The sequence below is a fragment of the Mya arenaria genome, chromosome 11 (assembly GCF_026914265.1).
Source record: "Mya arenaria isolate MELC-2E11 chromosome 11, ASM2691426v1".
In the NCBI taxonomy this organism is placed as follows: Eukaryota; Metazoa; Mollusca; class Bivalvia; order Myida; family Myidae; genus Mya; species Mya arenaria.
The window spans coordinates 33,387,055-33,531,233 of NC_069132.1; the positions used below are offsets into that span (position 1 = coordinate 33,387,055).

The 144,179-nt window shown below is 34.3% G+C and overlaps 8 protein-coding genes and 1 long non-coding RNA gene across 15 annotated transcripts; 3 read left to right on the top strand and 6 right to left on the bottom strand.

Moving 5' to 3' along the window:
• Positions 1-760: 760 nt before the first annotated feature.
• On the bottom strand, positions 761-10,421 carry LOC128209091 (KIF-binding protein-like). The gene is made up of 2 exons (XM_052912940.1): positions 10,184-10,421; positions 761-6,287 (listed from the first exon to the last, which is right to left on the bottom strand). The coding sequence occupies exons 1-2, from the start codon at positions 10,413-10,415 to the stop codon at positions 4,417-4,419; spliced, it is 2,103 nt and encodes a 700-aa protein (XP_052768900.1). The 5' UTR covers positions 10,416-10,421; the 3' UTR covers positions 761-4,416.
• A 175-nt stretch (positions 10,422-10,596) lies between these two features.
• On the top strand, positions 10,597-19,040 carry LOC128209769 (retinol dehydrogenase 11-like). The gene is made up of 7 exons (XM_052913970.1): positions 10,597-10,724; positions 13,259-13,399; positions 14,158-14,349; positions 14,562-14,720; positions 16,451-16,570; positions 17,063-17,279; positions 18,268-19,040. Exons 1-7 carry the CDS (start codon positions 10,622-10,624, stop codon positions 18,365-18,367), a joined length of 1,032 nt encoding a protein of 343 aa, XP_052769930.1. The 5' UTR covers positions 10,597-10,621; the 3' UTR covers positions 18,368-19,040.
• Positions 19,041-20,811: 1,771 nt separating this feature from the next.
• LOC128209770 (retinol dehydrogenase 12-like) lies at positions 20,812-31,045 on the top strand. Its single transcript, XM_052913971.1, has 7 exons — positions 20,812-21,085; positions 25,355-25,495; positions 25,743-25,934; positions 27,220-27,378; positions 28,195-28,314; positions 28,966-29,182; positions 30,532-31,045. The coding sequence occupies exons 1-7, from the start codon at positions 20,995-20,997 to the stop codon at positions 30,629-30,631; spliced, it is 1,020 nt and encodes a 339-aa protein (XP_052769931.1). The 5' UTR covers positions 20,812-20,994; the 3' UTR covers positions 30,632-31,045.
• A 2,861-nt stretch (positions 31,046-33,906) lies between these two features.
• LOC128208899 (tyrosyl-DNA phosphodiesterase 1-like) lies at positions 33,907-65,528 on the bottom strand. Of its 2 annotated transcripts, none has more exons than XM_052912590.1 (16): positions 65,490-65,528; positions 61,997-62,118; positions 60,643-61,401; positions 59,992-60,417; positions 59,464-59,507; positions 59,043-59,098; positions 58,422-58,518; positions 53,006-53,040; positions 51,992-52,084; positions 40,251-40,418; positions 39,003-39,264; positions 38,037-38,152; positions 37,357-37,464; positions 36,316-36,424; positions 35,674-35,779; positions 33,907-34,780 (listed from the first exon to the last, which is right to left on the bottom strand). In XM_052912590.1, the coding sequence occupies exons 2-16, from the start codon at positions 62,112-62,114 to the stop codon at positions 34,701-34,703; spliced, it is 2,577 nt and encodes an 858-aa protein (XP_052768550.1). In that variant the 5' UTR covers positions 62,115-62,118; positions 65,490-65,528; the 3' UTR covers positions 33,907-34,700. The 2 variants fall into 2 exon arrangements, with proteins under 2 accessions (XP_052768550.1, XP_052768552.1); XM_052912592.1 differs by lacking the exon at positions 65,490-65,528 and adding an exon at positions 64,496-64,548.
• On the bottom strand, positions 42,251-50,333 carry LOC128208900 (uncharacterized). Its single transcript, XM_052912593.1, has 2 exons — positions 49,614-50,333; positions 42,251-48,858 (listed from the first exon to the last, which is right to left on the bottom strand). The coding sequence occupies exons 1-2, from the start codon at positions 49,925-49,927 to the stop codon at positions 47,481-47,483; spliced, it is 1,692 nt and encodes a 563-aa protein (XP_052768553.1). The 5' UTR covers positions 49,928-50,333; the 3' UTR covers positions 42,251-47,480.
• A 7,685-nt stretch (positions 65,529-73,213) lies between the features above and the next one.
• Positions 73,214-78,423, bottom strand: LOC128209120 (uncharacterized). Its single transcript, XM_052912991.1, has 2 exons — positions 77,929-78,423; positions 73,214-77,135 (listed from the first exon to the last, which is right to left on the bottom strand). Exons 1-2 carry the CDS (start codon positions 78,240-78,242, stop codon positions 75,890-75,892), a joined length of 1,560 nt encoding a protein of 519 aa, XP_052768951.1. The 5' UTR covers positions 78,243-78,423; the 3' UTR covers positions 73,214-75,889.
• An 11,192-nt stretch (positions 78,424-89,615) lies between these two features.
• On the bottom strand, positions 89,616-122,967 carry LOC128207943 (transport and Golgi organization protein 1 homolog). 6 transcript variants are annotated; one of them, XM_052911159.1, is made up of 29 exons: positions 122,787-122,967; positions 116,856-116,989; positions 116,271-116,360; positions 115,400-115,654; positions 114,219-114,338; positions 113,693-113,795; positions 112,762-113,316; positions 111,083-111,508; positions 107,133-108,850; positions 106,666-106,794; positions 105,769-105,805; positions 105,071-105,159; positions 104,575-104,652; positions 104,195-104,377; positions 103,725-103,829; positions 103,499-103,530; positions 102,961-103,051; positions 102,213-102,279; positions 101,687-101,833; positions 101,211-101,349; positions 100,605-100,706; positions 99,012-99,072; positions 98,603-98,638; positions 97,954-98,021; positions 95,858-95,943; positions 95,233-95,320; positions 93,781-94,076; positions 93,409-93,439; positions 89,616-92,204 (listed from the first exon to the last, which is right to left on the bottom strand). In XM_052911159.1, exons 1-29 carry the CDS (start codon positions 122,911-122,913, stop codon positions 92,093-92,095), a joined length of 5,505 nt encoding a protein of 1,834 aa, XP_052767119.1. In that variant the 5' UTR covers positions 122,914-122,967; the 3' UTR covers positions 89,616-92,092. The 6 variants fall into 6 exon arrangements, with proteins under 6 accessions (XP_052767119.1, XP_052767115.1, XP_052767120.1 ...); XM_052911155.1 differs by having other exon boundaries at positions 109,847-111,508; XM_052911160.1 differs by lacking the exon at positions 111,083-111,508.
• A 16,168-nt stretch (positions 122,968-139,135) lies between these two features.
• Positions 139,136-139,909, bottom strand: LOC128208479 (uncharacterized). Its single transcript, XM_052912043.1, has one exon. The coding sequence runs from the start codon at positions 139,907-139,909 to the stop codon at positions 139,136-139,138; it is 774 nt and encodes a 257-aa protein (XP_052768003.1).
• A 739-nt stretch (positions 139,910-140,648) lies between these two features.
• Positions 140,649-142,012, top strand: LOC128207333 (uncharacterized). Its single transcript, XR_008256685.1, has 2 exons — positions 140,649-140,857; positions 141,546-142,012. It is a non-coding gene; the product is annotated as an uncharacterized LOC128207333 (long non-coding RNA).
• Positions 142,013-144,179: the final 2,167 nt, after the last annotated feature.

Here is a 144,179-nt window from a genome sequence, read left to right on the forward strand (position 1 = left end):
TTAAAGTAAATCATTATTGCTATTTTCATTTATTAAAAAAAATGCTTTATGATATTTTAAAACGCACGATCACAGATACACAAGTTAAACACTATTTTTAAATATGTATTTGATCCGCCTTAGCACTAAAGCAATGACGTCAAAATGACACATATATAAGCATCACCATTTACAACTCGTTCATGTCCCAGCGTCACAAAATTACTGATTTTTAAAAGTTTATGTAAGAACACACATCTGTATACATATATAACACATAAACGACGGTTATTCTACTGTATTGGTCTCGTCTTATTCTTAGCTTTGTAGAACAATATCCATGCATTAAAAAACGTAACCAATTCAATTTATTTGCGCTATGACGACAATCTCTGAGAGGCTTGAAACGCAAAAACTATGGCATTATCTCTTTTTTTTCTGAAATCAGACCACCTATAATATCGAAGAAGTTCTTTAATCTACAGTTGATATATAACATTATCACGGCAGCATCGACAGTTTACTATTCGTCTAATTTGTCAAATACATTACAAGTGCATGAGAATGATTAAATCTCCTGTTCCGATTTCCTTTGACCTTTCTGTTTTCACGTCCATATACATGATGTTATATGTTTAATTAACACAGACCTATATAAATGCACGGTATTCTACGTGCTATCACCATCAGTGTCAACGATCACGCAGACTAACGTTCAAAGAACCTTGTACGACAGAGCTGATAGGAACATTATCCCGAGTAAACCAAACAAAACACGAACTGGATTTTCTACACTTTAATGCTGTTAGACTACATAGCAACTTCACAAAAACAATGGAAATGACTTATAAGCTGGAAAAATACATTCTGGCATTGGTAAGTTATAACTAAGAAATAGGTGAGAAAACAACTCAATCCTTGGAATGACATCACCGAACAGCTTATGATATTTTGCCTGAAACAGCAATCTGAACCAATAAAAGTAATTAAAATATAACTCTTTTACACATGTAGTGCGTGTTTGTTTGAAATATAACATGATGCATGTGTTCGTAAAATATAATTATAAAAAGCACTTTATTTATTGGAATGATCTGAAATGTTATCAATTATGGTAGAGGAGATATAAAGTTTGTTTAATAATTTATTCAAAAGCTCAATCATTTAAAACAATCTAAGAAACAAAACTGTCGAAACATGAAAAGATATATACAGGAGTCAAAACAATACGTTTTTTTTTTCAAAACAATTGTAACAATCCTTTAAACAACAAAACACTACAGCAGCCAATTATATAAATCCGGATAACCTTTGGTTTTGTCAAAATTACCCAAAACATGTATTGATTGGTAAATATTTATCAAAAAACTAGTATTAAGGACCTTCCACAGTGCCAAAGTGGGTGGGAAAGACCAAAAATTAAAATGTTTCTAAAGTGCAGGTTTTATTTAGTTTTGAGAGACAATCTTTTTTCAGGAGTAGAACATACATTCTTTGTGACATGTTTTGGGATAGTTTTTTGTGTCAAAATGCCCCAGACTACCTAATCAACAATGTCTTGTGGGTTCTTGATGCTATATTTTTAAATGAAAAAAATATGACACATTCCGCACTGTGGAAGGCATTGAACTTGGGACAGGTCCAACCAATTATCAAAGTTTTATACAATTTGCTACTGGTGTTTTTATAAGTTATCATAACAATCCTTCTCCAAAATTAAAACAATAAATACAATGTATGCTGTAACATTTACATATTTAAACAATACATTAGTGCAAGTACTATATAAAGCAAAGCTGGAAGATTTATAATATTGCAAATTGTTAAGAAAATGTGAAGGTGTGCCGGTTCCAGAAAGGTAACTATCAATAATAAGAGCTGTCGTAAGACAGCGCGCTCGACTTCGCTGCTTTGACTTAGAAGTGAATACAATAATAATGTAATATTACCAAGTTTGGTCTATTTATGTCAAACCAAACTAAAATTATACAATATGTAAGGTGACTTTGATGCTGCCCTCCCACCATCCGAAAAATGACGCAAGACATTCAAATAACTTGATTTCCCATTATGAAAATGTGGTAAAGAATATACAAATATGCCTTTCAAAAGAAATTAAAAGTGAAAAAAAGAATAATAATAATAAAAATTCAAGGGCCATATAGTATAGCCCTCCTTGTTTTCCCTTGGTAAAAAGCTGGTTAAGAATGTAAAAATGTGCCTATCAAAAGAAATTAAAAATATATATATATATTGAAGGGACATAATTTGTATCTAGGTTAAAATGGAGTTATGTTTCTTGTTGTAAGATGCTCGTAAATAATTTTGAATTTTATTAAGTGCATGGAATGAAAGGTATAGAAGTTTTTTTTATTTAAATCCCAAATTGCCCTCAACTTTTACTTGCCTAAAACTTTAACCTAAGTCAATCAGGGGCCATAACTTGTATTAAGGATATGGAGTTATGTAACCTCATTGGGTGATGGTCCTGAACAATTGTGTGAAGTATTAAGTTAATTGAATGAAGGGTATAGAAGTTATTAATAAATATCCCAACCTGCCCTAAAACTTTAACCTAAGTTCCATAGTCAATCAGGGGCCATAATTTGTATAAAAAAATAATATGGAGTTATCTAACCTCATTATGTGATGGCTCTGAACAAATGTGTGAAGTATTAAGTCAATTGAATGAATGGTATTGGAGTTTTAAGTGAAAATCCCAACTTGCCCTAAAACTTTAACCTGCCCTAAAACTTTAACCTAAGTCAATCAGGGGCCATAACTTGTATTAAGGATAATATGGGATTATGTAACCTCATTGTGTGATGGTCCTGAACAACTGTGTGTAGTATTAAGTCAATTGAACAAAGGGTATAGCAGTTATTTATAAATATCCCAACCTGCCCTAAAACTTTAACCCAAGTTTCATAGTCAATCAGGGGCCATAATCTGTGTAAAGAATAATATGGAGTTATCTAACCTCATCATGTGATGGCCCTGAACAACTGTGTGAAGTATAAACTCAAGTGAATGTAGGGTATTGGACTTATAAGTGAAAATCCCAACTTGCCCTAAAACTTTAACCGGACGCCTACGCTGTGGCGAGTAGTATAGCCCATCTATTTTTCGAATAGTTGAGCTTAAAATAACTGACATGACATGGGTTAGGCAAATACAACAGGACAAACCTTGTAAGTTTTTTACACTATGCATGTAAATATACTGTACATTTACAAGGGTTTAGTTAAAGAGTTATGAAAGGGTGCTTTACTCAGTCCATTTTTGGTAGCACTCTTCTGCCCTCATGAAGACCAGCATGGGTACACTTCTGCCTTCATAGAATCAAATGCATAAGACTGTGAAACATATCTTTTGATTAACACTTATAATGTAATTATAAATACATACACACTTAACATATTTGGTAATTGAAACCTTATATTACTTCAATTAAACACAACAATTAATGTCAAAATCATAATATTTAAGCTCTTAACAGCCTTATTCAACATGTTTGTGCCCTTTTTCTCCCTAAGCACCCTGTCTCTTTAAAAGCCTAGCAAACTCCTTATTATACGGAAAGGTATTAGCACTGGAACAGCTTTCAATTTCAATTGTGTGCAAATGTTTTGTGTTCATGTTTAAATAATGTAAACAATTTACAACTTTGAGAAGCTACATAATTATATGTCTTATTGCATACACCATCTCACAAGTGACAACATCTGAACTATAAACAACAAATAATTCATTTATGAATAATTTAGTATTGCAGTTAATCAGTGTGTGAAAACATTTGGTCAGTGCATGTTAGTGAACTCCTAAGGACTTCAGGAGTATCGATGCAATGACCTATCAATGACGTCACTTGTTTGACGGAAGTCACATACATTTTGCCGTCATTTTACCAAACACAGACCTAATTTAAGTAGTATGATCAGAGGTATTCCAATTTAAATTTTGGGGTTCATTCAGTCAAAATCGCTTATACATAAGCGAACCATTCGTAACCCTCAATAACTAAATAATGCCACAAAAATATGCATGTGTTCTGGAAGTACCGGTATATTAGTTTAACAATTCTAAATTACTTTTAATAAAGATATTTGTTATTCAATGTATTTCTATGGTTGCCAATTTTTCCTCTTGACACTTAGTATATTGTATATAAGTTCATCATCATGGGTATTCAGGGAAATCCCTTCTGTTATGAAATGAAAATACAGCTGGTTTGTAATCTAAATGTTGATTTTATATAAAATATCATGAATGATACTGAACAGTACACTGTACAGTAGTACTTATTAAACTTATATATGTTTTATTGCAATCCCTTATATGTCCATCATAAATACTATAATAATAAGTTACCAAAATAATACCAATAAGTTAATATATCACTTCATACTTTGATTAAACACCTTGCAGACCACGAGCCTACATTTCCGCTTGCAATCGGACTCTTTCCATTTTTGCTGGAAGCAATTCAACCATTTCCTGACAGATATCTGCCTCTGTTTCAACTAATGGCTTTGCTGATGGGTTCTTTTTGCAGTAATCGACAACAAACTGGTAACAATCCTTACTTTTCTTCATATTCAACAACCGTGTTTGCACATCCCCGGCTAAGAACTTTGAATACAATCGACCCATGCAGAACATTGCTACCAATCCCGGTCGAACATCATTGATTGGAAATTCATCAGGATACACAGGTTTCCCTCCCTTCAAGGTGTTTAGGTATTCCTGATAATATTTGATACTCTCACTGACAAGTATGTTGATTTTCTTCACATGATGAGGAGTGGGTCGAACAGTTCCCCCTGCAGCTTCAAGGATTGCTATCTTTAGGTCCATCATAGCGCTGTATGTGTCGGCAATTTCAAACATGAGCTGTCTGCACACAAGCAGGTAATGCTGTGGATTCAACTCATTCAAAATCTCTGTCAACATATCTATCCTTCTCTTGTGCATTTTACATTGCCTTTCTAAGTCTGGTTCAAAAAATGAAAGAAACTTGAAGGACAGACTGTGATCTTGCACAATGGATACATAGTCAGTGCAATGGTGCTCAAATTTGTAAAATTCTTTGGCTCCATCTATCCATTTCTTGACAAGGAGGAAAATTTCGCGAGCCTCATCAAATGTTTTCAGGGTTTTGTCCGTTATTTTTTCTTCATGGGAGGTTACCTCCAGATTGAACCTTTTTCCACCTTTCTTGAAAGCATTTTTTCTCAATTCATTGCTTCTTTTTGAAATTTCCTCTTTTTGATGTTTTAGTCTTTCTGCAATTTTCTCTGGATCTTCATCACCAAGCTGACCATTTTTTTCATCACTATTTTTAACATCAATACTATTTGGGGCAGCTGCTTCAGTATTTTCTGCTTGATTTGCACTAGTCTCTTGTTCTTCAATACTTTCATTATCATTTGACTTTTCCTTAGCCTGATCATCATCTTGATTTTCTGTTGCTTTATTAGAAACTCTTGAACAGCTGGAAGCACCTCTTTCATCACTGGCATTTTCAGACTGATTAGATTCTTTATCGGTGTCAACATTTTCGTTTTTATTTTCATCCGCATTCTCATCTATGTCCATGTCATCTTTAGTTTTTCCAGCAGCTTCGTTAAGTAACTCTTCCCTGGAATATTCCATAAGACCAAGACCATATTTTATCCAGCATCGAACAATATCAGCCTTAGCTTGATGGAGCTTCTCCTTCTCCTCATCAGGACAATTTACTTCATCATTTGCTTCAGCCTGGGCGTACACCACTTCAGCACTTGCCAGGCAATGTCTTGATATAGTGAAGTCCCTGTTTGTCATGTAATACTGGGAAAGAGTAGCTGCATGCAAACACCAGTCCAATGGATCAAGACCAGGACTATCCAATTGCCGTTGTAAAGTCAGATGACAGTACTGACCGGAAATATCTGCCTCACCCAACTGCTGATATACTTGAGCAAAGTAGAACAATGTATGGGTGTATGCGCTTTCAAATTTCTTGGTTCTTTCAAGTTCAAGTTGACTAGTGTCTTCAACTTTAGGAGACAAATACTCATCTACAGAGCATGGAGCCCCACCAACTATGTCCTTAAAGTCAACATAAAGAAGCTCAGCCTGCTTGAAGCAATCAAGAGCTTCCTCAGGCTTTCCCCGTCCAGATTGTAAGATACCCATCTGATTCAGTGCTTCCTGATAAATGCCCATTCCTTCTTTAGTCAACTTGAAATCTTCCATTTTATCAAGGCATTTTTGCAGATGTTCTTCACCAGTTGACTTTTCTTCTGTGGAGACATAATTGATTCCTGAAATGAGAAAACCCCAAATCATTTAAACATGTAAATTGTTATAACAATAACTTACAGATGTACCAATGCGTAACAACATAATCCATCATAAAAGTTATTACCGTACTTTAATCTGTTCAAAAATGTAAAATGAACAAAGCAACAGTGCGGTGTACGAATACATGCCATATCCTCATTCCTATTATCCCCAGGAATTTTGATGCAATTCACTATCTCCTGATGGGTTGAATATCCTCCATGTGGTAAGGAAAAACTTTCTTTTTGTAAACTAGTTTACTTTGTACAATTAATTTTCTTGCGACCATCATGTATACTCAATACAGTGCATTTCAGTTAGAGCTGCACTCTCACAGATTGATTGTTTTGACAACCTTTAATTTTTTGTTTTGGAATGAGCCAATTTTGGCATTAATGTCTGTAAACAAGTGATATAAGACTGCTGACAAAAGAGCAAATCGCATTTTTCATATTTAATTTTGAAAATTGAAATTTATGACTAAAACGTTACCAACGCTTAAAGAAAATTATATTTTTTCTGCATTTTATCAAACAGTTAAGATCTGTTCTATTGTGAGTTATCTTATATGACTGAATTGAAGGCATTGATGCCAAAATGAGCTGATTCTGAGACAAAAAAAGAAAAAAAGGCCAAAACTGTCAATTTATGAGAAAGCAGCTTTAAAAGGCATTGCAGAAAAATAAAATGCCCACACTTGCACTTTTAATGATGATAGTAAAATAGTTGAGGGAAATAAATGCCCTTGCTTTCTTAACATAAATTTATTTACATGGACCCATATGTGTATCTTTCTATGTTTATGGTTTTGCAGCGTTTACTGAACACGTAAAAATCCCTTTGCAAATGTCAAAATTCCCTCGTGAGGTCTCAAGAAATATGGAAAAAGTTCTCAATAAGCTTCAGTTGTATGGAGGCTATTTGTTGCCAAAAGTCCAGACGTGTTAATTCCTACAATGTGCTTCTTAATCGTACAAAATGTCTCTTACATTTGTCAATGTAGACGTGCTATTTGTTATTTCTATGCGTCAGTTTTTCCGTACTGATTTTACATTTGTCATTATAAAAGACAAAATGCATAATTGCCAGATCTAAACTGTATAAACTCAATAAAACATTGATCGTATGATTTGCTTTTAACAATATGATGATGTAATTTAGAAAGTCGAATCATGCATATGTAAAACTGCAATCGTACAGTCGACACTTGTATTCGTAAAATGAACACTTGCAGACCTACAAGTCCAGGTTTACAAAAGTCAATTGACAAATTCAGAAATACAAGGATAGACGATTTCGCCTATACCTTATATGGTAAATGTCACGAAAAAAACGAAGGTGAATTGGCGGAACTAACGAATCAGATTTTCTTTTAGTTTATTTCTGTAAAATTTAGCCAGGGGATAACATCTTCGGCTACGGTTCAAATCACAGTCGGAGCACTATCTCTTTATTTCACAATAAAAACTTCATTTAAAAAATAAATAAACTGAAGATCAATGTTCCTGAATGGGATATATGTCACCATATTATTCAGTTAATGACAGTTGGTGTATCTGAGCTGGGATTTGTAGGGCCACTGTCAGTTTTTTTTAATTATATAAAAGGGACTTATTAAAGGCCATCGGACAATGAGCATAGTCTTTTTCCTTAAAATTCCCCCAAGCAAGCAATTTTTTTATTTATTTTATTTATGAATGAACCATGGACGGCCCTTCCAGAGGAAGAACAGCGCTTCAACCCATTTGTGCTCCCAAGTTACGAATTACTGGGTCCGCCACTGTCAGGGGTGTACCTAGCCATACGCCAGCACGCCCGTGCGTATACATCAGTATTAGCTCCTAGAAATGACAAGAGCTCAAAATTCAAAATCTAAATTAAAGCTAAGTTAATGAACATACATATATATATACAGGGTTGTTTTTTTACATAATTTCTGCTAGCGTCAAAAATGCTCGAATGGATCTGTGAAAAACTTTTTTAATATTCTTGATAGTGGGACACCTCTCCGGCTCCCGCACAATTTGATATATTAAGAATAAATTAATGAAATATCTTTAAATGACGAAACCTTACTCAAGCATACAGGCGTTAAATTTAAAATGCTTCCTTCTGGTACGCCCCTGACTAAGTCATTCTTAAATGCTGTCCTCGCCTGGACGGCATTTTAGAATGACTAGCACCTGACTGTGAACCATAGGCATAAACAGTCAAGTAGGGGATGTCAAGAACATGAATAAATAGAGATATAGAGAGCCTTTTTTTCCATATATGAGAAAATAACGCGCAAATTTCCCGCTCCTAATGGGCAAGGGCTGCTTCACCTAAATGTGAAAAAAGTCCGGACTATTGTGTGTGGGTGGGGTATTAAAAGGTAGCCGCAAGTAATTTGGATTATTAGCAATAAATGAAATTGCATCTATATGATTGTTACAAATTAACTGTTACTTCCGAACTCTGTTAGACTTACCTGGTCCTTTGTTTAAGAAACGCGTTTCAAGCCAGGGGCGTAGCTAGCCCTCTATTCATGTGGATTCATAATTTTGCTAGGGGGTCTGAGGGCATGCCCCCTCAGAAACGGGCGTTCTGAGGTGCTTTAATTAGTACTGGAGAATAGACAGTATTAGGATTATGGAGTCAAGTACGCTATTGCAACTTCGGCTGATTTTTTTATTATATTTTTGTCAGAATCATGTGGATTTAGCCGCGTACTCGCGAATAGGCAGCTACGCACATGCAAGCTTGAATATGTATATAAATATCTCAAAAAGACTGCCGTGAAGTGTTTAAATTTTATTTCCGGTACATTATCGAAAATGTATCAAGACATTTTAAACCACAACCAATACGGACCAGACACTTCCGACCTGGTTCAGGGACACTTAGGACCATGATGTTTTGTTTCTAGTTTAGGTCCAGTTTGTTTTATAAATATTACTTTATCATTAAGATGGTCTGATCATTTCTTCTAAATAAATATTCGTTACCAAATCATAGTCTAAAATGTCTTAATATAGATGATCCGTAATGCCCATAAGGTTCGCAATATCCATTGTCCAAGTGTCTAAAATTGATTTAAATAGAGCCGAGCGATAGCGGAAATTTCCGAGAGACGAAAGGAGGAGTAAAGGCCGTGGTGAAGGCGGAGCTATCTATAAATAAAATTAAATTTATCTCGCAAACATGTTCAACTGCGAATGAAAAGTCACCATCATACAATGTACTTCGTAGAACTACGAACTGAAATTTGTCTTCTACAAACCGCATAGTAAAAATCGGCTTGTAAGTTTACAGAATGACGAGTGTTTACCATAACAACTCTATAAACACGACTGAATCTTCTGTTGAATAGATGCAACGAGAATAAAACTCCAATCGGCACAATGAAAAATGAAAATGTACAGTGTGAAATGTAAACATACAACCGATGCGTTGGCATTTGTAAAATGTGCATTGGTTAATCATCAATGTTACAAACTGTGACACATAAAACACACGCATACATGTCTGGACTTTTGGCAACGAATAGCCTCCATACAGTTGAACTGTCTTAAATTTTAACGAAACTGACCAGCTCCTACTTAAAGCACTTTAAATTCACTAATTTTTTTAAATTTGAACCAACCCAATTGCCATTTGAATGGTTTATTTTGGCCGGCGTTTTGTTCTTATTGACAACACTGTGGCATAAATTGTGTACTGTCCAGGTTAGGTGATAGACCCTAGCTCACCAAATGGTGGGAATAAAGCCTCGAGGATTTGGGTAACACCATTTTCGTGCACCAGAGCAATTTTGCTATGTGTACAATATTAGATTTATCATTTATATCAAACCTGTCATGTTAGCCAGGCGAGTTAAAACCTCTTATAGTTATACCTAGTTTCAGTTCCAAAGCAGACCAAACGAAGTAGAAATCTTCGTCCCAGTGGTGTTTGTCTGCTGTTTTTTTAATGAGTTTGTGCACAGATTTGTAAATTCCTCTTGCATGGTACAAAGACCTATATGGTTCGTCTTCAGGATCATCTTTTGCAAGTTCTTCAGTGTACTTTTTGGCCTCAATTAGCTGATTATATCCCTCATTTTCGAGAATATCTTTCCAGGAAGCCATCTTGGATGCCAGTCAGTCACGCAGTGAATACAATATTTTTTCAACGAAAAAGTATTTGCAATTTTTGAAAGTCAGTTTTTCTCTTATTGAATACGATAAGAATAATATGTATTTTTTAATTTCATAATTACTATTTACGTTGGTGACAATTATCTGCTTGACACTGGATCTAAAACGAAAGTAGAACTAGTGTGTCCCTGACCTACATGTACATGTCATTTAACACTGAAAGTACAATTATGGAAGAATCGTGTATTTCCAAGTTTTTCGCGGATAATTGTGGGTTTTTGACATACGGGGTAATAGGAGGTATATATACATTTTATTATTATTATTTTGTTATGTGGCAATATATGTTATGTTTTATCTGGGACTACTTTAATTCATGTACATGTAGTGTAGGTACAAGTATCCCGGGATCTGGGATACATTTCACAGTACATGTAACTCAGTTTTGTCAGACGAGCTATCTGGTCATAATGACATAGATAGCATCTTTGGGTTTTAGAACTGAAATGCATGTGTCAAATATTAAATTTTATTATCTAGTACAAACTTAAATTTATAATAAAAAAGTGTATACATCTGGCAGTTTGTTATTGGTCTCAGATCAAACCTTTGTTACACAATACTGTGTACTGTATAGATGCCATGGAAAAGGTTCGTGTTCTAAATAATAGATGTATTAACTTAATTCATCTTCAAGCCCCTGTGATATATTTTTTTAACCTTATTTTCATTCCATCTTATTTCCCGTGTTAGAGTTCATGTAAAGTAATTGTTATATAGTTTCATGCAATATTATATCAAATGTGTGTGATATTGCAGATCTGATTAACATCATTTATATACCAGGTAATATTATTAAATTAATTTCAGTCATCGAAATGTCTCCAAGGCACAAGTGTGTTTCACATCATGGTATATAAAATCCATCAATTTTGAGCTGACCCGGAAGCAGGACATGCGTGCTTGTGCTTGTTTCGACCACTGCCATTTATTGTTTTACATTAAATAACCCTTCGTCGTCCCCACCCCGCCCGCGAGTTGGGCAAAACATTTACAGGGACACAACCCACCCTAACCCTTTCTCGTTCACCAGAGTAATGATGCTATGCGTACCAAGATAAGATTTATCATTATCAAAACTCTGATTAATGCGAATGCCCTAACCAAACCCTAGATAAAATTTAAGCCATTTCAGTTTAAATATGATGGGTTAAATATGCATCCTTTTTTATCAAATTAAGCCACAACCAATAAATGTCGAATCCCTGATCAATATGTAATAAATACAACATGTATATCAGTGGTATATCGGGCAATTATCTGCAGTAAAGATTGTTTTCAATTTTTAACTGTAATTTTAAGCGCCCCAGTAGTTTTACAATCATGTACATTGGGATATACGGACAGGTATCATAGGATCTGGGACATGTGCGTCACATTTAAATCAGGGAAAAGAACTAATTAAAGATACTTTTATGTCTATTAAAACATCGGTGTGTTCCAAAGCATGCATCTTTAATATTGTAGGAAGGAATTGGCAAATATTTCCAAAGATACGCCTATAAGGTAATTTCACGAACCTCCTTGCAAATTAATAACTGCTAAATAATAGGATGTGTAACACTTAACTATGACCATATGCTAATTTTATTTATTTTTGGAAAATATTGTTTTCATTTTATATATTTCCCCATTAAGTTAGCACAAAGACGAGCCGCTGTATAAAAATGATTGAATGTAACATATATCGTGCATACAGCAGCAGATGGCCATGTCTGTAAACCTTTACAGTGGCGTGGAAAGTTAAAGGGACTAGACACCAGATGGTCCCAAAATCGGCAAAAATGGTATTTCCTCAATACAAACCTAGACTTATTAAAACGAGCTGTATGCGGCCGATAAAACAACACTTTACATGATAAAAAGACTATTTTGTCGCTGTCTCGGCAAAGTTTACTTAAAATAGCTGGTATTTACGTGATAGACACACCCAGTAAAATTCAAATAGGAAAAATATGTAAAAACTACGGAAGTTAATGTGTCGTTAGTTTGACAATTTTCTTTTTTTTTCTTGCAATGATATCATGGGTGTCTAGTCCCTTTAAAAGTTTACAAAGTGCTTTCGCAGGAGGTATAACTATGTTTGTCCCTCTTCGTCATTATCTGTGCAAGGGCTATGTTGTCCGTAGTCGTCGTTATCAGCGCCACGGATGACTTTGTTCGGCGTTATCGGCGTCACGGGTCACTTTGTCCTTCGTCGGCGTTATCGGCGTCACGAGCGACTTTGTCCGTCGTCGGCGTTATCGGCGTCACGAGCGACTTTGCTCGTCGTCGGCGTTATCGGCGTCACGGGTCACTTTGTCCGTCGTCGTCGTTATCGGCGTCACGAGCGACTTTGTTCGTCGTGGGCGTTATCGGCGTCACGAGCGACTTTGCTCGTCGTCGGCGTTATCGGCGTCACGGTACACTTTGTCCGTCGTCGGCGTTATCGGCGTCACGGGCTACTTTGTCCGTCTCGGCGTTATCGGCGTCACGAGCGACTTTGCTCGTCGTCGGCGTTATCGGCGTGACGGGTCACTTTGTCCTTCGTAGGCATTATCGGCATCACGGGTCACTTTGTCCGTCATCGGCGTTATCGGCGTCGCTGGTCACTTTGTCCGTCGTCGGCGTTATCGGCGTCACGGGCTACTTTGTCCGTCGTCGGCTTTATCGGCGTCACGGTACACTTTGTCCCACCATCCGACAGCATATGGACAGCGCTAAATACCGCAGCATATTAAAACTTGCAGGCAAAACTGTCTGTAATCAACGACTAATTTAATGTTGTTTTCCAGTATGTGCGTTTCTCACCATCCGACAGTATATGCAGGGCCCAAAATGCCGCAGCACATTGAAACTGGCAGGCAAAACTGTCCTTATAACAGGAGCGAATACCGGCATTGGGAAAGAAACCGCAAAAGATCTGGCCAAGAGAGGTAGTGTAACTTAGATGTTCACCAGTATTTATTAAAAAAAAAAAAAATAAGGATTTATCGCATTTGTTCGTGGGTTCATAATTATTCATCACGATAAGAAATACATGTGGTATAATATTTTGCAGCTGGGTTTTTTTTTATTAAAGAATGGCTCTCGACATCATATATATTATGCTTGTATAAAGAAAAGCCGAGGATTGTAACGTCGTTAACCATTGACATTGGTATTTTCGGTATGCAAGAAAAAGTATTACGTGTATGCTGGACGGATGAAAAAAAACGAACCTCGGGCACGCTGCGTGGCCAGTAACTCGGCAAGTCTCGTTCCTGGCTTCCGCACTTGCTCTCTATAGTCGGATTTTTCCATCGGCCCCGCATACATGGGAAATATATTTATATTATAATTTATTATGTAGGGTTAAACATACTCCCTATGATTATGATAGACAACAGAGTATAGGCAACAGATAGTTTTGATATATAACACGTGTAATATCTTTTAGTGAGTGATGTCATAAATATCGTTGAATATGCGCGCTATTAGGTGACGTTTTAGATATAGAGCGTTGCATATAACCACATTAGTATTTATGATAAAAATAAAAGATCATATTCGGCATGGCCATTCATTACGAAATCTATCCAACTCGATGGCATTTTGATAGACTTGGCAAGAATCGTTTTTTATAAATTTAAGAAATATTTGTTAAATGAATATCATACTGCATGTCCACTCATATAATATCCACTTTTTGTAGGAGCTCGAGTCCTTTTAGCATGTAGAGATCTGACGCGAGCACAGAAAGCTGCCAGTGATATCATCAACAGCACGGGAAACACGAACGTCGTGGTATACAAGTTGGACCTTTCCTCCCTCAAGTCCGTCCGAGAATGTGCCGAAGAGGTGAAGAAAAATGAGCAGAGACTTGACATTCTGATCAACAACGCAGGTAGATCTATGGAAATGAATGACGTTTTATAAGCTATTCGTTCTTATAGACACAATTCGTGCAAAAGAAAGCCGCATAATACAAGCTGAACTAAAGACGTTTTACTACACACTCCTTCAAACTTCAAATAACTATACTAGTTAAACATCTATATTGACATTAATTAGTAAGGTACTTACTAGAATCAGTTCGTTATGAACGTTTTTTTCCAGGTGTGATGTGGACCCCACAGTGGAAGACGGAGGATGGGTTTGACATGCAGATGGGGACGAACCACCTCGGACATTTCCTTCTCACTAACTTACTGCTCGATCTGGTGAAAAAGTCAGCGCCAAGTCGCATTGTTACTGTCTCATCTCTTGGTCATAGACGTATGTTCATTGTATATAAATTCTAACTTTACATAGGTCAAAACCCGTTGGCAGATATCGCTTGGTTCGATTTCCTCGTTGGCTCCTTCGTTGTATATAAATTCTAACTTTACATACGGTCAAAACCCGTTGGCAGATATCGCTTGGTTCGATTTCCTCGTTGGCTCCTTCATTGTATATAAATTCTAACTTTACATACGGTCAAAACCCGTTGGCAGATATCGCTTGGTTCGATTTCCTCGTTGGCTCCTTCATTGTATATAACTTCTAACTTTACATACGGTCAAAACCCGTTGGCACGATATCGCTTGGTTCGATTTCCTCGTTGGCTCCTTCATTGTATATAAATTCTAACTTTACATAGGTCAAAACCCGTTGGCACGATATCGCTTGGTTCGATTTCCTCGTTGGCTCCTTCATTGTATATAAATTCTAACTTTACATAGGTCAAAACCCGTTGGCACGATATCGCTTGGTTCGATTTCCTCGTTGGCTCCTTCATTGTATATAAATTCTAACTTTACATAGGTCAAAACCCGTTGGCACGATATCGCTTGGTTCGATTTCCTCGTTGGCTCCTTCATTGTATATAAATTCTAACTTTACATACGGTCAAAACCCGTTGGCACGATATCGCTTGGTTCGATTTCCTCGTTGGCTCCTTCATTGTATATAAATTCTAACTTTACATAGGTCAAAACCCGTTGGCACGATATCGCTTGGTTCGATTTCCTCGTTCGCTCCTTCATTGTATATAAATTCTAACTTTACATAGGTCAAAACCCGTTGGCACGATATCGCTTGGTTCGATTTCCTCGTTGGCTCCTTCATTGTATATAAATTCTAACTTTACATACGGTCAAAACCCGTTGGCACGATATCGCTTGGTTCGATTTCCTCGTTGGCTCCTTCATTGTATATAAATTCTAACTTTACATACGGTCAAAACCCGTTGGCACGATATCGCTTGGTTCGATTTCCTCGTTGGCTCCTTCATTGTATATAAATTTTAACTTTACATACGGTCAAAACCCGTTGGCACGATATCGCTTGGTTTGATTTCCTCGTTGGCTCCTTCATTGTATATAAATTTTAACTTTACATACGGTCAAAACCCGTTGGCACGATATCGCTTGGTTTGATTTCCTCGTTGGCTCCTTCATTGTATATAAATTTTAACTTTACATACGGCCAAAACCCGTTGGCACGATATCGCTTGGTTCGATTTCCTCGTTGGCTCCACCTTAATGTAAAGGACCGTTTTTCCCTCTATGGTAGCATTCTCGCTCTGCTCGATATTTGCGAGGCTCGAAGTATTTTTGCCGGTCCATGAGATATCAAGCCAACAGGTTTAGACTATAACTAAGTATGTGTTGAGAAGCACTGATTTTGAACAAAGAACGTGTATACATACGCGTTTAAGGGTGTTTTGGAGCTCGTTATACAAATTGTCTATCATGACACGATCAGAAAAATCTCTATAGATTTGACTGGTAGCGAGAACACAATAGTTTGACTAAAATTGCAATACAGCTGTAAAACTAATTTTAAGAACATTTGTTGTATAATAGGTTCTATGCATTTTACTGAACATTTCTGAATCATAAATTACAGGACTCATTTCCATTTTTAAGTCAAGTATGTGTTCCTTTCAGACAATTTTGTCTATGAAGGACAACAACGAATTCTGTCTGTTTTGTGCATGTAATCCCTTGTATTTTACTTTTCAGGCGCCAACTTAAATCTTGAGGATATCAATTGTGCGAAGTCATTCAGCACCGTGACAGCGTACGCTAACAGCAAACTGGCCAACATCCTCTTCACAAGAGAACTTGCCAAACGACTTGAAGGTATTCTATTTAAGCAGCAAACGTCTTACCGGCAGTGTCTGATGAAAATGACAGTTATTTACCACAGAAACAAATATTCAATATAAATTTTGATCGGGTATTCACTGGAAGAACGTACGTATTTCGTTGTAAATAAACATCTTATCCAAATATTGTATAGAATATATATATATATATATATATATATATATACATTGTAATTTATCCTATATACTAATATAGTATTTATTTTTTATTTGAATTTTATCATTTCTAAAATGAAATTTCTCTTTGGTAAAACTGTTAGTAATATACTATATTGCTAAGGTGAAAATATGTTGTTTTAGCAGAAGCCTTGCCTATAAAGGAACATATACATGAAGTCGTCACATTGGTATATGAAGTAGAGAAGTAGAGTTGCTTAAAGAAACTATTATATAAAGTCACGCTACTATTTGTTTTTATTGCAAATGGTGGTAACGCAAGAATGTATCTTGAAACTTCCCATTGAAGGTACCAACGTCACTGCTGTCAGCTTACATCCCGGCGCTATTGCATCGGAGCTTGGGCGCCATATTGAAGATAGAAACCTGGTATCTCGACTTCTAGCAAAGGTCTTGTACTACCCATTCCTGAAGCATCTGATAAAAACACCCACAGCAGGGGCACAGACGACACTCTACTGCGCTCTTGATCCAGACGTAGAAAACCATCCAGGAAAATATTTCAGGTACATGCAATGCAGAAAAATGAAAAATGAGATAACTTTTTCAAACAAGTTAGTCTAGACCTTTATGGGGTTGCGTTTAGGGCCAATGGGGTCAAGGTCCAGGTTACTGATAATAAAAATAGGAAAACGGTTGAAACTGAATAACTTTAGTTAGGGTTGACGTATTTTGACTAAACTTGTTATTTAGGAAGTGGTTGTGCAGACCTTTCATGGAATTACGCTTTGGGGCATTGGGTTTAAGGTCAGACCAAACAAAATGGTTTGGTTAGGGTTTTGTCCTTTTAAATAGAGGTAGGATAGGTAGGCTTTTTATTTTTATTTTTTATTTGGCTTTATATAAGAACGTTAGTGCCTTCATTGGAGAATGGTGTAAAAGTAATATTCAGTATAAAACTTCAAACTGCATATTTAAAACTCACACTTAAAAAAATATAGATTCAAGAGATTGTGTTGGGGGTCCCTAGGGCCAAGGTCACTGTTACTAAAACTCGAAAAATGGCTAGAACTGCATAACTTAGTTACAGTTGACATATCTTGACTAAACTTGGTATTAAGAAGAGTTTATGGAGACTTTTCATGGGTCTGCGTTTGTGATCCTGCTTCAAAAAATGGACCCGAATAACTTTAGTTAGGGTTGACATATCTAAACTTAGTTTTTAGGAAGTGTTTATGGAGGCCTTCCCTGGGATTGCGTTTAGGGCCCCTGTGGTCAAGGCCACTGTACTAAAATAGAAAAACGACTGAAACTGAATATCACAGAGAAGGCTGAAGTTCATCTGTCAATCGGTGAAAACCTGGTTTCGTCACATTGCGGTGTTTCTTGTTATGAAATAATCAACAAAAAGACATAATGCTTTTGTTCACTTTACATCTTTAGAATGTCTGGCGTAGCTATTTCTCAAAGTTTGTCCAATGATTACCTGCTTTGCTTCTTATTATAGGACACAATACATCGGAATAGTTTAAACATTTTATTTTATTTCTACAGTGACTGTGCTGTCAAAGAGCCAACAAAAGCTGGACAAGATGACGTCATGGCCTCCAAACTGTGGGCACTCTCAGAAAAACTCACGGGCCTTAAGAAGTAAATGTGCTCCAGTTTTTGAAACAGTATTGAAGCAAGCCTATTCCATTGAAGGGAAAATATACACTGATACAAATGTGTGAAAACAAGGACAATCAAATATCAATGTACTTATTGGAGCATGCATCTGTTCCAAACCATTTCTGTACATTTCATTTACACACAACTATGCAATTTGTTATGAATTCATGCTGCTAATAGACATGTAGATAGTATACAGTGTATTTAGTTTGGGTGTACAATTAAAAAAATAGGTTTCCAATTAATGCATTACATATGAACTGTAGTGTTACACAGGAACTGCTAACCCTTACCATAATTGAACGTAAACTGCATACTTAAATCAGGAATATTTACCTTGTAAAGCTCAGGCAGCAATTTCTCAAAACATCTTAAGTCCCTGCTAACAGTATTAAGCTAAGCTAGCTATTTTTTTGTTTTTCAATAATTTGTGTTAATATTTACTTTTTTAAGAGTTTTTATATTTTTATACTTTAGATAGGAATTATCTGTATGATAATCACTATAAACCATTTTTAATTTATAAAAATTCAATTTAAGTATGTATTTCAGCTAATTTACTTGGGGCTTGATGGCTTAGAATGTATTACATTTGTATTGTATGCCTTTGTAGGGTCTTTATAAAAGTATTTATATGGAATATGGTGTTATAAAATATATATATATAAATATAAACTCACATGCGCCCAGGCCGGGAAGTCTAGGTGAGAACTAGTTCGCTAATTACTGCGCCAACTGGACAACCAAAACGTTATTTCAATGTATGTTGGATGAACATTCGTATTAAAAACAACACACATCAATAATCATGAAACTAGAAATGCTGTTTTAGAAGCCTGGTGATTGGGTGCACCTTGAAGACATGTTGTCTAAGATCAACATCGGAAGGTTATTACGGGGAAATCAAAGGGTGCTGTAAAAGTAGAAGAAAGTTGCACATTTAATTAAATTCCATCCAGTAAGGCCAAAGTTATAGTTAGGATCGACTGCTGTTGAAGAAAACCAAAGTACGAGAGGAGAAAACAATCGGTCCAAGAGTTATTATTGTTGCTCAGTGAACACTAACATTGTCATATATGGATGTCCACAGTTTATCAACTGAGTTTTCTTAAAATAAGTACTAAGGGAATAACTTCACGACAATATGACTAAGACTTATAATTCTTTAAGGGTCTCGTCCATGAATTATAGGGTAATCGATATATTAAATTGTGCGTGAATTATGAACAAAACGCTTGTTTCAAGAACAGAACATCAACTTCGACCGTTAATGTCAATACTTATTTGAAAATGTGCCGAAAATGCTTTATTTGCTGAAAAGCGTGATATAACGCTCTTTCCGAAATTTATATCTTTAAGACTTGTATAAACACCATTAAATCTGCGAGCGAGTCCCTTTTACTTATGCCGCGCACAGAAAAATGCCTTAATTGCCGAAAATCGTAATATGCCAGGTGACGCTATTGCCCGTTGGATTATAACACAACCTAAAAAATATGTGAGCAAGTCTCGTTGAGGTGCGCACAGCTTCACATTGCCATCTACCAACATTTTTTTAAATCCGTCTTGCGCTTTCTGAAGTATGCTTTAGTTTTAGAAATATATTGAAAATAATGTGCCTGTGGGAACATTGATAACAAATGTGTCTTTCCCTTCGTCGAATGGCCAGCCTCCCTTCTTCTTCCAATGGAACTTCATGACCTCTCAGAGGCTGTATTCTCGAAGTTTGTTTCTGTACAAGTACTGTTCAAAACAACTTCAGTGAAACCGTTGAACGTGTAATAACGTGTATATAATACCGATGTCTTCATGCATTGCTAGTTATTTTAAAGCCGGTTGTATAAAATAACTAGCCATGAAGGCATCGGCGTAATCGTGGGGCCGTTCAATAACCTGAGCTGCTAATGCGCTCCAGATTTTTGTCGTCCTCCTGAAGAAAATATAGACTGAGTATGAGTATTGCTGAATGTGTCTTAAAAAAATATGTGAGATACAAAATCAGAGCTCATGCCCACGAACTTGATGGACAGCATTTAACTTGATATCATCTGGGTATTGCATTCATATCATGATGATGGTTCAATATCCTGTATATGAGAATTAGCTTTTGTACGTAAGAAATAAAAGCATTCTTAGCATATTCATTCGTTGCCATAAAACCATGTTGTTTTAAATTTTTAAGTAAATCTAAGTTTTTTCTCATATATAACTCGATCGTACGTGAAGTCCTATATAGCAGTATAAGCCACTGTTGAATCGAAACCGAAAGTAGAACTTTAGTTACACACAGGTACCTGTTGTTTATCTTATTATATATATATGAACCCAAAATGGTTTAAATCAACATTTAAGAGACAAACAATGATTCAGAGGCCTATGTGATTACAGTATAACTTGACAGGTACAGAAATGTCTGTGGTGCATTTTCGAAAGAAACGTAAGACCTTCTTTACAAAATATATATTATAAATATATGAACTTTGGCTTCCAGTTGACCATCATCAATCGTAACCACTCGGTCATCTCCGGTAAGTTCGGAAGATTACGGAACACTCTCCGAGTTCGCCGGATTTGACCGAGAATTAATGTCTTGACCTACATGTATTGAATATGTCAACTGAAAGTACAATGGAGGAATCTTCGCGTATTTCCAAGTTATTAGCGGATAATTGTACAGTCTTGACGTATGGAGTCATAGGAGGTAAGGTTTTACATATACTTATATTCTATGTATGCATTTTTTCATGGATTATTGGATATATAATACCAAAGTGACTTGGAGGGAATGTGCTGAATTTTGACCTCTACAAAATTTAGTGACATTTTACCTAAAATAAACCTAATATATATATTTTTTTCTTCAGATTCATCAAAGGGGTCACTCATACCAACTATCTAGCATAAATAACTATGAATTACGGCACTTTCACAAAGTCAGAAAATCTCGATTTGTCTATTTAGAAAAAAATATATTTTAGGTTTATTTTAGGTAAAATGTCACTAAATTTTGTAGAGGTCAAAATTTAGCACATTCCCTCCAAGTCACTGTGTATAATACAGCTAGCACGTGCATGCTTGCAGAGTGCAGGTATGAGTTTTATTATCTGTTTAGATGTCACAGGATCTGGGATAGTGACAATGTTTTGGTCAATCTGGACTATATCTTAATGCAACTGTTGTAAAAAAAAAAGTTTTCTTCCTTATTTACATTTTGGTCACAACATCAAATTATGTAAGGAGTACAAAACCTTTAAACACATCATTTTACATGATACGAATAGCTTTTTGAGCTCGAATAGCTTTTTGAGCTCGTCCTACTGTACACATGTGAATTTATGTTAAGTGTTTAATGCATGGAACAAAGATTGAAATAAAGTGTTTGTGATCATGACAAGTCGGAAGTGTTCATTGCACACCTTAAACTGTTAAAATATATGTAAAACATTTTTTTTTCATAATAAAAGTTTGACCGGGAGTTTGTTTCCATCCTGTTACCGGGTCAACGCTTGTTATATATAATTGTAATTATTTTTCATATCTCCTTGCGATTTCCTTAAACTGATGCAAACATTTGTTCTTCTTATTTTCAACAGAATGACATACATTCGATTAATTTTGATTATCACCTGTAGGATTTATCAGGAAAATCAGTCGCCAAGAAAGCGGTCAGGAAAAGTGGTCCGGTGGCCAAGAAAGGGGTGGGCACACCTTTATGTTCCGTCCTGCAATGGGGTACGAAATGGAACAAGATTTGAAAAGAATCTTCTTCTTTCGGATGTCATATTTTACATGCTATATTATTTTCCCTCTTTAAAGGCCTGGTTTAAGCCTTCTTGAAGCCCCCCCCCCCCTTAAATCCGTGTATAGTACACAACTTACATTCAATATTATTTTCCCCCTTTAACCACATAGAGGGCAGTTTTCACTTGCGGATTTAAAGGGGGGCGAACCCGACACGCGCCCCCTCTAGAATCGTCAAGGTTTGCTTTTAATTTTAATATGGGAGAAAAAAGTAATACGCTAAAAATGAAACATTTCTCACTACAAATTGTTAAAATTTCTTATGTGAGTAACCTCAAACCCCATGCTAATAGTTTATGCCATATTTTAAAAGTTTGCTCTATGAGTTACTCCCCCTCTAACGTCAATTGCTGGATCAGACCCTGGTTTTAATGAATGAAAAATTTACGAAGAATCTTCCGTCCTGTTTCTCCTGATAAAATAGTCAAATGCATAATATTTTATTTAGTACCTGTTATGAAGTAAGCATTCACCTTGATACATGACTACAATTTATGGTTGTATACTATTACAAGATATCGACCCTGTTACTGGACAGTTATTCTGTCATTTAAATTTATTTCCTTACACGCACAATAAATATGTATCCCAACTTAAAAATGTATTGCAAAAAAGTTGACTGCGAAGAAATGTATTTATATATGGCATTTTCATCTCGACCACTGTCATGTAAACGGGGTCTCCCATATGGTCAGTCGCTGTCATGTAAACGGGGTATCCCATATGGTCAGTCCCTGTCATGTGAACGGGGCATCCCATATGGTCAGTCGCTGTCATGTAAACGGGGTATCCCATATGGTCAGTCCCTGTCATGTAAACGGGGTATCCCATATGGTCAGTCGCTGTCATACAAACGGGGTATCCCATATGGTCAGTCGCTGTCGTGTAAACGGGATATCCCATATGGTCAGTCCCTGTCATGTAAACGGGGTCAGTCCCTGCCCAATGCTTTCTTGTCATTGTTAAAGGTACTTTTTATTCCATCTTCAATGTAAAATGTAAACGTGAATACATGTGAACAAATGAAATAAACATGACTATGTATAATATTAGCATGTAGAGATTTTTAGAAGGTATTAATAGATATCTCATGTTTTTATATCAAAATGAAAAAAAAAAACATCTGAAAATTGTAACTTCGAACGCATATGTGTAATAAAAATAGCATTTTTTCGGCTATGATGAGTATATCTGTCATTTTTCCTTGGTGTTCAGAATTTACACCCATCAAGAGAGAGCAGCCATTTTGGGACGCGTACAAATCCATGCGTGGCCACCCTGCAGTAGCCCCCATTTCATCGAACAAACGTCCAACGGAGCATGGCCGGGGGCGTCCTGAAGCCCGTATTTCTGTTTAAGGTCAAACGTCGTCAGTATTTTTCCTGTCATCGCCATTACGTCAGGGTCATTGGCAAGGGCTGCAATACATTGTCCAGCAAATTCTGGAGTTTCGCCTTTTTGCAACATTTCTAACCATTTCTTCCTACCTTGGAACCCTTCTGGAACATCATTATCGGCCGCGTCGTCTCCATATTTATTTAGAAGGGTTTCCGTGCTGACGGCACCGGCCATAGACTAACAAAAGCGACGTTTTTGTTAAATAGTTCAAAGCCCCAGTCAGCGGCCATGCGATCGCACGCCTCCTTGCCTATTCCATAAGCGGAGTTCAAAATATATCGTAGTCCGCCAACAGAAGAGATATTCACTATCAGTCCTTGTTTTCTTGGAACCATTAGCCGGGAAGCGAGCACAGAACAAATATAATGATTCCGTAGGCCGACGTTGTTGACAGTATCCCACATTGACGTTGGCTGTTCGTAAAAAGGTTTACCTATTGCGTTAAATATCGCATTGACAGCGGAATACGCGTTATTTACAAGAATGTCCAAGTGTCCATCGTTTTCACGTTTAACCGTCTCAAACAACTCCTCGATATCCTTGTCATTGGAGTGATCACACTGTACCGGAATGCACGTGCCGCCACGAGCCTTAATTTCACGTGCAGTGTCACGTAACGAGCCGCCGATACACCAGTCTTTCGGGGGATCCAGCGTTCTTCCGGTAATGAAGACCTTTGCCACCTTTTCCGCAAGCTGAAGGGCGATCCCTTTACCGATTCCACGAGTAGCACCAGTAACAATGCACACCTTGTCGCTAAGTGGAGCCATGTCGGAATTATCAGTTTTTATTGTTTAACGAAATGAATGGTACTGTACAAGAGGTATACATATAAATAAAAAAGGAGTATATTCTGCATTGAATTTAACTGTCGTTATCTCTGAATACATGTACATGTCTTATGTCGAACACCACAAATGCCAAAAAAATGTGTCAACTTACTGATGATCTTGACCTCTTTTAAGCCACTAGTTTCAATGACCTGTCAAGCTGCTGTATTATTTTAGCTAACATGCAGCGAGTTAGTATGGCGTCCATTTTGTTCACTGATAAGCATTCACAAATTAACATAACTATGTCAAGTCAAGTTACATTCATTCATTCATTCATTCATTCATTCATTCATTCATTCATTCATTCATTCATTCATTCATTCATTCATTCATTCATTCATTCATTCATTCATTCATTCATTCATTCATTCATTCATTCATTCATTCATTCATTCATTCATTCATGTAATATCAAATGATAAACATCGCACAGAGGCAAACAAGTGAAATTACATACAGCACATTAATTTGTATCGCTTGTTGGTTAGGGTTAGTAGGGCATTGCTATGGAAAATATCTAATAAAGGTTGATTTGTGAGAACGGACGTCCGTCCGACCGTCCGTCCGAACGTCTGTCTGTCACTTATTTCAGCATTTTTCAGACCCGTATACCAATTTACAACAGTTATCACCAGATGTTACAACAAACAATACACATGCACAACCCCAACCATAATACAAATTGTAACTGTTACATATAATGTTGTATTCCAGTGTGTGCGTTTCTCACCATCAGACAGTATATGCAGGGCCCTAAATGCCGCAGCACATTGAAACTGGCAGGCAAAACTGTAATCAACGACTAATATAATGTTGTTTTCCAGTGTGTGCGGTTCCCACCATCAGACAGTAAATACAGTGCCCAAAATACCGCAGCACATTGAAACTTGCGGGCAAAACTGTCTGTAATCAACGACTAATATAATGTTGTTTTCCAGTATGTGCGTTTCTCAGCGTCCGACAGTATATGCAGGGCCCAAAATGCCGCAGCACATTGAAACTGGCAGGCAAAACTGTCCTTATAACAGGAGCGAATACCGGCATTGGGAAAGAAACCGCGAAAGATCTGGCTAAGAGAGGTATGCTAATTGTAACTTGGTCAACGTTTGTCCGGAACAGAACTCAGAAACTGCTTGAACGAATCGTTTGAAAGTTGAATTGATTTATTTCGCCTGTTTCGAGTAAGCATTTATGACGTCATTGGTGATATAAGCATTCAGTATATACAAGTGTTCTTAAATAATTTGGAGGTAAGGTTTATTAGTATAAAGTTGTATAACTTGTCGCCCAATTTTTCTCATACTTAAAACTTTGCTGTATTTGTAGGAGCTAGAGTGATTTTAGCATGCAGAGATCTGACGCGAGCACAGAAAGCTGCCAGTGATATCACCAACAGCACGGGAAACTCGAACGTCGTGGTATACAAGTTGGACCTTTCCTCCCTCAAGTCCGTCCGAGAATGTGCTGAAGAGGTGAAGAAAAATGAGCAGAGGCTTGACATTCTGATAAACAATGCAGGTACATCTATTGAAATTAATCACCATGTTCAAACAAAACACACAGCTATTTGGGAGTTGGGAGTTTTTATTACTCCCAGTAACTATACATGTATAGGTCTTACTCCAATTCACGCAAGAGAAAACTACACGGGATATACGAGAATATTAATTACATTTTTAACATCTCCTTTCATAACTATTGTATTTCATCACGTTTTATTTAAAAAGTCTGTATTTTCATATCCTTGGAGTCAGGAAAAACTTGAACCATAACTAAAAAGCGTTAAAGATTTGAAACGAAAAACTTATACATGCTCATAATGTCAAGTATTAAATACTGCACCCAAAGCATAAGCTACTGGATTTATACGTATCAATCCATTAAAGGCTCAGTTTAATCCTTCTATAAGTGAGTGCCCCCCCCCCCCCCTAAAAATAAAATAACAACAACAAAAAAACGTGTATTCTACACAACCTCTGTGTATTGATCTTAATCTAATTGCCTAAATGTCTTCTCCGATCTGAATATCCTGCTGTGCAGTTGTGGAGGTTTTATTATAGAAATGGACCTTAAATGGCTCTGAGCCAATAAACAAATAAACAGGAAATTGGCCCCTACTGTAACATCAGTGCAATTAGCAGGAGATGCACAGCAGGGGATTGTCATACCGAACATTCCTTAAACTAGGCCTTTAAGTGCAAGTGTGTAATTTCAATCACGAGGGTAGTTAGTGAACTGTTTTGTCCCATATTGTCAAGGGCAGCATTCAATAAATAACGTGGTTATAAGTAAATAGCAGTGAACTGTATCGGCACTAAAATGGTTGCATGCTTAAGACTCTCTACTTATAGCATGACCGATATTGTAGTTTATGTATAGACGAAAACAAAGAAAAGATTTTACAACATATTGCAATGAACCAAGTCAAGTCCCACAACTCTGTCAACAACATTTCTCGAGTTATGGCTCATCACTCAATAAAATGGCGTTGGTTTCTGTAGGGACTGAACTAGACTAAACACAATTACTATGGTTTTGTAAAAGCTTGTTGGTTATGTTAAGGATAACCCCCAACCAGCGGCTTTGTTGAAAGCTGTACTAGTATAGTGAGAGTGGCCTAGTGGTATAAATATCCGACCTTCACCCGTTCAAGCCCTAGCACATTTTGTGGGCCACTCATTCAGGAACTACTGATTTATACATCATACATGTGTATGATTCTTGTTAGCTTTAAATGTCTTGATAATTGAGCTTAAGGATACAAGTTTACACTGAAAACAGTGCAGTTCACCAACTTTTCCAGGTGTAATGTGGACCCCACAATGCCAGACCGAGGATGGGTTTGACATGCAGATGGGGACGAACCACCTGGGACATTTTCTCTTCACGAATTCACTGCTCGACCTGGTGAAAAAGTCTGCCCCAAGTCGCATTGTAACAGTTGCATCCCGTGCACATGAAAGTATGAATGGATATAATTTAGAATGTGTATACATACAATTTCAGAATCAAAAATCAAAGACAATGTACATGCGTATGTTTAATCTATTAAAGCTTGTTATAAAGATTTTCTGTTATTCGGAACTCCTCTGCCATTTTCTATCGAAAGCAACCTCGTATGTATAATGGACTGTTTACAATTTCAGAAATCTGTACACTTTAACTACGCTGCAAGTAGATCGCGTAGTAATTTAAATTAACAGCTAAACTTAATGTCTTGGCTTTTGGTAATCTTAATTATGTTTGCAGTAATACAGTCCACTGACAATAAATTGAAACTAAGATATCCAAATACACGTTAAAACACTACATTCAATTAATAATAATATTCAAAATTTTACGAACCACTTCTACTGATGTACCGGCATACATCCGAGGATGTTTTTGATAGAACATGGCTGAGGAGTTCCGAATGGATTTTTAGTATTCATGCGGGAAAACCTGTGTAGCCAGCCATGCCATGCTGGTTATATTTGAAAGGGACTGGTAAAAATATTGCAAAATATAGTCAAAACTCGTTATGTCGAATTCGTTTGGAACTCGGGAAATACTTCGAGATAACGATAATTCGATATACTGAAATACATAACATGTCTAACCGATACATTCCAAAAATATAGTTTAATATAGCGAGTTTTCGCAGTACGAAAAGTGTGAAAAAGGGTTTAAGGACTGTTAAGTACTTTGTTCATGATGAATTAATTTTAGACTGCAGTTAAACATCAGAGTCAGTCTTTTACCATTGGGCATTGAAACTCTTTTGTATGCTACTTTCCAGGGGCTAACTTTGATATTGAAGACATCAATAGTGAGAGGTCATTCAGCACCATGACAGCGTACTCTAACAGCAAACTGGCCAACATCCTCTTCACAAGAGAACTTGCGAAACGACTTGAAGGTTTGTAAAAGATGTGTGAAGGCCAAGGTAGACAACAATTTTTTTCTCCATTTTAACATATTTATTTGAACGAGACACAACGAAAAACAGATTTTAATGAAATACAGGCCTTCCATAATACAGAATGAAATTGGTTACCAAAAATTCCATTGAAATTTTGTTTTGACTTTTGAGTCACTTTTGCGCGGGAAAACGACTAAACATATGTCCTTTGGAGCAGGTTTGGTGTGTAAAAGCTGCACTCTCACAGATTTACCATTTTTAAAACTTTTTTACTTTTAGTCTGGAAAAGAGCAAATATTTGCGTAAATATCTGCAAACCAGTGATATAAGATTACTGACAAAAATTCAGATCGTAGATTTTCATATTTCCGTTCAAAAATTGATGTTTAATGGCTTAAAGTCAGTCTGTGAGAGTGCAGCTTTAAGGAGGGGAGAAAATATTAAAAGAAAGGAATATTTAGTCAGATACTTATTGAAATCTGTTTGCAATTAAAATGGAAAAGTACCCTGATAAGGTAATTATGTTTTTGTGCTTTTGCATTCTAGGCTTTTCAGAAAAGTCAACAATGTCATGTGGCTATTCCTCAAAACTGATCATTTATTGTTATTGCAAATGGTAGAAATCTCAATTTAAAAATTCAAATCCAGGTACCAACGTAACTGCAGTAAGCTTGCATCCTGGTGTTATTGCAACAGAGCTGACGCGCCATGCCAATGATAAAAACATAGCAACATGGGTTCTCATGACGTTCTTGTTCAACCCATTCCTGCAGCATCTGATTAAAACACCCACAGCCGGGGCACAGACGACACTCTACTGCGCTCTTGATCCAGACGTAGAAAACCATCCAGGAAAATATTTCAGGTACATGCAATACCTTAAGAACCTTAAATACAATAGATTGTATTTTACTATTTCAAAACATATTGAATGATTTTAAGATTTTAGATCATCCATTTTTTAACAAGGTATTCACAAAGTTGGGTAAACTGATTAGTAGAATCTGGAAGTAAGATACTTGTATCATTGGTCCCAGGTAGAATATAGTACATTGTTAATCAGGCAGGCCAGACTGTGGTGTCAATCTGACTGGTATCGAATAATTTTAATTAAGTTTGACATATAGTGACTGAACTTGATAGATTTGAAGTGTTTATGACTTTTTATGGGATTGTGTTTGTGGCCCCTATGGTCAAGGACACTATTCCTTAAAATAGAAAAACGGTTGGTACTTAAGTAAGGGTTGACATATTGTGACCAAACTTGGTAAATATGAAGAGTTTATGGATACCTTTCATTGGATTGTGTTTTAGGGGCCCCTTAGGTCAAGGTTAAGGCCACTGTTTCTTAAAATAGAGAAAATGTTGGTACTAAATCTCACAATGAAGTTCTTCAGTCAATCATTGAAAACCTGGTTTTGTGCCTTACGGTGTTCCTGGCCTACTTGATTGTTCATGGGTTTACTTTACTTGAATCTATTTGACATAAAGTTAATGAAGTGATAAGGTTGTTGATTTTCTCTTGACAGCTTTTATTTTAATTTACTTCACTTTAACCAGACTGTTTCTATCTAAGCTTATTTCATGTATGATCTTTTAACATCAGAACTTTATTGTGTACACGCATATTATTTTGGTATGGAGCCGAGTTTTTGAGTGAGAAACATGTTTGATCAGGTTTGTTTTAGCTAAATTCATTTTATCCGGGTTGTTTTTTTTTTAAATGTTAGCTATTGTCATGGCCCTTGACATTTTTATCATAGGTGGATCTAAGCCAGAACTTGAAACATTGAAATAATCATGAGATTTTAGAGACCGGTTTACTGTTAGAATACACTCATGTAAAGGTCCATAATTTTGGCTTAACTATTTGTTAAGTTATGCCCCTTGATTGAAGAAAATAAGACAGCGCATAGGCTACACTGCACCATATTTATTGCACCACAGCATTGATGTATTACTGATACAATGTATATGTATATCTGATACATTTCTTTGAAACACTTCCTTTGTTGAAACACTGATTGGTTATATTTGTTATGTATATTGGTAAGTGTTGCCGGGGGTGCCCCGATCCCTGGTAGCACATGTGTTTCGGGGAAAATAAAAGGGACCTTATTAAGGTCTCAAAAAGAAAAAGAAAAAAGTCGGCTTATTAACGGGTGCCCAGTTTGCATCTGTTCATAAAAAACTCATTTTGTCTTATTTTTTCAGTGACTGTGCTGTCAAAGAGCCAACAAAAGCTGGACAAGATGACATCATGGCCTCCAAACTATGGACCCTCTCAGAAAAACTCACAGGCCTTAATAAGTAAATGTGCTCCAGTAGTTTTAAACATGATGGAAGCAGGCCTTATATGACTATGCAACTATTTTGATATTTGAACTTGTATGCTGTTTTATGTTATTTCTCTACAGTGACAATAACACACATAAAATGAGAACAGGACATAACTAGACAAGAAGATATGTGTACAGGATTTTTGCTGGATTTTGGTGTACATTTTTCTTATCAGAAAGTTCTCATTTAGTTCTTCACGTATAACAGCAACTACACAGCAATCGCTGAACCTAATGAAAAATAAAATGTACACTAAACATTTATTACACTAAACCCATATGCAAATGCATGAACACATACAAAAAGGACTGATATGAGATCATGTTTTAATGTATACTAACATCATAATTATATGTATAGTTTAGAAAACAAATATTTGAACATCTAATACACTTCTTTTTTATATAAACTTATTTCGCAAAAAATACCACTGACAGTACTGCAACTATGCTTGTGATTGGTCAAATGACATTTTATTGCTGTAAATTGTAAGTGGCGTCTATGAAACAAGCGATGTCATCGAACCTGCCACTAATCGAACTGCAGAATTTATACAGTGTTCAATTATCTTTGAAGTGTTATTTTTTTTAGCATTGTGGGATTATTTCTGTGAAATTGTGCAAATAAGATAAAATCTAGAGAAAATATAACCAAAATTTTATAACATTAAAATTTTAAATGTAGCCAGTAGGTACATATTTTAGTATGTGACCTGTAAATTCTTCAACTACTATTCATTAACCACGCTGATCAGTATTAAAGAATACCTCCAGTATTTTTTCATCATAATGGGCATATTTTAGTATTGTCTTATTATGATTTATATATTATTTCATATTATATGTAACAACCGTACACCCATAGGTCAATACAGCCATCAACGTCACATCATACCCAAAGACCCCTGTTAAGGGTGACACTTGTTAAACCAATAAAATGTGCCTTCTTATTGTACCTCAGTATCTAATAAATCTCAAAGTTTTTTCCCCCCATAGAATTATTTGTAGTGTTGGGGATCGGTTCCAGTTTTACTATCAATAATCGGTTCCACTCAAGTAAACGATTATCAAAAGTTCAATCAATTTCTGATAAAACCTTAATGCAGTTTTATTCTTATACAATTACTTGTAATTATTATCTATGCTTATGTTATATTTATACCCCGACAAACAAAGTTTGAAGGGGGTATATTGGAGTCACCCTGTGGTCGATCGGTTTGTTTGTCGGTCGGTCAGTTGCAATTTACCTTGTCCGGAGCATAACTTAAAAACTACTGGATGGAATTGGATTAAACTTCATACAATTGTAGAGCATAATGAGAGGAAGTGCAGTGTACAATAACCATAATTCTATTTTTGCCTATTACTGAGTTATTGCTCTTTACTTTTTTTTGTCCGGAGTATAACTTGAAAAGTACTGGATGGAATTGATTGGAACTTCATACAATGGTAAAGCACAATGAGAGGAAGTGCAGTGTTCAAGAACCATAACTCTACTTTAGCTGAGTTATTGCCATTTATTTGTTGTTTTTTTTGCTGTCATTTTTTTTTCCAGACATTAACTTGCAAACTACTAGATGGAATTTATTAAAACTTAATACAATGGTAAAGCACAATGAGAAGAAGTGCAGTGCACAAGAACCATAACCTTATTTCAGCTAATTGCAGAGTTACTGCCCTTTGTTACTTTTTTCTTGTCCGAAGCATAACTTGAAAACTATTGGATGGAATTTAATAAAACTTCATACAGTGATAGATCATAATGAGAGGGAGTGCAGTATACAGGAACCACAATTCTATTTAAGCTTATTACAGAGTTACTGCCCTTTGTTACTTTTTCTTGTCCGGAGCATAACTTGAAAACTATTGGATGGAATTTAATAAAACTTCATACAGCGATAGATCATAATGAGAGGAAGTGCAGTGTACAGGAACCGCAATTCTATTTCAGCCAATTACAGAGGTACTGCTCTTTGTTACTTTTTCTAATCCGGAGCAAAACTTGAAAACGATTGGATGGAATTAAATCAAACTTCATACACTGATAGATCATAATGAGAGGAAGTGCAGTGTACAGGAACCGCAATTCTATTTCAGCCAATTACAGAGTTATTGCCCTTTGTTACTTATTTCTTGTCTGGAGCATAACTTGAAAACTACCGGATGGAATGTAATAAAACTTTATACAATGGTACAGCACAATGAGAAGGAGTTCAGTGTACATGAATCATTACACTATTTTAGCAAATTACAGAGTTATTGCCTTTTTCTGTGTTTTTTTTTGTCAAACTTTTATCCGCACAGTAACTTGAAAACTACTAGATGGAGTTTCATAAAACTTCATACAATGATAAATCATAATGAGAGGCGGCGTTCGGGGGTATTAATCACCTTCAGTGATAGCTCTAGTTATGTTTGAAGTTATTAAGTGTTGTTGTTGCTTTCAGCCATATTTTTAAGGATTACAACTGTACAATTTAGAATGTATGATACACTGAAAGGAGAAAGTTAGCGGAAATGAACGGAAAAAAACCAATTGATTGTCGCCAATTTCAGGCCCAACTTATCAATTTTTTATTATAATCGATCACCAGAACTTCACTAATTATTTGTTTCTTTGACCCATATGGACAATGTAACATAAATAGGTATTGTTTTCATTGAGTGCATGGAGTTATTTACTTATTACAGGTTTTCATTGTTTACCATGTTGGTGAATGAGTTTCATCAATTCATTCTATGGGTTTCTAATAACATTTTGGAAATTCATAATGAAGGGGTGATGTTAATTTCGTAAAGCTCCTAATCAGTACTTATTTTAACTGAGTTAAGGTCCCTGGAGGATAAGTACGCTGCAATAACTTTAAACTCTCCTCTGCCCACGGCTGTTTTCACTATGCATATAAGCGGAATATTACTGTGTTGGATTTTGACTTTAAACAAGTTCCTTTCCCTTCTTCACAAACCAGTAACACATTATGATTTGAACGCAATCAAGTTTTAACCCAATTATTTGTACACAACGCTTATAACAATTTCATACACAGTAAGTGTATTGGGATAGTAAGTGGAAAGAGATGCCAACCTTCACTGTATTCAGTTGAGGCTAACATTCACTCACATAGGCTTACACGTGCAATTTGGTTCCCTGCTCACAGTGTATGTGCCATGATATAACGGGGATAGAAAACATAACAGTTTGCTTACTTGAGCGACTGTAAACTTTAACTGGACACATGGCTGATGCTTTATTCTGATGAAACTAATTTACTTCATAGCAACTCTTTTTATTGCATATATCAATAGCCTTGTATATTTGCTATACTGCGCTTAATTAACAAACCAAACCGTTTGAAACATGACAATTATGCTTTCGTTCTACATTATTAAAAACTGGTAAGGATAGGAGATTTTTCAGAAATAATATAATATTTATTTATTGCATAAAGCTCATTTGAAGATGTTATCTAGTTTTAACAAATTCATCACAGAAACAAAACATAGTTCATGATAAATTCTTTAAAAACTTCTTCGGTGCACCAAATGAACAGGTTATCTTGTTTCTGTGTTATTAATGTTTTGTATTTTTCTAGACAGTTTTATAAATACAAGATTATTTCAGCAGAAGTATTGAATGACAATATTGCAGTCAAAATTTCATTGTCCAATTAATGCCCAAAGATAAAAACAGCTCAGAAACCATTTTCAAAATAAGTTTTCAATAAGGTTCATTGCACTATATTTCTTTTATGAAAGTCCGAACATAATGTGCAAGGTTAAAGACGGGCTGAATTTGATCAACGTTTTCACAGCAGGTTAAACGCTTAGAGAACGAGCACCACATATTTCCATTGATGTCTGATCACATCAGATGAATCACTTGGAGAACGGGCACCACACATTTCCATTGGTGTCTGGTCACAGCAGATGAATCACTTAGAGAACGGGCACCAAACATTTCCATTGGTGTCTGGTCACAGCAGATAAATCACTTAGAGAACGGGCACCACTCATTTCCATTAGTGTCTGGTCACAGCAGATGAATCACTTAGAGAACGGGCACCACACATTTCCATTAGTGTCTGGTAAATCCATGTACGGTATATCCCACATCCATGGCCGATCTGGAAATAACACAAGAAATAAACAAATTTAGAGTTCAGACGCTCGTGCCTAATGCCTTCACAAATGGGATTGTCAGACAGATTTACATTTGATTATGTATAATGATCATTCATTGGTTTTATAAAATAAGTTAATTGGAATCTCACGCATGCACACTGGCGTTAGTATAGGGGCATTGGAAAGGCATTTTGCCCTAAACACTAAGAAAATAAGCATTTATATTTTGTCTTTAAAACGAGAAGTTGGGGACGGGCTGTGCCCTGCCTACCGACTTGATCGTTTCGAAAGCAAAAAATAAACACTATTACTTGGTTGACAAGATGGGACCTTTGTAGCTTTGCTAATTATTCCTATGCATTTGGGGCCAATTTGTTAAGAATCCTCAGGGCAGGTTTGTTTCGAAGAGAGATGTTTCTACGATTAGTACTGTACTGTTTTAAATCTAACCTAGGAACATAACTGCTCCTAGAGTAGTTGATGAAACAGCTCCTAAAACTCGAAGCAATGGTTGTATAGTGTGTTTTTTTGCTTGTTAACGACTGAATATCAAATAATCACATCATGACATGATTGTACCTCATGATGTGATTATTTGATATTCAGTAGTTAACAAGACATGTTATGTAAACCAATCAATATCAAATATATCCATTCATGCATTGAAAAGTTGCAATGAAATACATGCCATGCACATTCACTTAAACAAGAAAAAAATAGCATGACAGGTTTTGACATATTATTACATGTATACCCCTAATTATGCAAGGTGATAACAGATCACTTTTTTAACAGGAACCAGACAAAACATTCAATTTTAAGTAATACCCGGTACAAGTAATAATTGAGATGAATGGTACAATAGCCATTAACACATATAATTACAAAGATGTACCTCTTTTGTCGTAGATTGTTGTTGGCAGGTCATATGGCAATAAAAACTTCCCCTCTTCTACAGCGGTCGAAGCATCATTAGTGCAATGAAACACATCTTCTTTTCCCTTAAACAGTAAAGTACAGGAGTATGTAATTATTATTTGTGCAAGATGGCAACACACTTCTTTAAGAAAGTATAATGACCTTGAAATTCTTAAGGCATCTCAAATGAATTTTTGTTATTAATAAAACAGAAGGTGGATACACTGAGCAGCAGTATCATCAACGATCAGAGGAGTGATATCATCCCTAGGAGATATTTTCAACAGAAGATCTATCCCTGGTATTGCATGGTTGTTAATCTCACAAAACATATCCTAGTAATCTTGATGACAGGCCCTCACATAATCTAACATGTAAACATGAGTGTTATTACCATAAATGTAGCTTTCAGTTTTAAAAAATGACACATCAATATACCACATGACAAATGGAATTCTCAAAGTTGTAACATGAATTTGAAAACATTAAGCCCATCAATTCATAATTTATAGTGGAGCCTTTACTGTTTTCACCCCTCAAAATGTTCTCTTTGTAATAATGAATATAATTTTTCTGATGTGGTGCAATCAGATATATGCTATCACTCGCAAACACTCACCATGGAGAAAAAGCTGGGCAGATAAAGGACGCCAATTTCATACGATCTGATCATGAGCTGAGCACCTTTCTTTTCCAGCGCTCCCCATGCTGCCTTGGATAGGTTAGCACTGAAACAAGGTCAAAAAGTTCAAACCTTCTGGTACAAAAAATCAACAAAAGTGCTGCACAGGGAATGCCACAATTCGTCTGTTTTGTTTGTACTCTTCATTTGAACAGTGGGCATGATTGAACACTTATTTAGGCCAGGGTTATGGGCCTTGCTTTAAATGTGCATATTCTCTGGATATATGTGTGTACAAACTTTCATGGAGTAATTTGAATATTTTTTCTGAGTTATGGCAAGGTTAAAGTCTAAGGCTCCCAATTTTTTCTCTAAGACAAAAAAATAACAGAAATTCCATTAACATATATTTCATACGCTTTTCTCAAAACCAGCAGAACTCCAGTGGCACTTCCATTAAATGATCCGTGTCATAACTTAAATATTAACTGAACTTCTATAATATAACTTCAATGACTTTATTTCATCTTTGTGTTCATTTTTTTAAACCGGTTAAAAATCAATTCAAACAAATATGTAGCAAATTAATGAAAATAAGACACTCAGTTAATTTCACTCTATGGCTAAGATTAAGATTTTTCAAAGAGTAATTTTCTATTTGACTTAAAGTGACAAAACTTTAATTTTTTCTGGTAAAACTTTGGAATAACTTTGTGAAGAGTCTTGGTATGCATGTTGGTCTTGGTCAGTAGATGACCCCTTGGGGTCAAAGGTCAAGGTAACTAACTAGAAAAATGATGACTTCTGCAAGGTGACACATCCCATTCCAGAATTCTAGTTAGTAATACCAGAAATGATTGATTTTGATAAACCAAACTTGATTTAGATTTTATGAAACAAGAGTGTCAAGGAAGTTTGGCATATGTATGACCTAAGGGATTCCTCATCATTAGATCTAAATTTTAAACACACATATATCAGTATATAATTTATTTGTTTACAACAAGCGCAATTTACAGTAAATACATGAAGCTTTACCTTGTAACAGCAAACCAGGCAGCTTTTGAGCCTTCCTGTGCAGGTCTTATGTAGGTTTTGATGTGGGGCATTGCTCGAGACCGGCCACGACCTTCAGATTTCCACACACTGAAATTTAACACATTGTTCCATATAACATATGTTTACAAATCATAAATTGTGCTTTACTTGAAGAAAAATCTTTACTTCTTATATTCACAAATATAGCAGTGTGTGTTTACTCGAAGTAGTGTTGAAGATAATTCATTTCAAATTACCAAATGATTAATTTGAAAATTACTCGTACCCCCCCCCCCCCCCACCATAGTAATAAAAGGTTTGAAGAACAGTTTTTAAAAAGAAAAAAGGGCTACACTTTTTAGTAAAATTTCAGGTATTTATAATCATTAATTTGTCAGCACTTGCATATGCTTTCTACAAGTGAAACTTTTTCTTCTACTGATCAACAGTTTTGCTGAGTCATTTTAAAATTGAAGAGGTAATAACAAGGGCAACACTCATTTTTTTTTTCTTTCATAAATTTAGCAATACGTGTACCACGTTTCAGTTGAATATCTTGAATGGTTTTTTAGTTACGGCCATGTTTGACAACAAAAACGACACTAGGACTATCACAATACTCCTACCTTATTTCTTTCAACAAACAGAGAAGTAAAATAGAACACTATTCAGTTACATACTGGAAGAAGTCGTGCAGGTATGTCTGTTTCTTAGCAGTGTTCACACTGTAAGGAATACTGCCCCCGGCTGGGAATCCCTCGAGACTCAGGCGCACATTGTCCTTGGAGGGAAACACCTACACAAAACTACACTCATAAATACATACAATAGGGTGATAAGTATTTACTTGATTGAATGTCTATCTATTGCTACAATGACTATTTCAACTATACACATATATGGATTATTGACGTTATGGCCAATTTCCAATAATGATGAAATAGCTCTAATTGGCAGACCATATGACACAGTCAAGCATTACTTGCCATACAATAGGGTGATAAGTATTTACTTGGTTGAATGTCTATCTATTGTTCTATTTCAATTGTACACATAAACAGAATTATGGACTTAACGGTCAATCACTAAAGCAACAACGATGGAACAGACCTAATAAGAAGACCATACAACCAAGTCAAAAGACAATACGCCCACAGATATAGGCTGTATACCCTTTTAATGCGGTCAGTGAAATCTGTTTCATGTGGGAGTAATGAATTATCTGTTTATCTCGATAGAATGATGGGCTGATTTAGGCTGTATTGTTTGGGCCATATCTTGGATGAGTCTTACTGTCAATCAAAAACTTCAGCCATGCATCAATATTTACAATGCTACTTTACCAATAAATGCCAAGCATTATTGGCCATGCCTGAGCAAGTTCACAATCATCCATCTAATATACATGAGCAAGTTCACAATCATCCATCTAATATACATAAGTATAAAACAATTTTACCAATTAAAGCCAAGTTTTACTGGCCATGCCCCAGCCAGTTCACAATCAACCATCCAACAAACATACCGGTAAGTATAAATAAGTATATTGCTACTTTTTATAGCCAAGCATTACTGGCCATGCCTGAGCCAGTTCACAATCATCCATCCAATATACATAAGTATAAATAAGTATTATGCTACTTTACCAGTTGAAGTCGAGCATTACTGGCCATGCCTGAGCCAGCTTTTGTTGCAGACAACGATTGCAGCCACTCCCCACACAACCAGTTATCCTTATTAGGTCCCATGGACCCTATACTGGAGAACTGACCAACAACAGGCCAGGATTTTACAGTCCCCTGGTTGGGGCCATGTTGCAGTAAGATACGGCGTAACTTCAAGTGACCCCACATTGACTTTTGTTTGTCACCAACATGTCTACCTGGGACCGAGCTTATTAAAAATACTCTGAAAGAAAGACAGACATATTTTGATAAGTTGAATATAAAAATCTTCAAATACTTCAAAAATCAGCACTCAGTATTTGTTTTCATTTATAATACATCGAGGTAAGATTTACTCACAAACTGTCAAGATATGTTTAGATTTTTATGTAGTCGTAAGTCATTGGTGAAAAATATTTAAGCATATTTTAAGCAGAAATAACAGTAAATAAATTTCAATTCTTAATTCAAACCACAATAAATAAAATGGATTTCATTTAGCAAACAGTTTTATGAACAACACCAATAAGAACTAATATACTTATATTATTGGTTAAATGACGTCATGCTAATCCAATCTGAGTGCAGTATTGAAATAAATAATGACGTATGATAACCGTGGGATAATTTACATCAGCTTTTTAAGAGACCAGTAGCCAATTGTATAAAGGTGGTTAACTCTTTGGTTTGGTCAAAACCAGCCAAAAAAAATATTGATTGATCAATATGGATCCAATTATGACTAATAACCAATCATATCATTGAAACGTCTAAACTGACCAAAAGACAACCTGTAAACAACTTAGCCAAGTTTTAACCAAATGGATAATGGAGACTGTAAATTTAATACAAGTTATTGATCAGACGACATACTTGACGCCACCACCTCAAATGCTCGCCCATATTAAACATGAAAAATACATATGTATTTAAAAAGTTACAAAGAGTCATAACTCTTACAATATTTAAGATGGAATACTATACCTTGTCAAAAAAACTAACTTGTCCCAGTGGTTTACGAGGAGAATTTTTGAAGAAAAATGTTGACAATGGACAGATGACAGACGGACAATGACGGACAATCACCCTATCACAATAGCTAACACTGAGCACTATGTGCTCAGGTGAGCTAAAAATATACCAAACCACATTCACTCCTTCAGCATGGTGTACAACAAAGATGTTTTATTTTTTCCCCTCCAACAAGGTCTGAAGTATTTTTTCGCTTACCTAGCTTTTGACATATCATGGTGCGCTATATGGTCTGACCACTCTTTGAGCTGATAAGCTTTGTAGGCTGCAAGGTAATCCAGGAGGTCCTTCTTGAAATGAGTCGGGCTTTCTCCCTCTTCTCGACTAGGGGAAGACAGGCGTGGAAAAATTGGGCTTATCCAAATCCTGCAATAGTAGGCAATATTTACCACACATACAAATTACTAAATATATTTTGGATACTGTGCACCAATAAGGTTCCTCCAAGTCCTTCAATTGATTAACCTTGACACGCTATATATCTTATATGGTTTTTGGCTGTCACTGCTGAATGAATTATATATAATTAATGGAAATACATTATGGTCACTTTAATAGCTGAATCTTTTCCATAAATTTGTAGACCTAGAGTATCTAAACCTATATCAATCATCCTTGTTAAGGTCTCAGCTGGAGCAGCCATGATGATAAATTTTCCAACAAATAAAATATATACTAATGGGCATGTTTTTATTTACCACATGTTTTGTAGATAATTATAGAGAACAAGTTAGATATAAGATAAGAGAACAACTAAGATATATTGGACATGATTCTCAAAATATGTCAATCATTAGTACAACTCATGATGATATTGGCCCAGTGTTCAGAATTTTATTTAAGGCATCAATGTGATTAGTTAAGACTTATTGGACATGACTTCTAAAAATATGTTAATCATTAGTACAACTTATGATGATATTGGCCTAGTGTTCAGAATTTTGTTTACGGCAACAATGTGATTAACTAAGACTTCTTGCATACCGGACGTGTGTTTCCGGTCATGTGACTGGTGCTGGAAAAACCCATCTTACATACCCCATGTAAGGTGAGTCATGCGCAACAACGCGCCACTTCTTATTTCATATTATTGTATGGTTTATGAAAAATATATTATGCCATTTCAATAAAGCGCAATCAAATATATTTGTTTGCAAGACTTTTAATTAAAATTGAAAATAAATAATCGTAAAATACACTATTTTTAGTTATTTAAAATTACTACGCTCTATGACGTCAGTAAACAATGTTGCACGCGCTTTTTGGTGTATTTGTACAAAAGTTCGTTTTTAACGTCATTTTTTCCACAAATTGATGATTTTAGATATGCAAGAAAAAATATCAATCATGTTTTTCCGGTCCGGATTGAAAAAATCCGACCCTCGGGCACGCTGCACGCACGTGCCCTCGGGTCGGATTTGTCTATCTGTACCCGAAACACATGATAGATACTTATAATATTGGACATCACTTCTGAAAATATGTCAATCATTAGTACAACTCATGATGATATTATTCCAGTGTTCAGAATTTTGTTTAAGGCATCAATATGATAAATGGCTTTGTTGTTAACTTTTAAGCTTTGTTGTTAACTTTTAAATGTGAAGTTTTCTTGATGTGCTCATGCATTGTGTATATCTAAATCAAACATGTACAGTCAAAGCAGTTGTCTCAAATCTTGTTACTGACACTTAAGATCATAAGTGTTCACATGAAACATCCAGAGCAAAACAGATTTGAAAGTTAACAAAGATGATATTAACAATGTTGTTAATTTTAACAATGTTATAAACAGTGAGCCAATTGTGTAACAGGTTTAATTCAATTGCTCTAAAACTGCGTAAGTTGTTTTCTATATAACTCTTATATAAACTAATTGAAGGACACATAATTCTTAAACAGGTAAAATACATGAAGCATTATAGGGCATGGTGACCATGTGTACCAAGATTGAATATAATCTGTCTAACATGAGAGTTGTTGGATCCACAAACTTTTGCAGCAGACCTACAGCCCAACCACCAACTTGCGGCAGTATAAAATGGTATTTGGGAAATAGTCATCAAAATTGTTTGTTTAGAGTAACATACCAAAAACTATTCGGTAGGGTAGGTAGGGATTTTTTTTATACTTGTTTCAAATTCACTTTTAAGCTACCCTAAACAAACATTTTTTTAAGCCTCAAAGGGACAAAAACACTGATTATAAATTTTATTTACTAACATACATTCAAACATACATGCATAAAAAAGATAGGAATAAGTTGACAACAGCATGTATCATTATATAAACAAGAGCTGTCATAGAACAGTGCGTTCTACCATACGCCGCTTTGTCTTAGAAATGAATACAATAATGATGCAATATGTGCCTGGGAAATAGCATAAAAAAAGACAAAACAAAAAGCAAACAAGAAATGCGATGGAACCAGGTTTTCAATGATTGACAGAAGAACTTCAGCCTTCATTGTGATATTCAGTTTTAACTGTTGTTTTCGATTCTTAGTAACAGTGAACTTGACATTGACCCAAGGGCCCTCAAATGCAATCCAATGGAAGTCCTCCATAAACTCTTCCTTCATACAAAGTTTGATCACTTTATGTCAAAACCTAACTAGAGAAACAGTGACCCTAGGGGAATCACCAAAGGCAATCCTATGAAAGGTCTCAATCAATTCTTCCTTTATGCCAAGTTTATTTGCAATATGTCAATCCTAATTAAAATTACTCAGTTATCAACTATTTTTCTTTTTTTAGTAACAGTGACCTTGACCCTAGGGGCCCCAAACTCCAATGAAAGGTCTCCATAAACTCTTCCTATTTATATATATAACCAAGTTTGGTCAGAATATGTCAAACCTCACTAAAGTTATTAGTTATCAGTAATAAATACCATTTTTTCTATTTTAAGTAACAGTGACCATGACCTTGACCATGACTTTCAGAACCCAAAGCGCAATCCTATGAAAGTCTCTATAAACATTTCCTTTATACTATGTTTGGTTGCAATATATCAACCCTAACTAAAGTTATTCAGTACCAACTGTTTTTCTATTTTAAGTAACAGTGACCGTCTAGGGCCCCCAAAATGCGATCCCATGAAAAATCTCATTAAACTCTTCCTATATACCAAGTTTGGTCACCATATGTCAAACCTAACTAGAACTGTAAGCCATAGGCTAACGAATACCCCCCACCCCTCCATGTCTAGGTTGTTTGCCCTGGAGTTAGGCCGGACAAAGCTAATTTTGCCTACAAGGGGAGATAACTCCAGTCAGGGTCATGTGACCTGTACCAAATTCACAGAGGCGAAAGTTTACAACATGGCCATTAATTTCTGAAAGTTTGATAAAGATTTGTTGAATAATAACAAAGATGAATCCCGGACAGGGCTTATTTTGCCTACTTTAACACATCAAGGGGAGATAACTCCAGTCAGGGTCATGTGACCTGTACCAAATTCACAGAGGCGAAAGTTTACAACATGGCCATTAATTTCTGAAAGTTTGATAAAGATTTGTTGAATAATAACAAAGATGAATCCCGGACAGGGCTTATTTTGCCTACTTTAACACATCAAGGGGAGATAACTCCAGTCAGGGTCATGTGACCTGTACCAATTTCACAGAGGCGCAAGTTTACATCATGGCCATTAATTTCTGAAAGTTTGAAAAAGATTTGTTGAATAATAACAAAGATGAATCCCGGACAGGGCTTATTTTGCCTACTTTAACACATCAAGGGGAGATAACTCTGGTCAGGGTCATGTGACCCGTACCAATTTCACAGAGGCGCAAGTTTACATCATGGCCATTAATATCTGAAAGTTTGAAAAAGATTTGTTCAATAACGACAAAGATGAATCCTGGACAAAAAAAAAACGGACGGACAGACGGACGGACAACCCGATTCCAGTATACCCCCCCAAACTTTGTTTTGGGGGGTATAACTAAGATTATTCAATACCATAGTTTGACACCGCCCTCATGCCGGCCCACCCCAACAATGGCATACATCATTCTAAAAACCATTTTTCACTTTGTGAAAACCAGATTACAAATATAAAAAAAAGGTGCCTGTTAAAAGCAATTCAAAAAACGATAACAAAAAACTTTAAAAAAAATAATCATGGGCGATGATCTGAATTAAGGGTAAATATGGAATAATGAAACCTAATTGTGTGATGGCCCTAAACTACTGTGTGAAGCATTAAGGCAATTGAATGAAGGGTATATAAGTAATTAGTGAAAGTCCCTACTTGCCCTCAAACTTTACCGGACACAATGTGCCAAAAAACTTTAAGCTAAGTTTTTAAGTCAATCAGGGGCCATAATTTATATTTCGGAAGAAATGGTGTCATGTAACCTAATTCTTTGATGGTCGTCAATAATTGTGTAAAATGTATTCAGTCATTCGAATGAAGGGTATTGGAGTTATAAGTGAAAATGCCAACTTGCCATAAAACTTTAACTGGATGACAAGGCCCATGCCAAGGCTAAAGCTGGGAAAGTTGTGAAGCCTCCTTATTCTTGGAATAGTCGAGATAAAAAGGGGATGTGACAAAAAGTGTATATTGTTAGCCTCTATAGCATTACCACTTGTTCTTATGTTTGGCCTAGTAACTTACATTTTTACACAGCATGACAAGCAATCTAGTTTGACCTTGATTGTATTGGACCCATGATGCTTAGGTAGAAATATACATGAATTCTGTTAACAATATTTGCAATATATATGACATGGTGTCAGGTGACCTACTGATTTTCCATACATGACCTATAATCAAATTTGACCTAGATTTCTTTACAACAAATATTCTGAGAAAGACAAACATTCAGGCCAAGTATCATGGAAATTGGGAAAAAATATTCCCTCTATAGTGGTAGTAATATTTTAAACATTTGACTTTGTTCCCTTACTTAAGGGGTTAGAATAAACCAATTATTTTACTCGGCCTAGAATTAATAGAAATACTGGTTATCATTTTGACAAAGTTTCAAGATTAGGTAACAAGCACAATAGAACTTTAGATTACACATGAAACATGTTTATGTGAATATGAATCATGACGATAAAAGAATGTTGAAAATGGTGGACACATGCACAAGATTCAAATACACAGATTTGAGAATTACGAAAAAAAGCTTTATTCTTAAAACATTTCTTCCGGATAAGGTAAAAGTAAGGTTAAATATATTTTGCAAATTAACACATAAAAGATCTGCAAAAAAATGTATTTGTTATATTGGTGGTCCTTAAATGTCCAGATATTGTGTTTATACTAATAAACATACTGTAGACCAGGATTGAAAATAGTTCAAAGTCGGTATCAATCATAAATAATCGGATTTCTCATTTTGATAAATTATTGATTATGTTACAGGGTTCGAATTTAGACTCGCATACTCGCAAAATGCGAGCGACATTTGGAAATTGCGAGTGACTTTTATTCAAGCTCGCAAAATTCTGTGAGTGGCTTTTTCTAGACCACAAAATGTTAAAAGGAAAGTAGAATAAACATGAACTTAATTCCGCTATGTAGTCGAGTGTAAACAGCCTATAAGTGGCATGTTTACACTACCGGTATAAAGAAGACAGTACGGAGTCACGCTCTAGTAGGTTTTCAAAAATAGAACGAATACGGAAAAGGCCGAGTTTTAGCTCGAATCTTTCCGGGATGCTCCGAGGAGTGCATAATACAAAGTAAATACGAATGACGTAATCACCTAGCTCAATCATTGGCTAAATTTAGCGCTTTTGCGCACTATATGTAAACCCCATCATCCTTTGAATATATTTCCGCCCAACTGTCAAAATGAATAGACTTCGTTGATCGATATATTTCATGGTCCAAAGTATCCACGCTACATTTACTGTTGCTTTTTTATTTTAAATTTATTATTTTATTGTTTTTAATACTTATAGACTTAATGAAATCTGTAGCGTGCTTGTCGAATGGGTATTAAATTACCCGATGGCGAGGGTAAATATACAAAGTGAACAATGTCAAATTATTGGACAGCTTTGTTATCAAAAAGCTGCCAGCATCAGACGAGTCTTTCCATACAGTACCCCCCAAATAGAATAAGCCATCAACAAGTTCTAGTAGTCGAGTCACTCAAGATTGATACTTTTTAATATTCATAATATGTCTTAGGTGTTAATTTCTATTAGACAATATTATAAGGGAATAAAGCAAATAATAAAATTGCAAGTTGATTTGTCATTTTGCGAGTTGCCTCAAAATGCACTCGCAAAATTTTGCGAGTGCTCCACAAAGTTAAATTCGAACCCTGTGTTATCAAAATTGTAAAATCCATAGTTAGTTTTAAATGAAGTGGTTAAGAAGAATTACAAACAGCATTTAAATGTAAACTGCTGTACTTATTAATATATATTTAGTTATTTTTACACCTCAACTTCCATTCCATAATGAACTGCCTTTGTGCAATTGCAGTTATCATCCGATGAACGCAACATCTTTGGATATGTTCATATGGCAATTCATCCCACAATATACATGGAAATTGTTGATCCAGTTATTGTTTGTATTGTGTCACCCGTAAAATATAAATCAACATTTTGTAAAGTGTAAATTTATGATATGTAAAATGTATTGTTGTCATAAGTGTTTCAATTCTACATTTAAATGTGATTTCAAGTGGTTGATCTTTTCTTGCGTTATTGTCACATCATTTGATAAAAATGTTTCCGGTTACAGTCAGGTTGTTCTATTTACAGAATGGGTAAGAAAGGATTACTGAAAGGTTTTCTTAAATGAAATGAAGTATTTTTTTAGCAATTCTTGAATGAAATATTGAACTATTGGTGATGATAATGAATTGTGGGATTGGTGTCATTATCGGGGATATGAAAGCAATTGGGCTGGTTAAAGTACATGCAGTCCTTCCGACTCCACACACTTAAACCAACCCAACTGTGTTCATACCCTGATAATGACATCAATCCCACAATTCATGCCTTAATTAAACGTGAAAAAATGTTTTCAATGCTGTGTTTGCTATTTTTAGATAGTAAAGCTACATGGTGATAACCGATTCTGAGAGTTGGCGAATGATTATCGGAAATCTTGATGTTTAATTATAAACAAGAACTTCTGTAAACTCATAAATTAATCATTTCATTTCGTGTTTATAATATTAAGTTTTATTAAATGATAATTTATGGGACTAATTGCTGAACTTTCATTGATTACAATATACAATGTATCTATTATAATAACACACATAACTCGTATTCTATACATGAGTAAATTCCTTTGATTTCCATAAACAATGGATCATTATACCATACTTGGTATAATCTTCTGATAACATGACAAGAACAACTCAGCCTTGTTTAAATTTACATTTGACATATCAATACAAATGCAGATCAAATCTAATGATGCTTTACTCCAAAGTATTGTTCAACACAGTCTGACAATAGTGATATTGTCACTGAGATGATTCCCAACAATAAGACAGGAGGTTTGTTCAATGAAGCACACTGACACAGGAGTTTTCAAGTTATCAGTCTGCCTGGCCACTGTGGCCAGCTTCTTTCTCCCCTCTCTGTCCACCTGTAACACAGTGTGAGACTCCTTTCCGCACACAAACACATAGCCACTCGGACTGACACACAGTCCACAAGGCCCCTTCAGTTCAGGATCTTTTAGTGTAGACAGTACTTGACCACCTTTATCAAATGTTATTAATTCATGTTTAAAAGATACAGTCACATAAATGATCTTCCCATCTGCATTAACAGCACAGATGCTCGTATAAATATCACGAGGTATGCATTCGTAAATATTCTTTACTAGTTGTCCATCCATGGTGTACTGGTCAAGGGCATTCCGGGAGGCTACATACAGCTGGCCCTGATGGTGGGCAACAGAAGCCCATTCTTGGTTTGTGCAGAATTTTCTAACTACTTGTAGTTTCCCTCTGATCACTGAGAGGAAATGAATCTCATGTCGATTACCTGATAAACAGCTGTCTGCAACAGTTACAGCTATGTTATTACTTGCAATGAGACACATGCCATATAAAAAATCAGGTAAATCACAGTGATCAGTGACTTGGTAGAGGTTATTCAGAAGCTTCACCCTGCTGTTGTTTTGATCAGCAATAACCACCTGTCCACTAGGCAACTCACATATACCTACAATATGGCATTTATGTTTATCCTTCCCTATTCTAACAGAATAACAACTTGAACTCTGAGCTTTGTACACGTGATCACTATCTGTAATTGGCATGGAAAAAATACTGTCAACATTTCCAAGAATGTTCAGGTTTCTGAGAAATGGCAAAACACTTACATTAGATATGAAGCTTATTCTTTTTGTTAGCCTTTTCTGAATTTCTAGAATGGTGGTCTTGGCTTCCCCCAACTTGGCCTGACATATTCTGAATCCAATGTAAGAACTAGTCTCTTTGTGTTTGTCAGATACCTGCTGGAGTTTTTCCATCATGGATTTCAGTTGATTACTCATGTGAGCACATGTTTTCATATCATCTTCAATAGAGTTCTCCAAATCTTCCATCAAGCTATCCAGTTCTTTCAATGTCTTCTTCTCCAGCTTGTCTAAGACCTTGTTTATCTCATTTCGGAGAGCCTTGATTTCAGCTATGATATTCTTGTATGTGACCTTTAGTGACGCTTGGTCCTTCATCCTGGCATTCTTGAGCTCATCTAGCCTGCTCCTTATCTGGTCAACTGCTGTTGGCAGCTGCTTGAACTCTGCTGTGTCTAGGATGCCTCTAGCCAGGTCAGGCAGGTGACTGATGCTGCTACACAGCCTGCAATACAATGTCTCTAATAAATGTCAACATTTAATTACATGAATAACACACAACAGGTATGTTTTGAAGGTATCAAACCACATTTTGAATAGGGCATGTTGTTCAAACATTAAGCCCCCTGGGCGCCTCTTTGTCAGAAACCATTGAACTAGTTGACACACTAAGGATAACAACTGGTGAGGTTCAACCTTTTTGCAATATTTCATTGTACATACAGTAATACCTCTTTTAAAATTCTGCCAAGACAAATTTTTCACCAATGTATTATCTGTGATCTTGGACTTTGACCCGATGACCCCAAAAACAGTAAGGGTCAAACTTTGGTTAATGGGGACCTTCTACTCCTTGTTTTATTGTCCTATGTGAAACTGTTTCTAGTTAAAGTGCAGACAAAAAAAATCAAAAATTCAATGTCTGTGACCTAGATGACTGTGGACTGACTAGGTGTCCCTGATAAACTATAGGGGCCACCCTAAAAAAAAAATCTCCTGGGTCAAACCATTTTTTGTCAGAACAACGTGTTCAAAGAATGTTGACCTTCATGTTTGACCTAAAACTAAAAAAAACAGTGGTTGGTTTAATAGTCAAATGTAACCTACATCTGAAGATTCAAGTAACTAGGTCAAACTGTTCTCAAGTCATTGTGAGGTGAACTTCTTTGAATGTGCCATGATACAAAGGTACACATGTAGGAACAAAAAAGAGAAATACATTTGTGAAAATTGACAAACTAGTATAAACAGTATTAGTACCTGTGGCTGAGGGCCACACATACACTGCAGCAAAGTTCCTGGTGGTCATCACAGCGGATCTCCAGCTTGTTGCCATGTTGGTCACACCTGTCCATGGAGAACCCCGCCCACTTCTGAATGTCTCCACGTCCATACACTGTATGTTTGTTATGATATCCATTATGTAAATTTACACACTTGTCACACAGATAGTGTTCACACTGTGGACAGAAGTGCTGGGCTTCAGTGTTAAGGTCATTTTCCTCACACTTGGAACAATTGTAGTCATGAATCAGGTCTGATCCCTTGTAAATGGATGAACCTCCAGTGGCCATTTCTTCTACTTTACAATTTTAATATCACTGTTGATCTAAACTTAAAAATGTTTGTATGTTAAAAATGATTCAGATATTTTAAACACACTTTGATATTCCAGAGTGGTGTTAGTTTTAGTATTCACTTCAATATTAGCCATACCATATCAGATAATTGTGAACCGCCATTGCTAAGACAAGTTTAAACTGCACCACTGATAGTGGGTAAATTTTCTTTTGTATTTCACAAGACCAGGAAGTAATATTCTTCAATGATTAGTTTTATCAATTAACTTATAAGACCAAGAAACTGGTTCATACAATTATCACAGACACTTAAGCTTAAAGATGCACTATTACTCCCAATTAAGATTTAACACATTTAATAAAGATCCTGGGTTTTTTTTTAACAAAATCATTTCTTCTTTTACATAATTCACTATAAAAATGTTTCACAAAAATTTCATAAGTATTGTTTTGAATGAATTTTCAGACACAACTTTTTACCCATTGAATTCAATTGCATAAGTTATTACTGATTTCAGAAGGATAATACAGGCTTAAAGCCGCACTCTCACAGATAGACCATTTTGACAACTTTTTTTATTTTTTGTCTTGGAATGAGTCAATTCTTGCATAAATACTTGCTAACCAGTGATATAAGAGTGCTGACCAAAGATCAGATTACAGATTTTTATATTTCCGTTGAAAATTTATGATATATGGCTAAAAGCGTTACTTTAATACGGTTTTAAAAAGAATGCATGAAACATCAGTTTTTGAACTTAAATATTAAAATCTGCAATCTGATTTTTTTGTCAGCAGACTTATATCACTGGTTAACATGCATTTTCGCATAAATTGGCTTGTTTCAAGACAAAAAAATAAAAAGTTGTCAAAACGTACAATTTGCGAGAGTGCAGCTTTCAAGGGGCTGTCTCACACATATGATAAAATAGCGAAAAAATAAGAAAATTGTTGAAAACTGACAAACTTGGCATCCATGTGTACAATGCATTGAAACTTACTAACTGAAGTACCACATAGTTTACATTTTATTTAAGTTTAGCAGTTATTTCGTATTTTTCCATTAAAAAAGATTACTGGGTATGTCTACCAGGTGGAATTCATTTCTTATGCGTGATTGGCTAGTCGGTGTTATCACATGATATTACCGAGGTAGGTGTATAGCTTAATTATGTCACCCGATTAGAATATGTCTTTGTAGCTCAGTAAGATGCTGGACTTCAATTTTGGCGACGGGGGTTCGAACCCAGTCTCCGACACATTTTGGTACTTTTTTTACAATTATGATATCAAAGCATAACACATTCTATTAGATAATTGTTCTGAGATTCGTTTATAATACAGAAAAATTATTTTTTTGGTGCCAATCTCTGACACAGTCCCTTTAAAGCTGCACTCTCACGCATTGAATGTTTTGACATCTTTTTTATTTTTTGTCTTGAAACGAGCCAATTTTTGCGAAAATCCATGGAAACCGTTTTTATATTCAAGTTCAAACAATGCTGTTTTATGCATTTTTCTTAAACCGTTTAAGCTATAAAACATTAATTTTTTGAACGGAAATATGAAAATCTACGATCTGATTTTTTGTCAGCAATCTTTTATCTTTGGTTTACAGATATCTACGCAAAAATGTGCCCTTTCCAAGACAAAAAATAAAAAAGTTGTAAAAATGGTAAATCTGTGAGACTGCAGCTTTAATAATGCATACTCAAGGGTCAACCATGAGTATGAATATGTATACAAAATGCACATACTAACAGGGACTTTGATGATGATTATTAATATTTCATAGTTGATTTAATTTTTACAAATTTAACAAAGATGAAATACAACAGGGGTTGAATTTAATACTTTTCTTTACTTGGACCTAATAACATATATACCTAATTGCATGCTGTTTGATGTTTCACGACGTCTATGTATTATAGTAGTGTGCATCACGCTATGTAATTGTTACTCACCTAGGTGTTTTCTGGTGCATATCATGTTCTATCAGATTGGACATGACACACATGTATTGCGTAAAAATAGCGTGCATCAAGCCATGTTACTCACCCCTGTGTTTTCTGGTGCCAGTCATGTTCTATCAGGTTAGACGTGTGTATCACAACACGCAGTCCCTCTTCATACAGCAAAAGCATCATCTTTCTGAGGCAGGAGGGAACACAGTGGACAAAATTACCAAATCCTTGCAAATACTGCATTAGTTACATGTTTACAACATAGATAAATTTGATATAACAAACATGCAAAATTATTTAAAGCTTGATGCTCAAGGTCACTATTTTAAAGACTTTTATCAATATAATGAGAATAAGATATTCATGCATGATAATTTCAAGTAACGTAAATGTCCTAATGAACATGGCTGCATAATAAAACTATTTTATTTTATTTCAATGCCATAACATTGTGTTTAAATCTTTAAAATGAAGAAATGTTCCATAAATACAATGAAATACATTTAAACCAAGGGCAGTCAGGCTGCCATAATATCCCCTGAACAGTATCAAATTTGCCTTATGCCAAAAGATTACATTCAAATATAACAATAGCTAAAAAATACTGAACCCAGGGTTATGGTTCTTGTGCACTGCACTTCTCCTAAATGAGATTTATCTGTATATGAAGTTTGAAGTAAATACCTGAAAGACTTATCAATCGAGTTTGCAAAAAATTAACAAAGTGCAATAATTTAACAAATACTACACCAAGAATAATGGTTCTTATGCAATGGTATAGTTGACTTTTCAAATTATGGTCAGTACAAGATTGTCAGACGTACGCCTACCATTACTATAGCTCATATGCCTTTTGGCAGGAAATAATTAAAAAATAATCAAATTTTGAATGTGATCACATGATTTCATCATCATGATGTCAAATGCTAAAGATGATTTTCTGGAAAAAAACCCTCATTTTATTAATTTTCAGTGTAAGGGTTTCGAGAATAATTGAAATTACCTACAAAATTTTAGACAACCCTCCCTGCGCATCGCATGAAATGAGGCATGTGTACATATAAGGACATGGGGACTTGATGTAGGAGAACTAAATGTTCAGTCTTACGTGTGGTGTGTTCCATACATCATTTCTAGACGAGCCTGAAAAAAAAGAAGTAACCACAAATTTATTCACCATATTATTACACAATAAAAACATGGACTCATCAATTATCATAGATTTTTTTTTATATTCATTGCTGTATTTTGATAAATTTTTTAAAACTATATTGCAAACAAAACAAGAGCTGTCACAGAGACAGCGCACTAGACTATCACCCCGCTTTTCAGTGTAAGGATTGAAAAGATTTGGCGAAACATGGATCACTGTAAAATTAGATTAGATTTAAATGCAATACATGATGTATTTGCTGAGAAATTAACATGAATGTGGTTACACGCAAAATTTAACCAGAATTTCTAAGTCCAATAATAAAGGGCCATTATTTGCAAAATACAGTTATCTTACTTGGTTATTCAAGTAGGTTGGGTGAAGAAGTTGCTGAGATATTAACCTATGTGTGCTAACATGCAAAACCTTAACCAGAATTTCTAAGTTGCATAATAAAGGGGTAAAACTGATATAATATGCAAGATAGAGTTATCCTTCCTGATTAATTAAGAAGGTTGAATGGTTGGGAGCCTGTGTATAAAGTTTGAATGCAATACATGATGTATTCCAATTTCTATGTTGAATAAAAAAGGGCCATAATATGAATTCAATGCAAACTGGAGATATCTTATTTGGTTAGTTAAGTAGATTGGATGGTTGAGTACCATTGTATAAAGTCTCAATGCAATACATCAAGTAGTTGCTGAGATATTAACCTATGTGTGCTTACATGCAAAACCTTAACCAGAATTTCTAAGTCAAATAATAAAGGCCCATAATTTGCATTATATTCAAAAAAGTGTTATCTAACTTCATTAATTTAGTAGATTAGATAGTTGGAAATACATATATAAAGTTTCAATGCAATACATGATGTATTTGCTGAGATATTGACTTAAATAAGGTTACATGCAAAACCTTAACCAGAATTTTTAAGTCGAATAATAAAGGGCAATTATTTTGCATTAAATGCAAACTAGAGTTATCTAACTTGGTTGTCGTGCTACCGAGAATCAAGACGTGCTACCGAGAATCAAGACGCACGAAGTTTTAACCGTTTATTCATACGTATTATGATGATGTTGGTAAAAAGACTATGAGGGGCTCAAGGACTAGATATTAGGTTTAGATGTGCGGAGCGCACACAGCATACGTTGGAACAACGACGTAACCCCGTCAAAACGTGAAAAAATACCAAAGTCAAATTAACAACTAAAGACGTCTAAACACATAAAAAATACATAACAATTTCAAAACCATGGAACTATATGAAAGTTCCAAAACATTGGTTATTCAATTAAGTTGGATGGTTGAGTACCATTGTATAAAGTCTCAATGCAATACATCACATAGTTGCAGAAATATTAACCTATGTGTGCTTACATGCAAAACCTTAACCAGAATTTTTAAGTTGAATGCTAAAGGGAAATTATTTTGCATTAAATCCAAACTAGAGTTATCGAACTTGGTTAATTAGGAATGTTGGATGATTAAGGACCATTGTATAAAGTCTTAAATCAGTACATCAAGTAGTTGCTGAGATATTAACCTATAAGTGCTTACATGCAAAACCTTAACCAGAATTTCTAAGTCAAATAATGAAAGGCCCATTATTTGCATCAAATTTAAATTAGTATTATCTAACTTCATTAGTTTAATAGGTTAGATAGTTGGGAATACATATCTAAAGTTTCAATGTAATACATGCTGTATTTACTGAGATAATGACTTAAAGGTGCTTGCATGCAAAACCTTAACCAAGGTGTGACGCCCACACCGACGCTTGGGTGAGTAGTATAGCTCTCCTTATTCTTTGCATAGTCAAGCTAAAAAAAAACAATGAATTTCTTTCTTAAAAGTATTTTTTATCCTTTTGAATATGAATTATTTAACATCCTAAATATTAAAGCTCGAGTTTTCAATACAGTTATTTGCTTACAATATCATTGCTACTTCATGGGCTCAACATTTTTTTACTTGCCTCACACATTAAACAAAGTAAATGAAGTTATTATTAATTGTACTTGATTGTAAGTTGGTCTATCTTCAGTTTTAAATGAAATGACAATACCTTCGAGTTAAGTATTCACATTACAACTTAAACAATTTAGATAGCACCGACACAATATATAAGGAAAGTTGCCAAATTTATTTAAATGGATCAATAAATCCTTAAAGATTCATAAGATATATATCTACTTAAACATTTAAATTATTTTAATGTTAAAGAATGTCACACTTCAATGTCCTGATTCAAATCTTCTACGATAGTTTTAAAAGACCCTAGTCCATAGATGTATCATGTTAATGTCAAATCAACATTTGTTTAATATGTAAATGAGATATCTTGCTTTATTCATTAAAGTTTAAAAAAAGTGATAAAATATTATATCTAAGTATATTGAATTAAGACCAAAAGTTCGGATTATTGGAATATTTCTTAATTATGAATAAAAAATAACACCATTGTGAACTACTTCCATATTAAGTAACAAAGCAGGGTGAGAGGTTTATTGGGAAACCAACAATGGCGTTTTCAGTGCCATTGCCCGTGGGGTCCAGGGCCCTAAGAATGGACAAATCAGTGAAGACCAAGAATATGACACAAGCTGAAGCAAAACAACATTACAGTTCAGAACTGTTCTGCAACAAATGTCTGCAGAAACATCTGATTAAAGAGGCTCATGGCTTTTGCAAAGTTTGCACAGATTTTCTTTGTCGCCAATGCGTGAATGTGCATGAAAGTACATTGCTAACATTAAACCATGGGATAATAACTGGTTCTGAGTTGATGGAAAGGTATAACCATGCCATGAGAAAAGAGAAGGCCAAGGTTCGAACAATGAGCCAAAGTTATCTTGATATGGTTGCAGACGGAAGAGCGTCAATAGAATACATCAACAAGGATGACAAACTCAAAGAGGATGTCGAGCCGTTTAAGGCTAAGCTCGTAAAAGAGGGCAAAATCAGAGTTCTAAGTGACAAGATGAAGTGCTTCATCTGCTCAAGTGTGATCTTTGACGATGGTAGGATCGCAGTTGCTGATGCGAATAACAACTCCCTTAAGCTGTTCAACAAGCACTTTAATTGTCTTCATGTGTTCCATACAAAGAAAGAGCCATGGGACATATGCAGAGCTATTGACTTGAACACAGACTTGTTTGTGTCTGAATCTGGAATTCATGGAGTTCACCAGTTTAAAGTGACAAATGAAATTAAGTACGTGTTTACAGTAAAGGTTGATGGAGAATGCTATGGATTAACCAACTGGAAAAGTGGTGTTGCCGTAAGCACAAAAAAGGAGAAAATATTTTCCATAAAACTTTTAGACCAGTTTGGAAATACGCACAGAAACATTGAAAGTGGTTTAGACGATATTCTTAGACTCAAATCACCTTGGTACCTGACCTCATCAAACAAAGGTGAAAATTTGATCATCTCAGATGCTGGAACAGGAGCGATAACGTGTATTGACGTTGATGGTGGAATCAAGTTTATACACAGGGACAAAAAAGGTTTGAAAGATCCACGCAACATTGCAGCTGACAGGGACAACAACATATATGTGGTAGATTATGAAACAGACACAGTGCATCAGTTAACGGCAAGGGGTTTGGACCTGGGCATTGTGCTGTGTGGAAAAGACGGTCTTCAAAACGCATGTGGGATTGCTTGCTTCAAGGAATACCTTTACATACAGTCAAAAATGGACACAAACTTCATGAATGTGTATGATATGGTGTAAAACAGAACAATGTTGTTTTTTTAAAATTTAAGTAAAGTGACCTTATACTTCAATTCATAAACTTGTATTATTGGAAATATGAAGGACCTCTTTCAGGCAATTATATATTAACATATGTGCAAATGTAAACATACAGAAACAATAATTTCTTTTTACTTTAATGTTTATATATTGAAGCATGTAACAGCCTGTAAAATGTTTAAATAATATTTGTATGTCTTATGTGTTTCATACCTAGCCTGAAACTATGATTTAAATGCATTTGTAACATACATGTGTTTTTGAATTAGCCACGATGTCAGTTTAGATAAACAAATACCAACAAGAAATGTTTGTAAAACATTTATGCCATACTAATGGCAGCCGATTGGTTAGTTCACATTAAATGTCTGTGGGGTAATTTAAGATTATGACATTCATCCCTTCCAAGTCTGAGGATAGGAGATATAGTTATTGACCAGTTTTAAACATTGTTATAGGAATCTACTTGAAATAGTTTCTGGTAAACATGTACACTTGCAGCCTCCTGACAGCAGTAAACTAGTTAAATGGATAATATTAAGTTAAGAGTATAGTCAATGAAAGTTAAACAGATATATTGATGGCTGCTTAAAGGTCAATTCAAGCAGTACCCAAAAGCTATCAAAAAACATTTTAGTTCACTATATTGTTTAATAATTGTTTTGAAAAATGACCATGACTGTGTTCAATCTGATTACCTTTGATTTGTAGATCTGAAAATCAATATGAGGCCAAGAATAGGGATCTACAGGTCATGACCATAGGTCCAAGCATTCTATATTGATCAGACAAAGTCTTTGTCATCAAGGTGACGGTTGCATGACCAACCTCCCTTCCCGGTGAACGGAACTTAGTCCATACGACACTATGTTCATGGTCATTGCGACTATGAAATAGGACCTACTAACCTCAAAATCAACAGGGGTCATCTGCTAGTCATTACCAAATTCCCTTCCAAGTTTGAGGACCTAAGGCACTAACATTCTATGTTATAAATTGGACAGGCTTTTCGTGTTCATGGTCTACTAAACTTTGACTTTTGACCTCAAAATCAATCTGCTAGTCAATGCACATCTCCCTACCAAGTTTGAGGCTGTAGGCTCATGAGTTGTTTTAGTTATCAGTCTGACAAGGTTTAGTCTACTGACTGATGGACAGTCAAACTGACATGTGCAAAATAATAACCCCCACTCCTCTGAAAGGGGGCATCATTATTGAAAAAAAATGAATCTGATTTTCTTGATTTTTCTACCAGAGAAAGAATGCTTAATAGATTTCCAAGTTTGTTGCCACTTAAACATCTGTTTTGAAGGTTGTATGAAGTTTTGACAACCATTTTATATCCACCTATCAGAAGTAAATCAATAAAAACGTTATCTATTTGCTAAATGGATCAATCAGTTGATTGGCTGAAAGGCAGCATTTAGCTCACACACATACTTAAACACAAGTTATTCCATTAGTTGTTTTTTTTGTTTGTGGTAGGAAACAATTTTTTGATAATCAGAGTGAAACTTACTTCTAATGAATTTTAATGGTAAATTGACACCAGCCATAGACAGGTTGTTTGATATATTTTCTATCAGACATGATGGTATATCCTACCTGACAGAACCTGATGTTGTCATATTGCATGGCCTGTGCCTGGAGACTGTTCTTGCTGGGACCCTGCTCTCCATGCACAATCAGCATCGGCTTCTTCCTGCATAAAACACAGCATATTATCAGGGTTTTTTTCAGGTGTTACTAAAGACATAACATGACTAGGTTTTAAATACCACAAGATAACTTTACATTCTTAAACTAGAGGAAAGTTTAAATGGCTACCAAACTTTATTTCTATTTCAGTCAAAGAGGAACTCGGTGATTAAAGCACTTGTGTGTGTAACATCAGGCAAGAGATGTGCTTAGCTTTATATAAACATCTAGAACGGTTTTTGAATTATGGCCATGGTTACAATTTGCATGCCACTACTGCAGCTGACAACTCAAAGGCAAAAAAAAGGATGAACTAAAGAATGGCTAATTTCTGTCGACAAATGAATCCTTTTAATTGACAGATATTTGATAAATACCACAATAGTTCATATAAATTGGTAACAATACTAATAATCTCACGCAACAAACGTCTCCTATATGAAAATTATAAAGATACATTCTAACTTCTATTCGTGAACTTTTTTTAATAAGTTACTAAGCCACACAGTGCATAGAAGCCATACAGACCTGAAGCATGGTGGGTAATTTTTCATCAACCAAGGGATGTCAAACATGAAATTCAACTGTAAAATAAAATATAATGAGTACAAGACGAGATAGGAATAAACTGCATACAAAATTTTAAATAGCCATTTTATTACAGCAAAATAAACAAAACCACTGTCATATACATTAACTATTAGACTTTGCAAAAGCTAGTATACAACCACTGACACTAATAACATTAACAATACTTTAAATTTATATCTTCCACTTAAGAACTATCTATAGAATTATTCCTAATTTTTTTTTTACAAACTTATTCTGACCAAGTTTCATAAAGATACTATAATGTGGCTGCTAAAGTGTGCATGCATGCCACAAGATAAACAAGAGGTTACCACAATGGTAGCTTGTGCTGAGGTGAAATCAAAAATTCAAACCTTACCTGGCAAGATGCAGTTAGGTTGCCCATATCCTCCGATAGAATGTCTGAAATGAAACAAGGCATATGAAAATATGAATGTCTACAAAGTGTTTCTGCTTTTTGTTTTCATGGCGGATAAGTTATATCAACATAAGCCTTATAAATACAAAAGCATTAACTAAAAAGAGCACTGCAAAGGCAGGCCAAAGCATAGAGGTTGTTGTTTTTACAGTTGAAAGTGTCACAACTCAAGAATTATTAAAGCTAGAGCTATGAGACCTGCTTCACACATGTATGCTTACTGTCATTGGCAAAATGTGTATTTAATTCTAATAATGTTTTTATCTTTTTTTTCGACCCGTGCAAACATTTTGGATGTGCTTAATGATGATGATGATGACAATACTGAAGCCTTTGTTTGGACATTAACTAAGTTTTTTCCCTTAAAGGTAAATCAAGCTAAATTGCAAATTGTGAAACTTTCTCATGAAGGCTTCAAATATTATCATATAATTATTATGTAATGCCTTATCAATAACTCAACTTTACCTTTGATATCCATCACAAAAGCGGAGTTGTACTTGTCATCAATTCCTGCTACCTTTGTAAGGAAGAAACTGTATGGCTGAGCTTGCTCAAACTTCTCGCGAGCATTTCTCGGATTCTTGATTTTGGTCCTTGACCTTTGATATTCTACACTCTTGGAAGTTGGAGGTGAATCAGGTTTGGCCTTGACCTTGGAAGTTGAGAAGGGTGAGCCTGAAGTGTCCTTGACCTTGGCAGTTGAGATTGGTGAAATTGAACTGGCCTTGATCTTTGGAACTGTTGGTGACTTTGACCTTTGTTTTCCACCAATGTTCACTGGTGATTCTTTTTCACTTGAAAGTTTTGATGTTGAGGGTTTTTCAACATCATTAATTAGCCTTGATTTCTTTTTTGGTGGAGGTAAGTTATCTGTTTCATTAATATCAGCATCTACAAAATGAAAGATACCCCAATCAGACAATGGAAAAAAGGACAAGCACAGTATAGAAGGCTGAAATTCAACCAAGATCCTGTTACTGTTTTTCATAAATTATAACTAACAATATAATTAAACAGTGCCTTTTAAACCTGTTCTTATAATAGAAAATATTTACACTAATAACATTCATACGTAATAATAAAAAAGAAAACTACAAGTAATTATTCTTTAATTACCTCCTGGATGACTGAATTCTGCGAAATGACTTGGGTTTTTTCTGTAGCATTTTGACCCATATTGACATGGTGATTTAGCCAGCAAGTCTGATTTCTTCCCAGCCGTTCCATGTAAAATCTCTGTCACTGCCTTCCTGAGACCTTCAGGCACAGGTGTCTTAGAATGGGAGAGATGTATTTCTGAAGATTTCCTTCCTTTATCACTACCCTTTGAATGCTTTATAGATTCATCAGAGTGCTTCCTCTTTAATGAATGTTGTTCAGAATATTTTTTATGCCTGTGATCTGTGTTTTGAGTTTTGCCCTGTTGGGAATGACTAGAATTGTCATATTTAGATTCTTTTCCATTTTTATTGGCACCACCAGCACTCAATGATTCTGTTTTGTCTGGCTTATTTTCTGTTGTACTGAGAAATGGTCGGCTGTAGTTCTTTTTATGAGTTTTTTGAGAATAATGGTGTTGATCAGTCTGAGGTTTGTCTTGCTTCACGGGACTTGCCACCACATTCCTTTGATCTAATTTCCGATTATCTCTCTCACCTTTCGTCCTAGACCTTCTTTCACTCTCAGAATCAGTATCAGTCATGTTTAGGAAATCATTTATAAACTTTTTCCTGCTGCTGGACACCTCATTCCCGCCAGATACTCCATGTTTTATTTCTCCCACTTCACTATCGGATTCACTGTCCGACATGTCATGTACATTACTCTGTCTTTTATTTTTCGTGGCACCAGATTCACGTCCTTCAAAGGATTTTCCTGCAAAAGAATTGTTGCCAATAATAATATCTCAGTGTGTTTTTAGTAAGAGTTTCTAACTTTAAGGACAGGATACAACAGCGCCACCGAGCTGATGCCAATGTCTGTTCATTTTATATTTGAAGATTCAAGAAGGGACATAACTTACTGGGTATTGATAATTATTAAAGCAAGAGTTATACACCTTGCTGTACATGTGTTTATTAATTGTCTTAGGCAACAATTACCAAGTATCTGTTGAATAACTGTTCTATTTATGAGTACAAAGATTATAGTTTTTGCATAGTTACTCAGACGACACCAAGGCTATCACAATACCTCTATTTTTTCCTTTGAAAAATACACCTGGCAGATAAAAAAATTAAATGATTGTTAAATATTTGAAGTTTATACACTTCATAATTAATGTAAACCAGCATAATTGTTTGAATATGCAACAAAAAAAGATTAATACAGTTTAATTCAATATTGGTCTCAGCAGACATCTAACTTTTGTGGACAAAAAAAAGAAAAATCACAAAATGGTCTGATTCTACAGTACTCAGCTAACTGCTAACTAGATGTATCAAATATAAAACACAAAGATCAAGCCCACTTGAGTAATTTGTCGGTGGATCATCAAACAAGTCTGGAGAATCACATCTGGCATCGCAGTCTGATGGCGGCAAAGTAATGTCAGAATCAGAGTGTGTACTGGCCTCCGAGTTCGACATTCTTCTGAAAGAAATGTTTTTATTAATTTTTAGTTGACATTTGTCAGTTGATAACAACCCAAATTTTATTCAAATCCATAAGACCCAACAGTTGATAAACAAAGCTTCATTTTACAGGCATGACAAAAATTATCACTTTTAAAGACATTGGAGTATTGTTCAATAGTCTGAGATCAAGGTTAACAAATTAAAATTGTAAATGAAATAAGGAGAAACGTCATATGGTACATGATTTACATTCACCAAACTCCATACTCTCATAAAGAATGAACACACACCAAAATAGGATCAATCATTTTTCAGCTTTTAAGCTGCACTCTTAGCGGTTCTTGGCATCAATGCCTTTACTTCAGTCATATTAGATAATTCACAATATAACAAATCTCAAATGTTTAGTAAAACTACCAAAAAGTTAATTTTTCTTGAAGCGTTAGTAATGCTTTTAGCGATAAAACATCCATTTTAGAACATAATTATGATAAACTGCAATCTGATCTTTTGTCAGCAGTCTTATATCACTGTTTTCTAGACATTTACGCAAAAATTGGCTCATTCAAAGACACAAAATAAAACAAGCAAATTCGTTGAATTGATATCCCCCGCCTGATTGAGCTAAGTCAAGGAATGGAAATCAATTCAGGGTTCTCAATAAGTTTCGGTTGAACTGTCTCAAATAGTAAAGTAACCGACCAGCTTCTACTTATTCTACTTAAAATTCATTTAGTTTTCCAAATTTGAACCGGCCCAATTGCCATTTGAACCGTCCATTTTGGCCCGCAGCCGGTTCTTATTGAGAACACTGCAATTGTTGGTGAAATATATAGTAGCATTTAGAATTGACCGAGAAACCTAGTTTATGACTCCATGTTACCCAGTTCCAAACTAATCTAAGATTTCATCAAGGCAAACATTCTGATCAAGTTTTATGAAGATTGGTCCAGATATATTGCAAAAAATATAGCCTCTAGAGTGTCCACAAGTGTTTTTTTAAGCTTTGACCTAGTGACCTCATTTTTGACCCCACATGACCTACTAGTTTCGAACTATTACAAGATTTCATCGAGGCAAACATTCTGATTAAGTTTCATGAAAATAAATGCAGATGTATTGCCTCTAGAGTGTTCCAAAGATTTCTGTAAGATATGACCTAGTGACCTAGTTTTTGACCCCATTTGACCAATTTTAAAACTCTTGTAAGATTTCATTCAGACAAATATTCTGACCAAATTTGAACATAACTGACGATTTAATACCAATTTTGGTTAGGGACACAATTTTTTAAAGATTTCACCTACTAACCTGGTTTCTGACCCCATGTGACCCAGTTTCAAACTATTCTACAACAATCAAGGCAAACAGTCTGATTAAGTTTCATGAATATTAGATTGCCTCTAGTGTGTTCCCAATATTTTTTCTAAGATTTGACCTACTGACCTTGTTTTTGACCCATATGACCCACTTTTAAAACGCAGTCGAAATTATACCCAAGAGAACATTCTGACCATGTTTGATCATAATCAGACCAATCACCACCATAAAATAGTTTCGGACAAGATTTTTTGAAAAATTTGACCTTGTGACCTAATTTTTTATCACAAATGACCCAGTTTAAAACATGTCCAAGAGTTCATCAAGGAAAACATTCTGATCAAGTTTCATAATTATTAGACCATACATAATGCCTATAATGTGTTTCAAAGATTTTTTCCAAGATCTGACCTAGTGACCTAGATTTTGAGCCCATGTGCCCCACTTTTACAAGCGGTCCATATTTCATCAAGGGGTACATTATGACCAAGTTTGAACATAATCCGACCAATCATTTTCATTCCGGACAACAAAATTCTAAGATTTGACCTAATGACCTAATTTTCGATCATATGTGACCCAGTTTAAAACAAGTCCAAGATTTCATCAAGAAAAACATTCTGATTAAGTTTTATGAATATTTGACCATGTAAAATGCCTCTGGTATGTTCCAAAGATTTTTCTAAGATTTGACCTAGTGACCTAGTTTTTGACCCATATGACCCACTTTTTGAAGTGGTCCATATTTCATCGAGGGCTACATCATGACCAATTTCAACATAACTTGACCAATCATTATCATGATATGGTTCCGGACAAGATTTTTCTTAGATTTGACCTAGTGACCTAGTTTTCGATCATATGTGACCCAGTTTTATTTACAACCAAGAGTTCATCAAGGAAAACATTCTGATTAAGTTTTATGAATATTTGACCATGTATAATGCCTCTAATATGTTCCAAATATTTTTCTTAGAGTTAACCTAGTGACCTAGTTTTTGACCCCATGTGGTCAAGATTTGATCAAGGGGAACATTCTGACCAAGTTTGAACATTTTCTGATCAATACCTACCAAGATATGGTACCGGAAGGACGGACAGACAGACAGAAGGACGGTCGGAATGACGGACAACACCAAAACAATATCCCCCTCCCGAAACCTTCGATTCGACTGGGGATAAAAAGTTGTCAAAATGATCCATCTGTGAGAGTGCTGCTTTAAAGAATAAGTTATATTGTTAAGCATTAAAACAACTTTGAAAAAAATGCATTTATATAAACTTATTTATATAAGGATATATCAAATAGTTAACTATCAATTCAATATACCCAGTTATAAAATTGTGTAGTATCGTTTTGTCAGTATTTCAATCAAACCTAATTCTGAGAGCAAATAACTTGGGTGATTGCTGAAAAAACAATGAGTTTTACTGAATTCCATTTTTTACAGGGATTTTTTAAAAAACTATACTGTATGGAAATCTAAAGTTAACTACAGATGTTTATCTTTTTTTTTTTTTTTAAATTATTTAAAAACACATTAACTAACAATGTGCTGTAGGCCTTGTCCACCAATATGGTTTTCAATGGGTCTTATGATGATTTTATAACTATGGTAGACTCGAGATAAGAAATGCCAAATAAATCAAATAAAAAAAAGTATCCACCAATACTAATTTATATAATATTCTAGCTACATGTAGCTGTTTGCCTTGCCACCTTAACCCAACAGACAAACTGTTTAGGCCGGGATTTACTATTATTGTGCATATATTATTGTAGGATTAAACATAGAAACTTTGTGCACAAAGCTAAAACATGGAATTAACATATCAGAAACTGAGATAACGGCAAAGTATGGTTACATCCCGACATGGAACATGTATATCCGAATCTTGTTCCTTAAAAAACGTCATAACTCGTGTAAACCGGATATGTATTGCTTTTTACGGGGGTCATTGTCATTAATCATTTCCATTAAAAAAGCAAAGAAAATGTCTATGTTCACAATTTCTATGTATTTATCTACGGCTAGCATGCTATTTTATCCAGATAAAATAAAATACTTCGCTCTCTGCAATTGTCCGGTAACTGTATGTGTTTTGTTTTAGTTAAAACGGCGCATAATATCATCCGGTATTGGTTATTACACTTTTGATACGCGCTTTGTTCGGTACCCGCATATTGTCCCATAGTTAATTAGCCATTTCGAAATTGGAGGTCTTTGTCTTCAACATGTTGTCTGGTATAATATTCTAGCTACATGTTTTGTATTCAAATGAATATTTTCATCTGGTCTAGCCAAAACGTTTTGTTATTTATCGAAAAAATCAAAGAAAATACTGCTAGAGTTTGTTCATGTAACCTATCAATATGTCTGACCATTATCATTGATCACCACCTGTCGCAATAAATAAAGTACATGTACATGTAGTAAGCATATGGAACCTTTACTTGATAGATAATGTATGGAAGATTCCATTATTATTAAACAATATCACGTCGATATTTTGCTTTCGGAAAATAAGTATACAACACCCAAACAATGACGTCAAAATCAAAACGTCACTATAGCGACGTCAGAAGTGTTGCGACGTTTTGATATCACATGCATATTATATGCCATGATGGAAATAAAACTTGAAACTTGAAACTTTATAACAAACAAAAAACGATCACGAAGCTTTGACAAAAATGGAACATTTTCAGTTAATTTATACAGCAGCGTGTCAGGAGGTGGCACAGCAATGGTAAGACTTTTAGTGGGTTCAAATGGTGATAATTAATAATCAAATAATATAATAAATGGTGATAATTAATAATAATTAAATTAGTGGGTTCAAACAAATTTTAAGTCATATTTGTGGGAAATTTGATTTCTTTATTATGCTTTTTCAGTTGACAAATTCGTGTCATTATGACATTTCGGTGGCGAGTTCTCCTTAAATATATTACAACCTCTTTAAACGCGCTTTTCTTGTATTCAAAAGAATATTTTCATCTGGCATGGTTCATGATGATCAACATGTGCAAAACGGTCCATAATTTTATAAAAGAGACATAGATGCAGAATGATTGATTGATGTGTCGGTCAAAGGCTTTTCATAGCTTATGTTCAAATGTAATGAAGTATCCAACAATAAATATTCTCCATGGTCAGATCTTAGAGCCAGTCTCAAGTGCTAAATATCTTGGTGTTGATATATCAGCAGATCTCACCTGGAGAAGTCACATTTCAAGAATTACCACCAATGGAAATAATACTCTCAACTTCATTAAAAGAAATATAAAAACAAAAACAGAAAGTGTCAGGACTGTAGCTTACAAAACCCTTGTCCGTCCACAGTTAGAATATGCAAGCACAATTTGGCACCCACACACAAAATCAAACACCAATACAATCGAAATGGTTCAACGTCGGGCTATTTGTTGGGTTAAACATGACTTCTCTCCTCTCTCCAGTGTTACAAACATGCAGGAAAGTCTTGGTTGCCGCTCACTTGAACAACGTAGACTAGATTCCCGACTTGTAATGTTTTACAACATATACCATCATCATGTTACTATTACGCTGCCTGCTTATATTCAAACACCAATAAGATTTACAAGACTAATACACCCATTATGTTTCAGACAAATTCAAGTAAAAACTGACTATCGCAAATTTTCATTCTATCCTCACTCTGTTGTACTTTGGAACAGTTTGCCAAATCATATTGTTACTATCCCCACCCCTGACACATTCAAGGTGGCTGTGGCAACCATTAAGCATTAGATAAGCGAGCAGTGTTTTTATCCTTTTACCAGTTCACCAATCAATTTTTATCATGTTACCTAACTTGTGCTCTCTTTTATACCCTAGTTCTCACTTTTCTGATGTGATTTGCCTCATCAGTGTTTTTTTAAAAAAAAAATTCACAAACAAGCCGGCGCGCACCGTTCATGTTAGTAACTCTCGGAAGAGGAGTTGACATTAAACAGAGATAGATAGATAGATAAATAAAAATTGACTTGTGTGTTTATATATATGCATTGTTCAACAAGCCAATAGCGGCTAACTCATTCGCTTTTCACTAAGGCGTTCCGTATTCGATTTCCGACATGCGTGTATGAGATTGGTTTGTGGTCACCAAACCAGACATGCGTGTGTAGCCTTTTTTCGGGTACTCACGTTTCCCCCACAACACAAGACCAACATCATGCCAGCGAGAGTGACTTAGCTTAAATGAATATAACTAACTTCACAGTCATCATAAAAAAGGGTAAAAGACAATCGACTGAAAAGTATCATAACTTATGCCAATTATAAAATTTATCACTTGAAGTCATACCAAATTTATAGTCACCTGAAAAGGCATGCATTTGTGTACATAGGTCAATTCAATTTCTTTCAGTGCAAACGTTTCAAATCCATCAAATGGTGACACATATTTGGTCATGAATTCTGAGATTGACCTTTCTCTGGTTAACTCAGCTAATTACAACTTGATCCACTTCTCGCCTCTCAGATTGATCCGAACCTTTCTGTGACTTCTGCAAATGACATTGAACCTGGCCAAAACTCTGCACTTAGTGAACTGGCTCGGATGTGCATTCATCAGCTTGATTTTCTAGGTTCCTACATTTTTTATCCCTATTTCTTTAAGCAGATTACTGTAATACTTTGGTATAAGATTCTGTATCTCCTATTTTACCTGGATTCTGGATTTTAATTTCTTGATTCTGTTATAAACGTATCTGCTATATCATGCCTTACTGTATAATCATCACAGTCACTTACTTTATTCTTTGATCGCTTCGTCTGCTTGCCCGTATTTTGCGTTCATTATACATTCGTGTGCATGTAACGTAGTAAATTTTCTTTCTCTGTTGTTTTAGAGACACAGAAGAGTGGTCTGTCCGACTCATATGGATATGACAAGCACAGTGAGGAAACTTCTTCCAGTGCAGAACACGAAGGAAAGCTTTCCTATTTTGCAGATGCTGTGCCAGAACATGGCATAAATTTTCTGCTTGAGCACACGAGTGTAGAGGGAGTGAAGACGCCAGAGTCACGTTGTAGCTGCATTGTTGTTGTTGTTTTTTAAGGTAAAAAAATAGTGGAGATGAATAGAAGAAAATGTATTGAAACATACTGTGAATTTATCAACAATCAATTTAATGCTTGATACTAGAATATATGTATGCAAAACTATAAATATTTGAACCTTTTAATACTAATCGTTTCTCTCTTTTTTAAATGTTTAGAAACACAGAAGAGTGGTCTGTCCTCCCGCTGTGAATATTCCAGGCGAGGTGAGGAAATCTCGTCCAGTGCAGAACACGGCGGTAAGCTTTCTTGCTCTGCAGATACTGTGTCAGAACATGGCACGGATTTTATGTCTGAGCACAATAGTGAGGAGGGAGTGAAGACACCAGAGCCACGTCGCAGCTGCATTGTCGTTAGAAGCCCCCAGCAAGGTACAAATACAGTAAAAATGAAGATTAAAACTTTCGTTATTTTTTTTTTTTGGAAAATACTGTGAATTCATAAAAAAATGTGTAATATCTAATATAACTATGAATAATTTATCTTTTTAGAACTAGAAAAATAAAATACTCCTAGTTTTGCATGACTAAGTGCGAAGTAAATTTTCCATAAATAAGAGCAGCTTATTCTCAGTCTCATTTTTAGATTCTTCCTTAATTTGGGCATCAAGAAATCACCTAGTCATTTAAACGAAAACGAATACTTGGTGATGAGGTGATGAGGAAGAAACTGACAGGGAGCGGAAACGCCGACAATCGCCATTTAAACTAGTCGTGCGTCTGAGGTCACCGGAGCGATCATCCACCATATCGGCGGAGGCTTTGGATGCTAACTCTACAAAGCACGATCCACCAGATTCCGATAATAATGACGATCTGTTTGGCTCAGTTTCAGACATAAGCTCTAGCTCAGAGGATGATAATTCTGAATTCGAACATCAATGTCGTTGGACATGCCCCTGTCGTACCAGCTACCGTAAGCATCTGGTAACGAAGATTGAACGAAGGAAGCGCACGAGCGTTCTACTGCTCAAGAAGTTTCTGAAGAATCGTCTGCTTAGCTATACTAACACCTGCTTCTTCGACTGTTGTCGGTTACTTTGCTTCAAAAAGTGGACATCTCAAGGGACAGATTCTATGTGTACCGTGACGAGGGACTACAAATAAATGTTCAAAATCGACCATGTTTACTGATTCAATCCAATCAAAATTAAGTTATCAAAAAAAAACAAAAAAACAATAAGCATGAAGAAGTGCCTTGGGAAAATGTATTTAAGTGTACCATTCATGTTTGCGAAATAATTGTGTTTCACATATAAATACTGTACAACCAGTTTTTCAAAATGTCTTAACTATACATTTAATTAAAAAAAGTGTATAATGTAACTCGGAGGGAATACTTTTTAAAGCAAAATTCAGGAATATTGAAAAGGGCTAAGCAACGGTTATGATTTCTTTTCTTTAAAAAAAAACGTTTTGTGAAACACAATCAGTATAATTTCTAACCGATATGTGAATGGGCCGGGGCTCATTCAATTGTGAAAATAGCGATTCATTTAGTTGTGAAACAATTATCATATGTGTTGAAAGTGCTAGAAATTGGGGCTGGTCGCTTTGCCAAGTATGACTTATATCATATAAAAACACGACTTAATACAGGGGGTTACGTTACTACCGATGGTAGGAACGTGATGTCATATAATAATAATAATAGTTTTCAGATTTGTGAAGTTTGCAGTTTCCAATACTTTGTGAAAAAACGTAGAATTTTGGCTGTTGTAAATAGGGCCAACTAACTTCAGCTTCATTTGAGATTCTAATTAGTGCCGACAATTATCATAAAACATCTAAATTTAAATAGATTATAATGACTTACGCTAGACGCAATATTTAGGTTGCTCCTACACTATGTGTGAGGTTACAAATTTGAAAACCTACATTGTCTCCTTATTATCTTAATGCCTTTATGCAGATTTCAGGGCTTGATTTTAAAATTAGTTGTTTGTTTGCCAATTTTTATAATTATGTACTTAAAATGTCTTATTACTAATATATAAACATTTCGAACGGCAAAACTTATTATTTCTGGAGCAACTTTTATGAATACTGCATCGTAATTGTTGTTTGGCGGTAAACATATTCATTTGAATATCCCTCAACTTTAACATCGGTAAACACTTTAAGGTGTATAATTATTTGACCGCCAATTATAACTGGAATTGCCACACCTCTGATTCTGGTGCTGAAGATCTCTGGTTTTATTTTTAAGTCTTACTTCTTCATATCAGATAATATTTCAATAGCACAGCATTCAGATTCCACCAACAGAAGTGTGTTTTTCGTAATCAATTATGGAACACAACTCTATAATTTTTAGGTTGAGTCTTGCTATCTTGTGTACATATTGTCACGCAGGTCACGTCTAAGTTATGCGTAAATATTTTGCTGCCTTTTAGTTATGGTCAAGGTTGCATGCCTCCATTGCCATAAGCGTCATACAATAATCCGTTTTTTTATCTTCCAAAACAGGATAAGTCTCAAATAGAATCAGTGCATAGCCTGGTGCTCATCATTAGAGGTTAGTACAGTCTTATAGTGTTTGATTATTCGGTAGTGTTTAATTACAGAAAAATGTCGCCCTTGAATCATTGCTTGGACACATTACAGAGCCAATTGGTATTTTAAAAAAGAGACTCACGAGGGCCAGTGCTCTACTGGAATGACGTTTATGGTGATATACTGATCACATATTCAAATTGATGCAATCAGTGAATCATATGTTTCCCAACGGGCGAATGTAAATAATAAATACAACATTACACACAGTTATGTACAAAGTTGTCTCCTTAAGAAAATGCGCTTGCTAGTGGCAGCATTTTGGGCATTGGAAAGAACTTCTACAATAATAAAAGACACCGTCTACAAAGTTGTCTCCTTCAGAAAATACTTCCTATGACTGCATCATTTCAAGGGCAGATATCAAGTCATGCAAATCTGGTTCGTTTAAGTAAGTAATTACCGAGCCCTCATGGATATCCAGCTACTGTAAGTCCAATCGCAACATGTCAAGGCGGTTAAAAGAACTTTTTACACGGAGTTGAACAGTCCATGGAACCTGAGCACGATCAACCTCTATGGCAAGATTTTTGAAAATCTTAAAATGCATGGTTTAAATACAGCCCGGACAAGGTTCAATCTATACCAGTCATATCAACAGTATTCATTTTAAATAGTGTGACCTTGACCTTCGAGGTACCCACCGGTGACTGAATGCGACACACCACTTTAACATCATAAAAATCATGTCATTTTTTTTGAAATCTTATTCTTGGTTAAGAGGCTGCCCGGACAAGGTACAGTCTATCAACAGTACTCAATTCAACCTTTGACCTCTTAGTATGACCTTGACATTTGACGCACATACCTGAATCTCGTGCTCGACACGCCGCCTTATCATGGTGAACCTTCATGGCAAGTCATAGTAAATACTATAATGCATGGTCAAGATACAGCCCGGACAACGTTCAGTCCTTACAGACGCACTGATGCACGCACATACACAGAAACGGCATTGCGACAGCTCTGTCACGCACATTTTTGCTTATATCAGCAAGTCTACATGTTAAAGTTATGGGACTATATATAAAATATATATCCATTGTCATTGTTAACATGCATTCATAATTTCATGTCAAAATTTCTTTGAATATATTAGTTCCAGCTAACATAGGAACAAACAAACTGATACACCAATTTTGAATTTTATTTACTAATACCATGTCCTCTAACATGTATTCCGAGTAAAATATACAGGTATATACATTCAAACATGAGTACACAAAAAAGAAAGGAACAAGTTAAAAACGGTGTGTAATGTCAACTTAAAATGTAACGTCGCAAACTGTGTATAGGCATGTTATCCCGTGTATTCCAATTTTGAACCGTGAACTGTGACCTTTTGGAAAGCCAGCTAGGGGGAAATATTGATACATAAATTTTAAATTTTATTAACTAGTACCAGGCTCTAAATATAAATTCCGAGTTACTAGTATTATATACAGGTTAATGCATTCAAACATACTTACATAACAAAATTCTACGTCAAAGACTGTGCCTACACATGTCAGTTCCGTGGCTACTAGCCTCTGTAACATTTCCACATCTCTAATGTTTGGCCCAATCGCTTACTTTTTGACAAACAATCACACTTGACCAAGATATTATTGGACCAATGGTGCTGAGGTAGAAAAGTGGCCCCAATACTGTTAACATTATTTCCAATATTTGACCTGGTTACTTACCTAAATTTGACCTAGATTTGCTCTTTATGACAAACACTGATAAAAACAAAAAAAAATAGACCTTCAGACATTAAACTGTCGGATTTTCTTTTTAATTTAGTTTAATAATATTGTATTGCATGAATGTTAATACAATGAAACAATCAATAAAACATAAATAGGTTTATATAGTATTTGGGAGAAATAATTAATTATCAGGTTGAAATCAGTCCAAATTCTTCCGTCATCAGATATATTCAGACCAAACATTTTTTATTAATAATTAATAATTATTACTGATCATGTAAAATACTGTGAAATCAAATGAAACGTTATGGAAGAATAACAATTAACATTTACATGTACTGCTGTACTTATCAATGTATAAAAGATGATGTAATTGGTGTGTTTATTAAGTGATAAGATTAAATAAAGTTGTAGCATTGGTTGTCCCTAAATATCAGAATGAGAGAACAATTCAATTCAATTCAATAGTTTATTAGCACAAACATTCAAGTTCATCGCCTTTACTTCTGGCGGTAACATTTATTTACATACATGAGAAGAGCATGATATTATAATACACAAATTAATAACACTATTACTTTTAGGATATTGATAATTCACGTAAAAAAGTAATTATTAACGTGAAATTGCTTGAACAGAGATCGTTTGTGGGAAACAGGAATTGAAATCAGTCAAAAACATTAATCATCAGAATTAATTGGACAAGTCAATTTGATTATTTTTTGATTATGTAATCAAAAAGGAAAAATCATAATAAGTTCCCAAACGAAAAGATATGAACAAATTACAGTCAGTATTAACATGTTAACTGCTGTACATATTATGTAAAACATGAATACAATGTTTGATATATTTAGTATTATGCTTTAGGCTTTTATATAAATGCCTGACATGTCTTGGTCATTAATTCAAATGTTCTATTGTTCAATTCCATTTTAGAAAGTGAAGCCACACGATGATTACCAATTTGCAATTTTTCAATTGATTATCGGCAACCTCGATCTTATATAATCGATTTTTAACAGAACTCTATCTTCATTTAATCGCTAGGTATATCTATAAATAAGAACTTCTGTAACACAAAAAACACAAATAATTTCTATTCATGATTATAAACATTAATTGTCATTTAATGATGACTTATGATACTAATTGCTGATTTGTAATATATAATATAATACATAACACACATAACACACATTATAGTAGTCAGTATATACATTGTATGCAAGTAAATACTTTCTATTTCTATTAACAATTATTCAAAATACAATAGTTAGTAATGTAAGAAATGGTATGTAAAAGTATATAATGACATGAAGAGACTAACACAGCCCTTGCTTAAATTTCCACTTGACATATATATACGGAGGATTCTCCTTGGGGCGGTTTTCCACCCAGATATGTATTCGGGAAATGTTATTATACACATGCTATTGACACTTGTGTTTTATTTTACGATATTTCGTAAAAAACACTTTTATGGCATTAATAAATGCCCATTTTCATTCTAAGCTTGTGTCTCGTTTTCCCTTCATCCTGCCCTATTTTCATTCAAAGCTTGTGTCACGTTTTCCCTTCATCCATACGAGTTCGACCCGGCCTGTCACTTAGTACATTGACGTTGAACAATACATAAATGCAATTTTATGCAAACATAAAAGTATTTATGGAATTGTTCAAACATTAATTTAGTGGTATTTAACCATGTCAGCATCCTGCATAAATTATTGCCTCAGCCAATCACCTTTGAGTTTTATCTGAGGTTCTGAACAACCAATCGCGATACGTTGTAGCCATTACTGATATATTTTTAGCGTGGGCGAAAGCCTCGGCATTTTATTTTAGTTTTCATATAATACACCACCACCATCCCCACCATATTCCGTTTAAATATCTGTCAGTTTACAAGGTCGAGAAATGAGCTTATCTAACTGTTTTTCATGTCACATTTAATTGTGAACACATCGTTTAACCCAATGTTTTTCTTCATATTTTCTTACCATAGAAGAAAGAAGAAGAAAGTTTATTCAAAGAAATATATCACACAATACATATTTGAAATAGGCCAACATGACCCGTGATCAAATCAATGTAATACAATGACTTATATATACATGTATGGCGGAACAAATTGATTGACTCTATTTATATATTCACAGATTTAACAACTATATTCATATAATTTAATATAATTGTCTTTATCGGTTATGAGTTATAACTTAAATACATATCTATCAACCGTATGACTTATGCACAACACTACAATGATACCATGAATTTTGATAAGCAATTCTCGTTACTACTGTACTCATTATCTACAAATAACTTCAATAATGTTTTGCTAGTTTGGACTAAGTTTTTAACAGAAAGATAGGCTATGGAATACAAAAATCAGGCTTGTACGTACAAATATGTATGGTTGTCATCGATACCGGTTAATGTGTGTCAACAAATTTCGAATAATTTATTAATCTGTTGTATTTCATATATACATTCTACGTCTAGCATAAAGAGTACCGTTATTCCAATACAATGTAACCGTACACTAAGTCGTGTTTACACTCATTCTTAATTTTCTTAATTATATGTATTCACGGTTAGTTTTTTGTTTCTCGTCACCAGTTTTGTCAGTCACATGCTATTAACACTTATGTTTTATTTTACGATATTTCGTAAAAACACTTTTATGGCATTAATAAATGCCCTATTTTCTTGGCGGCTTTTCCACCCAGATATGTATTTCGGGAAATGTTATTATACACATGCTATTGACGCTTGTGTTTTATTTTACGATATTTCGTAAAAACACTTTTATGGCATTAATAAATGCCCATTTTCATTCAAAGCTTGTGTCACGTTTTCCCTTCATCCTGCCCTATTTTCATTCAACGCTTGTGTCACGTTTTCCCTTCATCCATACGAGATCGACCCGGCCTGTCACTTAGTACTTTGACGTTGAACAATACATAAATATTCAAATGGACAACTGGATTCAACACAGTTTGACAACGATGATATTGTCACTGGAATGATTTCCAACAATAAGACTGGAGGTTTGTTCACTGAAGCACACTGACACAGGCATATTCAAGCTATCAGTCTTTCTGGCCACTGTGACCAGCTTCTGCCTACCCCCCCTGTCCACTTGTAACACTGTGTGAGATTTCTTCCCAGACACAAAAAACATGACCACTTTGACTGACAAATAGTCCACATGGCTCTTGAAGTTCGGGATCTTCTAATGTGGATAAAACTTGTCCATCTTTATCCAGTGTAATTAATTTCTTTTCAGATAGATATGTTTCGTAAATTCTCAACCCATCAGTAGAGACAGCACACCGGTGCTCTGGCCAGCCTCTAGAAATGTGTTCAAGTATTTTCTTTACCGGTGTTCCATCCATGGTATATTGGAACAAGGCACAGTTGGAGCTAACATATAGTTGGCCCTGGTGGTGGGCAATGCAGCGACAATTATGGTTTGTGGTGAACTTTCTCACTGCCTGAAGTTTCCCTCTGGTCACTGAGAGAAAGTGGATCTCATGTGTTATATGTGAAGAAAGACTGTCATCAACAGCTACAGCCATGTTATCACCTGCAGTGAGACACAGGTTTTGAACATAATAAGGTAGATCATAGTAATCCGTGACTTGGTAGAGGTTGTTCAGGAGCTTCACTCTGCTGTTGCGACGATCAGCAATAACCACCTCTCCACTGGGAAACTCACATATACTTACAATATAGCACTTATATATATCCTTCTTTATTCTAACAGAATGAAAAGTAGAGCCCTGTGTCTCGTACACGTGATCACTATATGTTCTTTTTGTCATGGAATTAATACTGTCAACATTGCCAAGACTGTTAAGGTCTCTGAGAAATGGCAATACACTTTTATCAGATACGAAGTCTATCCTTTTTGTTGGCCGTTTCTTTACTTCCAGCGTGATGCTCGTGGCTTCATTTAACATGGTCTGACATTTTCTGAACCCAATGTAAGAGTTGGTCTCCTTGTGTTTGCCAGCCATTTGCTGGAGCTTTTCCATCATGTTCTTGAGTTGATCGTTCTTTTGAGCACATGTTTCAATATCAGCCTCAATAGATTTCTCTAAATCTTTCTTCATACTATCCAATTTATCAACTGTTTTCTTCTCAAGCTTGTCTAACATCATGTTCATCTCGTTACGGAGAGCCTTGATTTCAGATAGGATGTTTTCGTATGAGTCCTTCAGTGAGATTTGGTCCTTTAACATGGCATTTTTGAGCTCATCAAACCTGTTTCTCATCTTCTCCACTGCTGCTGGCAGCTGCATAAACTCTGCTGTGTTCAGGAAGCCTCTGGCCAGATCAGGTAGATGACTGATGCTGCTACACAGTCTGCAACACATTGACTCTAGTGATTGATAGTTATCAATACATGAATAGCAAATAGAATAACTATTTGTTGTATTAAATGTTCCTTTTATGAAGATTTTTTTGTCAAACTCTTTTTCCAAGACAATGCGGTTTTGTTTGAAACATTGAAACTACTTGGCCCGTACTGGGATATATACTTGTGAAGTTGAAACCCATTTGCAATACTTCATGATCCTACACCATACAATTTTGAGGGTGCCGCAAATACAAAATTTTCACCAAAATCATATCTACAATCTTGTCTTTTGACCTGCTGATCTCCAAACCAGAAGAGGTCATTCATACCTTGGTTGAGGAAAACCAACTTGTCCAGTTTTATAATATTTTGGTCAAACTGTTTTTTTTTAGTCATTTTGCAGATGATTTTTTCCAAGAAACAATGGCTGTGGCATTGATGACTGGCCTACTGTCCTCTTAAAATTGAATGGAAACCTAAAACAAGTGTCTTGTTCCCAGGTCAAGCCATTCTTCGCTTATTTTCCGGACAAAGAGTACATAAGACTGTTAAACTTGATGTGTACCTACAAAGTACATACAGTCTTTAAAAAAGCAATATGGGTCATTACTGGTCAAGTGCAACCTACCACTGAAGTTAAATGATACTAAACCAATTCAAGTTATTGCGTGACTAATCTTCTATAAAGTGGATATTATATAAAGGAACACATACTAGAAATAGGAACAAAACAGAGAAGCGTACTCTTTTTCTTAGCTCTAAAATTTGAAAGTTGACAAAAGAGTAACAGTTTATTACCTGTGGGTGAGGGCCACACATACACTGCAGCAAAGTTCCTGGTGGTCATCACAATGGACCTCCAGCTTGTTGCCATGTTGGTCACATCTGTCCATGTAGAACCCTGCCCACTTCTGCATATCTCCATGACCATATACAGTATGCTTGTTATGATATCCATTATGTAATTTCACACACTTGTTACATAGATAGTGATCACACAGTGGACAGAAGTGCTTTGCTTCAGAGTTCAAGTCATTTTCCACACACTTGGAACAACTGTATTCATGAATCAGGTCAGATCCCTTGTAAATAGATGAACCTCCAGTTGCCATTTCTCCAAGTCTTTTCAATTTTAAAATCACTGTTTACCTAAACTCTAGAATGTCGGTATGTTAAATATGATTCAGATACACTATGATATTCCAGAGTGGTGACAGTTATAGTCTTCACTATGATATTAACCATAATATAACATAATTTAGATATTTGTGAACCGCCATTGCTGAGACACGTTTAAACTGCGCCACTGACAGTGAGTGATTTTTTCTTTTGTATTTCAATAGACCAGAAAGTAATAATCTTCAATGACAAGATTTATCGATAAACTGGTTAACTACCGGGGTAGTATAATTTTCACAGACACTGGCGTTTAACTTGAAGTAGAACATGCGGATTTCAATAATAGGATGAAAGCTACAGGCACAAGTCCAGTAGCCAAAACTTTAATGATGATCCTGTTATAAAGTTTTGACAAAATCAATTTTTCTTTAACATAATGCACTTAAAGCTGCACTCTCACAGATTAAACGTTTTGACAACTTTTTATTTTTTTGTCTTGGAACAAGCCAATTTATGCGAAAATGATATAACACTGTTGACAAAAAATCAGATCGCAAATGTTCATATTTAAGTTAAAAATTGATGTTTTATGCATTTTTTTTTAAAACTGTTAGTTATGCTTTTAGCCATAAAACATTAATTTTTAAACTGAAGTATGAAATTCTGTGATCTGATCTGTTGTCAGAATGTTTAATAACACTGGTTTGCAGATATTTACGCATAAATTGGCTCATTCTAAGACAAAAAATAAAAAAGTTGTCAAAATGGTAAATCTGTGAGAGTGCATCTTTGAAAAATGTTTGACATACAGTTTATAAGTATTGGGTTATATGAAAGTTTAGATAAAACTTGATACCCATTGACTACAATTGTTTTTACTGATTTCAGAATAGTGATAAAGGCTTAACAATGTACTGTATACTTCAAGGTAAATCATGAATATAACTAGAGATTGCTTTTTTGAAAAAGCGCTTGTCTCCCCAATTGTTTGGTCGTAGGTGAGTAATAATCTTTAATGGACATGGAATTTGTACCTTTGGACTGCAGACGGACAAACATAGGGGTCATTTACTTGCCATGACCAACCTGCATACTAAATATTAAGTTCGTGGTTCCAAGCCTTCTAAAGTTTTTGAGCGGAAAGGATAGTGGCGTACAGACTGGTGACCAACAAATTGTTTTTCACCTGAAAGTAACCTTGACCTACTGACCTCAAAATCAACAAGCAAACCAAGTAAGAAGTTCCTGGGCCCAATCATTCTTTAGTGATTCAGCGGGAACTGTAATTTTACTTCAAGGTCACTTTGATCTTTGATCTACTGGCCTGACAATCGATAGGGTCATCTACTAGTACTGACCAACTGGCATCCCAAGTATGAAGTTCCTAGTGCAGGTGTTCTTTAGTTATAGAGCGGAAACCCTTTTTTACCTTGAGATCACTGCGTCCTTTACCTCAACTTTGTCCTTTAACCTACTGATCCCAAAATCAATAGGGGTCGTCAACTAGTTATAAACAATTTGCATACTTTTCAGTATGAAATCCCAATGTGCAGGCCCTCTCAAATAATAAATTTGAAACCGTTTTTTCCCCTCAAGGTGACTGTGACCTTGACCTTTGACCTATTGATCCAAAAATTAATAGAGGTCATCAACTAGTCGTGATCAACATGCAAAACAAGTATGAAGTTCCTGGATGTAAGCTTTCTTTAGGTATTCAACCTCGACCTTAACCTTTTGACCTACTGCTCCCAAAATCAGTACGGGTCATCAAATAGTCATGACGAACTGGCATAACCAGTATGAACATCCTGATGCAAGTGTTCTACAGTTTTTAAGCAGACACCCTTTTTCACCTCAAGAACACCCCAGAGCAGATGCAATTTTTCAGCTTTTAGTCATTGCCAACATGTTGTTTTTCACCTGAAGGTCACTCTGACTTTGACCTTTGACCTACTGACAGCAAAACATATAGGGCTAGTCTTCTGGTCATGATCAACTTGCATACCAAGTTTGAAGTTCCTTGACCTAAAATATCTTCAGTTATTGAGCGGAATCCATTTTATCACCCAAAGGTCACCATCACCTTGATTTTTTTACTTCCTGATCTGACAATATATAGGGGTCTTAGCGTTCCCTATTTATTGAACGGAAACAAAATGTGACGTACGGACAGACGGACTGACAGGCAAAAACAGTATGTCTTCCCCATTCATTGGGCGAGACATAGTTAAGCATACTTCAGGGTCAATCATGAACAGAATTATGCATACTTCAGGGCCAATCACAAATAATTATAAATCGTCAGAGCCATTCATAAATATAACTACGCATACCGTATTATACAGTGAATAGGACGCTAGCATTGAATTTTGAAAGGACTTCAGGCCAATTACGAGTATAAATATGTATACAACATGCAGGAGCTTACAGGGACTTTAATGCTGACTTTTCAATATTTCATGTTATACTTATTTTATACAAATTAAAAGAAAATGAAATACAACAGGGGATGAATATAATATTAGGCTTTACTTGGATCTAAAGACAATATTATAAGTTACCAGGCTAGTAGTTGACCCGATATGAGATATACGGGGAAAGAAAACCATACCGAAAAAAAGCTCAAACCCAAATATAGTTTTCTGTGCCCCGTATATCCCATATCGACCCATCAACTAACCCAGTAATGTAAATATCATGTTGACAACCTGTTTACATGTTTAAATGTTTTATTTATTCACCGGAATATTCACTGGTATCGGAACAACGACGCCACCTTCATACAATATAAATTTGGTGACCCAATATGGAAAAATATGGGGTCACCGCGTGATCAGTCTTGGACCAATGGCATTTCATCATTTATGGTGGGTGCATGATATAGCTAAATGCGTGCTGTTAGAAGTTTGTATCAAGACACCCATGTATTACGAATGTATAGAACCGTGCATCACAATTTTTTACTCACTCCTGTGTTTTCCAGTGCAAGTCTAGTTCCATCAGCTTGAACATGACATGCAAATCATGTCCTATCAGGTTAGAAACGACATGCATGTAATGTGTGAATAGATGCGTGCATCATGCATGTTACTCACCCCTGTGTTTTCTGGTGCTAGTCATGTTCTATCAGGTTAGACGTGTGTATCACAACACGAAGTCCCTCTTCATACAGCAATAGCATCATCTTTCTGGGGCAGGAAGGAACACAATGGACAAAATTACCAAAGCCTTGCATATACTGCATTGGTTAGATGCTTAAAAAATAATTGAAGGGTTGTTAGAAATTAAATTTTATATAATAAACATGCAAAATTATTTTAAGCTTGAAGCTCAAGTTCATAATTTCAAAGACTTTTATCAATAAAATGGAAATAAAATATTATGCATGATAATTTCATGTAACGTATATGTCCTAATAAACAGTGGCCATGTTGGATTTAAGATGCCTACGTAATTTTGGTTCTTGTGCAATAGTATAGTTGACTTTTCGAGTTATGCTCAGTACAAGATTGTCGGAAGTACGTCTACCATTACTATAGTTCATTTTCCTTTTGGCGGGGGAAAATAAAAAAATAATCAAATTTTGAAGGTGGTCACATGATTTTCATCATCCTGATGTCAAATGCAAAAGATGAATTATCGGAAACCCCCCGCATTTTTTCAATTTTCAGCGTAAGGGTTTCCAGAATCATTGAAAATACCTACGAAAAAACAACCCTCCCAGCGCATTTTATAAAATGAAGCATGTATACATATAAGGACATGGGGACTTGATGTAGGAGAACTAAATGTTCAGTATTACGTGTGGTGTGTTCCATACATCATTTCTAGACGAGCCTGAAAAAAAAGAGTAATTCACCATATTATAACACAATAAATACATGGACGTATCAACCATCATAGAATAATTCCTATATTCATTGCTTTATTTCGATTATATTTTTTTTTAAACTATATTGCAAAAAAAACCCACCCCAATGTTTCTATCTAAGTATTTTTATCCTTTTTAAAATGAATTATTCAACATCCTGAATATTTAAGCTTAAGTTTTCCATACAATGATTTGCCATACAATCATTGCTACTTAATGGGCTCAACATTTTTCTACTTGCCTCAAACATTAAACTAGGTAAAGGAATTTATTATTAATCTTCAGTTTTAAACCAAATGACAATACCTTCGAGTAAAGTATTCACATTACAACTTAAACAATTTTGATAGCACCGAAACAATATATAAGGAAAGTTGCCAAATTAATTTTATGGATAAATAAATCCTAAAAGATTCATAAGATATCTACTTAAACATTTGAATTATTTTAATGTTAAAGAATGTCACACATCCTGATTCAAATCTTCTACAATAATTTAAAAGACCCTTGTCCATAGATGTATCATGTTAATGTCAAATCAACATTTGTTTTAATACATAAATGAGATATCTTGCTATTCATTAAAGTTCACAAAAAGTGATAAAATATTATGTTTAAGTATATTTAATGAAGACCAAAAGTTCGGATTAATGGAATACTACTTAATTATGTATAAAAAATAACACCATAAGAAAAGGCTTGTGATCTACTTCCATATTAAGTAACAAGACAGTGTGATGGTTTACTAGGTAACTAACGATGGCGTTTTCAGTGCCATTGTCCGTGGGGTCCAGGGCCCTAAGAATGGACAAATCAATGAAGACCAAGAATCTGACACAAGCTAAAGCAAAACTTACATTACAGTTCAGAACTGTTCTGCAACAAATGTCTGCAGAAACATCTGATTAAAGAGGCTCATGGCTTTTGCAAAGTTTGCACAGATTTTCTTTGTCGCCAATGCGTAAATGTGCATGAAAGAACTTTACTAACGTTAAACCATGTGATAATGACTGGTTCTGAGTTGATGGAAAGGTATAACCATGCCATGAGAAATGAGAAGACCAAGGTTCGAACAATGAGCCAAAACTATCTCGTTGGTTGCAGACGGTAGAGCTTCAATAGAATACATCAACAAGGATGACAAACTCAAAGAGGATGTCGAGCCGTTTAAGGCTAAGCTCGTAAAAGATGGCAAAACCAGAGTTCTTCGTAATAAGATGAAGTGCTTCTTCTGCGCAAGTGTGATCTTTGACGATGGTAGGATCGTAGTTGCTGATGCGAATAACAACTCCCTGAAGCTGTTCAACAAGCACTTTAATTGTCGCCATGTGTTCCATACAAAGAAAGAGCCATGGGACATATGCAGAGCTATTGACTTGAACACAGACTTGTTTGTGTCTGAATCTGGAATACATGGAGTTCACCAGTTTAAAGTGAAAAATGAAATTAAGTATGTGTTTACAGTAAAGGTTGATGGATAATGCTATGGGCTAACCAACTGGAAAGGTAGTATAGCTGTTAGCACAAAAAGGAGAAAGTATATACAATTTAACTTTTAGACCAGTTTGAAAATATGCACAGAAACATTGAAAATGCATTAGATGATATTCTAAAGCTCAAATCACCTTGGTACCTGACCTCGTCAAAGAAAGGTCAAAATTTGATAATCTCAGATGCTGGAATAGGAGCAATAACATGCATTGACGTTGATGGTGGAGTAAAGTTTATACACAGGGACAAACTATCTTTGAAAGATCCACGCAACATTGCAGCTGACATGGACAACAACATTTATGTGGTAGATTATGAAACAGACACAGTGCATCGGTTATCTGTAAGGAGGTTGGACTTGGGCATTGTGCTGTGTGGAAAAGATGGTCTTCAAAACCCATGTGGGATTGCTTGCTTCAAGAAATACCTTTACATACAGTCAAAAATGGATACAAACTCCATGAATGTGTAGGATATGGTGTAAAACAGAAAAATGTTTGTTTTGTTTAAATCTACGTAAAGTGACCTTATACTTCAATGTATAAAGTAGTTTCATTGGAAATATGAATGATCAATGATATAGGAACATTTGTACACATGTAAATAAACAGACGCAATGATTTCTTTTTATTTTAATGTTTATATATTGAAAGCATGTAACAGCTTGTAAAGTGTTTAAATAATCTATGTATGTCTCATGTATTTCATACTTAGCCGTAAACTATGATTAAAATGCATCTGTAATATACATGTACATGTGTTTTTGAATTAGCCATGATTTCAGTTTAGCTGAACAAATACCAACAAGAGATGTTTGTAAAACATTTATGCCCTACTAATGGCAGATAATTAGTCAGTTCATACTTACTGTGTGTGGGGTGTTATTCGAGGTTATGACCAACATCCATTCCAAGTCTGAGTATAGTAGGTATAGTTATTGACCAAATCTAAACATTGTTATAGGAGTCTATCAGAAATAATTTCTGTTAAAACATGGTGGCGTAGGATTCTCCTGTTGGCGGTTTTATCCACCCAGATATGATCTCTTGGAAAAACTACATGTGTATATATATTTGTTTAGGACACCTTTATGGCATTTTGCATAAATGCCCTTTTTTCATTCAATCAACGTGTTTGTTTTTCCCTTCGTCCATACAAGTTCGCCTTAGACTGGTTTTCGTTCTACCTAACCTTGGTCAATATATAAATGAAATATTATGGAAAAACATTAAATCATTTATAAACTTGAACAAATAAACTATTAGTTGTGTGTCACCTTTTTAACCGTTAGGGTATTTTCTTAGCATTGTTTATTATTTTTAATCAATCGTTTTGACTAGATTTCATCATGTGACACGCCTAAGCCAATGACATTGTTCTTGGCCATTCTCAGATATTTTTCGGCGTGGGCGATTGCCTCGCCAAACTTAATAAATTTTTGATTACCTCCTCCTCCCCTCCTCCCCTCCTCCTCCTGAGAATATTCTTATTTCATATTATTTACGTTTTTTCCTGTTCATGATTTCTATGTGTAAGTTTTATTTCCTTTATGTAAAAACTACATGTGTATGTATATTAGTTCTTAACACTTTTATGGGGCGGTTTTATTCACCCAGATATGATCTCTTGGAAAAACTACATGTGTATATATATTACTTTAGAACTCTTTTATGGCATTTTGAATAAATGCCCTTTTTTCATTCAATCAACGTGTTTGTGTTTCCCTTCGTCCATACAAGTTCGCCTTAGACTGGTTTTCGTTCTACCTAACCTTGGTCAATATATAAATATTTGTATGCAAAACAATTAATATTTGAACCGTTTAATACTAGTTGCGTCGCAGCTGCATTGTCGTTAGAAGCAAGGTATTGAATACAGTAAAAATGAAGATTTAAACTTTCTATAAAAGTTTTTGAAAAATACTGTGAATTCATAAAAAGAAATTGTAATAATTAATGTATTATAAAGTAAAACTATGAATTATGTAAATTTTTAGAACTAAAAAAATTAAATATTCCTAGTTTTGCATGACTAAGTGCGAAGTAAATTTTCCATTAATAAGAGTAGCAGCTTATTCTCAGTCTCATTTTCAGATTCTTCCTTAATTTGTGCATCAAGACATCACCTTAAGTCATTTAAACGAAAACGCAATCTTGGTGACGAGGAAGAAAATGACAGGGAGCGGAAACGCCAACGAGCGCCATTTAAACTCTGGGCGGCGTTTCCTTTTTAATACCTTATCAACATTTATGGCATTTTAATAAATGCCCGTTTTTCATTCAAACGGTGTTTGTTTTCCTTCAATCCATATTAGTTCGAGTTTCCTGTTCATAATGTAACTTTGACCTTGGACAATTACATAAATGCAGTTTTATGCAAACATAAAATTATTTATGGCGTTGTACAATTTATTTCTGTACGTCCGTGGCACGGGATTTAGGCAATATCTCGGGAGTACGCTATACGCTCACTTTATCCCAGGAGCCAATCAATTATCCCCTTTTCGTGCCACGTGACGCTACAGGCCAATCAGAAGGCGTCTGCCATTCTTCTTTGTTCTCTCTGGCGTATGTAAAGCGCTCGCCAGTCTCTGGACTTTATTTAACCACCACCTCCCCACCTCCTCCATTTTTTTATTTTTATTAGAGTATTTTCCAAGGTCTACCTTCTTTCTTTTCTCCGTTTCTTTCACTTCACGCCTCGTACCTTAAGATATACCATTTTTGTTGTTTTGTTGTTGTTTTTCGGGCAACGTTTTGTATTTTCCATTGTCTTATTACTGTTCTACCGAATGTGTTCACCCAACTTTGTTAATTTTGAGATTTCATGTTGTTTTTTGTAACTGTATGTTTTATTTTCTGACCACTTTGTTAATATATGCATCTATAAAGTGGGCGATTTTGTCCACCCAGATATGTTTTTTTCGGAAATCTTTTCTAAATTACCTTTTTAATACCTTATCAACATTTATGGCATTTTAATAAATGCCCGTTTTTCATTCAAACGGTGTTTGTTTTCCTTCAATCCATACTAGTTCGACTTGCCTGTTCATAATGTAACTTTGACCTTGGACAATTACATTAAAACTTATCGTGCGTCTGAGGTCATCGGAGCGATCATCCACCATATCAGCAGAGGCTTTGGAAGCTGACTCTACAAAGCACAATCCACCAGATTCCGATAACAATGACGATCTGTTTAGCTCAATTTCAGACATAAGCTCTAGCTCAGAGGGTGATGATTCTGAATTCGAAAATCAATGTCCTTGGAAATGCCTCTGTCGTACCAGCTACCGTAAGCCGGTGGTGACGAAGATTGAACGAAGGAAGCGCGTGAGTGTTCCACTGTTCAAGACGCTCCTAACGAGTCGTCTGCTTAGCTATATTAACACCTGCCTCTTCGACTGTTGTCGGTTCCATTGCTTCAAAAAGTGGACGTCGAAAGGGACAGATTCTATCAAAAAAACACAATAAGCATGAACAACAGCCTCGGATATTTTTTTATTAAAGTGTCCCTAATATTTGCAAATTTATTGCGTTTCACAAATTAAAACTGTACACTGTAATCTATATTCTGAAGTCGGAATAAGACATTAAATATAGAACTAGCAATTTCACTTAAACTTTCTCAAGGTTCCGCATATGCATGAATAGAAGTGATTAAATCTAAGATGATAAGATATGTTTTAGTATAGAAACAAAATTTCAGTGTTCTGCCAAGGATTGAAAAAGATGGGGCCGAATGGCCCAGCAGTCATGAAAATTAGGGGCCATTTACAAAAGTGAAGGGCCATGACCTTTTCCAGGGGAAAAATGAAAACTTTTAAATGAGTGTTTTATTTACCCATTATATCCATGGTGTAACATCCACATGACATCAGTATTCTCAAGTATTGGACAGATCCATTCAACATTTAGAAAAACTTTAAACTTGGCACAAATGAGACACAATGATATATGTTAATAAACAGTTTCATGTGTCAATGTGTTGTTATGCTTTATCAGGGATGTGATTGACCTGGCAGCTGGAGGGCTGAAACCATTTCGGTCATTGGGGAACTTTTGGGGTCAAAAGCACACTGCCGTAGAAGAAAAACTGGCCCAAAAGCACACTAGTATCTTTTAAATCAACTAAAAAAATTAAAAAATCTTGTTTTTTTATTTATTTCTTCTTTTTTTTTTTTTTTTTTTTTTTTGGGGGGGGGGGGGGGTCCTTGGGGCCATTAGATACGCGGAATTCCACCCAGGAACATTTTCCTCTGTTTTGCATTCCTTTAATGCACCAGGGCCTCATTGAAATTGAATTTGTTTATATCTCCCCCCTCCAATTTGAGTTGTTTTCTTTTTCTCAGCCATGATGATGACATTGAATTTGGTAAAAAAAATTATACTACCCCTCGCGGTTGGATAGTTACACGTAAACGGACCAATGAAAATCGTTGTTATCGAATGAATACATTGGCAGTTGGGGTTTACTGTTATTTTGAAATTTCATATTTAATGTTTCATCAGAAAAAGAAATTGATTAAGTCTAAACGGCTCTTAAAAATTCGATTAAGTAAAAACGGCTTTTCGAAAAACGGGTGCGCCAATCGGCCCGTCTACAGGTATTTCGTTGCGCCATCACGATTTTTTCTGCGCCAATGGCGCAAGGGCGCATCCTTGGCAGAACACTGAAATTTAATTGCAAACATACTCTTTGTTCATGTATGCATAGACAAACCCTCCTTTGCTGACAAATCTACCTTTCCTTACGAATCTGAACTAGTTTTACAAAATGTCTTCACTGTTATAAAAGAATGTTTAATGTTACTCGGAGGAAACACTTTTTTAAAGCAAGATTCAAGGACGTTGAAAAGTGTTAAGCAAAGGTAATGACGTTTTTTTCGAAAAAGTATGTTTTACCTGGCTTAGCCCAACCAAAACACTTTCTTCAAAACATTTTTGAACATTTAAATAATTACTGCCAACATTTGAATTTTTCCCTGTAAATATCATTGAGTTATGATATAAGATTATTGTATAATAAAATGAAGACATATTCTATGGTTTACTTTTTATGAAACACAATCAGTATCAGTCATAACACATTCTTACTTTGAATAAATAGTAATGACTTATGCTGTAAGCAATATTTATGTTGCTCCTACACTATGTATAAGCTTATAAATTTGAAAACCTGCAGTGTCTTCTTAGTACGTTAATGCCTATATACAGGTTGCACGGCGTGATTTTCAAATTAGTTGTATGTTTGGCACTAATGTACTCAAACAATTTTCTTACTTAAATAATTATATACATAATGAAATACAACACTTTTTATTTCTGGTGCAACTTGTGTGATACTGCATCGTTATTGTTGCTTAGCAGCTCAAATATTTATTTGAATATATCTTAGCTTCATTAATTTAACACCGGTGACCATTTTGAGGTGTACATTTTGTATAATCAATTGACTGCCAATTATAACTTGAATTGTCATACCTCTGATTCTTGTGTGAAGATCTCTGGTTTAATTTTTAACCTACTTCATACCAGATGATGTTTCAAGAGCACTGCAACAGAAGTGTTTTTCCTAATCAATTAAGTGCCAGAACTATATATTTTTAAGTTGAGTCATGCTGCCTTGTGTGCATATTGTAACGCAGGTCACGTCTTCTTAGTTGTATATATGAATATTGTGCTGCTTTTCAGTCATGGTAATGGTTGCATGCTAACATCGTCACAAACGTCATATAAATATCCCTTTTTTCTTCAAATGGAATCAGTGCTTGATCTGGCGCTCAGCATTAGCGGGCATTACAGCCTCATTATGTTGATTATTCCGTACTGTTTAAAGACAGAACCCGTGCATTACATAGTTACTGTCTGTCCAGTTGGGTTCTCTGCTCTCTCTACCAAGAGAACAGTATTTGAAATCCATTTTCAAGATCTACCCTAAAGTATTAGTAATATACTTTCTGGTATATACGCTCATAACAAAATATTAATCGCAAAAAGAAATGCATCTTTAACATTTTATTTGTCATTAACTATATATTTTAATCACCATTTTACAGACATAAATCTTACTCTGCACAAATACACACAGTGCATATCAAATCAAGATCATCTCAGACCACTCACCATCATAATATGATCCATATCAGCCTTACTTTACATGTACATTTACAACAGAAGCAGAGAAAGGATCCATTGTTATATCACTATTGAGTAGAGGCAAGTGTTTTATGCAATAATAACACATACTTTTTGGGAAATTTCATGTACTTTTAATTAGAAATTTGTGAAATAAATTCTAGTCATCAAGAGGGCCAGCCGCCTCAAAGGTCCATTATGTATCCTGTATCATTTTGAGAAGGAAAATATTTATCAAAGGTCAAGATACATACACCAAATTGTAGTCATTGTTTTAAATTATGATGTCATAGATATGTTGTTTATTTCATTTTGGTGCTGATAACTAAATCAAGTAAAAACGCTTGGTGGAAGTGAGTTGGTCTTGTTTTAATACTTATTACTTACATCATTAAAATGGCAGTCACATGAAAATAAAATGTGTAACAGCCATCCATTTGTATTTCAAATTCATCATTTTAATTGAATTTACATTAGTGGATAGTAAGCTGATCTGGACCTGGCTAAAATGGTCAGTTGATTGAGATGACCCATCCCCATACATACAACACTATTACCAACATTACATTGAAAAAAATATGGAAACTTTTTTCAGAACTAATGACTAGGCTTTACAAAGGTAAACATTTTTTGTTAGACAAATAGAACTTAATGGAATAAATGATATGCAAATGGAATAAACTGTTGTGTGCTTTCTCTTCATGCACCTAATAGAATCAAAGAAATTTTGCAAAATAAAATATTTTTTTTAAAATTTTTGGAACACATCCATTGGAGCTTTAGATAAGGCCTTAGATATACTGTCATGCTAACACATTATTGGATAGCTAGTGATAGTGACATGCGCATTATGCATAACATCATTCATATATTAAGTGAAAGAAAATTAATGGCAAAACTAGAGAAAAATAGTTGGGAAAAGGGGAGCAACTCCGTAGCTCCTTTACCAAGCTATGCCATTGAATACAGGTTGATAGTTAATAAAAAGGATTTAAAACATAAATATTCTATTTTTGTTTTCATAAAGAAACATCATGAACTGACTTCATAACAACACAACCATGCAAACAAAACAAGAATTGCAAATACACATGTATCTAAATGATCAAATTCAAGATGTCTTAAACAAAACAATAAATCACAGATTGCACAGAAAATAAATACATTCAGTATGGAATACATGTTTTACATATAAATTATGCATTCAACATTATGTCATCAAATTTTATGCTTATGAATCAAATACATCAAATTAATATATCAATGTCTAAGAATTGAAATAATTGAGTATATTTGAAATTGAAAAACAACCTAACTTCTTAATGTTTTAAGATTTTATGGAAACAGATCTTAAGGTTACCAAAAAATTGTTTTACTAATTACTATAAATATAAGTAGGCACTTATAACATCTTAAGGTACATACATCTACATTCCATTCTAGACCATTTCTAAGCCTTTATGAGCCCACTAGGGATATATCTTATATTTTCTACCATCAAGCTAAATATGCAAGTAGACTGCTACAAAAATATACGAAAGAGAATTTTGAGAAAATATATTTTACCGAACTGGACAGGTAAGCACAATCTTAATTAGAAGTAAATGCTATCTTACACACTTTCCTTTTCCAAAATGAAACAAAAGAAAAAATATTAGGTCCTTTAATTGTAATGTATTTACCCCCTGACTTTGTTAAATCCATTATAAAGCCCACTGTTAAATTGCCAAATGTATGAAAATGAAGGCAGTGATTTGATGCTGAGGGACAAAGCTACCAGATGTATTCTTCACATATCTTCCTATTAATTACTCTTATTAAGTACAATACAATTATCAATGCAATTTATGGATCATAAAGTCAACATATGTGAAGGATTGGGATGGAGGGGGGATGGGGTTGATTGCAGCACGGGTGACCTTAGAACACGAATTGTGAACCTAGTTTGGCACGTCAGTAATGAAAATGACACTAACAAATCTGTACAACCAGTATTCCATTTTTTTAGAACAGAAGCAATTCCTTTAAAACCTGCAAATATTCCATAATACAACATCAAAACCAACATAAAACGTAACATATAACTGCTATTGCAGTTGTAACTAATGCACATTTTGTTTGTAAACATCAAGACCCTGATGGTAACCTTGGGAACTTTAATTTCACGGTGAAGCCTTTATCATTTATTTTAATACTGTGCTGGTCAATTCTGGGGTATAGACTAACGCTAACAGACATTTTTGGAATGACATGGCAATGAGTTTCTCTGTGATTATAATAGTAATACAGAGAAAATACATTCTTGATAAAGGCTCTCCGGGCCCAAGGTCTCTGTTTTGGCACACTAGTCCCAGTTTCCGGAATGGTGCCTGTTCACACGTGGCTTTGGTGGCGGTGCTGGCGGTCTCGTCCGTCGTGGGGTGGAGGTGCTCGGTTGTACTTGGGGGACACCCGGTCTGTAAAAACACAAGTAATACTTTTACATAACAATATGTTTACTGTGTTTGTGAAAATGAATTGTTAGGAGTTAGGCCGTGCCAAATGGATTCTATTTTATGTGCCATATGGCCGGTAGGATTCGAGCCATCCAACCATTTTTTTTCCATAATCAAAATTAAGCCACAGAAATATATAAAAATATATGATATAGCAAGTATATATATCTTTCAATTCAAGTTTTAAATTGCTCTGGGCGCTTTTCCGACCACCTGTAGTATATATAAGATAAGTTTAAGTATGCATGCTTGTTTTTTTCTTGATGTTTTTTTCCCCAGCTTATTAAGCAGGTTTGATCTTGGAACCCTGACGCTATACATACATAAATGAATTTGCTATGGCCTAATTGTATGTCATATGTGGAACAGTTTCAGCTAAAGGTCGAGATCTATACTATACAATCAACTTATCCTCTTAAGTTTAACTGTTATAATGCTAGAATAATAATTGATCTAAGTATGAAATGTGATGTCGTCAACGAAATATGAGTCCCGTGAGGGCAATGATGTTACATCATATTAAATGAAAATTTTCAATGGGATCGGATTGAGAAATGAAACTGATCACAATGTGTAACATTAAATAAGGGATGAATTTTAAATGTATCGTAAAATAATTATCATTGTTTGCATATGAAGCAAAATAAAATGCTACAAAATTTAAAGACTTCATCTATTAATACATTTAACTATAAAATTCAATTTCTTATGAGAAAAGGAATCTCCAATATATATTTTTTTTGGTTCTTTGCTTGTTTGGTAGTTGAAGTCTCCAATGTTAGGCAAACATTCGTACAGTATTTGAAAGAGTTTTAACATAATAATAACAGTCCAACATGCACTGAAATAATCAGACAACAGATCAAATTAACAAGAGAACCGCATATGGATTTCACGCTTGTCTGTTTTTTTTTCCATCTCCCAAGGGGCATAACTCTACAATTACTCTTACCTGATTGCTGCACAAATGATTAACTTCATTCTTCATGAAACAAATTCAATGGTTTTTTTTATCTTAACATTAAAGATAAATTATTTGCACAACTCTACAGGTCACAAAAACAAGGCTATGACAATACCTCAACCTTTTTAAGTTCGAAAAAAAAACAGAAAAGCAAAAATTCCCAACATGCAAAAATAAATCGCGAACTAAACAAGCTACTACCTTGAATCAGAACAGTCACTCATTTCATCATCTTGATAAAAATAAATTAGCATTTAATTTGATTCTATGTCTAATATGATATAATAAAATTTATATAAATTATTTATTTTCCTATTTTTGCTGCATCATTATTATTTTCAGATCAAACAAAAATTGGATTTAAAATGCACCTCTAATACATGAAATAAATGTAGGAAATATAAACACTTTAATCGAATCACGTATAAAGCGAACCCTTTTGTCTTTGATACCATAGTATCAGCAAGTTAGATATACATAAATCATGTGATTTAACAACATAAAATCCAAATGCTTGTCAGTTAAAAAGCAACACACAACCAAACTAAAATCAGAAAAACACAAGCCCCTTACCCTGCCTAGAAGAATCCCTTGAATCATCAAGCTCAGAAGAATTGCCTAGGGGTGGGGGACTTCGTAAGTGAGGGGGTGGGGGTCTGGGATAGGGGGGTCTAGGTCCTCGAATGGGGGGAGGTGGGTAACGGTCAAATGGGGGTGGGGACCTGCGATCTCCGGGGTAAGGCGGTCGAATGGCGAAGGGCGGGGGAGAAGTCGCATGAGGGGGTAGGGGTCGGGCTCCAGGGGGCAGTCGTCTGTCTGGAGGGGGTGGGGGATATCCACCAACAGGTGATGCTCGATAATCATCATCCCTGAAATATGAAATAGATAAAAGTCAGTATGTTTCAAACATTTGGAAAAAACAACAACACGGTATTACACAAAGTTAAGCATTCTCTTATTACCTGATCAAAAACAAAATGTGAAATATTTATTTATGTATACACAACTTGTTTTAGTGATGATAAATGAATTGTGATATAGACATGAAATAATTCCATGTCAGTGAATACATACTGTATTTAATTTTGATATTCATATTATTTTTTTCGAAAGAACTGTGATTTTGATGAATAATTATGGATTCCAATAGAGCATTATTTCATTGCTTGCAGGATTTCAACACACAAAACCATTAAAATTCACACCAGGGACAAATTAAACTTTAAAAAATAAGTAAGGTTAAAAATACGGATTATAATATTTGTTAATGAAAATACATAATATATGTATACATTATATTATGGAATACATATTGCATGTTAGTAATTCTCTACAAATATATCTGTATTAAATTTAATCAATGTGAGCTTTAACTTCAATATAAATGTTGAAGCACTGTTGTATTAATATTTATAATCTTATTAGTATTAATGATCATATGTTGCTTTTATACTCACAATATAGTGTCAACTGTTTTTTTATTTATCCAAACTAGGATGTGTTGAACATGCAGAAGAATTTCTATATACAACCTTGGCATGAATTTTAATAAACAGGGACACCAGAATACGATTCTGTAACTTGTCCTACAGTCTAACGGTTTTTACATTATGAAAGGGGCAAAACTCTGTTATAATTAAAGCCAGTTATGGGCCTTACCACACACAGAATGTCACTGATACCATATTTCTTTCTAAAACAATCTAAAATTTAATATTATAATTTCTATACAGTACATTGCCATTTTCTCTCTAAAACAATCTAAAAATAAATCAATGTTAGAATTTCTATATTTTCTCTTTCCATTTATTCCACTGAAATACATGAATTTAATTAAAACGCTTAACACTGTATTAATCAAATGTAAAAATAAAAACAAATTCACTCAATGAAATATCAAAACTAAACTAGCCTACTTCAATACAGAACGTCCTATCAACAAAATCTGAACCAACACAACCGGGCTATTATAAACAGTGGCAAATGGCAGTTAATTTGTTAGAGGTATACAGGTAGCAAGCAAACCTAAGCCGGGGGGTTATACGTCCTTGAACTGACCCACGGGATCCAGGGCGCTCCCCTGGGGGTGGAGGCCGGGGGCCATTCAGCATACCTGAAATAGAGCAAATATAGCTTTATGTCATGTTTTTATTAATAAATTGAATATGATTATATTAGAAATTGTTCAATTCTCTTGCATATACTACAAGGAGCAGAATTTTTTGTTGAATATGAAGAATTAACTGCCAAAAAAATAAATAGTTAAAGTAGAGAACAATTCAAATCTAACATTGTATAGAAAATACTCATCACACCAGTTATAAGACAAGTAGCTTACTGAAAAAACAACAACAATAAATAGGACAAAAAGAAATATCTTACTTAAGGGGCATTTCACCATAAACATTAAACACACATTACTTTCAGCTTGATAGCGACAAAAGCTGGAATATTATAGAATTATATTTAATGTGTTTTTTTGTGTGATTTTTTTGGTAGGAATATTCTGAGTGGCCACGAAAAAAACACCCATGGTGGGGAATGTACCCTATACCTATAAGATGAGCAGCAGAAACATAAACTACTAGAACATCTTCAATTTAATGACAGTTTAACATTGACCTCACAAAATAACAAGTTCAATACTTACCAGGTGGAGGCATTGGACGGTGGGTGATGGGTCGGATAAGACCAGGTGGTGGCCCCTGCATAAGTTTCCTCTCCAAATCTGTCAACCTGATGAATATAAAGATTTTTCGTTACAAACCATCCACTGACTGACATTCATGTTTGTTTAGCCTTTGTCATCCTTTTTTATATGACAAAATTATTTTATGCGTCTATGAATCTGTTTTAAAACTAATGACCCATGGAGTTAACAACGATGCTTAACTGTTTAATACAATTAAAAAAGGGGCATAACTCAACAATCATTAAAGCCAGAGTTATGGACCTTGCTGTACATGTTTTAATTGTCTAAGAAACATGTGTACAAAGTTTCATTTTAATATCTTAAACGGTTAGGCCCGATTTTAAAGATTTCGCACAACACTGATGACACAACCAATGACTACACCAAGCCTATAACACTACCTCAACTTATTAATTTTGAAAAACACACAAGCTAAAAATTACTTAGAAGCAAATTTTGGATGGAATATTTTCATTTTAATCAAATCAAGAAAACTTTTTGAATTCCTTTAATGAATTTATACGGCGGAGTTCGGAAAGAAGGCTGAGACTGTAAGCTTACGAAATCACAGAAAAAGAACGAGAAATGAAACAAAAATCATAACAAGTTTGAGCATTTACGATGTTCAAAATGCTTGCAGCGTTTCGAATATTCACTTTATATTTTGACAACCTGAAGCAGTTACAAGAGCATTCTGAGGGAAATCCAATGCATGTCTGTTGATTCTCAGTCAAAAAGTTGCACAACTCAATGAAGTTTACAGCCAGCATTAAGGGTCTTGCTGTACATGTGCCTATTGTTTCTAACAACATCTGTTCAAAATTGCATATGAATTTGTAAGAGCAGTTTTTTGAAATATGGCCAAGTAAAAAAAGAACTTAAAAGAGATATACTTTGAAACTGATATATTATACATGCACTACAATTTGCTAATGATTGATCTAATCTCAAAGAAATAATTTCCATCAACAAAGTAAGTCAGAGATCTTTTTTAAATTTAATATCTTCATTTGTTAAAGATTTAAATAAAAATAAAACCTTCAAAAATCAGTTCCTTTCTGAGAAATCTTTAGTTTATTAGGACAATTCGTTCAGCGTCAGTTATGAGATGAACAAAAGCACTGCAGAACATACACCATCACTCAACTGTTGTTTTTCAGTCAAAAAAGGGGCATTATTAAAAAAAAAAGAGTTATGGGCCTGGTTGTACAAGTACCAAATGTCTGAGGAAATATGTGTACCAAGTTTCATATGAATATCTTGAAAGGCTTTTGATATATGCCCATGTTTCAAGTTTTGAACATTGATGACAACTGTGCCAAGGCTATGACTATTCCTCAACTTCTTTTTCTTCGAAAGACAGACAAGCTTTAAATTATTTCTTCCAAATATCTGAAAGGAATAATGATAAATGCTGAAGAAAAAGAAATCCTTTACAGTGTATGCTACTTACGATAGTAATCTTGCAGATAACATAAATGATATATACATATACGTAAAACAGCTCGAGTTCTTCATAATAACATTACAAAACGATTCAAAATACTGGTAATTCTTATTTTAATGAAGATTGTGACACATTTAATCTTTTAATCTAATCTACATGTATAATACCATTGGAGAAAGTTTGTCAGTGGAAAGAATAAAAATTAGCACCTCACACTGAGGTTTTACTGACAAGTTTATTCCATACTTCTCTTACTGAATTGCACAACAGCAAGTTGACGTTAGTATTTTTCTTTCTTTCTATTTCAGTGCTTTTATAATGTACAAACAATGCTTTTTTCTCAATATTTTGTAAATGGGGCCAAAACAATGAATATAATACATGTGGAAAGAGCTAGAAATGGGTCTTATACCATTGCTTACATTGAATTCTATGTTGAGAAACATCAACAGGGGGATTTTATAAAGTCCATCAACAAATCCATACCAGAAAATGCTGTTAATGTTTGCCAAATTCTGAAAAAGTGAATGGGGCCCGAACTTGGCCAAATTTTAGGAAGAAAAAATCCCCACAGTGGACCTAAAGGTTGTAAACTTTCAGAACTTACTTCTGTCTGAGCATGCCACACTCGTGTCGGGATTCCTTCAATTCACGCTCTGCAGCTCGCGTGGCCAACTGGGATGTAAAAAAATACTTTATATACATATGCTTACAAGCTTATTAACATTCCAACATAAATTTGTTTTTCAAATCTAATTTTAGAATAAACCAATTCATAATTTATTTTTTCTTGGCTCTTGTTGACATGCTCTTATTGTGTGAGGCTGTTTCAGTCATCTACATAGTCTTTACATTTACATATCATCAGAAATAAGTAAACTAAACATTTAACAAAATTACAAATTTATTCAGTACATGACTATTGTAGAAACAATTGTTTTCTTAACTAGGAAAAAGCATAACAAATGAAATTAAATTGTAAAATTATGCCATGTGATTATTAGAGAGGTCGCAAAACACTACTTGGATAGGTGTGTGTATGTGTTGACTGCTTTTTGTGAACTGTCTTAACCAGGTGTGTGTGCTTATGGACTACTTTTTGTGAAGTATGTAATCCAGGATTGTGTATGTGTGAACTACTTTTTGTTGATCCAGGTATGTGTACATTGTACACGTTAAAAAAGCAAAATTTTGCAAACACCTTTTAAACTTAACAGCAACATTCACATATACATACAAGAACAGGTAAAACATACCCAATTTTCATGCGCTTTCTTCTCGTTTGCAGCAATCTAAAACAAACCCAAACAAGTATGATGAAAACAATGGCATTGCAAGCTGATGTCAACATTTATCTGATTCTTTTTGCAGCGATGAGATTGAACTTGCAGCCAGAGGACTGAAGCCTATTCGGCAAGGGGCTTGGCGGCGCTTTGAAACCAACCATTGACAACATGAAGGCTATAAGAATATCTCAAAACATCTTTGAAAAAATGAGAGAAAATAATGTGAACAAGAGGGGCAATATGCTACTCAACTAAGCTTATAGATTTCTTTGTAAGAGATCCCTATTACGCTGACAATTAAAATTAATAAATCATTTATATTACATCTCATTGCATACTACATACGGTAGATATAAATGTGTAGAGGATGAACATTCACCTGAGATCTGAAGTCTCTTTCAGCCTTTGTGATTTCTGTTTTGAGATCATCCACTTGTTGCCTGAAATGAAAATGAAAAATACTTCATAATTGAGGTTACTGTGACCATTGTTACTGAAATGTATTTACCGAGCTGGAGGTTTGTGAACTGATCCTTGTAACACTAGAAATACTTTAGCAACTTGTCAAAATCATAATTAACACACTGATAAGTGTAATTAATGTTTCTAAATTTAAACAGAATGCAAATTCAATAATAATAGATGTAGTAGATGCTGTTTTCTAGGGATATTAAGGTTTGTTGATGTGATTTTGGCCTTAAATGAAGAAGGTCTAGATAGATGCACAAGAAATGTAATCATCTTAAAAATACTAGCCTTTGTAATTGGGTTTTCAATTAAAAGATACCTGGCCACTAATTCCCCAGTTAAAAATAAGTGCCATATGCTCAAATATCTTCTTTTTTTCTGTCCCTACACAAATCATACACTTTTTTTATATTTTGATCATTAAGGTCAAGTGAGTTACCAGTACGTATCTATTATTATGTTTATTTTGTACATTTATCTAGACTTTCTATCTTTATATCAACAATTCTACTGGTTTCATTAAATAAAATATTATATATAATACATAGTTATATTCATATTCAAGATTGCGTTATAAGGCCTTCAGCTCATACAAACAAGAGCTGTCACAGAGACAGCGCGCTCGACTTTTCCGCCGCTTTTCGGTGTATGGATTGAAAAGTTTTGGCAAAACATGCATAGAACACTGTTAGATTAGATTTCAATGCAATACATGATGTGCTGAGATATTTATATAAATTGAATGGAAAATATTTGAGATGGTACGTAATTTCTAAGTCGAAAAGGGGGCATAATTTTGTCAAAATGCTTGATAGAGTTACCTCCTCCTGTGTACAGGTTGGGGGTATGATGGTGAACAAGTGTGCAAAGTTTCAAAGCCAGATGTCAATGGAATTTGAAAATATTTGAGGTGGTACGCAAACTTTAAAGTAAATTCTAAGTAAAAAAAGGGCATAATTTTGTCAAAATGCTTGATAGAGTTACCTCCTCCTGTGTCAAGTTGGGGGGCATGATGTTGAACAAGTGTGCAAAGTTTCAAAGCCATATGCCAATATTTGAGGTGGTACACAAACTCTTACAAAAACTTTAACATAAGTGGTTACGCCGACGCTGACACCGACGCTCGGGTGACTAGGATAGCTCTCCTTATTCTTCGAATAGTCGAGCTAAAAATAACTCTGATATGTATACAAGGATGATGAGGGGTCAAGCAAACATAGACTCGTTGTGAGAGAACAATTAGGCCAATTTTCATCATGACTGAAATTTTTGGTTTTCTTATAAAATGATAACCAAGTTTTGATGACAACAATTGCTGAATATATTACGTATGAGTAGTTTCACCCCTATTTGTTAACCTTTTGTTAAAAAGAATATTAAGGACATAAAAAGTATATATATTTATAAAAAATCATATAAAATATGATCAAATATCATGTTTTATCCATCCACTTAATATATATTAAAGTGACAGTAACCATAATATTCATCTAATCATGCCCACCTGTAAAGCTCTTTCTCCTGTGATAGCTCCTGTGTGAAAGAGTCTGAGGACTGGAGCTTGGAAATGTTTTGGTTCTTTAGCACCTCCTGCTCACCCAGTTGCCTGAAATGAAGAGCATACTGTACATCAGTATGGCTGTCTGAAAATTGGTGCATACTGTGAAATCATACATGAGTAAGATTGCCAGAAATTACAGGAATACAGTCCAAACCCACCTTGTCAATCTCTGATAATGTATAAATTTTCTGGTAGTGTCAAATTTTCCCCCGGTCCCTAATTTATTCCTTCATTTTATATATATAAATAATTCCGCTTATGTCGATTTTTCTATCAAGATTTTTTCGCTATGTCGAAATCATATTTCAGTGTCTGTTGTTCAAAAGAGAGATCAAAGTGGAAGCACATGGAGTTCAAAATGGCAGCACAGAGAGTTAAAAATGGCAGCACAGAGTTTAAAATGGGTGACAGAGAGTTCCAAACCGGAGCATGAAGAGTTTCAAACCAGAGCACAGGGAGTTCAAAATGGGAGTAACTGAGGCGGAGACACAGGTTTTCTGCATTAGTGATAATAGCTGAGTTTACAAGATTGAAAACATGTGTGCAAACCTTGTGAGCTCTGTCTCTTTCTCCCTGAAGTATTTGGAGAGGACTTCCAGCTTAGTCTGAGCTTCCTGGCACTGTCTCTCAGCCTTCATTTTGTCTGTCTGTCCGCCCTCCAACTTGCGCTTCAATGACTGCATCTGGTCTGTAAAGATAGATGGATTGGTTAAAAAAATATTCCTTTTAACTCTTGTCTAAATAAATAAATAAATAATGAAACCAAACCATTAAGCAATTTTCATTTTAATTGTGAATTTACAGTACTGCAAAAATGAAAAATTAGACAGCAAGGTTAAAACGAATCCCTTTACGATGCAGCTAGCACATTTGCTTCTTACCAAAACATCTGAAATTCTATTTTAATTCCGATATGCCTAACAACACAAGTCCACATTATCACAAATAGTTACATAAACAATGAAATGTTAACACAACTTGCTTCACAAACGTTTGAAAAGAAATGAAATTTTAATTGCCCCTACCCTCCATTTCTTGGCGAGACTCAATCTCAATGGCAAGTTTGTTGTTGAGGACGTCCCTCTCCTCCTCGACAGCTCGCAGTGACGCGTTCACACGAGAAACATCCATCATCTGCTTTAATTTCTCACTGAGATCTGCAGGTGTCTCATCTAAAAGTCAAACATTTGTCAATCATAAACATTAATGATCTTATTCTATAGCCTCGAATATTTGTGTGTTTTCAGGTTTAATACACGGTTTCAATTTTTTTATCAGTGATTAATATTTTCCATAAATGCATTTATGTTTGTTATAAATGTGTTACATGTATATATTGATTTTTAATATGAGAGTCACTTTAAGCATTTTTTCAATACCATGGACCAATTGCGTTTAATAAAATTGAAAAACTTATCAGGTGTTGAATGTAAATGTTCATTAGAAATACAGTTTGGATAGTTTCCGTTTCGATTATTGATTACACATATCTATTTCAATATTATAATAGATTATGAAATTTGTCTGATATCTACCACAAGCCAACATTACCTTGTTCTTCCTGGATCACGTCCTCTCCCTGGAATGCCTTTACCTGCAGGAAACAATCCCGCAACACCTGTAACACATCATATATCCTATTAATACATTGCAAACAGAACATGACCGGGAAGATCAGTACCAGTACATAAAACGGGCCTTAATGTCATGAAAATACTCAAGCCCAACTCACTTTTCTACAATTATGCATAGTATTATTCAAAATTTCTTATGTTTTACTCATCTCTTACGGAATATCTTGATAAACATCATTGCTCAATATTTTTAAGAATGATGTTTCATGAGCACAAAATGTTCTTCAGTACAAACATAATAAACATAAACATGTATCAACAATATCTATGAGATAGTGTGCATTTAAAAAGAGTGAAACAGAAAATTTTGAATTGTGCTATGCTCCTATGTGATAAAATGCTTTGAGACTGATAACTGACTGAGTTTTTTGTGACTGTTGCATACCAAAATTATGTCAAGAATCAGTCATATTGTGGATACTATCTGTATCAAGTCCCATACAGCTATAAATGTAAAATTGCATAAATCAAGAATGGGTTTTCCAAGGGCAAAGAAACAATATGTCAGTCAAAAGTACACAGTCATCTTGGTGAAAATGTGTACTGGATATCTGAGCAAATTCTCATAATCTTCTGAAAATAGTTTGTTCCACCTGGCCAGCCAGGCTGACTTAACTGATCCCTTCAAACTTTATTTGCTGGGAAATATTAAGGCCTGGGCATACCTCGAGTTCATTTTCCTTGAAGGCCAGGTCCTCCTGCATTCTACGAGTCTCCACGCTCGACTGCTCCACCTGCTCAGACAACTCCTTCACTCTGCAAACAACACACACATGAACTGTAGATCATGTAACAGTTGAAATGCCATTCTTACAAAATATCAAGATGACAGAAGATGAAATCATATTTAGAACTGGTGACAAATGACCATTAAAAATCATTTGAAATAAGAATGTCTCAACATGACCTTGCCATTACCAAATATTTACAACATAATTCGGGTAAATCCCAAATCCCAAATTAATAAGCAGAGCTTTTTCTCTGTTAATTACTTGATCTTGAATCTTAGAACCTCAAATAGAATCTCTGATATGTCTCCAAATGAGCTTGCTACATACTCATTACAGGCAGTCATCCCTATAATCATATCATTCCTTAAATGAATGTCAAGAAACCTGCAGATTGACTCCGGTCAAACTGCCCATTTAACTTTATCTCTGTCCTAAACAATTCATTTAAAGACAGCAACATATAGGAGCTTACTTCTCAGACCAGTCTGTAGACTCATCTTCCAACTGAAAACAGAGGCATTTATCATAAAGTATCATGATATAAGCATTTTTTTATAATTTATTATTTCATTCTTATTATTATATGTAAAATGTATCAACCAATACATGATCATGCCTGCTTAAGAAAACAAAAATTTATACAACTTCCAACAGATTTAATTAAAAAGATTTTTGGAGAGAAGCGTAGCCTGTCTGACCTGTTGTTTCCTGGTTTCGAGACGCCGGACCTGCTCTGTGAGACTCTCCACCAGTTGTGTAGCCTTCATTAGCTCCTCCCCCTTCTCTGACAGGCTTGTAAATGCCTACATGGGTACAATTTATTCTAATGTTAAATGCACGCAAAATACCAAGTGACATTGAATTATACATGGCTTTGGACCTTCTTGCATGCTTTCCACAAATTATTATTTTCATTCATGTTGCATGTATTTTTTCATGTTTCATTTTCGACAAAATAAATCATTTTTCGAGTTTCATTTTTGACATAATATACCATTTTTCAAGTTTCATTTTTGACAAAATATACATTTTTTTTAAGTTTCATTTTTGTTTTTAAGTTTCATTTTAGGTTTTCATTAAATATATCAACGTTAATTGAGCTGAAAATATTTTATTAATATTAATTTGTTTACACGAAAATATTTCACAAAACAACAGACGCTCCTACCTTTTTCAAGGCAAGATCTGCCTCATTAGCCCTGTGTTCGAGGTGTTCAACATCTGTGGCATAGGCCTCCACCTCTCCTGACTTCTGAGCACACTCTTGCTCCAGCTCGGATATCATGTGCTTGTTGTCTGTGATCTCCTGGTGCAGCATGGAGACTTGTTGCTTTAAAGACTCGTTATGGAGCTGGAGACACACAAAACATCATTATACACATGCACAGGTCAAAATAGCAAATACCAGCAGGCTATTGTATAAAACTGGTTACTTCTTTGGTTTGGTTAAAGTAAGCAAAAAACTACATGTGATATTGACCACATTGCCATTGAATTAAGGAGATGCAGACATAAGCGCATTCTTTTATAAACAAACCAATGACAGACCTGGATGGTTTTGAGGTCTGTTTCAAATGTGCCAGAACTCGACTGCTGACTGTCCACCTCCACTTTCAGCTCAGAAATCTGGAATGAGTTGAAACAATACTTAATCAATATTTAACTTTAATCATGAAGTTTCACAGTAAACGGTTTCCTGTCATGTGACCAGTGTAGAAAAATCAATATTTCAACACCAATGAATAATGAGTCAGGCAAAACAATGAGCAAAACATGTATATATTTGATGCTGTTTGAAGTGTGTCATTTCTAAATAGCATAATCAAATTAATGACTTGTTGAGAAAAAAAATAATGATATTACAAACAAAGCGATTTAGTACTGTGCAACCCTTCTGACATGTCACTTCAGATAAGATTAATTGTTATTAATTGTTTAAATCTCCTGGAACACATGGACAGGAAGTTTGAACAAAGTTACCTCCCTTACAATAAAGCAAAATTTAATGTATGAAAATAAACATATTTTTATTTTTATTTTCTACCTTCTGCTCTTTGAGTTGCACTTCATCCTCAAGATTCTCCTTCTCCTTGGTCGCAATAAACAGTTTCTCCTCCAGGGAGCGGATAACCACTGGAAAACAAGACTGGATCATTATTGTCAAGTGGTGCATTCAAAAATGATTCACATAGTGAAATAAAATTGTCACTGAATATCAAGAATGAACACTTGGAAGGAGTGACATTTCGAAATGGTTCACAATATAGACTAACAAAATGTTTAGTGATTTTCCTGTGCCTTCCCCGGGTCATCAACATTTGATCAAACATTCTTTTTGTTGCTGTTGAATTCAGGATCATCTTAATACAATCCCAATTTCTCAAAACCTCTTAAGTCCCTTATAACAGGATTAAGCTAAGCTCACTATTATTGTATTTCAATAATTTGTGTAACATCAACTTTTTAAGTGTCTTTATACTTTTGGTAGGAATTATCTTTATGATAATCACAATAAACCATTTTCCATTCATCAAAATTTGATTTAAGTATGTATTTCAGCTAATTGAAATAAGCTACTTAAGCCTGTTAAGCTTAAGAAGTTTCGAGAAATTGGGGCCAGTACTAAAGCATAGACAGGGAGCATGTAAAGGGCTCATATAATACTATGTCAGATTAATTAAGCAATAGTAAGCAGTACTGTACAATATTGAAGTAACAAGTCTTCTCTCTCATGAAACTTACCAAGAGGGTCCTTTTTCTCAAGCCTTGTTTTTCCACCCTGGAAATAACAGGACAATTCTGAATGTAGTAACAATATAGTAAAAACAAGAATATCAGATCTGTTAATTTGAAAAACATATAGCACCAAGACAAATTCAACATAATACAAGCATGAAGTTTAAACATCGAACAAGCATGAAGATAAAACATCGAACAAGCATGAAGATAAAACATCATACAGAGATGAATATATTGAAGATCATATAAACATGAAGATTAAACATCATACAGAGATGAATATATTGAAGATCATATAAACATGAAGATTAAACATCATACAGAGATGAATATATTGAAGATCATATAAACATGAAGATTAAACATCATACAGAGATGAATATATTGAAGATCATATAAACATGAAGATTAAACATCATACAGAGATGAATATATTGAAGATCATATAAACATGAAGATTAAACATCATACAGAGATGAAAATTAAACATCATACTAACATGAACATTAAACATCATCCTAACATGAATATTAAACATCATACTAACATGAACATTAAACATCATCCTAACATGAACATTAAACATAATACTAACATGAAAATTAAACATACTAACATGAACATTAAACACCATACTAACATGAAAGTTAAACATTATACTAACATGAACATTAAACATCAATCAAACATGAATATAAAACATACATTTTAAACAAGATACAAATGTGAATAGAACTAAGTCCGGTAAATAATTCTTTTAAAATATTTAGAATACTGGTAAAACACAATTAGGATTTTCAATGTCAATAAAGAATAATTAAATGATTGTGCTAAGGTATGTTAAGTTATGAACACAAGACAAAGTTTTACTGTTTGATAAAGAATCTAAATATTACTTACTGTACACAAGCATCCTACACATGTAAGGACACCCAGAACGCAGGTGGATAGCATTGACACAAGCAGTGTAAGGGGTGGGGACAGACCCAGGGGCTCCTCCTCCAGCATTGACTGCATGCTTCCTGGCAGCTGGAAAACATAGTTTATCAATAATAATTTCTGTTTGAGTGGGTGTAAAAATAAACCAAAAAACCCCCCGCAAAAATAGCTTATGATGCTTGATACCATTTCCTGTGTAGAAACCAGTACATGTGCACTGCCAAAAATGTTTACTTAAACTTAAAATGAAACAATTAAATGAAGACATGCTTTTATATTTATTTGAATTGGGTTCTGTAACGATATAATCTGCTCTTCATGTAGCTTAATGTTTGGCATACTATGAAAAATGCCCTTGCTCTGTGCCTATAGTCAAAAGTTTAAATCATTCATCAAATTTAAAAAAAAAAAATGTACAATAAACTTACTATGTCAATCAATGCTTTCAGGGTCTGTTCCAGTGTTTTGACGACATCCACTCCAGGCTTGTTTTCATCCTCTTCTTCCAGGGCAGGATCAGGCACTTTCCTTGAGAGCATGTGCTCACTGCTGTAAGGGTCATCAGTGGGTGGGGTATCAGTAGGCGGAGCAATTTCATAATCTGGCATTGGCTGGGTAGTTGATTCTTTAAAGTAGTCCATAACATTTTCCATCATGTTTTTCTGATTTGGGTCATTGTTGTTTTGATCAGTGTTTTGGTTAACTGAATCAGTAGTTGTTTCTGTTGATTCTGTTACGCCAGTTGACAACGGTTTTCTTGAAAGGTAAAGATCTGTTTTGTAAGCATCCTGGTCCAGGGAAGGCTGGACTTGATCCTGGACAATATGGCTATCTACAGTCTCATTGTTTTGTTGAAGTTCTGTTTCCATTATTACTTTACCTGTTTCAATTGGCACTGTCTGCTCCCCTTCACTTGCCATTGAATGGAATTCAAATGATGTTCCAAGTGTCTGTGCAGTTTCACTTAGTGTTTGTGTTGGATATAATGTGTCAGCAGTTTTTGTAGGGACATCTTTAAATGTGCCTGTTGCTGTAAGACTATCTGTAACTGTACTTTGACTTTCAACAGCAGGAGTAGAAGTTGTATCAAGTATTCCTTCAGTTTGTTCAGAGGAAATGGTTTCAGAATGAATTTCTACTTCTGATGGTGAAAGTTGTGTATCTGTCTGACTGGGGATTTCCTGTTGAAGGTCAAGTTTGTCATCTTTTGGTAAATGCATATCACTGTCAGATTGCATTAAAGGCTGATATTCTGTACTTGCAACTTGTATACTGTCTTTAACATCTTGGATTTCAGAAATATAATTTGCTGGTATATGTGTTCCATCAAAATCTTCAAATTCAGCAACTACTGTTGAAGGTTCAATCTGGTCAGAATCTGTCTGTGTTGTATAACCTTGAACAATGACTTTTGTTTCCACTAAGGATTGTGTTACAGAGGCCACTGTCTCATCCAAATAATCAGCAGCAAAAGTAGTTCCATCAATAACAGTACCTTTATTTTCACCAATATTAGTACCTTGTGTTTCTATAAACTCGGAGCTAGAGGTTGCGTCAATCATTGTTGAATCTGTGTTCTCAGTTTGTGTCTCTAAACTTCCAGTTTCAATAACAGTGTCTGATAGAATATCAGCAATTGACTCATCATTTTCATTAGGTAGTTCACTCACAACTTCTTTCTGTACAGGCTCTTTTATTTCCATTTCTTCTACAGTTTCTCCTCTCTTGTGTATTTGTTCATCATCAATTTCCCCCTGTTCATTAACAAACTTTAAACTTTCATCATCATCAGAAGGATCAGTCTTATCCTTAGCCATTGCTTCAAATGCCTTCTCAAATTTCTTCAAAACCTGGTCAGTTTCAGCCTTTTCTTTATCACTTTTTGCTTTTTCTTTTTCTTCTGACATAGCCTCAAATGCTTTTTCAAATTTACCAAGAATACCTTCATCAATAATATCTTCTTTTTTATCTAACTCTTCAGGTGTTTGCTCATTTCTACCATCTTCCCTTTTACTAGTAACATCTACTGGCTCCTGGTCTATATTTTCTGTTCCAGATATTTCTTTGACCTTTTCTGGTTCAGCTTGTTGAATGTCTTCTGTTTTTTCTTCCTTTTCAACTTCTGCCGGCTTGGAACCAAAAAAGGCTGAAACGATATTGAAATGATTTTACTGTCAAATTCATTAAAAAGACATCCTCACAGTATGTAAAAATGACAATTATAATAACAAGTAAAAACGCTGTTTACAATATCAAAATTCTCTCTTAAGTTAATGATTTAAATCATTAGGAACAAGAAACAAATCCAAGTTGAACAACTACCAATAGTAATAGGTTTTAAATGTTAATATAGAAAATTATTGATACAGTAATGACGGTAAATAACAATTAATAAAAGATATGCAACAAAAGCTTCTAGCGAAATATCTTCAACTAGCCCTGAAACCTAAAAGAAAGAAAGCTTAAAAATCCCTTTAATGGTTTGTTAAAACATTTATTAAGTCAGGCAATATATAACATATATGTCTGCAGGGAAACACACATACAAAGAACTGATTAAACTTTAAATGCCTTCAATGGTTTGTTAAAACAATTATACTAAATCTATATTATTTTAACCATATATAACATAAATGTCTGCAGAGAAACATTAATCCAAAGATCTGACTAAGAAAACACATTCCTTAGGTAAGAGGCAGCTTATTCTGGTAAACAAAATCATAGCAGAAATACAAATAGATAGATAACATAAATTCATATATGTTTTGATAAAACCACTTATAAAAACTTCATAACTGAGAATTATGTTTTCACACAGAATTATTTCTGTTCCGAATTTTACTCTAAGAATCAATTAAATTTGTGTTAAAAAATATTATTTGAACATCTCTGGTCAAACCATTAAATGATATATAGAATTCCTTATAACAATAAAAACAAAATGCAATAACTGAAATTAACAGTGCTATTGATATGTGTCTAACAAACATGTTAATCAGAACTTTCTTCTATATCTAGTAGGCACTATTGTGTTAGTATGTACATGTACATAAGTAGCTGAAAACAAAGAGAGTGAGTTTGAAGAACACACACAAGCTGTGACAGATGAGTCTAAAACCAGCAACACAGTGCAACAACAAACCTCTGGCCCTAGCTAAAACACTTTCCCTAGCTGCAGTATCAAGTGGGTCAGCCACCTTATCTTCATTGGTAGTTTTCTGGTCTTTTTCAGAGTTAGGTTTATCAACATGCTCTTCAGATTTCTGGACATTTTCTTTGGAACGATTTGTTGAGTCAGCTGTGCTTTTACTATCATCATTTTTAAGACCTTGACTTTTGACTTCCAATTGACTGTTTTCTTGTTCAATTATTTGTCTTTCAATTTTTTTGTTTTTAGTTGTAATTTCATTAAAATCATGACCAGTGGCAGTTTTTTCAGTTAAATCATCACTTTTATCATTTTCCCTCTGTCCATCAGCTTTGTTAAGGTCAATGGATTTACCAACACCAGCAAAGGAACTTAAATGATTAATAGTCTTATTTTCTTCCCTTAAATTGTCTTTTTTATCTGACTTTACTTTAAGCATCTCAGTAATTTCTATACTTCCATCTATAATCTCATCATAAAGAGAATCTTCAATTTCTGAGTCTTCATTGTTGTCATACAAACTTCTTGACTCCCCTTTCTCCATAGACGCAGCCCATCCTTCAGCCATTTCAAACTCTTCCTCCTCCATTTTCGCAGCAAGTAGATCATGGAGCAAGTTATTATGATTATGTAAATGACTACTAGAATGTTGAGCTTTTGCAGCTAGTTCAAATTCATTAAAATCTGTATCATCAGTGTTCTCCAGCTTACTTGCCACATTTTTATTGGTCAAGCCAACTAATGGTTCAGTGTCCATAACAGTTTTCATTGTAGTATATGATAAAGTTTGATCTGTGTTTGGAAAAGGTTTTGTTGGTTGTATAGACGAGAACTCTGTAGTACCAGGTATGAATGTTTCAGAACTAACTGACTGTTTCTTTAATTCAGAGCTAACTTGACTTTTGTATACAGAATCAGGACCAGCATTAGTTTCATCAACAATTGACAAATCAGTTGCTGTATTTGGGGCTATGGCAGCAAGCAAATCCATATTAGTTTCATCCAAAGGATGGGTATTAGTGGATTCACTGTTAATATCTAAAACAGGTGTTGGGCGTATCATATCATGTAAATTAAGGCTTTTGGTTTCTGTGCTTGACTCAGTGTTTACTTCAACAGGCTCAACATGCTTGTCCATGCCTTTGATATTACCCATTGCAGCATTCTGATCTGTTACACTCAAGGTTGAATCTACATGTGAGTACAACATGCTACTTATATCTATGTTACCTTCGCGTGTATGATCCCTGTGCATTCTAGTATCTTCATCTTCCTTTTCATCACTAAGATTAACTTCTCTTGCATCAACCTGTGGTATGTTTTCTATGACCTGTTGTTTGTCAAGAAGCTCTTTAGCCTCAAAGGTATCTGTATCACCAATGTGATATTCATGTTCATCATTATCAGGGGCTGACTGCATTGTGCGGTCTTTTTGTTCAAAAGATGCCCTTTCCTTTTGTTTATCCTCATTGCCTACCTCATTTAATTGTTCAGAGTGTTGACTCCCTGCATTTGAGTCACTTTGTTCAATTTTTGTTTCACTCTTTACCACATCAGAATCATGAGAAACAACCATGTTCACATTAGGCTCATTTACATCATTTTCCTCATCTTGAATTGTTTCGGCATTGTTTGTTACATCTTCAACCTTTCCAGCTATAATATCAAGATATATCAAGATATACAGTTTCAATACCATTAAAAACAAGATCTCAAAAACTCATGATTAACAGAATACAAATGAGTATATCCAGTACTGTAGCCACTAAATGCAAACATACATATGAGCTGCAACAAGCAAAGATGTTATTCAGAAAAGAAGTGTCAACTACCTCTAAATGTACCATGGACTTTAAAGGTTGATAGTATATAAATTTGAATGCATTTTATGTACAGATAAAAATAAATTAATAATATTAGCCTTTTTAAATGGGGTTTTCAATTTATAGCTACATGGCCACAAAATCCCCAGTATCGCAAATATGTTTTTATTTGTACACAAATCATATGCTTTTTTTTGTTTTTATCGTTTAAGTCAAAGGAGCTAAACATAATAAATCATTAAAATTAATATGCTTCTTTTCTGCATATACCTAGACTGGGTAAGGTGTAAAACCACGGGTCAAATTGACTACAATACCAATATCTGCTTGTTGCCGATCATATATTGGTTCCACCTAACACCAAGTCTCTAACACAGCGGTGAACATAATGATGAAAGCATTGATTTTGGTAATTCAGATTATACTGTGTTTAAAACAAGAAAGTAAATAGTTAATACAAATTATAATGATGTCATACATTTCTACTGAACTGCCCGATCCCAATATATATCATGTCAATTTGTTTCTTTTATTTATTTTTGTTTATGTATTTTTGTTGTTTTGTGATTTTTTGCTATTTACACTGCGGATATTTTCACAAGTCTTTCTGTTTCAGTGCTGTACTATTTTAATCACTGTAAAGCATGAGTTATCATTGGCACAAAAGAAACAAAAACAAAAGCTGAATTTCTGTGCAAGATAAATATTGATTTCACCTGTTATCACAGAAATTAAATATGCTACAGTACTCATAAAAGTATTGCACCATTCAGTAATCCCATTGTGACAAAAATTGATATTGCACCAAAATTCAACAAGTAATCTCGCTAAACAATAACTGCCGTATAACGTTTCAGTGCAGGGCACCTTACCTTCCGAATTTTCTGCAAGATTAAAGTCCAAAAATACAATATATAAAGAAAAGGTAAAAAAAAATGACAAGGCATGTACAACAAACTCACGCTTACCCTAAAGAAAAAATATGAAAAGAGCATAAAAATAATGTAGATTAAAAGTTCACAAAGACATACAATCTTTTTTAAATGCCTCAAAGATAAAATACTTGAAATAAAAACAAATACTTACCACCAAACATGCTCCCCAGTATAGATCCCCCTTCCTCTTCTTTGCCCGGTACTTCAGTCTCATCTGATTTAACACCAACTGTATCTCCTTCAGCCTTATCACCTCCATCATGTTTTTTTTCCTGCACCGTAGCACCATCCTCTGCTGGTGGCTTTTCTGTAGTTTTCTCACCATTTGTTTCCTTTGCAATACCATCTTCAGCTTCAACACCTTCTGCATTTTTTTCAGCTGATTCAATATTTTTTTGAGTTTCTTCTGCATTTCCTTCCACTTCAGTTCTGTCATTTTCAAGGTCAGCACCATCTACTTCTGTACTGTCATCTTCATTGACTATTGTATCTGCTTTTATTTCTGGCATTCCCTCTGACTTTTCATCAGGATTTTCTGATAGCTTTTCTTTAGTAGTTGAACTGTCAAGGTCTGTATCATCTACTTCTGTACTGTCTTCATCTGGAACTTTATCATTAGGTGTTGGAACAGGCTTATGTTCTTCCCTCATGTCATGCGGTTTTTGATCTTCTGGTTCTTGTTCAACCTCATCCATCTCCGTCTCATCTGAAAGGGAAATTTCAAGTTTATTCTCGAGCTTTCAGATGTAGCTATACAAAATATTCAGCTAAAATAAAAGTGATCAAGACCACAGCAAGCAGATGTCAACAGTCTTCTCATTGGATCAAAGGGTATTACTTTACAATTCTTCAACCCAATGTTATGGAACTTGCTACACATGTATGTATTGTCCTTGTGAACATCATAATATACAAAAGCTCATTTTAATAACTATCACAGTTTTTAATTTAACACACTATCAGCCTTTATGATCAATCTGTTATAAGAGGTAAACGAAATCCCTTTAAACATGTCAATTCCTTTCTCTTGGCATCAAATAAGTATCAAAATCCCTTTCATTTCTTGCACAAAACACCAATACCTTCAGATATATCCGTCTCATCTTCAATCTCAGTTTCATCCACCTCTGTATTGTCAGCAGGCACATTTTGATCAATATCATCATTCTTCTTATCATCTGTTTCCTGTAGTAAATTAACACCTCAACTATTACTTTTCAGAAACATAATTTTGCCGTCTGTTGTCATACCAGAAACGAATAAATATTGCAAAATATATTATGGAAATAAACTATGTTATATAGTTCCATATATATATATATATATATATATAAACTAAATTATATTTTAATGAGAGAAACAATAGCGTGAAAATAATGTACAAACACATAAACAATTTTTTTTATCAGGGTTTTATAATGAGAATCTCTCCTGTTTATATTTATGTATGTGAGCACATGATCAAATATTTCATGTTTAAATTTAAAAATAAAAGTTAACAAGGATGTCATAATTCACTTTGTTAAATTAAACAAAGTTCTGAACATTCGGTCCTATGTCCCTTTGAAACTGTTAGAATGACCAAGAACAATGTGTTTGGGCACAAACCTGATGTTTCTCACTACTCTTTTCCTCCTCTGAGATGTCTGTTTCCTCATTTATCTCTGTCTCATCCACTTCAGTCTCATCTCTCTCTGTTTCATCACCTTGTGCCTCTTCTCGTACATCCTTAAGTGTTTATAATAAAATAAACTTTTGTTAGAAAATGTGAGCACATCTCTGTTTCATTGACAGAAATTTTACGTTTTTCACTACCATTTAACTTAGTCCTGGAATTAACATGTCACTGGATGTCATTCAAGCATTTAATTAACCAAAGCATTTAATTAACCAATGAAGGGATTATATTTCGTCAATTAATATAAGCACACAGTATTTGTATGTATAATCCAATGAATTATTTTTACAACCTCGGACAAGAGGAAGAGCATGGCTCTTAATCCATTTTTGTTAGTTGGTACTTTTTCGTTTGATATCACAATTTTCACAGTAGAAATTACAATAGACATTAACTAAGGGGTTTGAATTTAATTTTCCAAGGCAGAGGTTCTCATTCAAGTCCTGTTTATTGGTACATTTTTGGTTAGTATCACATTTAGCCTTACCACAGTAGAATTACATGGACATGGAGTCAGGGTTCTAATTTAACTTTCCAAGGAACTTGCAATTTTTTGAGAGTGCCTTATGATCAAAATGACAATGCCACTTAAAATTATTTTTTCCTTAAATAACATTGATTTGGACTATTAACAAATGAATGCAAGGGTACCATGATAATTTCATTTAATAATTCAGTTGCGTAACCAATTTTTACCACTCGAACATCCCTTGCAAGTGAAATAACTATATTTTCAACATAATCTCTGGGTCTTTTCAGTTTTTGTTCTGTTTTAAAATAAGTTATTGAAGAATGACCCTGTACGACAGTGTTATGAAGTAAATACACTCTGACAGTTATGAATTATTCCATAGACCAGCAGAGTAGGCAACATGTTGAACTAAAAACCCACTTGCAAACTTAAATTTAAGTCATTCACAATTTTTAAATATCAGTCGCATTTTACGAGTACGCTGTCCAAATTTGAACCTTGTATACTAAAATTTACAGTTAGTGAACAAAATATTGCGTCAACTACTTCCTGGATAATGCCTTTAAGGACACAGACTTGGGATTATGAATACAGTGAACTAAAGGGGTCACTAACTGTGATTTAAATTAAATTTAGTACCTGTGTATTAGTATTTCTCTGATCAGCTTGTGCCTGCTGTACATCTTGACCAGTCTCTTTAGCAGCTTCTGTCCCCCTGGTCTCAGTCTCAATAGCGTCCATGGCCTGCTTGACAACAGGGACAGTTTCTGGTTCCCTACCACTGGGAGGCTGGTCCCCTGCAGATGGTTCCTGGTTTGGAGGGGGCTGCCTTGTAGGTTTAGATTCATGGCTGGCTGTTCTGCCCATTATCCGGTCCTCTATTGGAACATGGGGCTGAAATGGGGTAATTTTGTATTTGTATGGATTTTTCTAATTATATATATTTTATATCAATTATACAGTAAGAGAAAATATTACACACGTCACACAGGCTTATGAAAAAAGAATCTTTTTGTCATTACTTTCAAACACATCATATCGAAATACAAGAGCTAAGAATATAATAAAATGATGGTGCTAATGCTTTGAATTTACATGTACATCTATGTGTAAAACATATTAAGCTTATCAAACTAATTGCTTGTTTATCATGGTTTCCTGACCTTTCGTTTTCTTTGCAATAGACCCTAACATTTCAATTGCCGTTAGAGCAGAAGGCCATTATTTTTCTCTCCTTTTAATAGGGATAAGTTTTCGATAGTTTCTTGCACAGGAAAGATGCGTAAATGTACCCAAACAAAATGAAACCAGTTTCACTATAAATATTATATTCAGACACAACTGTATTAAAGAAAAAAAACAAATCCCGACTTAGCAACCCTATCTATTTTGATAGTGAAATCTGAAACAGTTTTTTGTTTCGGCCTTAAGTGAAAACATTTCATATATTTTTTTCAATTTAAACATGATGTAAAACATGACATTTATATGACAATACATGTAGCTTTACCTCTGTTTCTACAGTATGCTGAGGGTTTGGAATTTCTACTTTATATTCCCTCACAAAGGAGCGTGGAAAATAGCCTCTCTTTCCATTGACCTAAAACATATGATAAGCAATAATGTATGATTTTATTACCATCAGATTAGCAGAATGTTGTTCAATGACCTCGAATAAATGTTGACCAATTTATAAATTGACTTTGTCAGATGTCTATCCCCTTAAATTAAAGCCGTTATTATAATTATCTTTACAATTACAATCAGACAACCTTACTTTGAAAGTATATTAAAAAAAACTTTTGCGAAAAAAATCAAAAAATCTTTAAACTTGCAAATATCTATTATTTAGCAAATCTTTTTTTCATGACAATTTGATTAAATATCAAGAAATTACTAATGGGATGCACAAGTCTGCCACCAATTGGCCAACAGTTAATGTTTTTGCATGAATAGAATCAAAATGATGTAATTCTTTAAATATGATTTCTCTTAAATCCACTTCAAATTAATTTAGTATGTTACATGTAGTTAAGTGTTTAAGAAAAAGTCAAGATGAAATACATAAAAGTATTAATTTCACAATAGTTGTTACCTCTCCTCCCCAGAGGTCCTGCCTTGTGCCTGCAGACTTGCTGTACACATTAATAATGTCTCCTCTATCGAATGCAAGGAAAGCAGGATCTGTTGGTTTGTTTCTTGCTAATGATCTTGCTTTTGAAATAATTGCTGAAAGGGAGATGGTTAGAGAAACATTGATAAAACAAAATTGAAACCAAGACATTCACTATGTTTTAAGCAGGAATGCCAAAATGACATTTGACCTGGAATTTAACTCCAAAAATTCAAGAACTGCGGACAAACAAATGGTCAGTGGTTATAGGAGAAAGATAATACGGGATGTGATTAACCTGTCAGCTGAAACCATTTCAGGCCTCTTTGAGACGGATATATACATGTATAGGAAGTTGAAGTCGGAGTTGATTGAGGAGTTTCATCTTTCAACTAACACTTATCATTTTTTTTGTGCAAAGAAACATACGTAGAGATATAACCTCTTCCACCATCAAATGTTACATAAACATTGCTTTAACCTCAAATGTAGATCAAATCTTAAATGTGTGAGATTTCCAAGTCTTTTAGTGTCTGAGTGAGACTGAGAATGTGATTCCAGTGACATGAATGTTTTATTATTCATATTGATGAATAATGTCTTTCAAACAAGTTCTAAATTTTATCACATCAATACAAATGAGAATTATGCATCATATTTTACATATTTAACATTACTATTTCTTACCAATATGTCACCTAAGGTAAAGTGATGAAACACAATGTTTCCAAACTTATATATTCAATTTAGAAAATCTTTATTCACAATAACTAAATGAAGAGTGAAAACAACATAACAACAACCCAAGTTGAAATATTAACTTATTAATATCAATAAATTAAAAAAATCAACCAATATTGCATCATATCGAGGGCTCAACGCAACACTATTGTAACTGCAATTTTTACAGAATTTAGCTTTTTGGCATTTTTGAGTGTATTTTGTTAAGATGCATTAACTCATAAAATATTTTAGATGTATTCCTAAAATAAGTGTATCTTTAAAAATATTTGCTACCTAATTGTATCTCTGATGTGTTAAATTCCAAATTGCAACACTATTGTAACTCCAGTTACAATAGTGTTGCATAAAAATTATAAACACTTTGAAAAAATGTCACAGTGCAACACTATTGTAACTCTGTTATACTATATCACTATGATGTCATAATGTTTGATTACATCATCAGTTTCTTGGAAAAGAAGCTAAATATAGTAAGTACAATGTAGATTACAACTTTACAACTCCAAGTATGGAAGAAATCAATAAACAGTATGAAGTTTATTTATAGAATTATACAGGGTTGACCATGGCTTTTGGTTGATAATTGCCCCAGTGGAAGAAATAATTATTTTCACTGGGGCAATTATCAACCAAAAGCCATGGTCAACCATTATTATCCTGTATAATACATATGTTTTGTCATTTGTCAATGATTTCAAATGGATTTAAAGAACATGATTTTGTGGAACAATAAAGGATATGCATTATGATTAGCATTCGTACAATAGTGACTTAAGTCTTAACGTTTTAAAAATGTAAAATAACAAAATGGTTTTGAATGGCATTAGCTGTGAAAAATAACGAGTGACTGGAAATCACATTAGCAAACCTTTTCGTATGTGTTTTCAGAATAAGCCTGCAATATTCTCATTCTTCAAATATTTCATGTTTTACATTGGCTGTTTTGGTTGTTCACTTCAATTATAAGGTGGGCACAGCCAGGGTCGTCAAGCCTAGGAGCAATTTCATAAGCATCTCGACTTAAATGACTCTAGCCATTCTGCTGGAATAATTAAAAATTCTCAGCGAGTAAAGTAAAAAAAACAACGTTTCTACAAAACATTTCCTTGCCTCAGTGCTTTATGACCTTTAACGGATGTAAACATCTGGTACAGTTTCGGGTAGTACTCATTACTGAATCAAAATGTTTGCCTACCAAGTATACAGCGGCCATTCTTATTAACGTGAAATTGATGTCAGTCTTTACGTTCTCGTTCTCATCGGGCAATTATGCAATAATCGTAATAATCTCACAGGTTGGGACGATAATCATTAATCATATCACATCATAAGTGTCCACTAAAGATTGTGTCAATATTGCAATATAAATGCATAGAAATGTTTGAGAGGCTTGCGCTTTATACAGAAGTGTTTTACTTTTCATATAAACAATTTCTTATTGTAATAATATCTTATGAAATTATAAATTAAATAACAAGAAAAATATTATTATGTTATGTTCATTACAAGGTAAAAATAAACTGATTTCTTTTATTTTTTTAATAGTTGGCTGTACTGTATATGAAGATTAATATGTGTAACCATTCTAAACATTTTCTTTAATTATTTTTTTGTTATATTAATAGTTCAATTTTATTACAGATTTAACTTTAATTATGTGGCCCTGACACCATAGAACCATAATCTATTTAAGTGAATACCATGACATTTTGGTACATGTAGTTCAGGTGTTATATAACATCCCAATGCAATACAACGGAAATTAAAAAAAAAACACTCACTTTTTTAATACTATGGTCTAAATAATTTTATAATTGACCTAATTAGGAAAAATATCATTTAGTAGTGTCCTAAAATGTTAATACAAACAATGTCAACAAATCTGTTATAAGACCCTGATACAAGTCATTTAGTCCAGTCAATTTAATGTTTTTTTCATAAAAGTTCTTAGAAATATGCCATATTTGCATTCCATCCGATTTGTTAAGGTTCTGTGGGATAATAGAAGTATTTGCTGAAAAAAATGCTACTTTTTCTGAAAAAAGGGTTTTATCCATAATAACAACATCCTATAAAATATTTAATCCATTTTTTTGTATCTAGGAAACAGATAATATGTTGCAAGATTTTAAACACCAGGGACAAGCTTCCCATAAAGGATGTGACCGGCAGTGTGTTGCAAACTCAGTAGCTGCCATATGGCAAGGCTACCAGTAGCCTCATGCAAAGGGGGAGCAACAAACTATGGACAATCACACATAATTATTTGCAAAAAGATTATACACAAAATGAAGGAGATTCAATACATGCTGAAGTTGAGAGAGCATCAAAACATGACAGTGTGTATACAAGTGGGCAGTGGGCAGCAATTGTCCGAACTGCTTTACATAAAAGGCCATATTTTGTGAAAGAAATGAGTACGACTGACATTTTAGACATTAAACAGGTTGCAAGCAATGTGAATTTTTTTTCAATAACTGAAGTTAATGAAAAGGTCAAATACAATGAAATAAGGACGTTATCATATACCTCAGAGAGGCCAAATAGCTTCTTTTATCAAATAAGCTATATCATGGTCCTCAGAAGGAAGTGAACTTGATTCACAGAGATTATAAGTATCTTCCATGACTGAGATTGTAAGACGAGGTTTACTGAGTTCCCGCAAAACACCCTGCGCGAGGGTCGGGATGAACCTATAATCTTACACGAGCGGCTATGGTAGATACTTATAATCTCTGTGAATCAAATTAACTATTAAACCAAAACAGTACTATGCCACTAGTACAGTGTTCTTTAAAAATTAGAACATATGATAATTATGAGATCAATTATAGAAGTATAAATCTATAGATTAATTTATTTATATCTAATTATTCATTGTCAGATCAACATCGCTATGCTTCATTGTGTATGAAATTTAACAGAAAAAGTACTGTAGTTGCCAACGATGCTAATATTATGATGTATTAGTTTAACATCAGATTATTAATTTGAATGCCTAATTGTGATTTCAGTGTATTCCCCGTTTGCCAAACATAGAGGATAGCATGAGTGTTCGTTCAATAAGGAATTTATTTTTCATTTATTTATTAAAGTTTTCTAAAATTGATTGAAATACCGTAAGCTGTGAAAACTTTCTATCAATTTTTGACACTTCAGTAAACATAACTTAATAAATTTTGTTTAAATGACCACGAATGGGATATTCTATTTATATAATAAATTACATTTCTATGATTTACAGGGCATTTTATGATGGCAACATCATGTTATAAAATATTTTTAAAAAGCTGCACTCTCACAGATTGAACGTTTTGACAACTTTCATTGAATGCAGGTTATCTAACTTGATTAATTTAGGAGGATGGATGGTATAAAGTCTCAATGCAATACCTCAAGTAGTTGCTGAGATATTAACCTATGTGTGCTTGCACGCAAAACCTTAACCAGAATTTCTAAGTTGAATAATAAAGGGCAATTATTTGCATTAAATGCAAACTAGAGTTATCATACCTGGTTAATAATGTATGTTGGATGGTTGAGTACCATTGTATCGAGTCTCAATGCAATACCTCAAGTAATTGCTGAGATTTTAACCAATGTGTGCTTGCACGCAAAACCTTAACCAGATTTTTGTAAGTCGAATAATAAAGGGCAATTATTTGCATTAAATGCAAACTAGAGGTATCTAACCTGGCCCCAATATCACGAAAATACTTAAGTCAAATCTCAAACTCAATCTCAACACATTTAACCATATTATACAAAATTTATTGGAAACAAGAATATGTTTTCACATTTTTTTTTAAAACGCATTCTTTCATTGAATATGTTGATCACACCTTTGGTCTCGATTCCAATTGAAAACTTTTTTATTGCCAAAAAATGTACTTGAGTTCAATTCATTGCCTTTTATCAAATACTCAAGTATATATTTTGTTCTAGAATAAGATTTCTTTGAAATATTGACAAAATCTTTCAATAACACATTCTATGAGAAAATAGGTTGACAAAAAGTATGAAAACATGCAAGATTTTGAATAATACTATGCTTCTATGTGGTAAAATGAATTGAGATAGAGATTGAGATTTGACTTTTAAAAGTATTTGCGTGATATCGGGGCTGGGTTATTTAAGTACATTGGATGGTTGAGTACCATTGTATAAAGTCTCAATGCAATACCTCAAGTAGTTGCTGAGATATTAACCTATGTGTGCTTGCACGCAAAACCTTAACCAAGGTGTGACGCCGATGCCGACGCTTGGGTGAGTAGTATAGCTCTCCTTATTCTTCGAATAGTCAAGCTAAAAACTACAAAGAACTATGAGGAATTAAATGTGTTTTCAGCTATGTTTTAAATTAATATGTAAGCACAACTTAAAAAAAAATATCATTGTGTTGCTCTGCAAATTGTAAATATAACTGGAAAACTGGTAAAAAAAGATAAATGCAACACTATTGCAACTTCAGTTACAATTGTGTTGCGTTGAAAAATTAAATGATATTTTCTCATTTTCAGAGGCAACACTATTGTAACTAATATTTATTCAAATATAATAAAAACACAACATTATACTTCAACTTTCTATTTGGATTATTAAATTGATTCTACTTTCAAAGACAAATATACTAAGAATCTTACAAAATATGTATAATACAAAAAAATGTGAAGTTTTTTCAACCTCCTGTAAAATTTGAAAAAAATGAGTTACAATAGTGTTGCATTGAGCCCTCGATATTGACTAAAACAACACTTGAATAGTGGTGTGGAGGGCCATGTTTTATCACTTTATCTTTAAGAAGCTATGTGAGTAAAATAGACATATTCATGAAGCACAATGATTTATAACTGAATTTATGCTTATGCATGCTTTTTGTTTAATACAATGATATCACTTAAAATCGTTATTATAAAGATTTAAAAGTGTAATTTTTGTTTTTGATAAATGAGTCAAATTAAAACAGTATTCCAAAATCACAGAGTGTGATTCTGTGCTCAAAATGAGTTTTGGATGCAGTCTCAGGCTAAAAAAGAATACTAAATGGCAGGATAAGGAAACTACAATACCTATTTACAAAACTTAGTACACTTAATTGATAAATTTTGAGCAGGTAAACAGAAAATAACAATGAATTTATGAGAGAGAAAAATGAAATAAGTGACATACTTTCACAGTATCTGTCTGCGCATAATCGTAAGTTTGATATCTTCTCAGCATATGCAAACGAAGATATCAATTGAAGAAGTAAAACAGCCAAACCGGCATAAGAAATCTTATAAATCAGCTTCAGCATCTTTAAAATCGGTTGTACACGTCAGCCGAAGATGTCTTGTCCACCATATTATAGTTGAAAGTGACCTCCCCTGTTTACGAAATTTTACGTTGTTAGAATCGCGTCTAACTTTTTTGCGAAAGTAACACAGATATAGTTATATGGTTTGAAAAGTACGATGTGTCAAGCTCAAAATATGACCCTTGCAATTAAGTTATATAAACATCTAGTTATTTAAGCGGATTGGTACGGTTTTACTAGAATGTGGTACATGTTTGAAGATGAATTATTACCCATTTCGGATAACAAATTCGGACATTTTGACAATCTGTAGGTTATACACTACTAATTAATTTCCCAGTACATTTCAATGCTAACTGGCAACAGATTGAAAAAAAATGCCATTGACTGAATTTAAAGAATTACAACTTTAAATTGTGTGCATCACCCAGACAAATTATCATTGATTTAGAATGCTTACTTCAAGTAGCATTCTAAATCTTGAAACAAACTGCTGGTAAAATCCCTGCCAAATGCCCCCGCACCCCAGGGACCCTAGGTAAGGCCCATCCCCCGCTATTTTTTGCGCGAAGACAAAACCACCACATTCACCCGGCACTGCTGGGCCACCTGGAAGGTAAAAACACAGCCCATTTCCCTAGCTATCCCCGGTATACCCCCGGATCTAGGGGGCGGTGGTTACAATTGACTGGTGCAATAAGCAAAAGATACTTATTTTCTAATAGAAAGTGTGTTTTACGTTAATCTCTGTTAAGATGAATTTGAATGAATTCTTCATTTGTTTTGCAATACATTCTCAACGTTTTGGATTGATCTGATATTTTTAGTACTTGTATACGTATTGTAGTGCGTGAAATTCTGTGTAAGAACCAGCTGCACAGTTAGCTCAGTTGGTTAAGAGTATGACTGCCAGAGTTCCGTCAGACATGGGTTCGAGCTCCAAACCAGGCACACTCATAAGTTTACTTTACTGGTGTCAGAAGTCAAAGGCAGGAGTGGAAAGATTGGCATAAAAATTTAATAGAGGAGGAGTGTGCAGTGTGTGTGGATTATAAAGAACCAACCGCACTGAACTTGAAATGTATTCAAATTCATTTATTTTACTGTTAGTGTATATGATTAAAAGAAAAAAAATCATAAATATCAATGATGAGAAAATGTAACTATTTTATACATGTCAATCTATTGCAAATTCTTCATACATTGTCAGTAACCTCTGGAAATGATGAATAATGTTGAGACAAGAAAATAGAGGTCTAGATGCTATTCTTAACTGTTATCAAATTGTTTTTTAACATGCACAGTGTGAAGTATTGATACAACTTTCATAGGGTCGCACTTAAGTGCGGTCTTTACAGCGGCCGATATAGAAAGCGTTGAATAGTGCGGACTACATAAACAAAGAAGGGTTTTGAAAACTGCGGCCAATATAGACAAAGAAGGAAATATAATATTTGCATTTTCCTCGATTCACGATAGATAAATTTTACAAATGTTAATGATTTAATTATAATTAATGTCTAGCATGTAAAAAGAGCTTTTATTTGCTTATTATTTATGTTTTAAGTATCGAAACCTCGGCTTTATTGTGGAGAAAATAAGCAAATCGTGTTATTGTATTTATTTATATCAAATATATAATCAAGTGATTAACAGCAATATTAATATGACATAAAATCATCTTGAAAAATTATAACGTGTGATACAAATGCAAACATAATCATCCATCATATGAAGATAAATGAACTCAAATACACTGTGTGCACATAAATTCGACGCCGATATGGGAAATATCACATGGTGCATTTACACAGTGCTTATGGTACCACTGTGAACACTTATCACTTTGTACACTTATCACTTTGTACTTGATCCCCTAAACATTCTGGTAAATTGCATATACAATAATTTTCGATGACAATATTAAATATATGTTCTGTTTTTACGTCGCACACAGATTGTCTTTTTAGTAGTTGAAAATTCCGTCATTTTCCGGATTCAAAACATTGTATTAAGTGTTCCCTTAGTTTAACAGAGTTGAATATGAAATCATGACAAGGTTTTTTATGTAAACAAAATGATGTCGCATGTGCGATTGCGTATAGCCCACAATCCACAGAATTAGCTTACCTTTAAACAGCAGGCACAATAATTTGAATACTGTTTTTTATTTTTACCATAAATTTGCGAAAGTTTTTTTAAACCGTCTGGTATTATTCTATCATTTGGTCTGTCACATCCTAAACTGTCTATGGGGTAAGTATTGTTTTTATAGTTCATTAAAGTTACCCAGTGCTCTTTATGTGTATGGTGAATTTGGCAGGAAAATTCTTCATCTGTTGGTTGCAGGGGAATGTGTGGGGTCCATATCTTCTTGTTATCGTCATATATCGGCATCGTCGTATATCGGCACCCTTTCCGGTAATTGTAAACCGCCAATTTTATTTCCAAATTGATTTTTTAAAAGTTTATTTGCTGCATCAATATGTTGTGAGTTTAATTTCCCAGATCGGTCATTTAAAAGATTTTTTTCTTCATTTGAAAGTCCAAGATTTTTTATCCATACATTATCAATTTCATAGGCACTGTCATCACGGTGACTGCTTAGTTCAATGAGTTCGTCTACTTCTGTAATGTTGGAAAGTTCTGATAATTTGGCGTATTTACTTTTAGTATTGGAATCTGGAGACATACACGAAAGCTTTCTTTTTCTTTCAGTTCTGGGTTGTTTTGGAGTCATTAAAATTGACTTAGGCGTTGAAGCAAATAAACTTCTTCGAACTTCACTATTAGTTAAGCTTTGTTCACTTTCTGCAATTGTATTTAAAGCGGGAGTTTTGAGAATGTCTTTATTTTCTTTTTTAATGGTTGAATCAGGCGCCGGATTAACAACTATATCCGGTTTCAATTCCGTAATGTGGGAAAGTTCCCCTTTTATATATTCTATCATTTTTATCTGGATGGGTACGTTTTTAGGTAGTGACACTGTTTCAGGATCGAGGGCCGCATATTTGAGCGTCAATTCACCTTCTCCACAAAAAACACGTGCTAATTCAGAAAGTTCATTCCCATGTAAATAATACAAATACAGCACAATTTCGTCTATTGCCTTTTCTTTATAGTCGATTAAACGTTTTAACTTAGCATTGAGACTTTCACTAACGTTATTAGTAATACCTGAATATGGACATAGAAGTAGAACAAATCTCAATATAGTATCTATCTTAATACTGCGGACGACATAGAAATATAACAACTCTCAACAAGTCAATTATTGGAATACTGCGGACATTATAGAAGTAGAACAAATCTCAATATAGCATCTATCTTAATACTGCGGACATTTAAGAACAGAACAGAACAGAACAGATATTTTATTAAGACTTGTACAAAGTACATCATCTTCCTAACCACATATGAATAATAAATAAACAAACACATGGTATGACATTACATACAGGTTATACATAATATGGAATAGAATCATAAATACATTCAAAAAAATAAATAAATATATATGCAAATCAGGTGAGGATGAACAAAACTATAAACTATTATAATTATAAGTCAATATTTAAAATTGATCTTCTAATACTCAGAGCTTGTTTGACAAATAAGGACAGTTTTATAAGTTCTTGTTTATTTCTTGTGTTTAACAGTTCGATGAACTTAAAAACAGACGGACGTAAATAATAATACCGTACATTTATAATACGGACATTTAAGAAGTAGAACAAATCTCAATGTAGCATCTATCTTAATACTGCGGACGACATAGAAATAGATCAAATCTCAGCAAGTCAATTATTGGAATACTGCGGACATTTAAGAAGTAGAACAAATCTCAATATAGCATCTATCTTAATACTGCGGACGACATAGAAATAGATCAAATCTCAACAAGTCAATTATTGGAATACTACGGACATTATAGAAGTAGAACAAATCTCAATATAGCATCTATCTTAATACTGCGGACGACATAGAAATATAACAACTCTCAACAAGTCAATTATTGGAATACTGCGGACATTATAGAAGTAGAACAAATCTCAATATAGCATCTATCTTAATACTGCGGACGACATAGAAATAGATCAAATCTCAACAAGTCAATTATTGGAATACTGCGGACATTTAAGAAGTAGAACAAATCTCAATATAGCATCTATCTTAATACTGCGGACGACATAGAAATATAACAACTCTCAACAAGTCAATTATTGGAATACTGCGGACATTATAGAAGTAGAACAAATCTCAATATAGCATCTATCTTAATACTGCGGACGACATAGAAATAGATCAAATCTCAGCAAGTCAATTATTGGAATACTACGGACATTTAAGAAGTAGAACAAATCTCAATATAGCATCTATCTTAATACTGCGGACGACATAGAAATATAACCACTCTCAACAAGTCAATTATTGGAGTACTGCGGACATTATAGAAGTAGAACAAATCTCAATATAGCATCTATCTTAATACTGCGGACGACATAGAAATAGATCAAATCTCAACAAGTCAATTATTGGAATACTGCGGACATTATAGAAGTAGAACAAATCTCAATATAGCATCTATCCTAATACTGCGGACGACATAGAAATAGATCAAATCTCAACAAGTCAATTATTGGAATACTGCGGACATTTAAGAAGTAGAACAAATCTCAATATAGCATCTATCTTAATACTGCGGACGACATAGAAATATATCAAATCTCAACAAGTCAATTATTGGAATACTGCGGACATTATAGAAGTAGAACAAAAATCTCAATATAGCATCTATCTTAATACTGCGGACGACATAGAAATATTACAACTCTCAACAAGTCAATTATTGGAATACTGCGGACATTATAGAAGTAGAACAAATCTCAATATAGCATCTATCTTAATACTGCGGACGACAAAGAAATAGATCAAATCTCAACAAGTCAATTATTGGAATACTGCGGACATTATAGAAGTAGAACAAATCTCAATATAGCATCTATCTTAATACTGCGGACGACATAGAAATAGATCAAATCTCAGCAAGTCAATTATTGGAATACTGCGGACATTATAGAAGTAGAACAAATCTCAATATAGCATCTATCTTAATACTGCGGACGACATAGAAATAGATCAAATCTCAGTAAGTCAATTATTGGAATACTACGGACATTTAAGAAGTAGAACAAATCTCAATATAGCATCTATCTTAATACTGCGGACGACATAGAAATAGATCAAATCTCAACAAGTCAATTATTGGAATACTGCGGACATTTAAGAAGTAGAACAAATCTCAATATAGCATCTATCTTAATACTGCGGACGACATAGAAATAGATCAAATCTCAACAAGTCAATTATTGGAATACTGCGGACATTATAGAAGTAGAACAAATCTCAATATAGCATCTATCCTAATACTGCGGACGACATAGAAATAGATCAAATCTCAACAAGTCAATTATTAGAATACTGCGGACATTTAAGAAGTAGAACAAATCTCAATATAGCATATATCTTAATACTGCGGACGACATAGAAATATAACAACTCTCAACAAGTCAATTATTGGAATACTACGGACATTTTAGAAGTAGAACAAATCTCAATATAGCATCTATCTTAATACTGCGGACGACATAGAAATATAACAACTCTCAACAAGTCAATTATTGGAATACTGCGGACATTTAAGAAGTAGAACAAATCTCAATATAGCATCTATCTTAATACTGCGGACGACATAGAAATAGATCAAATCTCAACAAGTCAATTATTGGAATACTGCGGACATTATAGAAGTAGAACAAATCTCAATATAGCATCTGTCTTAATACTGCGGACGACATAGAAATAGATCAAATCTCAACAAGTCAATTATTGGAATACTGCGGACATTTAAGAAGTAGAACAAATCTCAATATAGCATCTATCTTAATACTGCGGACGACATAGAAATATAACAACTCTCAACAAGTCAATTATTGGAATACTGTGGACATTATAGAAGTAGAACAAATCTCAATATAGCATCTATCCTAATACTGCGGACGACATAGAAATATAACAAATCTCAACAAGTCAATTATTGGAAGACTGCGGACATTATAGAAGTAGAACAAAAATCTCAATATAGCATCTATCTTAATACTGCGGACGACATAGAAATATTACAACTCTCAACAAGTCAATTATTGGAATACTGCGGACATTATAGAAGTAGAACAAATCTCAATATAGCATCTATCTTAATACTGCGGACGAGAAAGAAATAGATCAAATCTCAACAAGTCAATTATTGGAATACTGCGGACATTATAGAAGTAGAACAAATCTCAATATAGCATCTATCCTAATACTGCGGACGACATAGAAATAGATCAAATCTCAGCAAGTCAATTATTGGAATACTGCGGACATTATAGAAGTAGAACAAATCTCAACATAGCATCTATCCTAATACTGCGGACGACATAGAAATAGATCAAATCTCAACAAGTCAATTATTAGAATACTGCGGACATTTAAGAAGTAGAACAAATCTCAATATAGCATATATCTTAATACTGCGGACGACATAGAAATATAACAACTCTCAACAAGTCAATTATTGGAATACTACGGACATTATAGAAGTAGAACAAATCTCAATATAGCATCTATCTTAATACTGCGGACGACATAGAAATAGATCAAATCTCAGCAAGTCAATTATTGGAATACTGCGGACATTATAGAAGTAGAACTAATCTCAATATAGCATCTGTCTTAATACTGCGGACGGCATAGAAATAGATCAAATCTAAACAAGTCAATTATTGGAATACTGCGGACATTATAGAAGTAGAACAAATCTCAATATAGCATCTATCCTAATACTGCGGACGACATAGAAATAGATCAAATCTCAGCAAGTCAATTATTGGAATACTACGGACATTTAAGAAGTAGAACAAATCTCAATATAGCATCTATCTTAATACTGCGGACGACATAGAAATAGATCAAATCTCAACAAGTCAATTATTGGAATACTGCGGACATTTAAGAAGTAGAACAAATCTCAATATAGCATCTATCTTAATACTGCGGACGACATAGAAATAGATCAAATCTCAACAAGTCAATTATTGGAATATTGCGGACATTATAGAAGTAGAACAAATCTCAATATAGCATCTATCTTAATACTGCGGACGACATAGAAATAGATCAAATCTCAACAAGTCAATTATTAGAATACTGCGGACATTTAAGAAGTAGAACAAATCTCAATATAGCATATATCTTAATACTGCGGACGACATAGAAATATAACAACTCTCAACAAGTCAATTATTGGAATACTGCGGACATTATAGAAGTAGAACAAATCTCAATATAGCATCTATCCTAATACTGCGGACGACATAGAAATATAACAAATCTCAACAAGTCAATTATTGGAATACTGCGGACATTATAGAAGTAGAACAAAAATCTCAATATAGCATCTATCTTAATACTGCGGACGACATAGAAATATTACAACTCTCAACAAGTCAATTATTGGAATACTGCGGACATTATAGAAGTAGAACAAATCTCAATATAGCATCTATCTTAATACTGCGGACGACATAGAAATAGAACAAATCTCAACAAGTCAATTATTGGAATACTGCGGACATTATAGAAGTAGAACAAATCTCAATATAGCATCTATCTTAATACTGCGGACGACATAGAAATAGATCAAATCTCAACAAGTCAATTATTGGAATACTGCGGACATTTAAGAAGTAGAACAAATCTCAATATAGCATCTATCTTAATACTGCGGACGACATAGAAATAGATCAAATCTCAACAAGTCAATTATTGGAATACTGCGGACATTATAGATGTAGAACAAATCTCAATATAGCATCTATCCTAATACTGCGGACGACATAGAAATAGATCAAATCTCAACAAGTCAATTATTAGAATACTGCGGACATTTAAGAAGTAGAACAAATCTCAATATAGCATCTATCTTAATACTGCGGACGACATAGAAATATTACAACTCTCAACAAGTCAATTATTGGAATACTGCGAACATTATAGAAGTAGAACAAATCTCAATATAGTATATTCAGGATCATTTATTTCTGATACATCTTAATATATTAAAAATGCGATCATTTGTCAAATATCAATTTTGAGAAACAAACAACAACTTATAATTGCATTGCTAAAATTAATTTCAACATAATATCTATTGGACCTTATTTAACAATACGGGCAATATAGAGATAAATAAATTTCAACAATACATAGAAATCGAAGTAGAATAGATCTACTCAACACCTAAAATAGTGTGTGATATAGAGACAGATCTTAACACAATAATAAATATAGGCCAGTATACCACAGCATTGGCAGATTAGATAAACAAGTCATAAAATACAGGGGTCGTATGTCCCCAGGGAATTACTAAATAGGTGCGATCAACAGAAATAACCCTTAACGAGACACATTTAAAGATGTAATTATAACACCAATCGAAATCACACACGGTAAATCCGGGGTAAGAATACACTGGGCACTGAAATTGTCAAAGTATTTCACATGTGAATGTCCAACAACTATAGCCATGATCACAATTATAAAAACATACACACACAAAGAATAAATATCCAATAAGTGACACACAAAATTTAAATACAGTTTTTAAGACACATACAAATACTAAAAAAACTATAAAAATCCTATAAACTAATTAGTATTATAGCAATCTATTTAGCGTATATAAACACGTATATTAGAATGATTTTACACGGACAAAATCATGCTTTTTATATACACACTTTTACAAACTGTTAGTTATGTTACTAGTATTTACTTATACCATCAAAGACATTTAATGAACTAATTTGGCCGACTTCTTCAAACTGCGAGAACGACCCACTTTTCATGTCTCTTTGATCATGATTCGTCTTTTCACAAATTCATAAATGTATAGATGATAATTAAAGTCTTGATTGTATTAACAAGCTCAACTCTAACATTTGCTTTATTAGTTTAATATCATTAAGATATTATCAAATTATATTTACACACATTTGTCAATCAACCTTAAATGCATTTGTCAAATATCAAGTTTGAGAAAAACAAACTTACAAGTTCATTGCTAAATTGATTTTGGGCTACATGGGAATAAATAATATAAAAAACAACAACAATTTAATGCAACTATTTTCTCTAAAACATTAAAGAATAAATTCCTTCTTTGTCTATATTGGCCGCAGTTTTCGAAACCCTTCTTTGTTTATGTCGTCCGCACTTTTCAACGCTTTCTATATTGGCCGCTGTAAAGATGGTCGTCCTAAACTGCTGACCGATTAGCTGACCATATAGGAATAGAAGAGATTTGCTGACGAATTGCTGACCATATGAACAAAGAAGTAATTTTTCTGTTTGTTTTGTTTGTTTTTAGTGTTTAAAATGTTTTACTGTTATATGAAATGATTAATTGAATTGACGACTGTTCTTTTTTGCTATTCCAAGAGCGTTTCTTTGCAGATAGATGTCTTTTTATCATTAAAAGATAGAAAAAAACTGTCTACATCCATGCCACACCACGTGGAGGCGCTCTTACCATGGCCCATTTTTGTTTGAGTAAATGAGCTAGTGAGTAGTGATTGATTGATAGATTGATTGTGTGAGTGAAAGAGTTATTGATAGTGAGTGATTGATTGAATGGGTGTGCTAGTGAATAAGTGAACGAAGCATATGTTACAGTGTGCTTGATGAATGAATAATGAAAGATTCAGTTAAACAAGGATTTATTTTTTGACCTATTGATTGATTGATTGACTGACTGCTTGATGTTTTTTGAAATCATTTAGTGGTAGATCACTGCCGGGTATGCTCTCCGCTGTGCTCGTCGGCATTATATCAATGGCAGAAATCGCAGTATCAATGTTATATATATATATATAAATGATAAATATATCATAGTCCATTTTCCTTATATTTACATTGGTCAGCTAAGAATTTGAGTTTTCCTATACGTTACATTGGTCAGCACTATGCAGTGAACCGTGAAGTTGACTGACCATATAGAAACAGTACAACTTTGCAATATCGAGTTCCCCTATACGTTACATTGGTCAGCTAAGAAATTGGTCAGTAACTTTTCAATACCAAGTTTTCCTATACGTTACATTGGTCAGCACTATGCAGTGAACCGTGAAGTTGACTGACCATATAGAAACAGTACAACTTTGCAATATCGGGTTTCCTTATACGTTATATTGGTCAGCTAAGAAATTAGTCAGTAACTTTTCAATGTCGAGTTTTCCTGTACGCATATTGAGTAAATATAATATAATCTTCTTTCTCACTTATCGACTCCTTTGGCACCAACGGATAAAATTCCAAACTTTTATCCAGGAAATCACGCGCTTTAAATCCAGAGTATGAAAACACGGGACACTTGGTTAAATTGCCTAAGTATTTCGCCTGCGAATGTCCAACAATCAAAGCCATAATGAAACTATTTGAAAACACAAAGTCCAGCTAAAAAAATATTTCACTATATGAGCACGCAAAACTGCACTAGACAAAATCCTTTTAATTTTACAAATGGAATCACACAAATTACAGAAAAAATAATGAAAAATACATTGGTCAGCTAAGAAATTGGTCTGTAACTTTTCAATACCGGGTTTTCCTATTCGTTACATATTGGTCAGCTAAGATTTAAGAACTCCTCTCTATCATTGAGTAATAGTTAGCGGCATATAAAATAAGTAAACAAGACAACTAAGTTTCAATGCTATAATAACAAAATCAATTTGATAATAATTGGTCTGTTACAAATCCTTAACTCGTATTACTTTTTCATTTATTAACAATATCAGGCCATCAATCGGGTTAAAGGTAAAAATATTTGTCAATGACATAATGCCTACATAACAAATTTATTAAGTATTTAGTCAACAACTTAACAATGTATCATAGTCCATTTTCCTTATATGTTACATTGGTCAGCTAAGAATTTGTTCAGTAACTTTTCAATATCGGGTTTCCATATATGTTACATTGGTCAGCTAAGAGATTGGTCAGTAACTTTTCAATTCGCCTTATTCCAGAAGCCCATAATGCTTTGCGACAAAGGTGACTTCCGGTTTATTTCCGCATTCAATTTCCTAGTTATCGATACGAGTGAAAGGAAGAGCATACTTGGCAAAATAGATCGATAGGTGAGTAAAACATGTTAGGAACATCAGGTTATACATTCTTCTATAAATATCTACCGTTTTTTTGTAAATGTCAATGAAGTTTTTGACGTTTATACCCAACTTCAATACACATTTAAGTGGGAGCAAGACAAATCGGCCCCTTACCAAATCGGCCTACTACCAAATCGGCCCCTAAGACGTTTCGGCCCTGCCATTTCGTCCCCTTAATTAAAATGACTCGAGACGTTTCGGCCCCTTAGTGATTTTCAATAGAGACATTTCGGCCCCTTAATTTTATTTTATTTTTTATCTTGAGTATAAAGAAAAACATTGTAGGTCGACTTATAAATGTCAATGAGATCTGTTAATAAGTTGTAAATAAAATCTTTAAATTTAAAAATAGACAGATATGCATGAAAAACATTGATATGACTGATATAAAAATATAATAAAAAAAACTAAATAACTATTAACCCTGATTTTTAATATAAAATGTTAGAAAATCTAAGAAATTTTATTTGTTATAACTGTTAATTATTAATTGATCATTAAAGACTTCAAAGAAAATTTGTCTTTTAACCATGCGTTCTTTTTTGCAAGGCAAACTGTTAGTGTTGTGGTGTGAAAAAGACATTCAAAGACGTGTGAATGAATAATTGTCTTTAATTTGTTAATGTTATTTAGAGTTGATTGAAGAAGATTTGAGTAATATAAACAACATAAGTATATATATTAAATCGTTTCTAAAAGTGGGTACCATTTGTTTTAAACGTGTTGCGTTTTTTAAAAATGCCTTTTACATTTTAACCATTAATTTGTTATCTATGTGGTATACTTTGCTCCAGAATAATTATTAATTATTATTTTTGACAATTAGTGTTTTATCTAAACATAATTAGGAAATAATGTTTGTTTTATAGATATGAATTGCAAACAAGATACAACTTGATAGTTCAAATGCATTTTAAAAAGAGTAAAACAATATATACGTAATAAAAAAAGTGAAATAATATTCTGTTTGAGGTGCGAAGAGATAATTGGTATTAATCTTTAAGTGTGAGAATTAGCGTTTGGGAAAGTCGGAACAAACCTTGTAGACGTATTTATAAGCTTGTAAACACCAAGTGTCACAATTTCAACAGAACAGAACAGAATATTTATTAGACTTAAGCATTACAAGCTTATCGTCATAATAGCAAAAAACACATATATATATATATGGCATGCAACAATTTTAACACATAGCATATTATACGCTAAATACATTTGATTTGATTGTTTCTGGGATATACATGTGAGAATGAATTAATATCATATGATATAATTTTTAATTGAATATTACATACTGTCGGACATTATTTAAGATTTATCAAACAGTAATCATGCATTGGTTATGTATATAGCCGCATATGACTGCGTATAATGGGTAATGAAAGTATATTTGATTACATCGTAAGGACCAGGAAAATGATGCAAACATGTACTGAAATAACAAAACATAAGGACAATACACCAACCCAATATGAGTTTTTACCCTATCAAAAATAAGATAGAAAACATCCATGACACATACTTTATATCAACGAATCACGAAGTTTGAACGCCTTATCACAATACATTGCTAATTTTCTAATGAGTATTTTATTACTACTTTGCATCAATAAAATATATTTCATCAAACTAATATGAGTATAAAAGTACTTAGGAATATACTGGCGTCTAAGGTCTGCATACACAGGGCATTTAAGAACAAAGTGGAATTCGTCCTCAATATCATTTAAAATACACAATGTACATTTTCTTTCATGTCTAGGAATTTTATTATGTCGACCTATCTCTATATTTAATTTATGCGAAGAAAGACGTAATTTAGCCAATACATTTCTATATTTTGTATTTTCTACCAGACTGAGATACGCTGATTGTTCAAAACTAGTTTTAATTTCACGGTATACATCTAGAGCAGAGGATAGATCTAACCCAGATCTCCAATTACTTATATAAATATCTCGAAGTCTACTCCGAAGCACAGGCACAAAACATTCAATTTTCACAGAACCAGGATAAAGCCATACTTCATTAAGACCAGATGATTGAAGGATGTCACGAACTCTTGACACCCAGCTCTTGGTTGACACGTTGTTATCTACATTATAAATTTGATCAAGTAATATAGCATTTAAAATACAGTTTTCTTGCTTTACTGAGTGGAGCTTTAAAAAGTATTTCACCATTCTAATATGACGTTCTATGTACAATGGGAACCTACCCAACTCTCCATACAAGGCCAAAGTGTTAGTGGATTGTTTAACATTTAACACCCATTTACAAAATTTCTTATGTACTCTCTCTGAGACTTCCGCATTCATATAACCCCACACTTCAGAGCCGTAGTTTAAAACAGATAACACATAAGAGTCGAAGAGATTAAACATGATATTAATTGGAACTGTAATATTACGAACCAGCCCCATAAGTGCGTGCAGTGATCGCAACCCCTTTCCTGCAAGTGTTTTGGCAGCTTGAATAAAAGAACCGCCACTGGTAAAAACAACACCTAGATAATTAAAAGAACCCACAATTTCAACTTCCTGATTATTATACAACCATTTATCATTATTGCCCAACCTACCACCTTTCCTAAACACCATAACCTTAGTTTTATCAATGTTAACCGTGAGGTTCCATTTGCGACAATATGAATATAAACTATTTAAAGAGTTCTGCAAACCATCCTTTGTCTCTGAAACAATAACAGCATCGTCTGCAAATAACAGTAGATATATTGAAATTTGGTCGACAGTAATGCCGTCATTTATATTTTCTTGCAAATGCATTTCAATATCGTTCAAGAAAAGTGAGAAAAATATCGGAGAGGTTATCTCCCCTTGAAATAAGCCAAGGTTACTGTTGAAAAAATCTGACAATGTTCCCAGGTGTTTTACACAAAGTTTCACCTCGCTATACATAGATCGAACAATGGACAAAATTTTACCGTCGATTCCCAATTTTATAAACTTATACCAAAGCCTACTTCTATCAATGCAATCATAAGCTTTTTTATAATCAATAAAACAGCAAAACAGCTTCTTTTTTCTTTCAAACTGTTTTTGAATCAACGAGTGCAAAATAAAGACAGGATCAACCGTACTATACTTATTTTTAAAACCAAACTGGGCATCTGTGAAAATACTATTTTCTTCAGCCCACAATTTCAGCCTTTCATTTAATACGATAGTAAATAATTTTGAAAAACAGCTAGTAAGAGTTATCCCCCTGTAATTGTTAGGGTCTGATTGGTTTCCCTTTTTGTAGATTGGAATAACAACTCCAGTTGCCCATGACCGAGGGAACGATTTCGTGTTCAATATATGATTAAAAAAGGAATTCAATGGTCTAATAATGTGTGGTACTGATACCTTAAAATACTCATATAAAACGTTGTCAATAGAGGGTGCCTTATTTGAACCTAACTTCTTGATAGCTTTCAAAATTTCATCATCTGAAATAGGCACATCTAATGACTCGAAAGTAGAGTTATGGTCTAAACCAGAATCAAATTCCCCAATAAAATCATTATATTCTTCCTCGCCTCTGAAATCACCACCTGACATAAGATTACTGAAGAAAGTTTGAAATTCCTCATTAGAAATAGTATCACCATTATTTGCTTTTTTCCCGTTTTTAAATATTTTCCAAAACTCCCTCGGAGACTTCCTTCTTAAATCGTTCATTTTACGACTACGTGTAAAGTTGAATGAATTTTTTGACCTCCGACACTGATACTTATAATCTTTTTTTGCCACATACAGCGAAATTCGATCAGTATCCGAAAATGTAAGGTTAAATTGGCATACAGCGCTTTTATACACGTCATATTTGCGTTTACATTCAGCATCAAACCAATCCTGTTTAACTTTTCCGTCTTGGAAATAAGAGACTGGCGTTTGAGAAGTTTTTTGAAAATACTTATTTCCTTTATCACATATATATTTAGTAAAAATCGAAGTCAATCGATCTACATCCCCCTCCCCGCTAATTTCAGAATTTAACTCAAATATCAAATTGTCTATATTATTTGAAATATCACTCACAAAAGCGTCTTTATACTTTATATCAAATTTATAATATTTATTTTTAGTATTGCTGCTACTCGGATCCCTGTGTACTGTATTTACCTTGAATGAAAACGTCAATGGTGCATGATTCGAAAACGTATTAAAATCACCCACTGAGAAATTGTCAAGCAGATTGACATTATCATGATGTGTCAATAAATAATCAACGACACTAGCCCCGTTATGGGTCATACAGGTAAAATTCCCACGGTCTCCCGGCCATCGACCGTTAACTATTCGCAGATTGGTTGCCTTACAAAGGTCAAGTAAAAAATCGCCAAAACGATTAGAAGTCATATCTCGCGAGGTGCGAGGCGTCGGAGTATCTATAGTAATTACGTCATTGACATCAATACTACGATCAAATTGAATGAAATCGCCTTTACTACCAGTACGGCTATTAAAGTCACCTGACAAAAATATTTTCCCACGCTGACTAAACAATATAATATCTTGTTCTAGCTGTGTGAAAACATCAACACTATACATATTGTGGACCGGCGATGACTCCGGAGCAATATAAGTAAAGCAAATATATACATCATCATCAATATGGAAAAAATTCTTATCTAGTTTAACCCAAATAATGCAGTCTGTTGAATTTTGTACAAGTTTAACTCCATTTCTAATATTATCTTTAATATATACAATAAGGCCTCCACTTGACCGTTTCGCTCTTCGATGTTGGTATTTACGGTAAGAATGAATAGGGTTTGAATATCCTTTTATGTCAATAATTGAGTTCTTATTTGTCCACGACTCACTCAGGCATATTATGTCATACTCACAGATGAGATCAACAAAATCTTTCGACGACTTTTTCTGAGGAGTGAGTCCTTCTATGTTCCAGGAGAGGCACTTAAAAACATTCTCACACACTTCCTAACAGGGTCCGCGGTAGAGATGGTTGTTGATAAACAGCTTATCGACCTTAATAAAAGCCTCTTTGCCGTCCTTCCGGGCCTGGAGCATGATGGGAACCAGTTTCCGGCGCTGCTCCACAACCTGCTTAGGAAACTGTTCCGAGATCCCGTACTGTGTTCCCTTTAGTTCCTTCGCCGCCCGACGAACTTTCTCACGATCAGGGAAGTCGGAGAACTTGGCCACAATCGGCCGGGTCTTATCGCCTTGGTAGGGACCGATCCGATGCGCTCTCTGCAGACGTATTACTTCTGTAGCATTGTCTATTTTTAGCTTTTCTTGAATAAACTGTAGTATCTTTTGCTCGCAGATTTCATCTTTTTCCTCAGGAATTTTGTGGAACAATAAATTGTCACGCATACTGCGGCATTTGAGATCTAATATCTCAGATTTCAGGGTATTCTCTGTTACCCTATGCTCCTCTTCAAACTTTTCCATTTTTTGGGTAAAGCTGTCTAAGTCTTTATGTTGTTTACTTATTTCGGATAAGGTTTGGCTGTCAAATTCGCGACTCCGCTCGATGTCACGCACCTTGCTCTCAAGATCATTGATCTTTGTATCCATGCTTTGTATTCTGGTATTTATAGCGTTTACACTAGACTGTATGGAATCTAGGCGAGCAAGTTTACTATCCATACTATCTAATCGCTTAATTAGCATAGTAACTAGGTCGTTGTTCACTGACCCTGGTGAATTGGGCGCCTGATACCTCTGTGGAATGTGACAATTCGCCATAAGACCGTCTGTCTAAAATCACCGTTTAAGCCAGTATGGTTTTGCATGTACGTATTCGATATAAGATTAATAATAGTTTTTTTTTCATCCTTATATATACCTGATTTGAATATAAATAACTGAATTTCATAGAATTTATAACTTATATCGAGAGCGTTACAGGGACATCAACGCCAGGATCATGGATGAGTGGGACTCATACGATTCGCATAAGGTCACCTGCGAGGAGTTCCTGAAAAATGTTGGTGCCATCTACGGCGGGCGATAGGTGTTTGGTCAAGACTGATGTTAGACAATGGACATGTCATTATACATAATATTAGCAACATAGTTATGTATAATATATAAAGATTATTTAAAAAAAAATGAAGTTTAAACATTTCTTCTTCAACTCTATTTCGTCTTATAAAAATATCTCGTGAATAAATCTTTACATGTTTTCAAGTGTACAGATATTTTCTTTAAATCTATTTTTATCTATATCTTTGTATGCATGTATATAGCTTTGTCTCTTAAAATAAAAAAAAAAATGAAATTACATGTTTTTTACTTATATTTAGAAATAAAATAAAAATATGTTTTCAAGTGTACAGATATTTTCTTTAAATCTAATTTTTATCTATACCTTTGTATGCATGTATAAAGCTTTGTCTATTAAAAAAAATAAAATGAAATTACATGTTTTTTACTTAAACAATAAATTTAGATATAAAAAATAAAATAAAAATAAGGGCCGAAACGTCTCGGTAATCAGGGGCCGAAACGTCTACGGGATGGGGACGATTTGGTAAGGGGCCGAAAAGGTAACCGTTTGAGCTATGGGCCGATTTGGTAAGGGGCCGATTTGTCTGGTAGCCATTTAAGTGGGTGGGGTAAAATAACAAATATAATGGTAAAGACTTTCATAGTAGTTCTCAAAGACTTCAAATACATATTGGTTGTTATAAAGTATGCATTCAATTGTGGTTTATTGAGTTTGTTATTAAATTAAATGAATGATATGTTGCAATTAGTGTGAAATTGTTAAAATCTGCAACTTCAAAACAGTCAAGTATATGAAGCTTAAATGTGATTAAGAAGGGCATTTAAATACTGACTGCTGTGCTGTATGTAAACAAATATGCAGGTCTTAAAATAACAGCTTATTAATATTGTACTAGTAAATTGTAACTATTTAAATATCTGACTGATATTAAAGCTGCACTCTCACAGATTAAACATTTTGACAACTGTTTTTTTTTTGTCTTCGACTGCCAATTTATGCAAACGTGCAAGAAAACCAGTGATATGAGACTGCTGACAAAACATTGGATCGCAGATTTTCATTTTTAAGTATATAAAATAATTTTTAATGCATTTTTCTTAAACCGTTAGTAACGCTTTTAAAATTAGCCATAAAATAATAATTTTTAAATGGAGATATGAAAATCGGTGATATGACTTTTTTTGTCAGCAGGCTTATATCACTGGTTTGCAGATATTTATGCGGAAATTGCCTCTTTCCAAGACAACAAATAAAAAAAGTTGTCAAAACGGTATATCTGTGAGAGTGCAGCTTTAACAGTTAAGAGTCTTTTATATTTTTATTTTTTTCTGGCTAAGTTGGATGATGATAAAACTATTTATTTTATTTCAGAGATGTCCATTCTGGATGTTTGATTCCGCCAAGTTGATGCTCAACAGGAGTAGGCAGTTGATACCATTGATCTGATAGCACCTGCTATATCAGTGGTTTTACAAGAAAAATTTGTGCAAAACACAAGAGACGTAATCGGTTCAAGAACCGAGATAAAATAAATGAAGTGAGTCAATATGAATGAAAACTTTCCTTGACTGCAAGGACTAAAGAAATGCACACAAGTGACATAAATTTAAATGTTTGGTACAAAAAGTAGACATTTAGAACTTAAAATTATGACACAGGATGTGAAACAACACTTTATAGCCGATAACAGTCGAACAAGAGATTTTTCAAAAAGAGACAAGATGTGTTTTTTTAACCCTTGGCAAATGAACCTTTAAAGGGATTATTGCATACCAAGGACAATTTATTGGTATTGAATTATATCATGTTTAATGTTATTATTAAATTGTAAAAAATACCGTTGTTATTAATATGATTGTCTATGATCTTTTTATTCCTATGACTGTGTAAACTCCCATGGTTAATATTAAAAAGACATAAAATCGAGTTAACGTTTGTGGGCAATAACTAGCCACCCGGTTAACTTAGTTTGTAGGAGCACCGTGCTTTTTCTGGCAACCCTTGGTTCGAGCTTTTTCCTATCATGTTACTTTAGTATTGTTATAGTCAATAAGCCTAGGTGTCGTTAGCGCAGTACTGTAGGCCGAATATTTTCTTGGCTCAAATTCAAACAGCCTTGAGATTTAAATGAAACTTGGTACACATGCAAATTTCCAGAAACAATAGGCTCATGTCCAGCAAGATCATACATAATATTTCAAGACTTGAATGATTCAATACATCTGCTCCTATGTATTTTAATTTTCATAACTAAAATTGTTCATCATTGTAAATACAGTGCTCAAGTTTAAAGCTGCATTCTCAGACTGACCATTTTGACAAAAAAATGTCTGAAAACCAGTGATATAAGATTGCTGATGGAAGATCAAAAAACATTTTTACAGAATTATCTTGACCGTTTTGACAAAAAAAATGTCTGAAAACCAGTGATAAAAGATCAGATAACATTTGTACGCATCTTTGTTTGGAAATGGATATATTTATGGTTAAAAAGCGTTTCTAACGCTTTAAGAAGTCTTTTGACAGTGTTTCAAACAACTGAGATCTGTTATTTTTGTGAATCATCTTATATGACTGACTGAATTGAAGTCAATTATATCAAAATCAGTTAATCTGTAAGATTGCAGTTTTAAAGGTGCATGTCCCTAAAGGTCAATTGGCAAGAGATCTCATCAAATTTAATGAAGAATCATACATTCAATGATGCAATTCAACTTATTCATTTTGATGAGAATCAGCATTTAAAGAAGTTACCATAAGCACTGATTTTTTTGCTGTGCTTTTTTATGACAAATTTATCATTTCTGTAGAAAATGTCTGACACTATCATACAAATTGTAGCAAAAGAAACAAAAAATGGTTGTACATAATTAATGTTTATTTAAATATCTATAAAAAGAGTTGTTCATATAATAAAACATTATGATGCACATTGTAAATGTAAAACATAACTAAAGTACAAGGACATAAAAAAAATATTTAATTTTATATATTTATATGATTTTTGAATAATAATATTTCTTATGATAACAATAATAATAATAAGTGTTGAATACTAAGCACTTAACATATTATACATGTATGAATATCAATAATAACAGTCAAAAAACAACAGTTCAACCAACAAAAGAGATCCAACAAGTACTAGCAATGGGAATCAAACCAATATGACCCAACAGTGATTCAAATAACACTAGTTGTCTATCACAAATTCTGTCCAACAAGCAGTCCAAACAACACTGGTGGTCCAACCAACACTTCCAGTCCAACCATTTATAATTGTTCAACCAACACGTATGGTCCATCCAATATAGCGGCCCAGTAAGCAATAGATGCCAAACCAACAATAGCATGTCGGGTACTAGCTGTCCATCACGTTGCTACCAATCTAGCAGCCCAACCAATTGTAGTGATGTTCTTCATTGAAAGTAATGATCTCAGAAGGTAACATCAGCATATTTGAATCATATCTGTAAAGAAAGGAATGGAACATAAAAAGAATATTTTTATAAAAAAAGTAAGTTACTCTCAGACTTATTTATGAATGGGTTTTAAGACAATCTGGAACCCGATTTAATTCCAGGCCTGGGGGTATGCGACTAGTCCGGTGGCCATCATAATATTTGAAAATAACAAATCATTCAAATGACTACACAGGTGATAGCATGACATAATTACTCTAAGTAAAATGTTTATTACATAGTAATAAAATACACACAGCAGTATAAATATCATAATTTATATTGATGATGATTTATTTATGTTCATTCATAAGACTATTAGTTATACCTGGTAATGTACATACAGATTCCTCATTAGATTATGACTGTCAGATAGTAAAACAGACTAATGTATTATTTGTGTTAATTTTCAAAACAAATGTTTTAAAATAGATGAGAATTTGTTGTTTATAAAACTCCAATAAGAATAGTAACTGCAGTCTTTTCTGAACCATCTACCCCACCCACCAGAACTAACTGTCCAAGTAAACAGTCAAGCGATTTA

Excerpts from the sequence above, each read along its gene's own strand:
- LOC128209091 (XM_052912940.1), bottom strand. The coding sequence starts at position 10,415 with ATGGCTTCCTGGAAAGATATTCTCGAAAATGAGGGATATAATCAGCTA. Across the intron at positions 6,288-10,183 it reads TGCTTTGGAACTGAAACTAG|GAATCAATTATGTCTCCACA; the intron begins GTATAACTATAA and ends TTCTCATTTCAG.
- LOC128209769 (XM_052913970.1), top strand. The coding sequence starts at position 10,622 with ATGTACATGTCATTTAACACTGAAAGTACAATTATGGAAGAATCGTGT. Across the intron at positions 14,350-14,561 it reads CATTCTGATCAACAACGCAG|GTGTGATGTGGACCCCACAG; the intron begins GTAGATCTATGG and ends GTTTTTTTCCAG. Across the intron at positions 14,721-16,450 it reads CTCATCTCTTGGTCATAGAC|GCGCCAACTTAAATCTTGAG; the intron begins GTATGTTCATTG and ends TTTACTTTTCAG.
- LOC128209770 (XM_052913971.1), top strand. The coding sequence starts at position 20,995 with ATGTCAACTGAAAGTACAATGGAGGAATCTTCGCGTATTTCCAAGTTA. Across the intron at positions 25,496-25,742 it reads GAAAGATCTGGCTAAGAGAG|GAGCTAGAGTGATTTTAGCA; the intron begins GTATGCTAATTG and ends CTGTATTTGTAG. Across the intron at positions 28,315-28,965 it reads ACTTGCGAAACGACTTGAAG|GTACCAACGTAACTGCAGTA; the intron begins GTTTGTAAAAGA and ends ATTCAAATCCAG.
- LOC128208900 (XM_052912593.1), bottom strand. The coding sequence starts at position 49,927 with ATGGCCACTGGAGGTTCATCCATTTACAAGGGATCAGACCTGATTCAT. Across the intron at positions 48,859-49,613 it reads TGTGTGGCCCTCAGCCACAG|GCTGTGTAGCAGCATCAGTC; the intron begins GTACTAATACTG and ends ATTGTATTGCAG.
- LOC128208899 (XM_052912590.1), bottom strand. The coding sequence starts at position 62,114 with ATGTCGAACTCGGAGGCCAGTACACACTCTGATTCTGACATTACTTTG. Across the intron at positions 59,099-59,463 it reads ACCTAACTGCATCTTGCCAG|TTGAATTTCATGTTTGACAT; the intron begins GTAAGGTTTGAA and ends TTTATTTTACAG. Across the intron at positions 35,780-36,315 it reads TGCCCAGCTTTTTCTCCATG|GGAAAAGAAGATGTGTTTCA; the intron begins GTGAGTGTTTGC and ends TTACTGTTTAAG.
- LOC128209120 (XM_052912991.1), bottom strand. The coding sequence starts at position 78,242 with ATGGCAACTGGAGGTTCATCTATTTACAAGGGATCTGACCTGATTCAT. Across the intron at positions 77,136-77,928 it reads TGTGTGGCCCTCACCCACAG|ACTGTGTAGCAGCATCAGTC; the intron begins GTAATAAACTGT and ends AATGTGTTGCAG.
- LOC128207943 (XM_052911155.1), bottom strand. The coding sequence starts at position 122,913 with ATGCTGAAGCTGATTTATAAGATTTCTTATGCCGGTTTGGCTGTTTTA. Across the intron at positions 115,655-116,270 it reads AGCATACTGTAGAAACAGAG|CCCCATGTTCCAATAGAGGA; the intron begins GTAAAGCTACAT and ends ACCCCATTTCAG. Across the intron at positions 93,440-93,780 it reads AAGGGATTCTTCTAGGCAGG|ATGATGAAATGAGTGACTGT; the intron begins GTAAGGGGCTTG and ends ATTTTTATCAAG.
- LOC128208479 (XM_052912043.1), bottom strand. The coding sequence starts at position 139,909 with ATGGCGAATTGTCACATTCCACAGAGGTATCAGGCGCCCAATTCACCA.